The sequence below is a fragment of the Neofelis nebulosa genome, chromosome 17 (assembly GCF_028018385.1).
Source record: "Neofelis nebulosa isolate mNeoNeb1 chromosome 17, mNeoNeb1.pri, whole genome shotgun sequence".
Classification (NCBI taxonomy): Eukaryota; Metazoa; Chordata; class Mammalia; order Carnivora; family Felidae; genus Neofelis; species Neofelis nebulosa.
Genome location: NC_080798.1, coordinates 1,273,246 through 1,415,537, shown reverse-complemented (window position 1 = coordinate 1,415,537; position 142,292 = coordinate 1,273,246). Strand labels below are relative to the sequence as shown.

The window sequence follows — 142,292 nt, the reverse complement described above, 5'->3', positions numbered from 1 at the left end:
ATTGACTTGTGCCTACTCCAAGCCACCCAGCTGGGAAACTGCCTGATCTCCATCGGCCGGCATACATGTTGACAGACATCTTATTGCTTAAGCCACTTTGAAATTTGGAGGTTATGTGCATTTGGGGGGTATGTTTAGGACACAGCTGTGGCTTGCCAGTGTGAAGGGCTGAACAGCTTTTGTGTCCCAGTGTCACATCAGAGGCACAGTACGGGTCAGAAAAGAGTTCTTCCCATTTTGGCTTAATTTGCATTGCTTACCGAGGCCTCCTGGGAAAGAGTGCAGTAGGTGGGATGTTTAACTTCCTAAGGGATAATCTGACCTGGTAATCTATCTGTTTACACTCTCACCGGAAGAACCAGCACCAGAATTCCAGTCTCTTTATATCCTTACACTTGCTCTGGTCAGGCTTCCTAATTTCAGTCGTGTAATAGGTGTATAGTGGCACCTTGTGGTTTTAATTTGCTTTTTCCAAATGGCCTGGTGTTTAGAGGTTTTTCATGTGTTAATTTCTAACCATGGTATCTTTTTTGAAATCTCTGTTCCTGTGATTTGTCATCTCAATTACTGGGTTTTGACATTTGTCCATGGATTATTGATAAAAGTCTTCTGTTTTAAGTGTTTGCCAATATATTCTTCCAGCCTTGGTCTTGTCTTTTTGATGGCTTTTCCTGCGGAAATTTTTTTTTATTTTAACGAAGTTTAATTTGTCCATTCTTTTACTGAATATTTGTTTGATCTTGTATATAAGAAATGCTTGCCAAAAAATAAAAGAAGAAATGTTTGCCAAATTTAAAGACATAATTTTTCCTTTGTTTCTTTCTGTAAAAAGGTTTTTCTTTTAGCTTTTTTACTGATGTGTATATGTCATTCTCAGTTAATCTTTGGACATTCTTTTAAGGAGGGAAAAATGGATACCCAGGGGCACCTGGCTGACTCCATTGGTAGAATGTGTGGCTCTTGATCTTGGGGTCATGAGTTTGAGCCCCACGTTGGGCATAAAAATCACTTAAACAGTAAAAAACAAAACAAAACAAAAAAACTGTGGATACCCAGTAGCTGCCCTAATATTCTTTCTCCCTTGAATTGCTTTTGTGTCTTCATTGAAAGTCAATCATTTATATGCATATTTATTTCTAGACCCTGTTCTATTGCATTTATTTTATTTATGCTAAACTTTCATGCATTGAATAATTTGTTTGGGTGATATGTCTTGAAATCAAGGCCATGTACTCCTCCAGCTGCCTTCTTTTTCGAAGTTGTGGTCATTCTTGGTCTTTTGCCATTCCATATGAATTTTAGAATCTGCTTGTCAATTTCTACATCACAAAAAAGCCTACCAGGATTAAAAAAATTTTTTTTTAATATTTATTTTTGAGAGAGAGAGTGCGAGCAGGGCAAGGGCAGAGAGGGGAGACACAGAATCTGAAGCAAGGTCCAGGCTCTGAGCTGTTAGCACAGAACGGTGAGATCATGACCTGAGCTGAGGTCGGATGCTTAACTGACTGAGCTACCCGGGCACCCCAGCCTACAAGGATTTTGATTCAGGTTGCATTTAATATTCAATGTAGAGAAAATACTGAGTGTCCCAATCCATAAGCATGATATGTCTCCTTTCATTTTGATATTACTGAATTTTTTTAGCAATATGTTTAAGGACTATGTATACTTTTTAAATTATTTTTTAAGGTTATTTATTTTGAGAGAGAGCGTGCGTGCAAGAAGGGCAGAGAGAAGAGAATCTCAAGCAGCTCCACACCATCAGTGCAGAGCCCAGTGTGGGGCTAGAACTCACGAACTGTGAGATCATGACCTAGCCGAAACCAAGAGTCTGATGCTTAACCGACTGAGCCATCCAGAAGCTCCTAGAGATTGTATATATACATACATACATATACACACATATGAATGTGTCTGTCAAGTACTGCTGGTCCATATACATCGCCATCATTTAGTTTTGGTCATTTAGTAATTTAATTAGTATTGTTACTGAGATTATTGCTGACAGATTCCTCTTCTATGTTCTATTTAAATGGAAATTGGGGGTTAAATTTTAATTTGCTTAATATCATTTCTACAAATAGTATTTCACTTTTATGAAATAAAATAGCTCTGGCTTGGGCTGTGATGATTTACTCAATGCAAATTTATGAAAATACATGTCAGATTTTTTATTTAGAGATTTCTCATTCTTTATATTTTTATTTTTTATTTATGGGGTTCCTGGGTGGCTCAGTCGGTTGAGTGTCCGACTTCAGCTCAGGTCTTGATCTCACTGGTTCGTGAGTTCAGGCCGCATCGCGCTCTGTGCTGACAGCTCAGAGCCTGGAGCCTGCTTCTGATACTGTGTCTCCCTCTCTCTCTGCCCCTCCCCCACACGCGGTCTGTCTCTCTGCCTCTCAAAAATAAAACTAATAAAAAAAATTAAAGATGTTTTATTTATTTTGAGAGAGAGAGAGAGAGAGAGAGAGAGTGTACAAGTGGGGAGGGGCAGAGAGAGGGAGAGAGAATCCCAAGCAGGCTCCACACTGCTAGCACAGAGCCTGTTGTGGGGCTTGATCTCACAAGCTGTGAGATAGATCATGACGTGAGCCGAGACCAAGAGTCAGATGCTTAATTGACAGGTGCCCCATCTCATTCTTTATTTTTACTTATTCATTTATTTTTTAATGTTTACTTATTTTTGAGACCAAGACACAGCATGAATGGGGGAGGGTCAGAGAGAGGGAGACAGAATCCGAAGTAGGCTCCAGGCTCTGAGCTGTCAGCACAGAGCCAGACGGGGGGCTGGAACTCACAGACTGAGATCATGACCTGAGCTGAGGTCAGACGCTCAACCGACTGATCCACCCAGGCGCCCCACCATCTCATTCTTTATATTTTTAGATCTAGTATATTGTTTCATGTGAATTATGAGGTCAAGTTTACCTCTATTTTTTGAAGTAATGATACAAATATTTAAATACCACATAATAAATAGTTTCTTAATAAGTTGGTAATTTATATTTATCAGTAAAAATATATCCATATATGTATGTGCATGATTTGTTTTAGATGCTTCTCGTTCTGGGTCACCGATCTATTTTTTTTTTTTTTTTTCATTTTCAGTATAAAGTGGTAGTACCCATTGTCTTAATTTCCCTTGAGTTTTTAAAATTATTTTCCCTTATTTTTATAATTTTGGTATTTTATAATTAGGAAATGTTAGGAATATTACCAAAATATTTATGTTAGAATTATATTAAATAAGATACTTGTTAGAAATATGTTTATATATGTTATTTTGGGCTATAATTTGCTTTTGCTGTTATTTATTTCTGATCTTCATAGTTCAGTTTTAACTTTTGCTTCTACTTTCCTTTAAATTACCTATATATAGTGTTATTTTTGCCAAATTTTAATTAGCTTATTAATTTTTTAAATTTATTAACACCAATGGATTTTGCCAAAACATAAGGAAAGGACTGTAAGATACCGTGGCAGGAATTTTTGTGTTGAATGTTTCTCTTGGATTCTTTAATTGAAATATTTATTGTGAGAATTGGTAAGTCACATGCAGCTGTAAGAATTGTTAGATCCTGTGTGTGCTTTACCCAATTTCTCCAATAGTAACATTTTCCAAGACTATATTGTAATATCACAGCAATGAAATTGGCATTGATATTATCTACTCATCTCCTACAGATTCCTCTAGTTGTGCTTGTACATAGGGTGTGTGTGTGTGTGTGTGTGTGTGTATGTGTGTGTCTGTCTGTGTCTGTGTGTGTGTCTGTGTGTGTGTATGTGTGTTCTGGACCATAGTTTTTTACTCAAGAAAATATTCTGGAGAAAAGTCCACAGAGTCGGTTCTGCTGAAATAGAACATATGCATTTCTGAAAATCACCAAGCTATGCAACATCCACAATAAAAATCAACAGGGCTTATTGAGATCCTCAAAATGTCATCAGTAGAATGTAAAAAAAGAAGATAGAATCCTAATAAATGCAGTAACACAGTTTCACACATGTTAAAAGTTTGAGAAACACATAAATACTGTAATAAATACAGCACTTAACCTTAGCCTGAAATTTGTTTTGTGGAAGTGGGTGTCAGAGGGTTGCAACTTGTGAATTATGCTATGAAGTAATGGAAGGAGGATTACCTCAAAAGTCAGTTGCCTAAAATTCCCCCACCAGAAGTGAACAGGCTTGGCTCATAACACATGGTGAACTGGCATATCTGGTAGATGTTTGAGTTGTGTCCTTACAACTACATGACTTGTTTTAGCTGGGTAGTTTTCTGCATCTCAGTCTTTTCTGTAGATGAAAGATCCATAAGGAAGCATAAAGTTTGCTTCACTCTCAAAGTGTTCTATAGTTTCTTGATCGTGTTGGGAGAAATTCTGAAATAATATTGGCTGGATTAGTGCTGGAGATCTCCTTTACTCACCTCTACAACTGTAGAGGTCTGTTGTGCAGTTGTGCCCTCATCGATTCACCTGATCCATACGGATAATGGACACTGAGGCTATTTCTAATGCAATTCTTCAGTGAATTGCCTTTCCACAAATAAGCATATAGTGCTAATGCCTGCTTCAATGGAGAAAATATGAGTTAGGATAAGCACAGAAAATTACTCTCTATAGTGATGGTAAGATTTATTTTTGCTTTTTTTCCTACTAACCCCACTGACTTCAAAAAATTCAAAACCCCTTATAACGGTAAAATGGGTCTGGCAAATTGAAATCGAGAGTCATCTTCCTCACTCAGACTGGAGTTGGGATCCTAGGAAATTCATCCCTCTTTTGTTTTTATACCTTCTCTTTGCTCATTGGACACAAGTTGAGACCCACAGACCTGATTCTCAACCAGCTGGTCCCAGCCAACTCCATAGTCCTCTTCTCCAGAGGGATCTTCAAACAGTGGTGGCTTTTGGATCCCAATATTTCTTGGATGCTGCTTCATGTAAACTTGTCTTTTATTATTACAGAGTGAGCACAGGTGGTTTCCTTCAGCACTATATGTCGCCTCAGTGGCCTCCAAGTCATTACACTGAACCCTAGTATTTTTGGGTAAGTGGAACTCTAGATTAGATCCCCATTGGCTTCTGCTGTTTCCTCTCCTGCATGCTACATCTCTGGATAAATTCGTGTATTGCTCTAATAGTTAGTGGTCCATTGAATAACAAAACCTTAGTGTAAAAAAGAAAAATGGATACTGTTCCTGGAACATGGTAGGGGGATTTAACGTATGCAGTCATATGTTTTCCCCTTGACTTTCCTAGATGTTAGAACCCTTTGGTGGATTGAAAGTAAGGCTCACAAATGATGGGTTTTGTGGGGCACCCGGGTGGCTCAGTCAGTTAAGAGTCCAACTTTAGCTCAGGTCATGATCTCACAGTTAGTTTGCGGGCTCTGTGTTGACAGCTCAGAGCCTGGAGCCTGCTTCAGATTCTGTGTCTCCCTCTCTGCCCCTTCCCACTCTCACTCTGTCTCTCCCTCTCTCAAAAATAGATAAACATAAAAAAAAAACTCGAAAGAAATGCTGGGTTTCTGAAGCTGTCATTTTTATCGATTGAGGTGCTGGTTTAAGAGATATGTTGTGGGGCGCCTGGGTGGCGCAGTCGGTTAAGCGTCCGACTTCAGCCAGGTCACGATCTCGCGGTCCGTGAGTTCGAGCCCCGCGTCGGGCTCTGGGCTGATGGCTCGGAGCCTGGAGCCTGTTTCCGATTCTGTGTCTCCCTCTCTCTCTGCCCCTCCCCCGTTCAGGCTCTGTCTCTCTCTGCCCAAAAATAAAAAAAAGAAAAAGAGATACGTTGTTCTTGGGAATATTCACTGAGCTGTACAATTATGATGTGTTTATTTTGCAGCATTATATGTGTGGTCATGCAAGTGTGACACTTTGACACTCCATGTTTGTTCCTCACTTTTATTCGGAGATTCTCCTTTCTCTCTAAACCCACCTCACACTCCGTGGCTCCCTCATGTTTAGCTGATGACCTCAAGTCATTCTTCCTTCAGAAAATGGGATAGGAAAGTACCTTTTTACAGCATACACTTCCTCTAGGAGGACTCCCACCCTCTCTCCTCTCTCCTCACAATATACAAAGGGCTGCTGCTGTACACAGGGGCTGGCTCCCCAAGTGGGCTCTGGATCCTGCTTCTCTTCACATCGAAATGGTTTCGCCCTGCTGGTTCCACTTTCAGCTCCGTCATCTCTCCTGGGTTACTCCCATCGGCATACAAATGCGGCCTCGTATCTACTCTCCTGAAAGAAAAACACTCTAGTTCCACCACCTCCCTCAGCTCCATTCCATGTCCATTCCATGGGCTCACCTTCCCTGGCTCCTCCTCCTCCCCCCCATCCCAGGCACGTCTGTGGCCACAAAGCCAATTCCTGCCCAAATCGCCAGTGACCCCATTTTAGTCCAGTGGTTACTTCTGCATCCTCAGGTCAATGAATTTGGGGGAGTTTTCAGTAAGATTGGCCAGTGTTGCTCCCTCCACACTTTCCCTGTCACCCTTGATATTCCCTGAACTCCAGGCTCATTTTTCCAACTTGTAATTTGACATATCAGTGTGCCTTTCTGATAGATATCTTAATGGACCCACATAGAGTGGTTCCCCCAGGCTTTATCTACAAATTTAACCCTCTCAGTCATTTCTGCCTCTATGAATAACATCATAATCTCAACAGTTGCTTTTTTTGCCCCCCCCCCATGTAGCAGTTTTCCATCCTTGATTCATCCCTTTTTCTGATAATTTAACTCATGTTTCACTTAAGTCCTGTTCTAAAAATTTATTCAAAATGCATCACAGACCTAGATATAAAACTACCCAACTTCTAGAAGATGACATAGAGGAAAATCTTTGTTACCATGGTTAAGCAAATACTTAGATAAAACTACAGCGATGCCTTGCTGGGTTGGTAGAGGATGCGACTCTTGATCTTGGGGTTGTAATTGTGAGCCCCACATTGGGTGTGGAGATTACTTAAAAATAAAATCTTTAAAAAAATAAACAAAAACCAAAAATGAGTTTTAAGGAAAAAACACGAGAAATTACACTTCCTCCCATTTAAGATCTAATGCTCTTCAAAAGGCTCTATAAAAACCATAAAGGTGAGGACTTGAGGGAAGATGGCGGCGTAGGAGGACGCTGGGCTCACCGCGCGTCCTGCTGATCACTTAGATTCCACCTACACCTGCCTAAAGAACCCAGAAAACCGCCAGAGGATTAGCAGAACGGAGTCTCCGGAGCCAAGCGCAGACGAGAGGCCCACGGAAGAGGGGAGGAAGGGCGGCGAGGCGGTGCGCGCTCCACGGACTGGCGGGAGGGAGCCGGGGCGGAGGGGCGGCCTGCCGGCCAAGCGGAGCCCCCGAGTCTGGCTGGCAAAAGCGGAGGGGCCGGTCGGACTGTGTTCCGACAGCAAGTGCGACTTAGCGTCTGGGAGGTCATGAGTTAACAGCTCTGCTCAGAAAGCGGGAAGGCTGGAGGACAAAGGGAGGGAGAGCTGCTGAGCACCCAGACGGCAGAGCTCAGCTTGGTGGGGAACAAAGGCGCTCGCCAGCGCCATCTCCCCCGCCCATCCCCCAGCCAGAATCCCAAAGGGAACCAGTTCCTGCCAGGGAACTTGCTCGCTCCGCGCAAACACCCAACTCTGTGCTTCTGCGGAGCCAAACCTCCGGCAGCGGATCTGACTCCCTCCCGCTGCCACAGGGCTCCTCCTGAAGTGGATCACCTAAGGAGAAGCGAGCTAAGCCTGCCCCTCCTGCCCCCTTGCACCTTGCCTACCCACCCCAGCTAATACGCCAGATCCCCAGCACCACAAGCCTGGCAGTGTGCAAGTAGCCCAGATGGGCCACGCCACCCCACAGTGAATCCCGCCCCTAGGAGAGGGGAAGAGAAGGCACACACCAGTCTGACTGTGGCCCCAGCGGTGGGCTGGGGGCAGACATCAGGTCTGACTGCGGCCCCGCCCACCAACTCCTGTTATACACCACAGCACAGGGGAAGTGCCCTGCAGGTCCGCACCACTCCAGGGACTATCCAAAATGACCAAACGGAAGAATTCCCCTCAGAAGAATCTCCAGGAAATAACAACAGCTAATGAACTGATCAAAAAGGATTTAAATAATATAACAGAAAGTGAATTTAGAATAACAGTCATAAAATTAATCGCTGGGCTTGAAAACAGTATACAGGACAGCAGAGAATCTCTTGCCACAGAGATCAAGGGACTAAGGAACAGTCACGAGGAGCTGAAAAACGCTTTAAACGAAATGCAAAACAAAATGGAAACCACGACGGCTCGGATTGAAGAGGCAGAGGAGAGAATAGGTGAACTAGAAGATAAAGTTATGGAGAAAGAGGAAGCTGAAAGAAAGAGAGATAAAAAAAAATCCAGGAGTATGAGGGGAAAATTAGAGAACGAAGTGATACACTAAAAAGAAATAATATACGCATAATTGGTATCCCAGAGGAGGAAGAGAGAGGGAAAGGTGCTGAAGGGGTACTTGAAGAAATTATAGTTGAGAACTTCCCTGAACTGGGGAAGGAAAAAGGCACTGAAATCCAAGAGGCACAGAGAACTCCCTTCAGACGTAACTTGAATCGATCTTCTGCACGACATATCATAGTGAAACTGGCAAAATACAAGGATAAAGAGAAAATTCTGAAAGCAGCAAGGGGTAAACATGCCCTCACATATAAAGGGAGACCTATAAGACTCGTGACTGATCTCTCCTTTGAAACTTGGCAGGCCAGAAAGGCTTGGCACGATATCTTCAGTGTGCTAAACAGAAAAAATATGCAGCCGAGAATCCTTTATCCAGCAAGTCTGTCATTTAGAATAGAAGGAGAGATAAAGGTCTTTCCAAACAAACAAAAACTGAAGGAATTTGTCACCACGAAACCAGCCCTACAAGAGATCCTAAGGGGGATCCTGTGAGACAAAGTACCAGAGACATCACTACAAGCATAAAACATACAGACATCACAATGACTCTAAACCCGTATCTTTCTATAATAACACTGAATGTAAATGGATTAAATGCGCCAACCAAAAGACATAGGGTATCAGAATGGATAAAAAAACAAGACCCATCTATTTGCTGTCTACAAGAGACTCATTTTATTTATTATTTTTTTTAATTTTTATTTTTTTTTAAATTTTTTTTTCAACGTTTTTTATTTATTTCTGGGACAGAGAGAGACAGAGCATGAATGGGGGAGGGGCAGAGAGAGAGGGAGACACAGAATCGGAAACAGGCTCCAGGCTCCGAGCCATCAGCCCAGAGCCTGACGCGGGGCTCGAACTCACAGACCGCGAGATCGTGACCTGGCTGAAGTCGGACGCTCAACCGACTGCGCCACCCAGGCGCCCCAAGAGACTCATTTTAGATCTGAGGACACCTTTAGATTGAGAGTGAGGGGATGGAGAACTATTTATCATGCTACTGGAAGCCAAAAGAGAGCTGGAGTAGCCATACTTACATCAGACAAACTAGACTTTAAATTAAAGGCTGTAACAAGAGATGAAGAAGGGCATTATATAATAATTACAGGGTCTATCCATCAGGAAGAGCTAACAATTATAAATGTCTATGCGCCAAATACCGGAGCCCCCAGATATATAAAACAATTACTCATAAACAAAAGCAACCTTATTGATAAGAATGTGGTCATTGCAGGGGACTTTAACACCCCACTTACAGAAATGGATAGATCATCTAGACACACGGTCAATAAAGAAACAAGGGCCCTGAATGATACATTGGATCAGATGGACTTGACAGATATATTTAGAACTCTGCATCCCAAAGCAACAGAATATACTTTCTTCTCGAGTGCACATGGAACATTCTCCAAGATAGATCATATACTGGGTCACAAAACACCCCTTCATAAGTTTACAAGAATTGAAATTATACCATGCATACTTTCAGACCACAATGCTATGAAGCTTGAAATCAACCACAGGAAAAAGTCTGGAAAACCTCCAAAAGCATGGAGGTTAAAGAACACCCTACTAACGAATGAGTGGGTCAACCAGGCAATTAGAGAAGAAATTAAAAAATATATGGAAACAAACGAAAATGAAAATACAACAATCCAAACGCTTTGGGACGCAGCGAAGGCAGTCCTGAGAGGAAAATACATTGCAATCCAGGCCTATCTCAAGAAACAAGAAAAATCCCAAATACAAAATCTAACAGCACACCTAAAGGAAATAGAAGCAGAACAGCAAAGGCAGCCTAAACCCAGCAGAAGAAGAGAAATCATAAAGATCAGAGCAGAAATAAACAATATAGAATCTAAAAAAACTGTAGAGCAGATCAACGAAACCAAGAGTTGGTTTTTTGAAAAAATAAACAAAATTGACAAACCTCTAGCCAGGCTTCTCAAAAAGAAAAGGGAGATGACCCAAATAGATAAAATCATGAATGAAAATGGAATTATTACAACTAATCCCTCAGAGATACAAACAATTATCAGGGAATACTATGAAAAATTATATGCCAACAAATTGGACAACCTGGAAGAAATGGAAAAATTCCTAAACACCCACACTCTTCCAAAACTCAATCAGGAGGAAACAGAAAGCTTGAACAGACCCATAACCAGTGAAGAAATTGAATCGGTTATCAAAAATCTCCCAACAAATAAGAGTCCAGGACCAGATGGCTTCCCAGGGGAGTTCTACCAGACGTTTAAGGCAGAGATAATACCTATCCTTCTCAAGCTATTCCAAGAAATAGAAAGGGAAGGAAAACTTCCAGACTCATTCTATGAAGCCAGTATTACTTTGATTCCTAAACCAGACAGAGACCCAGTAAAAAAAGAGAACTACAGGCCAATATCCCTGATGAATATGGATGCAAAAATTCTCAATAAGATACTAGCAAATCGAATTCAACAGCATATAAAAAGAATTATTCACCATGTTCAAGTGGGATTCATTCCTGGGATGCAGGGCTGGTTCAACATTCGCAAATCGATCAACGTGATACATCACATTAACAAGAAAAAAGAGAAGAACCATATGATCCTGTCAATCGATGCAGAAAAGGCCTTTGACAAAATCCAGCACCCTTTCTTAATAAAAACCCTGGAGAAAGTCGGGATAGAAGGAACATACTTAAAGATCATAAAAGCCATTTATGAAAAGCCCACAGCTAACATCATCCTCAACGGGGAAAAACTGAGAGCTTTTTCCCTGAGATCAGGAACACGACAGGGATGCCCACTCTCACCGCTGTTGTTTAATATAGTGCTGGAAGTTCTAGCATCAGCAATCAGACAACGAAAGGAAATCAAAGGCATCAAAATTGGCAAAGATGAAGTCAAGCTTTCACTTTTTGCAGATGACATGATATTATACATGGAAAATCCGATAGACTCCACCAAAAGTCTGCTAGAACTGATACATGAATTCAGCAAAGTTGCAGGATACAAAATCAATGTACAGAAATCAGTTGCATTCTTATACACTAACAATGAAGCAACAGAAAGACAAATAAAGAAACTGATCCCATTCACAATTGCACCAAGAAGCATAAAATACCTAGGAATAAATCTAACCAAATATGTAAAAGATCTGTGTGCTGAAAACTATAGAAAGCTTATGCAGGTAATTGAAGAAGATATAAAGAAATGGAAAGACATTCCCTGCTCATGGATTGGAAGAATAAATATTGTCAAAATGTCAATACTACCCAAAGCTATCTACACATTCAATGCAATCCCAATCAAAATTGCACCAGCATTCTTCTCGAAACTAGAACAAGCAATCCTAAAATTCATATGGAACCACAAAAGGCCCCGAATAGCCAAAGTAATTTTGAAGAAGAAGACCAAAGCAGGAGGCATCACAATCCCAGACTTTAGCCTCTACTACAAAGCTGTCATCATCAAGACAGCATGGTATTGGCATAAAAACAGACACATAGACCAATGGAATAGAATAGAAACCCCAGAACTAGACCCACAAACGTATGGCCAACTCATCTTTGACAAAGCAGGAAAGAACATCCAATGGAAAAAAGACAGTCTCTTTAACAAATGGTGCTGGGAGAACTGGACAGCAACATGCAGAAGGTTGAAACTAGACCACTTTCTCACACCATTCACAAAAATAAACTCAAAATGGATAAAGGACCTGAATGTGAGACAGGAAACCATCAAAACCTTAGAGGAGAAAGCAGGAAAAGACCTCTCTGACCTCAGCCGTAGCAATCTCTTACTCGCCACATCCCCAAAGGCAAGGGAATTAAAAGCAAAAGTGAATTACTGGGACCTTATGAAGATAAAAAGCTTCTGCACAGCAAAGGAAACAACCAACAAAACTAAAAGGCAACCAATGGAATGGGAAAAGATATTTGCAAATGACACATCGGACAAAGGGCTAGTATCCAAAATCTATAAAGAGCTCATCAAACTCCACACCCGAAAAACAAATAACCCAGTGAAGAAATGGGCAGAAAACATGAATAGACACTTCTCTAAAGAAGACATCCAGATGGCCAACAGGCACATGAAAAGATGCTCCACGTTGCTCCTCATCAGGGAAATACAAATCAAAACCACACTCAGATATCACCTCACACCAGTCAGAGTGGTTAAAATGGACAAATTAGGAGACTATAGATGCTGGAGAGGATGTGGAGAAACGGGAACCCTCTTGCACTGTTGGTGGGAATGCAAATTGGTGCAGCCGCTCTGGAAAGCAGTGTGGAGGTTCCTCAGAAAATTAAAAATAGACCTACCCTATGACCCAGCAATAGCACTGCTAGGAATTTATCCAAGGGATACAGGAGTACTGATGCATAGGGGCACTTGTACCCCAATGTTTATAGCAGCACTCTCAACAATAGCCAAATTATGGAAAGAGCCTAAATGTCCATCAACTGATGAATGGATAAAGAAATTGTGGTTTATATACACAATGGAATACTACGTGGCAATGAGAAAAAATGAAATATGGCCTTTTGTAGCAACGTGGATGGAACTGGAGAGTGTGATGCTAAGTGAAATAAGCCATACAGAGAAAGACAGATACCATATGGTTTCACTCTTATGTGGATCCTGAGAAACTTAACAGGAACCCATGGGGGAGGGGAAGGAAAAAAAAAAAGAGGTTAGAGTGGGAGAGAGCCAAAGCATAAGAGACTGTTAAAAACTGAGAACAAACTGAGGTTTGATGGGGGGTGGGAGGCAGGGCAGGGTGGGTGATGGGTATTGAGGAGGGCACCTTTTGGGATGAGCACTGGGTGTTGTATATAAACCAATTTGACAGTAAATTTCATATATTAAAAAATAAAATTAAAAAAAATAAAATATTTAAAGTTTTTGGGTAAAAAAAAAAAAAAACCAAAAAACAAGAAAACAGGCCCTTATATAACTATAGTTATATAGCCCTTAACTATGGTTTGGGCTCTCCCAGAAATGGAATCTTAAAATGGTCATCAGAAATCTTCTGATCAGCACTAGTAATGCAATCTGACTGCCATCCTCTAATGGAAAGTGGTCTGGTGATAACCAGCCTGTTTGTTTTTGCCCACTGTAACCTCCTTGTTCCTGCTCCTTCCTGCCTATAAAAGTCTTTCATTTTGTACAGTTCCTCTGAGTTCTTTTCTATCTGCTGGATTGGATGCTGCTCGACTCATGAATCACTGAATAAAGCCAATAAGATGTTTAAACTTAAAAAAAACAAAAAACCATAAAGGTGATCTACAGATGGGGGAAAATAATCTGCAAGTCACATGGTTGGTAAAAGACTATGTATATAGTCTTTTATATATTATGGCTACAATAACATATAAAATTGTATCCATGATATATAAGAAGTGTTATACGAGAAAAACAAAACTCAAATGTTAGGAAATTAATTAGAAAATATGGGTAAAAGATTTCATCAGACATCTCTACAACAAATATAGACCAATGACAATTATGCACATAAAAAGTTGCTTAATACCATTAGTTCTGAGGAAAATGTGGAAAAAAACCCCACTATGATACACCACTACTTAGCTGTTTGAATCGCTGAAACCGAAAAGACTGGCCCTAGCACATGTTGGTGATGTTGTGGGGCAACTGGGACTCTCATACCTTGCCAGTGGGAATGTCAACTGGGACAGTGGCTTCAAAAAACACACACTTACCAAATGACCCTGCGGTGTGTTCATAACATTTACGTGAGTGAAATAAAAATATGTATTTGCGGGGCGCCTGGGTGGCGCAGTCGGTTAAGCGTCCGACTTCAGCCAGGTCACGATCTCGCGGTCTGTGAGTTCGAGCCCCGCGTCAGGCTCTGGGCTGATGGCTAGGAGCCTGGATCCTGTTTCCGATTCTGTGTCTCCCTCTCTCTCTGCCCCTCCCCCGTTCATGCTCTGTCTCTTTCTGTCCCAAAAATAAATAAAAAACGTTGAAAAAAAATTAAAAAAAAATATGTATTTGCACAGTTTTTCTAGTGACTTTATATGTAATTTCCAAAATCTGAAAACAAAAGCTCAGCTGGGAAATCGAGGCTGCATCCCTACAGTGGTATACCACCCAGTAATGGAAAGAAGGAACCACTGACACATGGAACAACACGGATGAATCACACGTGCTTTATGCTAAGTGAAAGAAGCTAGATTCAATGGCCTTGTGCTGTTTGATTTCATTTATGTGCATCTCTGGAAAAGTGAGTCTCCAAAATTTTAGAGCTAGATATAACACATGGGGTTACCAGTGTCTGTGGATAGGGAGAGGTATGTAGGAGCACAGGAGGAGTTTTGGGTGTGATCAGACCATTAAGTGTATTGATTTTGGTAGTAATTAAAAAAACTATGCTGTCAAAACCCACAGAGCAATACATGGAAAAAGGTATATTTTACAGCATGTAAGTTATAATTTAATTTAAAACTTTAAAAAGGCAGGGGCACGTGAGTGGCTCAGTTGGTTAAGCGTCTGATTCTTGATTTCAGCTCAGGTCATGATCTCACGGTTCTTGAATTTGCACTGGCAGTGCGGAGCCTGCTTGCGATTCTCTCTCTGTGTCTCTGCCTCTCCCCTGCTGTCTCTCCCTATCTCTCAAAATATATAAATAAACTTCAAAACTATTAACAAATTTTTTTTTATTTTTAAAAAATCTTTATTTTTGAGAGAGAGACAGAGTGTGAGCAGGGGAGGAGCAGAAAGAGAGGGAGACACAGAATCCGAAGCAGGCTCCAGGCCCTGATCTGTCAGCACAGAGCCCAACGCGGGGCTCGAACTCACGAACCGTGAGATCATGACCTGAGCTGAAGTCGGACGCTCAATCCAGGTGCCCCCCCAAAAATAAAAATTTTAAAAAGGCAAATAAATGGCTGTTATTATTCTAAACAAGGTGTCCATTAAAGAACATTCTGATAATGGCATTTGGCCATGGCTTGAAGGCTACAGGCAGCAAGAAGTCCCTGTAGGAGGAAAGTTTATAGGGTTGGACCAAGAAAGACATGGTCATGTTTGTCCTTTAAACCTATTGCAAGAATTAAGGTTTTATTTTGTAAAGAAGCATGCATTGAGAGGTTTGGAAAGGGACGTGACATGATTTTACTTGGGAAAGATTAGTCATTCTGGCTACTATTTAAAGATTAGACCACATATGAACAAGGAAAGTAGGGAGATCATTTAGAGACAACTACGAGACATCAGGGGTGAACGGATGGTAGCTGGATCAACTGTGAACATTTAGTTGGGAGAGATAAACAGATTTTTTTATCCTTTGATTTGATGATGAATGTTAGGAGGGACAGAAGAGAAGGTGGTTAAGATTGGCCTCCAGGTTGGTATTCTGAGGAACTAGGATAATGGAGCTGTTGTGAACCAAGATGACCACTGGGGACAGCAAATTCGAGTCCATCTGGATTTGCTGAGTAGGTGGATAGAGGTACCAGTCAGTTCCTGGAGGTGGTGTGATATATAGATGCAACTTTGGTGTCCCAAGTAGAGAGAGAATATCATCAGATACGAGACTAGTTGAGGTTCCTGATGTTAGTGAGTGTACATAGAAAAGAAGTGAGATCAGAGATTTGGGCCTTGGGCTCACATTTGTACTCCTCATGTTCCTCCTTTTCTGCCTTCCCCCTTGCCCTTTTCTGGCTACTCCTTCCACCTCACCAAGCTTTTTCTTATCTCCTCTTTTTGGCACTTAAAAAAAAATGTTTATTCATTTATTTGTGAAAGAGAGAGAACACGAGCAGGGGAGAGGCAGAGGGAGACAGAGTCCTAAGTAGGCTGATGCAGAGCAGGCCCAATGCAGGGCTCAGACCCACGCACTGTGAGATCATGACCTGAGCCAGAATGAAGAGTTGGTCGCCCAGCCAACAGAGCCACGTAGGCGCCCCTGGCACTTTATCTACCTTCATGTTGGATTGTTTTAACCTGGCTCTCCCCACGAGAGGCTTGTCCTCATGCGTACTGTCAGTCTCAACTTAGGTATCACCTGCACAAAGTGCCTGCCCACACCCAGAATACAGAAAGGAGCATGTTTCCCTTCCTTCCAGTTTAAACATTTACCCAGCTGCTTTCTCAAGTCAACTTTTACTCCCTTCTGTCTCTGTCCTCTCCCTCATTAGTTTCAGTGATACATTTAGAGCAACAGGAGAACAAGAAGCATATACTTTGTTAGTAGGTCACTGGGTGTAGTATTGAGTGAGTTGTGCCATTATCATTTCATAAGAGGAATTGAATATATTTCAGGATATGGAGTAAAAAAAATGATACGGATAAAACTGTGGCTCACTGGGTTGGATCAATTACAGATAATTTAAGCAGAAAAGATTATTTTCTGAGGGAACTGGAGCCTGGCTTACCCTTGTCCACCTGCTTCAGAGTGGCCAACATCCATTCCTCCTCTATGTTCATTGCCATGAACCTATCCGGAGTCTTCTCTCTCCTGTCCCTGACCTAAAATTCTGAAACTAACAAAACCGACTTCAACGCTTCCGGGTACATTCCTTTAAAAAGCAATAGCATGATGTTTATTAGCTTCCAGCTGCGGAGTGAACACCTTTTGTACCAAGTGACGGAATGAACTGTCCATTTGGATCTGTCTCTTTGGGGGCATCTGAAATAATATTTCTAGCCTCCGAAGCAAGCTCTGCTTCATTGGGTCTAACATATTTCTAAACACTCTGGCGACCAGTTCCAACAACGAACCCAGAAGTATGGGTGTTGCCCTTCCTCAAGGAGTGGAGCCCAGCCCCGCGGTGGCGAGGCCACTTCCCAGCAACCCTCGCACTGCCGCCGCACTTGCCCGGGAGGTAGCTGTGGAGACATCCTTCGCGGAGCCTACGTTGCTGCAGAAATTACACTACCCAGAATGCTCTCCCTGCGCGCCGGGCTGCGCAGAGCCTAGGAAGGCTCAGGAGAGGGCACTTCCGGGAAGGCACGTAATGCCGGGGCGGGACTTCCGGTGTCCTCTTCTTGGCGGTCATTTTGGTTTCTCGGAACTTACATCGGTGTAGAGGTGCTGAAGCACTGGTTTGGGAGCGAGGTGATGGGACCGAGAAAGCGCAAGGGGAGGCGATGTCCCCGCCGCGCAGACTGGCGTCCGCGACTCGCCGGGCTGCCCCGGGCTACCCCGCGCCGGGGTCGGGACAGGGACCGCCGGCCCGGGTGTCCGCTCCGCCCACAGAGTCCGCGCAGGGACCCGGCTGAGGTAAACGCGCGGCCCCCGGACCCTCCCCGCCCTCCCCCACCCAGAACCTTCAGGCCCGAACGCGGGGCGCCTGCTCGCGGCCCGGGTCCCGGTGTCCGGGCCCGGGAGGCGCTCGCGGGCGGGGACCCCGCGTCTGAGCGCCGGCGTGACTGGGTGGGAGCGGGCTGCAGGGGGCGCCGAGGGGGAGGAATCGGGGGTGGGGGGGTCCGCCCTCTGCCGTCGGGAAACAGAGGGTGTGCGGCGGGGGCACTGGCGGGCTGGAGGGGTTGTCCCTTCATGTGAGGACTCTAGATGCGAAAGAGAGTTTTGGCCAAAGGAGGAACACGATCTCTGGGATTTAAAAATTTCCCAAAGGTTGGGGCGCCTGGGTGGCTCAGTTGGTTAAACCTCTGACTTCGACTCAGGTCATGATCTCACCTTTCCTGGGTTCAAGCTGACAGCTCAGAGCCTGGAGCCTGCTTCGGATTCTGTCTGTCTCTCTCTGCCCATCCCCCGATCGCTTGCGCGCGCTCTGCCTGTCAAAAATAAACAATAATAATAATAATAACAATAATAAGTAAAAGTTTCCCAAAGGTTGCTCTTAAAGAGAATAGATTGGAAGGGCGTTGATGAGGACAGTGGGGCGCCGGGAGGTTTCATCTTGAGCAAGGTCACACCCCTGGTAAGAGTCTCACTCGGGCACAAGGGTTTGACAGCTGAGGTCACCTGGCCCTTGAGCGGGGCAGGGGTACAGGGTGATCTGAGCCCATGGAGTCTGGCCATGGTTACCTTCCTCTAAGGCCTGCCTCTCTTCACAGGTTTCTGTGGGTGAAGAAATGCTCATGAGGCCAACACAGGTCAGTGGAGGGAGTCTGCGTCCTGGGGTTAAGGTGTCCTGGGACTCTGCCTGCCATTCTTCCAGGTCTTGGGTCTAGGGGACCTTGGAGAAACCCTGAGCATGGCGTCCTGAGGGGTTCTTGTTTCTGGCAACCAGTTGAAAGAGGTGTGGAAAGTTATCCTAGGAACAGGTACTAATACGTGCAAATACTTGGAGGCGTAATTTAGCGGGGAACGTCCAGGGAACTGAAGGTTTCCTTTTTTTTCCTCATGGAAGCAAGGGGACAGGAGGCAGGACTGGAATGGTTGCCTTTGAGGTCAGGTGTCTATTCTGGAGGCAGTAGGAGGTTGATTAAGAGCAAAGTGATCTTGGGGAGCCTGGGTGGCTCAGTTGGTTAAGCGTCTGACTTCGGTTCAGGTCATGATCTGGCAGTTTGTTTGAGCCCTGTGTCAGGCTCTGTGTTGACAGCTCAGAACCCAGCACCTGCTTCGGATTCTGTGTCTCCCTCTCTCTCTGCCCTTCCCTGACTCACTCTCTGTCTCTGTCTCTGTCTCTGAAAAATAAATAAACATTAACAAAAAAATAGCCATTCTGAAATGGGCCAGGGCTACTGCTTTAAAAAAAAAAAAAAAAAAGAGTCAGGTGATCTTATTCAGGTCTTAACAGGCTTCATCTGGCTGCACAGTGGAGGACGGATGCCGGGATAAGGGAGGGAGGAGGATGACCCAGAAGAATGCTACTGTAATAGGCTGGCTAGTTGAGTGTTATCAGATGTAAACAGTGGCCCTCGAGGTGGGAGAAATGGTTGGATTGTGGATTCATTTTTTTTAAAGTAGGGCCAACTAGACTTTCGGTTGTGAAAAGTGAAGGAGAGAAAGGAAGGAATCAGGGATGACCCTGAAGTTTTTGGTCTCAGCAGCTGGAAGGCCGGAAGCTCCGTCAATGGAGACGAGGTGGTCAGTGGTGGAAGCAGTGTTCGGTGGGGATATCAGCAGGTTTGTTTCAGCCATATGCAGCCTGAGATGTTTCAGAGACCGCCGAGTAGAGGCATTAAGTGGGCAGTTGCACGCACACTTTGGTGGTGGGGGGCAGGTATCAGGCTGGAGCTGTCCCGCAGGTGATTGCTGCTGTGTCAGCCTAGGCGGCGCTGTGGTTCACACTGAGGAGTGGGGATTTTCAAGTCTCAGTGGTGGTCCTCTTAACCGTCCAAGAGGATGGTGTGGGCCAAGAACTGGGTCTCTTGCGTGGGCACCTTGTTGAAGGTAGTCGGTGTTGGGGACACAGGGGAGGGAGAAAAGCGGCCATGAGGAGGGTGTGGGCAAGAAGGATGATCTGGCAGGTTACCAAGGTTTCCAAGAGAGAAATGGACATGAGAAGCATGTGGAGGCAAAGGAGTAATTGAGGCTGGAACTGGTGCTTTTTCACCTTTCTGTGGATTCCCCAGGATTTCGTGTTGACCCTTGGGTGGGACATGAGATGTTTCCGTCAGGATGGTAGGTTATTTCAGAGTCCACTGTGGTCATCTGTGAGTTATTAGGCCTAGGGTAGAAGAGCACTGGGGCTGGGTTTTGAATAAGGTTTAGGTGTGACTGGAGGGGACAGGATGGGCAGCACACAAAGGTGTATCTGAGATGTGGGTGTGGTTCTGGTTGGCGAGGTTGAAGCAAAGAACACAGCTAGCTTTCTCCCTATGAAGGGGAGGCTTTCCCAGCAGGATTCTGGACTGTGCTTAGTAGTAGAAGCCATCAGAGATTGAGTAGTTCTGGATCCTACTTGAGTTTGCTCAGCAAGCAGTGTCTTGTGATGCCTTGTGCCAAGTGACGAGGGGAGAGTCCAGGGGGAAGCCTGTGCTGTGGGGCGGGGAGGTAGCTGTGGTGGTGGAGGGAACGCATCTGTGGGCTCCAGAGATGTAAAAGAGGTGCAGTCTACAGAGCAATGTGCCTGTGAAGAGGGAGTGTGAACTAATGGCCCCAGGGTCCTGATATTGAGGACTTAAGGTTGAAGGGAACGCCCAGATTTGGTTGTCTGGGATGCACAGTCTAGAGGACAACGGGGGTATTGGCAGGAGGAGTGGGGCCCTGTGTGCCAGGCCCAGAGTTTAGATGCTGTTTATCTGATGATCTGCTGTGGTTGCTGAGGGCTGAACAGCAATTAGGGACCATGAGGAGAGAGCACCAGTGGTGCCCATGGGGTAGGGTTTTTTAAGTTTTTTTTTTTTTGTTTGTTTATTTTTGAGAGACAGAGACAGCGTGTGAGCGGGGGAGGGGCAGAGAGAGGGAGACACAGAATCTGAAGCAGGTTCCAGGCTCCGAGCTGTCAGCACAGAAGCCAACATGGGGCTCAAACTCACAAACCGTGAGGTCACGAACTGAGCCGAAGTCAGACACTTAACCGATTGAGCCACCTAGGCGCCCCTAATGGGGTGGTTTTGTTGGGGGAAGAGACTGTGGATCTTTGGGAGAGGGGCTATTTGTGGTTTCATCTGTCTCCATCCTGACAGGACAGTGTGACATTTGAAGACGTGGCCATGTACTTCTCTTGGGAGGAATGGGGTCTCCTCGATGAGGCTCAGAGATGGCTATTCCACAATGTGATGCTGGAGAACTTTGCACTTGTGACCTCCCTGGGTAAGGCCCTCATTCCTACCCCAGGGACCTGGGCTAAGCTCTGCTTTTCTGTTTTTATCCCAGGGGTAGCTGGGTACTTGTCCCATCAGAAACACGGGTGCTGCTTCCTTCCCCATTTCCCGGTTACCTGTTGTTAGGGTTGGGCTGAGTGCACTGCCCCAGGGCCTCACTGGGAAGGATTCACGTGACCAGTAGTCTTGCAGTTATGCTACTGGTTTCCACCTTGCTTGCCCTCTCACTGTCTGGCCGACTCTGTCCAAATCCACACCACCTCCCTGCCCCAGGTTTTGCCCACTTCCTGTAAGTGAGGACATTCCCTTGTCCCTGCCTGTGCCGGGAACTGTGGGCACTGCCATGGTCAGTTCTCACGGGGACTATGGCAGTTCTTGCAGGGTCCTCCTCTGAGGATTGTTTTGGTAATACTAATTTTCTTTCCTGTGGTCTCTTATGTGTTTAGTTGCTCTGGGCCCATGCGGACCACTCATCTGTCCTGCTTTTCCCTTAGGACTTGAATTATGCAGGTCCTATTTAGTTCCTGAACCTCAGGTTGGGGAGGAGAGGCCTGGGTGCTTCACAGGATCAACGTGACTCCAGCCATGACAAGATGGGCTCATCAGGGCTGTGTTCAGATGATACCAGAAACCTGTCCTGTTCCGCTCAAGTCTTGGTGCCACTGGCCACCTCATTTCTACTTCCTTCCCCATTCTTGACACTTGCTGACTTGTCATTTCTACTCTGAATTTGGTTCATTCCCCCTTCTCTGAGCCCCTCTCTTATTGCTTCCTCTGCAGCGCTCTGTCACGTCGCCCTGTACATACCATATCGTGGGGTGTGCACGTATCCTCATGTGGTTCTTAAACACCAGCTCTCTTACACTTGGTTTTCCTGGGCCCAGGTGTGCCCATCTGCACAGTTACGGGCAAGGATTTACCGAGAGCCATTAGCAGAGGAGTGAGCTGTGGATCCTACCGCTCCTCCCTGTGCCACGCCCCCACCATGTGTTCTTCATCTGGTGAGGCCTCCCCACTATGTGACCTTTAGAAGCAGCTTCTTGACCCTGACCCCAACTCCTTTGTCCCAGAAACAGTGCCATCAACTCATCCACTGGTGTATTGGACACACGTTAATGATGGTGCTGCCTCTTCCCACTATTGCGTCTGTGTACTTCACTAGAATTTCTCTGCTTGCAGGTTGTTGGCATGGAGCAGGGGATGGGGAGGCACCTTCTGAGCAGAGTGCTTTTGTAGGAGCGTCGCAGGTTAGAACTCACCAGGCAAGTCCAGATCCCCAGAAGGCACACCTCTGTGAGATATGCGGTCTGGTCCTGAAAGACATTTTGGGTGTGGCTCTGCATCAGAGAACACATCCCCAGCTGAGACCTCACACATGTGGGAGACGGACCAGTTTCATTGCAAACCTTCACCAGCACGGGAAGCAGCACAGTGTAGAGAAACCCCTGAAAAGGGCTTCACTTGTGAAGAGCTGCAGGTTCCATGTGCCAGGGGAGTCCTTCACCTGTGGGGAGGTCAACAAGGACTTCCTCACCGGTTCAGGCGAGCACCAGCACCAGGCCAGTCGTGATGGACAGAAAGCTCACAGTAGCACCATGTGTGGGGAAGCTGTTCACAGTGGGAAAAGCCATCACAGTTGGTGTGAAGACAAGAAAGCCTTCAGCCACAAATGCTCTCTTGCTCAACACCAGAGTGTCCATGCCCAAGAAAAGCCTTACAAATGCAGTGAATGTGGGAAATCCTTCACCCGAAGGTTTAACCTCTTGCAGCATCAGAAAGTCCACACTGGAGAAATGCCCTATAAATGTAATGAATGTGGAAAATTCTTCACCAATATCTTCGGTTTCATTCAGCACCAAAGAACTCACACTGGGGAAAAGCCTTACAAGTGCAGCAGATGTGGAAAATTCTTTGGCCAAAAGTCTACCCTTACTGTACATGAGAGAATTCACACTGGAGAAAAGCCCTATGGGTGCAGTGAATGTGGGAAATTCTTTAGACATAGCTCCAGCCTCATTAAACATCAGAGAGTTCACACTGGAGTGAGGCCTTATAAGTGTGGTGAATGTGGAAAATGTTTTGCTGACAACTCCTGCCTCATTAAACACCGTAGAATTCACACTGGAGAAAGGCCTTATGAGTGCAAGGAGTGTGGGAAACTTTTTAGCCAAAGTTTTGGACTCACTCAACACCAGAGAGTTCACACTAGAGAAAGACGTTATGAGTGCAGGATATGTGGGAAATCCTTAACCCGCAAATCCTACCTCATTCAACACAACAGAGTTCACGCTAGAGACAGGGCTCCCGAGTGCAGGGAACATGGGGAATTCTTCAGTGACACCCAGTTTGCTCAACACCAAAAAATTCACATCCGAGAACGGCCTCATGAGTGCGACAAATGCGCAAAAGGTTTCAGCTGAAGGCCTAACCTCATTCACCACCACACAGGAAGTCTGTATACATGCAGCAAATGTGGGAAAGTCTTCAGTCAGCGGCCTGCTCTGATTGAGCACCAGAACGTTCACAGTGCAGGTGGGCTTTATGAGTGCACTGAATGTGAGAAAGCCTTCAGCCAGAGATGTGACCTCATTTGACACAAAAAAGTCCACACTGGAGAAAGACCTCATTGAGTGCAGTGAATGTGGAAAAGCCTTCAGCCAAAAGTCTCCCGTCATCAGGCACCGGGAAGTTCACACAGAGCAAAGCCATGGCCGTGTAGGGAACAGGCCGTTTACCTGTTTGATATAAAGACATTGGAGGAGAGCCTTCGTGAAGGAGACATCTTCCTGAAGTTGAACTCCTGCATCTTAAAACACCACAGGGAAGATTCCCTGTATATTCCAGGTATGTGGGAAGCTTCCAGGAGCCACTCTTCCTAACCTGGGTGGGGCGCTTGCCGAGATTGTGTCACTGCCAGTTTCTGTGGTGTAAGTCCTGTGAACTCTACTGTCTGAAATGCCCAGGCTCCCGTGGTATTTACGGAAGTAGACCTCAGATTTCTCTGGGGAAAATGAGCAACTTGAGCCTTTAGGGGGACATCATTACCTTCTCTTTAATTTGTCACATTCTTGACGCAGTTTTCTCCCAAAAGACCTTATTTGTGTTCTGTTGGTGACTTGAAGAGGAAATTTGTCTTCATGGACATTGTTTTCATGACACTTGTGGTGGATTTTCCAGTCTCCATGTCACCAACCTGTACACGGGCTCACTTTGCTATGGTTTGTGCAGTAAAAAAGGCCTTATTGTTCAAGCCACCTTTTGTCTTGGGGGTTGTATTCACTAACAGGTGCTTTGAAAACATGCAGGGGTGAACAGCTTGCGTGGGAGTCCCAAACTTTGGTGCGCCTCAGAAGAGACCGTGTAATGGCAGAGGACGGCTCTTCAGTTCGGGCCTAGTTCACACTGTTGCCCGTGGCCTCCAAGGAAAGACTGTAGGGTTTGTACAACTGATTGGCAGCCTGAATGCCAAGGTCTTTTTGCAGGCCCAGAGGTCACACTGATGCGCAGGCACTGGTGACAGTATCCGGTGCTTCCGGGACTAGTTTCTTTGCTTATGGTGCATATTCTGTGATGACCGCATGGTGAAGGGGAGTTTTCTTCCCCAGGTCCTTCAGAGGAGCCACGTGCCCTGATGTCTAGAGTTTTGTAAAGTAGTGTCACTGATCCTAAAGCTGTAGGGCCCAGGGAATACCGTCATTGGTGCACAGACATCGCGTTGACAGGGAGAGGTAGAGCCTGCAGCGAACAGGTGGGCCGTGCCTCTTCTAAAAGTGTACCCACAGCTGCTGCAGTGACTGTGGCTGTGGCTCTGTAGGGTGGGCACGTACCTTCGGGCCTGTGTGTCTTGGGTAGCTGAGGTCATTTGCATAGAAAGTAAAGGTTTTGTGGATTCTTGTGGCTTTCTGGGCTGTTGACCTTAGAAGACTTACTAGACATGTAGGAGAACAAGCATAGGGACGGGAGATCTCACAGTCCAGTGGTATGGCCTCTGTGACTAAGGCAGAAACATCCTTCATTGCTCAACGGTATTTGCTATTCCTGAGGTAAGGCATTCCTCCTAAAGCGTTAGCAGAGAGTGATGGATGGGGCGCCTGGGTGGCTCAGTCAGTTAAGCATCTGACACTTGATTTCAGCTCAGGTTATGATCTCACAGTTCATGAGTTTGAGCACCATGTCGGGCTCTGCTGTAAGAGCGCAAAGCCTGCTTGGGATTCTCTCTTTCTCTCTCTCTCTCTCTGCCCTTCCCCCATGCTTGCTCGCTCTCTCAAATATAAACATTAAAAAAAAAAGAGGAGGTGATGGAGATAGTAGAGGGTTGACAAACCTGATTTTTTATAAAGAGGGGGAGATCCATACTTTATTTTGAATGTTTGCTTAACCATTAAGTTATTGCACATGAAGTAAATTGCACGTATTTGAAGTGTATAAATTGGTATTTTGTATAAATAAGTTTTTGACAAGTATAATCCATGAAATCATCGTAATTGTGATAATAAACATAAGTCCCACACGTGTTTAACTCCTGCTTGTTATTAATCTCTTTCCCTGCCCTCTCTGGCTCTCTGGGCAAACCTGGATTTACTTTCCTTTACAATAGACTACATTTTCTAGAATTCTAGACGATTGGAATTTTTCTGGTTTCATATATGCTGCATAATTAGAGATTCAAAAAAATGGTTTGTTCTTTCACTGCTGAGTAGTATTCTCTGGTGTGACTCTACTGCTGTCTGACGTTCTGTTCCTCTGTTCATTGACATCTGGGTTTCCAGGTTTGGGCTGTTACAAATAAAGCTGCTATGAAAATTCACGTATAAGTCTTTATACAGATACATGTTTCATTTCTCTTGTGTTACTTCCTCTGAGTGCAGTGCTTGAAGCGTAGGGTAGGTAAATATTTAACTTTTTAAGAAATTGCCAAACTGATGTGAAATGGTTATTTCTTTTCATATTTCCTACCATCAGTGTATGAGAGTTTCACTACCTTCCTGGTTCCTGTGAGGCATGGAAATTTCCACTTAATCTTTCCCTCCCTAGGGTCCATTTGCAAGAATGTAAATCCACTCAGATCCAGGCTTGAACTGGCTCCTCAGCAACAGTACCACTACACATGCTGCCTATAATCTGGTCCCTTTGGTTTGGTGGTGTCCTATGTGACAAGCATAGCAGGAGGTGACAGAATGTTTGCCAGATTTCTTACACTATCTATGTGAGGAGTAATCTCTCTCAATCTGTTTGGCCTTGTGGTTTCCTTACTAGACAAGGCTATGGCAGATTGGCAAGCAAAGCCTAGCAGCTGCTACTGCAGCAAGATTACTTGACTGTTGGACACCCCCCTTTTCATTACCATGACTTCCTGGTTTCTTCATATCTAGTGAAGAAGGCATTGTTTGGCCTTACCTTTCAAAGTTACTTGTAACCACAACCATTGTAAAAGGGGCTACCTATAACACTGGAAAAACATACATTGTAAAAGACTAAAATGTCTCTAAGATAAAATGTAGTAGTGGTTTTCAAAGTGAGGAGGATATCAGTAATATAGTACAATGTAAAAGTTGTGATAGTTGGGTCACCTGGGTGGTTCAGTTCGTTAAGCATCTGACTTGATTTTGGCTCAGGTCATGGTCTCACAGTTGTGAGATCGAGCCCTGTGTTGGGTTCTGCGCTGAGCATGGAACCTGCTCAAGATTCTTTCCCTCCCTCTGCCCTTCCTGCGCTCTCGCAGGTGCATGCTCTCTCTCAAAAACTGTAAAAGTAAACTTTAAAAGTTGTGATATGTGGAAACATGGGACGTCAGATACAATGGTTTGGTAAAGAACACAACATAGACAGGATAAATGATAATGCCTATACAACTAAAAAATAGCAGGGATGTCTGGCTGGCTCAGTGGGTAGAGCACGTGACTCTTCGTCTTAGGGTTGTGAGTTCAAGCTCCATATTGGGTGTAGAGCTTAATTTAAAAAAGAAAGAAATACCAGATGGAGGAAATCTCAAAAGCCATTGGAAAGGGGTAAAGCCATTGGAAATTTTAAAGGAAAGCCAAACATCTTAAGACATGAAAGGAGAAGCAGACCTATAGATAATGAAACACAAAGAAGGAGGAAGTTACTGAGGGAGACTGTTTACAAAAGGGAAACATGCTGTTTAGACCCATTGTAATACGGAGAATCAAGGACAGGAGAAAGTTATGCACATGTACAGTAGGAAATATAGAGGAACAAGAATCTTTTTGAGCTCTTCCCTTTCCACAGTTAGTGAATGCAAATGTACCATGAAATAAATGTTTTTTAAATATTGAAGTAAAAATTATGTGTATCAAGAATATCCTCAGCCAGCCGACAGACACATGAAAAGATGCTCAACATCACTAATGAGTGATGTGCAAATCAAAACCACAATGAGCTATCACCATACACCTGTCATAATGGCTAAAATCAGAAACGCAAAAGGCAACAAGTGTTGGCAAGGATGTGGAGGAGAAAGGCACCCTCCAGCACTCTTGGTGAGAATGCAAACTGGTGCAGCTGTTGTGGAAAACAATAGGAAGATTACAGAAAATATTAAAAGCAGGATTACCGTATGATCCAGTAATTCCACTACTGGGCATTTACTCAAAGAATACGAAAACATGAATTTGAAAAGATACAGGCATCCCTATGTTTATGGCAGCATTATTTACAATAGCCAACATCTAGAAATAGCCAGTGTCTATCAGTAGATGAATCAATAAAGATGTGTGTGTGTATACAATGTGTGTATAATATGTATATGTGTGTATGTACATCTTCAGGATGTATAGGAATGTTAGCCATAAAGAATGAAATGTCATTTGCAACAACATGGATGAATCTGAAGGGTATAATTCTAGGTGAAATAAGTCAGAGAAAGACAAATACCATTTAATTTCACTCATGGAATTTAAGAAACAAAACAGGTCCCTGGGTGGCTCAGTTGAGTAAGCATTCAACTCTTGATTTTGGCTCAGGTCATCATCTCATGACTCGTGAGTTCGTGCCCCTCATCAGGCTCTGCACTGACAGCACAGAGCCTGTTTGAGATTTTCTCTGCCCCTTCCCCTCTCAAAGGTGCTCTCACACACTCTGTATTTAATGTTTAAATAAAACATTAAAAAATATAGAGAACTGCTGAATCACTGTATTGTACACCTGAAATTAATATAACACTGTACCTGAATTACACTGGAATTAAGTTAATTGAAAAAACCTTAAAATATTTTGAAAAGATAGAATGGGCTAAGTAGTAAATAAAGTTTCAAAAGAAATGTCCTCAGCCAATATGCATGCCATTTGAAAGAAAAAGCAATCAAAATATTTGTGGGCATAAGGGTGCCTGGGTGGCTCAGTCAGTTGAGCATCAGAGTCTTGATTGCGGCTCAGGTCATGATCTCACGGTTGGGTAGTTCGAGCCCCACATTGGGCTCTGCACTGATGGTGCAGAGCCTGCCTAGGATTCTCTTACTCTCCCTCTCATTGTTCCTCCTCTGCTCACTCCCTATCTCTCTCTGTCAAAATAAATAAGTAAACATTTAAAAATATATATATTTGTGGGCATATTAGACCTCAGAATTTTTTTTTTCCAAACTAGGAATCTGCCATAATGACTCTTAAAAACTAATATTCAAATTAGAAAAAAACAAGCAGGATGGTGAAATGGGGCTGGGATGTAAGGATAATCCATATCCTGATAATGTTTTTTACTATTTAAAAAAATAATAATTTTGCAGACATACACAATTTCAAAGTAAATTCTGGTTTGGTTGATAGTTTTAAGAGAAAGAGTTGCAAGTGCTGAAATGCTTATTTTAAGTTTTTATTTTGTTGACTCTTGTTACTCTGGTTGAAGTTGACAGTTGGTTTTTAAAACTTACGGGCGCCTGGGTGGCGCAGTCGGTTAAGCGTCCGACTTCAGCCAGGTCACGATCTCGCGGTCCGTGAGTTCGAGCCCCGCGTCAGGCTCTGGGCTGATGGCTCGGAGCCTGGAGCCTGTTTCCGATTCTGTGTCTCCCTCTCTCTCTGCCCCTCCCCCGTTCATGCTCTGTCTCTCTCTGTCCCAAAAATAAATTAAAAAACGTTGAAAAAAAAAATTAAAACTTACAATTCGGGGCACCTGGGTGGCTCAGTCGGTTAAGTGTCCGACTTCAGCTCAGGGCATTATCTCACAGTTCGTGAGTTCGAGCCCCACGTTGGGCCTGGAGCCTGCTTCGGATTCTTTGTCTCCCTCTCTCTCTGCCCCTCCCCTGCTGATGCTCTGTCTCTCTCTGTCTCAAACATAAATAAAAACATTTAAAAAAGAAGTTAAAACTTACAATTCACAGGAAAAATAAACATCAAGACACATTTAGAAGGTAAAGAAAAAAAGATAAGGTGGATTGTTCTTCAGAAATTAGGGCTTGTTACAAAACTAAAAATGACAGTTTGATATTAGATATTTGCAGAGTTACACATACAGATCAGTGGGGACCATGTAGAGTTTAGAAGGAGATCCACATACATCTGGACAATCACTTGATTTATGATAGACTATGTTACAGAACCTGGTGTGGGAGGGAACTTCTCTAAAGAAATATGTTCTAATGTGCATCAAAACATGGACGAAAACTTAACACAGCTGCATTGTTACTCCCAACACGTGAAAGCAATACAAAGGTCCATCACTGTAGAATAGAAATCGTGATACGGTGTAATGGGCCCTCAGATCAATGTGATGCTTAAAACATAATATTGGAGGAAAACATTAACTAGAACTATACAATAAACAATATAGCTCTAAGAAAAACATCTAGTGAAATGTCTCTCTGGGGAGGTGGTTGATGTTGCTGAAGCCGAGCAGCTGGGAACGCCTGGCCCGCTCAGGGTGGACAGCCACCTGCTGCTTTTGCTCGTACTTCTCCGCCTTCTCAGAGACCATGACCACCTGTTATGGGTCTGATCAGATGCTTTGATTGTGTCTGCTCAGCCATAGATTACTCCCGCTACATGCTTCAACAAGCTCTGTTTTCCCCCTGAGAACACTCTTTAAACAGTGTAATGAATTGTGATGTCTATTGATGATTGATATGATTTTCCCAATAAATACGAGAATGAGGAGTTTGGGGCAACCATCCTTCCAAACTGTCGTCCCCTGCTCCCTTTCTCTTGCAGCTGACTTGTTTCTGCCTCATTTTTCTCCCGTGTGCCGTTAGGAAAGTGGAATATGGTGCCCTCAACAGCAATGAAAATGGATGATACAGACACATTGAACAGCATAAATGAATCTTACTGACATGGGTTGGGCAAAAGAAATAAATGCATAATATATGATTTCACTCATATAAATGTCAATAATATACAAAAACAAACTATAGTTTTAGAATTTATGCATAGTAAGGAAAACTATTGAGAAAATCCAGAAGGGGCACCTGTGTGGCTCAGTTGGTTAAGCTTCCAATTTTGTCTCAGGTCATGATCTCAGTTCATGAATTCGAGCCCCATGTCGGGAGCTGTGCTGACAGCTCAGAGCCTGGAGCCTGCTTCGGATTCTGTGTTCTCCCCCCACCCCCCGCCCCACTCCCAACTTGCACTCTGTCTCTCAAAAATGGATAAGCGTTAAAAATTTCTTTAAGTCCAAAAGATGCCGACTTTAAAAATCTGAATGTTGCTTTCCTCTTGGAGAAGGTGTAGACCGTGTCTGGGATGGAGCACTTGACATGGCAGGGCACACTACAAGTATACTTTGTATTTCCCTCAGTGGCAGATACAGAAGTATCTATTTTAGGAACATTTGTTAAATTCTAAATATATATATTTAATATATATACATATATAATATTCTAAATATACTTAATATATATACATATATATAATATATGTATAATAATTCCTGTAGTAATGTTACATTTCATAATAAAAGTGTAAAGAAAAAAATGGGGTAAACATAAGTGTGGTCCTTAAATTATAGCACCAAAAAACATAAATAAAATGTAAGAATTAAAAATTTTTTTTTTAATGTTTATTTATTTTTGAGACAGAGAGAGACAGAGCATGAACGGGGGAGGGGCAGAGAGAGAGGGAGACACAGAACTGGAAGCAGGCTCCAGGCTCCGAGCCATCAGCCCAGAGCCCGACGCGGGGCTCGAACTCACGGTCCGTGAGATCGTGACCTGAGCTGAAGTCGGACGCTCAACCGACTGAGCCACCCAGGCGCCCCAAAATGTAAGAATTTAATGGAGATGAATTATACATAACCTGAACAGAGCTGAAAAGAGAAAAAAAAAAGGAAATGGGAAACCAAAAAGGTTGAATGTTAGATTTAACTAGCAGGTTTCTCTTGAGTGAGACTGCTGTCATGAGGGGCAAGGCATGAAACATAAACACAATCAGTATCCCTATCAGTGTTCACAGACCCAGAAAGTGATAGCTTGGCTGAAAATCAGGTGAAACACAGATCAGTCCATAAAATGCAAAAGAAACACCTTTCCCCAAATGATTCATTCAACTTCAGAAACAGGATGATCAGTTACTTGGGAGCAAAGTATTTCCATTAAAAACGGGGTCTGGAACTTGGACAAACAAGGTTGAGTCGAGTGGTGCTGTGGAATGATGGCTGGAGTTCATAGGCTGTAAATGTGTTTTCTCATCTTCCAGATGGACATGAGGATAGTTAGCTTGTATGTATGAGCAAATTGTTAGTAAACCCATAAAGATAAAATAATTTCAGGCGCACTGTTAGAAAATATGAAATCTGCCATAGAGCATACAGACCAGTAAGGTCAAGGGACAGACATGCAGGTGAGGAAGGAACTGAGGGCAGCGGGCATAAGCACAGGTCTCCCAGAGCTCACTGGGAGGTGGATCTGCCTGAGTCAGAGAGGTGGGGTCATCACAGATAAGGAAACTGCTGTATCTTCTGTGGCTTCGTTGATCAACTGTATGGATTAGGTGTCCTTGGGCTAAGGCTCAGTTATAGATACGATGTATTCTCATCAACTATTCAGGAATTAATTGGTCTAAGAATTACCTTAGGACTAGAGAAGACAGAAGTTAGTGGTGACTGGTAATTAGAAAGCATTTAATCAGGGTGGTTTAGAGAAACACACCCTGACCTGATAGCGGGGACTGTGTGAATGGATATAATGGGAACGATAAGGCCTCTTCAGAGACTATTGTGCAAACTTGAGCTCAAGAAAGAGTTGCACAGTTCATGAAATTTTTATAAAAATTAATTGGACTTAAGGAGGCCTTTAAATGTCATTTTCTGTGTGCAAATAAATAAGGTTATACTTTCTCGAAGACAGCATTCAGTCCTAGGATTTATCAAAATTAACTATAAAATACAGTAAAACCTTGGTTTACGAGTATAATTTGTTCCAGAAACATGCTTGTAATCCAAAGCACTTGTATATCAAAGTGAATTTCCCCATAAAAAATAATGGAAACTCAGATGATTCATTTCACAACCCAAAAATATTCAAATAAAAATGATTACAATACTGTAATATAATACAAAATATAAAGAAAAATAAATTAACCTGCACTTACCTTTGAAAACCTTCATGGCTGGTGTGAGGGAGATGAGAGGAGAGTTATTGTGTAGGACAACTTTCGTTATAACAGAATCACTGCTGTCTGTTGGCTCAATGGAATCTTTTTCTGCACAGGGGTCATTGTATATGCTCGCATGGATATTGACTGCAGTATAATGTTAATACACTCTTGTCATATACTATGTTACATTAAACATATAAGGCAATATGGCAGCAGAGGAAAGGGTCTATATCTGCAGGCAGCCTGACCTAGAATGAAGCAAAGCCTTCCTAAGCTTTCTCTTGTATGGATAAGCAAATGACTGTCCACAGGTGCTTTGAAGTGACAAAAAATACACTAGTACCAGTTGTAGGCAACTTCCAGCATTCTGAAAAATCACTGATTTCTGCCAAATACCATGGCCTGAGACTGAGCATTTGAGCATGGGAGACAATCACCCACGATCCTGCAGAGAGAGAGGGAGAGGGAGAGAGAGAGAAGAACCATTGGTTCAGTTGTAATCATGTAACGTTTGGCATCATGTACTACTGTATTGCAAGACATTGCTTGCTCATTTATAAAGTTAAAATGTATTAGAAATGTTTGCTTCTTTTGTGGAACGAACACTCACATAACAAGTTACTCACAAACCAAGGTTTTACTGTAGTTGTAAAATTGCCTGGACTCTTCAGCAAAATTAAAAGATTGAATTAAAATCCTAAAGACACAGGGCGCCTGGGTGGCTCAGTCAGTTAAGCATGTGACTCTTGATTTCAGGTCAGGTCATGATCTCATGGTTTGTGAGTTTGAGCCCCGTGTCAGGCTCTGTGCTCACAGTTTAGAGGCTGCTTGGGATTCTCTGTCTCTCCCTCTCTCTCTGCCCTCCCCCCAGCTCTCTCCCTCTCTCTTTCTCTCCCTCTCTCTCAAACTAAACTAAACTAAACTAAACTAATATAAAATAAGATAAAATCCTTAAGGACAATATGAACAGCGTGAACTAAATAGAGAAAAATAGGCCAGTGGGGAAAAAAAGAACTCTTATATTTGATACTAAATGTGAGAAATAGAGTGAAAAATGCTTAAGCTCTTGAAATTTTGTCTTTTGTTTGTTTATTTTATTTTAGGGGGAGTGCAAGCAGGGGAGAGAGGTGGAGAGAGAGAGAAAGAGAATCTTAAGCAGGCTCCACGCTCAGCACAGAGCCTGATGCAGGGCTCGATCCCACGACCTTGGGATCATGACTTGAGCCGAAATCAAGATGGGATGTTCAACCGACTGAGCCACCCAGGTGTCCCTGCCTTTTGTTTAAAATAAATGCCAATGACTGAAGGTTGGAAACACACTAGGTTTGAGAACCATTAAACCATAATATTTTAACCAAAATTGGGAGTCAAATGGAAGTTTATTAAAATGAAACACATTTTATTATGTATGTACTAAATGACATCTAAAAAGCAAAGGTGATGATTCACACATGTTCCTACACCTCTTCATTGACCTTTGTCATTGTTAGGACAAAGTTTAGAATTTTTCTCTGATCTGTGGTATTCTGCCACAAACACTACAGTTTTGTTGTTTATTAAGGTTGCGTGTACAGGGGTGCCTGGGTGGTTCAGTCTGTTGAGCGTCCAACTTTGGCTCAGGTCATAATCTTGCTGTCCGTGAGTTCAAGCCCCGCATCAGGCTCTGTGCTGACACCTCGGAGCCTGGAGCCTGTTTCAGATTCTGTGTCTCCCTCTTTCTCTGCCCTTCCCCTGCTCACGCTCTCTCTCTCTCTGTCAAAAATAAATAAACATTAAAAAAAAAAAAAAGGTTGCATGTACATTCCCCATATGGGCCATTCCAGATCTTTTCCCTGATTGATACAGTCTCATTCACTTATGTTTAGGGAAAAAACCTATTACAACTATTGAGAAGCCCTTACTAGATATAGGTGACATTTTACTTATGTTGGCAAACTTGGTAGTTCTCATACACTATACTCTGTAAAGGACCTTAAACTTCTTAGTTGAGGAATACAGCCTGTGTATGTTAGGGTAATAATTGCATATTGTGTAAATCTATTTTGGCTCTACTGTGCCTGTATGAGAGTGGGGTGTTAATCACTGGATATCACAGATTCCTAGAATTGTAACTAGCACCAAATAGTCACGTATATTTTAATGAAGGGTGAAACTAAAAATAGATTTATCTGCACAGATCAAAAGATATACACCTGTTTTACCAGATTAAGGAAATTGTTTTCCTTGTCCAGCAGGCAAAGCAGAACCGGGAGACATGCACATCACTGCTGATGAACACAAATGGGCTGAATGTTGGAAAACTTGATGCTGCAAACACACTGATGTTTACTAGCCACTCGTTTGGACTCTGAATAAATGTTATGCAAAGAGACAAAATGGCAGAGAGACAGTAACAGCAGATGAAGGAGCTCACCAGCATCAGGATGGTTTGTGTGGCTCTGGCCTCATGGGAGGATCTGGGGGAAAGGCTGCGGCTGTGAATGTGTTGGACTCGCTGCTTGTGCCTGAGCAGGACAAGGACCATGGAGCCACTGGCCCACACCATGATGCTCAAAAACACAAAGTCAAAATAAAAATATATGACAGCATTTAGTGAGCCTCCAAGTTTATCTTGTGGTAGTTTAGAACAGTAGACAAATATATTTTTTAAAGTCAGGTTTTTGCTGTTCACTGGCCCAGTGATTTTCATTGGCGTGTAGATATTTAACAGGAGATGCAAGATCCAGCAGAGGAAACAGCAGAAGCCAATGCATTTTGGAGACGTTCTGAGCCCCATCACCCCAGAGATTTTAGGATGAAGCTTACTGGCCTGGTAGCCACTCAACAGGCAGGTGATGCTGAGGGCAACTCCTCTGCTCACCCTGTGTACATAGAAGACAACTTTACATCCAGTGTCATCTAGGAAAGATTTCCATCCAAAAGCTGCCATGGTCTGAGGGATCCCTTTGGAGAAAAGCACCAAGTTGTTGGCTAAGACCAGTTGGTTGAGAATCAAGTCTTTGGGTTTCAACTTGTGTCCTGTGAGCAAAGTGAAGGTATAAATACCAAAGAGGAGGGAATTTCCCAGGATCCCCAGTGCTGCCTGAATGAGGAAGATAATCCCCATTTCCAAGTTGGAAGAGCCCATCAATTTCAAGTGGAAATTGGTCTTAACTGGGGCAGAAGATCTGGAGGAAATCCAAAATATATGTATTACTATCTTCATGTTTCCTGTGGGGCTTTCCATAAACCACATTTTTTCTGCATAGAGGACATTCAGAATATGTCCTTAAAAGCAACAAAAGGGTCGGATAGTGGTTATTTAAAGGAGATTTTACTACGTCACTGTAGATAAGATGTTTCTCCAAGGATGCACACCAATTGACAGCAACCTTTAGGCCTTGGGTTATTGAAGGAGGAGGGAGTCGTGGCATATTTAGACATAAACATTCACATCAACTTTATAGGCAGATGGATTTGTTTAAAATGTTTAGATACAGTTGTAATTTTTATAACAGCAATTAAAATTGAAGGGTAATTTTAAGAAAATGTAGTACAATATACATATGAACTTTATCAGAGAAGAATTTTAAACCAAGGGAAAGTTCCAGAAATAACTTTGAAAAGAAAACATGTAATGAATTTAATTCTCCAACAAAGATGTCATTTTATGTGGAGTGAGAATTTACACAGTTTCTGTAAATCAGAGTCAACTTGGAGGAGTCTCTGACTACTTAACACCTGTGATCACCACGGGTCACTCCTATGTTTGAACTGTAGTCGTTCAAGGGCAAAAGAGACTCATTCTGTTCCCTTAATCAAAAGGGAATGGACGCCATGGAGACATGGGTAGGGGCTAAATTATGTGCACTGTGCTCTCGGAGAAAGAATATTGAAATATCCATCATTACGCTCCTTGAGTAGAACTTTATCTGCCGGAACAAACCATGCTGTTAAACGCTACACGTCTGTGAGGGGTGACCACATTAAAAATTCCTACTGATCAGGGGATCGTGAGGTCCTTGCTGGGTAGGAAGAGTTTCAGATTTGGAGGATCATTCGAATGTCATAGTAATTTTGAACTCTGGTTCCAGGTCAGGGTAACATTGAGAATCTGAGAATATTGAAGTCCCCGATGATCTCTGCTCTCTTAAATGTGGAATCTCTAGTTCTTTTTTCTTAAGAGTCCTATCTCCACATGGGAGTTGGAGGTTTATACTCTTCCACCAATCGTTAGATATTTTAGATAAATGTAATTACTAATTCCTTTTTTTTTTTTTAACAGCTTTATTCATTTTTTGAAAGACAGACTGTGAGTAGGGGAGGGGCATAGAGAGAGGGAGACAGAATCTGAAGCAGGCTCCAGGCTCTGAGCTGTCAGCACAGAGCCCAACCCGGGGCTTGAACCCATGAAATGTGAGATCATGACCTGAGCCGAAGTGGGATGCTTTACCAACTGAGCCACCCAGACGCCCCAAGAATAACTCATTAGTTTCAATCTCAAAGTGACTTTAAAACATGTTTGCATACCTATACAACCCTTATTATGTGAGAAGTTTATGACCAATCCATACAAATAATAACTTTTGAGAAACTAAAAAAAAATAATTGTGTCTGTTGATTTTTATCAGGGTGTATTCAAACAAAACACCAAAACTATCAGCCAAGATTGTGAACTGGTATCCAATATCGTATTTTTAGTAAAGTCATCAATTTTTTTTAAATGACTGAATAAGGATATTAATGTGATCCATGTAATTGAAAGAAGTCAACATTAACCAATGTGTATTTGACTTGAAATGTATAGAGAGATGGATATAGTTTTTTCAACTGAACAGGTTCAGATATTGTGATCAACTCCCGAGTAACTACCACCTCTGTTCTCCAGATTGTGGCCTCTAAATGCAACTTCTCACAGGGGCACCTGGGTGGCTCAGTCCGTTGAGCATCCGACTTCGGCTCAGGTCGTGATCTCACAGCTCATGGGTTCGAGCCCCGAGTTGGGCTCTGTGCTGAGCTATAAAAAACTTATAAAAAGCTTATATAAAAAGCTATAAAAAACTTCTTTGAATGGGAGGCAATAAGAAGGAACTGTACTACCTCTGAAGTGTTCTTCACAATAAACTGAACTAGAAGTTGAGTAAGCCACTAGCAAAAATTATACCTTTAGTGTGACTGACTGGGACAGCATATGAAGCAGTATCAGTAGGATGTAATAAATTGATAGAACATCTTAAATTATTCTAGATAAATGATCCATTTTTTTTATAAGAATAAGAAAAAGAGGGGGACTTATTAATTGCCAAACTCTTAATGGAAAAACACAAATTATATGGGGGTGAATAAGGGAAACATGAGCTCTTATTGTTATTTAATGATATTATTGAGTAGTTATTGTTGTAGGTATTAGAAAGGTACTCAGGTCCTCCTTATGAAGGAATCCAATCTTTACATCCCATGTCATTGTGTAGGAGTACGTTCTTGATTATTTACTTGAGAATATAATTATACATAGGATTTTTTTTGTTAAATAATCTGGTGTAGATAACGTGGGTGACAGTATAGATGAAATGACTGCGTGCTGGTAATTTAACTGTTAAGGTGGTGATAAGTCTATGGGCCTTATGCTGTTATCTTTCACGTATATTTGAAATATTCCATTATACCAGTTTTCAAAGACATTTTCTTCTATTAATATTTTCTAAGTTTTGTGTCTTTAAGGCAATATTTTTCAACCTAGACAATACACATTTTATTCTTAGCATTTCATTGTTAAATTACTTTATTCTTACCGTACTTAATTTTTTTTCTGTCTTTAGACAGGACTCTTAAAACCAAGTGACATCTGTATCCAGAGGGAACAGATAAATGAGCAGTTTGGAAACTAAAGAAGGTAAAACCCACCTAAAATACAGATGCTTATAAGCTTGTCAGTTAATGAAATGTACCAGATTTTCCCATAATTCTAAATGTAAGGGATCTAGCTTAGTATATAAATCACCATGATACTCAAAAGAAAGGAATCATATTAGGGAAACTCTTTGGGGGCAGGTATCCAAACCAGGTCTATTTTGTATGAGCCTTTGTGGAAAGTCAGTGCTTTCACTCAGATAAAAAACCTTATCAGTGATGGAAAAAGAGGCAGAGATCTGAAGTAAATTAATAGAAAATTAAATTCAACAAGATTTTAAAGGGAGACTTCCATAAGAAGAATGCTCTGTCTTTAAGAAATACTCTGGGAGCACCTGGGCGGCTCAATAGGCTAAGCATCAAACTCTTGATCTCGGCTCAGGTCATGATCTCATAGTTCTTGAGATTGAGCCCCACGTGGGGTTCTGCACTGACAGCATGGAGCCTGCTTGGGATTCTGTCTCTCCATCTCTCTTGGCCCCACCCCCCTCTCTGTGTGTCTCTCAAAATAAATAAATAAACTTAAAAGAAGAAGAAGGAGGAAGGGGAGGAGGAGAAGGAAGAGGAGAAGAAGGAGTAGGAGGAGAAGGAGGATAGGAAGGAGAAGGAGAAATAATGCTCTGTTTGGGATGTTTGGGTGGCTCAGTCGGTTAAACATCTGTCTCTTGATTTCTGTTCAGGTCATGATCTCGTTGTGAGATCCAGCCCCAAGTCGGGCTTCATATTGAGCATGGAGCCTGCTTGGGATTCTCTCTCTCTCTCTCTCTCTCTCTCTCAAAATAAATAAATAAACTTGAGAAAAAAAAAAAAGCTTAAAATCAGTAGTAAACAAATAGCAGAGATAGACTTATTTCCAAGACAGAAAGTCTAATATTGTAAATGATTTAATTAACACAGTGTCCTTTTCATGTAATTCAAGTGAAAATTTATAAATTTTTCTTTTTTTTCTTTTTAACTATTATTTTAAGTAGTGTCCATGCCTAATATAGAGCTTGAACTCACAACCCTGAAATCAAGAGTCAAATGCTGTACCGAGTGAGGCAGCCAGGCACCCCTATGTTTTTCTAATACTACAAAACAAAAAATGTAAACATACCCAATTATATACTATATATTATATACATTCCATATTACATAATGTATTATATACCCTCTATAAATTTACACTTAAGTTCAATGAAGAGAACTTGCTGTGTTAGATACAAAGACCATTAACCACAACTTGTCATTGCTGAAGACGTACACGGATCAGTAGCACAGATCAGAGTCAGTAAACCAAAAACTGTGTTGGATGAAAGTAAATCATCAAATATTTGGGAAAATTATTTATTTAATACATGGTTAAACTACTTGGAGATTTATTTGAAATAGTAGAGGTAAATTTATTTTTTTAAGAGGTAAATTTCTTGCTCTCATTTTAGAATTAAATTATACCCTATATCTTAACATAAAGATGTCAAATCTGCCATGTAAAAATATTAGAGTATATTTTTATAAATCTGTTTTGACACATCATTACCATGCGTACCAAATCAGAGGCCATTTTTTTGATTAACATGAAAGTCGATATAAGTAAAGATGTACCAGCAATGAATTAAACTTAAATACAAAGAAATTATTTAACTGTGTAGATTATAAAGGAGGACAAATAGCATGATCTCACTATAGATATTAATCATTTAGATAATCTATTTTAAAAATGCTGGCACTGTGTATGAACAGGTGATACTCGGAAGTAAAAACATTGTAAAATTATGAAATGCTTGTTTCTAAAATAATAAAGTGAACTCAATTGAAAATGACATTCCATTATTTTCAGGTATAATCATTTTTAAGTTTATTTATTCATTTTGAGAGAGAGAGCACATGAGGAGACAGAGAGAGAGAATGAGGAGGGAGGGAGAGAGAGAGAAAGGATCCCAAACAGGTTCCACACCGTCTGCAGATGCAGGGTTCAAACTCCTGAACCTCCAGACCATGACCGGAGCTGAAACCAAGAGCCGGGTGCTTAACCCACTGAACCATCCAGGTGCCCCCCAAAGCTGGTGTCTTTGACACAGAGTCCTTCACGGTGTCCCTCAGCTTAATGATATTTGTCCCACCATGAAGCTTCTCCAGAACCCTAACCTCTCCTTTTATCTTTTTTCTTCACTGGCTTGAGAATTTTTACAACCACTGCCTCGCTGTTGGTGATGTTAATGGCCCCAAATACTTAACTATGCTTTCCCGGACCACGTTTTCCAACCAGTTGGTAATCATCTTGGTGACCTAAGCTCCGGAGGCACGCCTCCTAGTCCTGGTACTCGTGGCAGCTCCGGCTTTGCACTTGGCCTAGACCCGGCCCTGCTTTTCGCATCGGGTGGGGCGTGGTGGACGGGACTGGGGGCGCCGCTGGGCCCAGAGGGCAGCATCTCACTGGCGCAGGGCAGGAGGCCACGCCAGGCCGCGCCTACAGGGCCAGGACAGGGTGAGAGCGAGGGGTGGCCTCCCCCAGCAGCAACGGCAGCGGCAGCCGGGAAAGGGGCAGAGCCAGGGAGCAAAGAAGGACTATTTTTTTCTTTTATTATAATTATTATTAAAAAAATTTTTTTTAATGTTTTGAGACAGAGAGAGGCAGAGCATGAGCAGGGGAGGGGCAGAGAGAGAGGGAGGGAGACACAGAATCCGAAGCAGGCTTCAGGCTCCGAGCTGTCAGCACAGAGCACACACGGGGCTCCAACTCACAAACCACGAGATCATGACCTGAGCCGAAGTTGGACGCTTAACCGACTGAGGCACGCAGGCGCCCCGATATTTTTTCTTTTTAATAAGAGATCTAGGGGTGCCTACATGGCTCAGTCGGTTAAGCGTCAGACTTCAGTTCAGGTCATGATCTCAGGGTTGTGGGTTCGAGTCCCGCGTGGGGCTCCGTGTTGAGAGCTCAGCCTGGAGACTGTTTCAGATTCTGTGTCTCCCTCTCTGCTCCTTCCCTGTTCGTGCTCGCGCTCTCTCTCTCTCTCTCTCTCTCTCTCTCTCTCAAAAATAAATAAACATAAAAGAGAGAGAACAGAAACACATGAATCTTCAGACCAGTGTGATTATTAACCACTCCAGCCTGATAAAATTGTAGCAATGCACAGGGCAATAATGGCTCACAACGTCCACCTGATCATAGTGGCTTTGTGAGTCACAGGGAGAATCTCAGTTTAGTGCCCTTGCTCTCAGAGAGGGGAAGGCGAGCCAGCCTGTCACTAAAGAGTCTCTGGCCAGAATTATTTTCTCTTTGAAAGTAACAGTGTATAAAATGAGGTAGGTGGGTAAGTGGATGGGGTGGCCACACACTATGTATGTATTTAGATAGAAAGATAGATGATAGATAGATAGATGATAGATGGATAAGGATGGATCCAAATGGATAAGAATGGATCCAAAGAACAGCTGAGGTCCCTAAAGGGTAGAGAGAATGTCAGATTTGTACAAGGACAAGATTATTGAAGCACCTTTAAAATCTGGTTACCTGTTGGAGTAACATTTGTGTTTTGAGACTACTACAGTCCTGAGTATTCCTCTTGTCTGTCCCCCACAAATTCTTTTTTGACGTTTATTTATTTTGAGGGAGAGAGAATGCAGGGGAGGGGCAGAGAGAGAGAGAGTCCCAAGCAGCCATTCTCATCACGGAGCCGGACATGGGGCTTGAACCCACAAACTGTGAGACCACCACATGAGCCGAAATCAAGAGTCCGAGGCTTAACCGACCACCCAGGCACTCCTGTCCCCCACAAATTTGTGGCCACATTTTTCTTACCATAAGATGTTTGTTTCTATCATGAAAACAAATGAGACCTTATTTTCTGTAAATGAGATGTGAATTTTTACAAACGAGAGAAATTTGGACACAGATCATTGGGCTTTAGTCAGCACCACATGCCTTTCCCCTTTGCAAAGCAGAGCAGCACCCCCAGAAGCATTGGGGCATCCCAGCAATGGCTGCTCAGACACTCACCATCTGGGAACTCATCGTCTCTCACTGCCGATCACATGCCCCTGCTGTGACGGCTCCAGGGTGCAGCCTGTGAGTCAGGGATGAGACAGGTGAGAGCCCATTTCACAGGGGGCTGGAACTGGCGGCTGGAGGGAGCACCCAGGGTGGCCCTGAAGCAGGTGCACGAGGGTGGCAAGGGCCTCTCCTTTCCTCAGCTGGTTCCGGAGAGGTCTCCCCACGGCTGGGTTTTGTATGTTTCTGCTTGAGAAAACCTACTGCTTCTGAGAGAACAGTTATCCCTGGCTTTCCTGAGATAAACTCCTTATAATAATGAAGAATTTAATTGGGAAAAAAAATAGCTACTAACCCAGTTGGAGTTTGCTGTGAGGGCAGTGGCTGCGGTGATGGAACCTGTGCAGGTGCGGAAAGGGGGATTTTGAACCCCGAGGTAAAGGTTTTGAAGTTCTGTGATCTCATCTGCTTGCTGGGAAGTGATTATCATTTCACCTGTAATTGCACTGACAGTGTCTACTGGGGATTGAAGATTATTTGTGGAAAACATTTGTGAACTGTGCACACCCCCAAATGCTATTAAAAGCGATTAATTGAGATATGTAACAGGAGTGTCAGGACAGGATGGGGAGGGCAAAAATCCTCATGCAAATTGAACAGAAGGCACTGAAATCTAGTAAGTGAGAGAACTAAGCTGAGCACATCCTATCCACTTGGTCAATCCAAAATACCATTTCTTTCCTTTCCTGAGAGATCTGAGGGTACTGAAATTGAAGGGAGAGACTGTACTGGGTGGGTAGAGTTGGAAACAACACACAATGTTACAAATGAACAGGAATTCTGTGCAGGATATTTGTTTAGTGCTTCAGCAGACATGTACCTTATGTGGGTCAGGCACATTTCTAGGTATATGATGTATGAGTGCACAGAACATAAACAAGGAATGTTTCCTTATGGAAATTGCATTCTCATTAAGGGACACAGACAATAAGCAATGAGTCTAAGGTGTTGAGTTACATGGTATCTTAGAAGGTAATAGGTCTGTCTTTTGGAAGTAGAAAAGAACCAGAAGGAGTGAAGAAAATTACAGGGGGTAGGGAAGCATTGCAATAGTGGATTGGATCTCCAAAGAAGGACCCAGTGCAGATGTTATTTAGGGAAAAAACTTAAGGTGGCTAGTGATAAATTCCTTATTTATTCCTTTCCAAATGTTATATATTCATTTTCTTGTTTTATTGCACTAGACAAAAACACCAATATTAATATTGAATACAAGTGCAGAGAGTAGGCATTGTGTTTTGTTCACAATCTCAGGGGAATACTTTTTTTAATGGACAAAGAGGCATGGCATTTGCAATAGCACTTTTATAGAAGCTCTTTAGGAAGATCCCTTCTATGTTTGATGACTCTCTCTCTCTTTTTGTCACATACACACACCAAAATAAATTTTTTAAAAATTGATCTAAAATTATTTTGAATGGAATGGGGAAAAAAAAATCCCTCAATGTAAGACAATTTGTGGAAGCCTTCTAAAGCAGCTCTTCAAGCAAAGTTGATCACATTAAACACTTATAGAAAAAAAAAGGTCTCAAATCAAGGACTCCAGCTTTCACCTTTAGAAACTAGAAGAGAAATGAAATCCGGAGAAACCAGAAGAAATAATAAAGATCAAAACAAAAATGGATGCAATAGAAAATGAGAAATTGTAGAGAAAATTAGTGAAATCCAAAGCCTTAATATCAGTATAATTGATGAACCTCTACCCAAACTGATCATACAGAAAAGATGGGAATACACGAATTTCCAATGTCAGAAATGTTAGAAGTGACATCACTACAGATTCTATAGGCATTAAAAGGATAATGAGGGAATATTATGAGTCCCTTTATGCCAATAAATTCATACATATATTTCATACTGTTATGAATATTGACTGATATTTTCATTAACAACAACAAAAAGGTTTTTGTCAAACATTTGTTGGAATGTAACTCCTTCATCAGACGATATGACTCATTTGCTAAATATGGTAATCGTTTTTAAATACTGAAAGAGTATGTCCTCATTTTTTGTGCTATTTACAACATAAAGCTACAGACACATGTTTAATTCTGCATTGTTACTGTTCTTTTTCATTACTTGAAGTCTGCACAGTCAACAAAACATAAGGCAAACCTTGAATTGTATTTAGAAATTTCGCTAATGTAAATACTCCCACCATGGCCAACTTCATGGTGAATGTTTGGACCAAGTGGAGGAAGCCAAATATACACCCCTAATAAATCACATAAGACACCCAAATTCTATCTGGCCCTCCTCCACTTTTCCTGTGCTAACAGGCTCCAGTCCTGGGACATCTGAAGACTTCCCATTTTTTCCAGCATAAAGCTTTTCCACTCCTTTGCTGCCTTGGAGTCACTCCCCAAAACAATTGATAATGAGTAACTCCCTTGCTTTACAAGGTCAGAATAAGTATCCTTCCCTTGTTCCCATCTGAGTGGTTTTTACTTCCATAGTTATCATGGAGGTTCCACTGAGATAGTCTGCATTTTTCTTGACCAGCTTTTCTGTCTGTGGAGATTGGTCAGTGGCCAGACTACCAGTGTATAACCCTGAGTTTTCTGTGGCTTTGAAGAAGTCCGACAGGAACCAAATGATGATGGCAAGTCCTGAACCAGGCTCCCCTAGACAGCCGGACCAGCCACGATGCCTGCAAAGGAATGCAATGTGGCCTTTAAAAGAAGGTGGGTATGGGGCGCCTGGGTGGCGCAGTCGGTTGGGCGTCCGACTTCAGCCAGGTCACGATCTCGCGGTCCGTGAGTTCGAGCCCCGCGTCAGGCTCTGGGCTGATGGCTCGGAGCCTGGAGCCTGTTTCAGATTCTGTGTCTCCCTCTCTCCCTGCCCCTCCCCCGTTCATGCTCTGTCCCTCTCTCTGTCCCAAAAATCAATAAAAAAAAAATAATAAATAAAAGAAGGTGGGTAGCTTTAGGAATACAGGGTTCTTAATAAGGAAGTATGAGGTATACAATGAGGAGATGGCTTTAGAATGTCCAAGTGAGAAAAGCAAACTGCAGGTCGGTGTACAAAAAGTAACTTTATATGAAGAAAAATGATTTGTATAGAAACATTTGAACACACACACAGTGACGCACACAATCGCGCTGCCACAATTCTAAAAGGACAATACTATATTGCAAACATTTTCTCCAGGACGTTGAATTTTTAGAGACTTTTTACTTTATATTTTATAATGCATAGTGTAGTACTCCTGAAATAATAGTAAATTGGACATCCATTAGATTTTAAGAATTAGGAAAATGAAGGTACACAGCTTTTTTCAATCTCACTGTGAAACTGCCTCGGTTTTAGATGAGATTCCTACTACTCACAAGAGACATGTGAACCCCATGCCCAGGAATCACGGCACAAAGTCGTTATTTCTTTGCACGTGCATCGAAGTCACTCGGAAAGCTTGTTAATACACAAATTCTCGGGCTCAACTCCTGAGCGTGTAATTCAATAGGTATCTGGACTGAGAATCCGCATTTCTAACGAGTTCCCGGGTGATTCTGACGGTGCAGGGATCAAACCCAAGAGCCAGTGTGGTAGAAAAGGCGAGTCCATCGGATGGAGATCTGTGACTCGGCCGAGCCCAGAGAAGTCTCCCCGGCATCTCTGCAGCGAGCCTTCTAGGCTGATGGGAGGCCTCCCAGGCCCCGCTGGGCGCGGGAGAAAGCCCCCAACCCACGTCCAGCAAGTGGCTTCGCAGGCCGCTTCCCAGGTGGAGGAGGCCGGACACGAAGCCCTCCGGGGTGAAGACCGCACTTGCCGCGCAGAGGGGACCCCCTCCCCAGGTCGGGAGGCGAGCCACCTTCCCCACTCCCAGAAACACCCGGGCCTCCGCCTAATACTCTACATCTCACCTGGCACCGCCCCTTCCTGCGGACCTTACCTCTTATTCCCGCCCCTTCCTGCCTCGAGCCAATCGCTCTCTGCCTCTCGCACAGGCTCTGTTTCCTCCTCTACTACTGGGCACTTTCTTCCGTCAGTCTCAGAAACTCCAACCAACGGGAGCCAGTCAGGAGCTCCGCACTCAGCCAATGGGGACTGAGCGGGAAGTAAGCAGAGCCCCGCGCTGGATTGAGGGCGCTCTTCCTGGCTGGCTCCAGATTCTTGGGCCGTCAGGTGAGGCAGCGGCTGGACTCCCACCCCGAACCCCCGCTCCCGAGGTACCTCCCGGTGAGGTGCCGGCCCACTCCCTGCCCCAGGGCCTCCGTGGGAGCAGAAAAGACTTATGAGACCTGGAGCCTGAGTGCCCCTTCCCTCCCTCCCTCCTCATTATTTCCAAGATGAGCTTGGCCCAAACACCGGTTTCCGTGGGTTCAAGACATGAGTCGTCGTCTCTTGTTATGAGCCACCTCGGGGCTGTCATGGATTCGGTCAGTGATAAAGCGCACAGGTGCGTGAGAGAGATAAGGATAAGGGCAATGAGAAGTGTCAGGAAAGGGCTGTAGTCCGGGAACTGGGGGACCAGGCGAGGGGCACCAGGAGCTGTTTTATCACCAGCTGCTCCGGGCCACCAGCAGCCCAATCAATGAGAACGGCTGTGGCTACGTTATCTGAAAACAGAAATGCAGGGGGAGGCGTCCAGATGGAGGGGAGTGTCGATTCGTGACGTCAGGAGCCACCTGACTGAAGCCCCAGGCTGGGACTTGAGAAGGGAAAGATCTGCGAGAGTCCGACACTGCAGCTCACCCAGGGAGACCTCCAAAAGCTCAGGGTCCTCAGGGTGGCGCAGGCACAGCTGCGGCTTTCATGAGTTGCTGTTTAGGGATGGCTTCTGGGCCTGAGTGGTCTGAGGAAAGACGGAAGCAGCCTTATCAAGTCCAGCACAGCCTCCTATATGAACTCAAGGAGCGGGGAGAGCACTGAGCAAAGAAATCACGCTTATTTTTCTCTTCCTCTGACTGCATGAGGGCACGGGAGTTTCCCCACCGATGCACTGACTCTCTTCAGTGTCTGTGTTTGGACGGCATTCTGCAGAGAGACTCCAAAGCAGATCTCCCTCCACCAGCCCCACCCAATCCAGTGGGAAATGTGTTTGGTTCTTTTTTCACGATGTAGCACGAATCAGAACACTATCACCCCCCACAGTTACCCTCCCTTTCACCTGGATTACTGCGCTGGCCTCCACAGTTAGTTCTCGACCCAGCAACTGGCTTGGGAACAATTTACTGGGGTCCTGTCTCCCTCCTGTTCAGTTATATGTCAAGGGATACACCTCATATAAGATGGAAAATCCTCACCATTGCCCTGTCTCATGCGGCCTGGGCCACATGCCGCCCTGACCTCCCTGCCCCCTCTTCCTCCCTTTCCTGCTTCCACCCTGTGAGACTCCTTGCTTTGCAAAGGCTATTTCTTGTGCCTGGAAATTATTCTCAAAAATACCCACAAGGCTCAGTATCTCACCTCCTTTGTTTGCTTAATTGCTCTTATTAGGAAGACTTTATTATCGCACTTGTAACTTTACATCCCATCCCCCATCTTTCCAGTACCCTCATCTTTCCTTCTTTCCGTTTTGCCTGACATTATAACATTTTATGTAATTTAGGGGCACCTGGATGGCTCCGTTGGTTGAGTGTCTGACTCTTGATTTTGGCTCAGGTCATGATCCCAGGGTCGTGGGATCAAGCCTAAGTTGGGCTCTGCGTTGAGCGTAGAGCTGGCTTAAGACTCTCCCTCTCCCTCTTTTTCCCTCTGCCCCTCTCCCCTGCTGGTGCTCTCCCTCTCTAAAATGAAATAAAAACTTTAACATACTATATAATTTATAAATTTATGTTTTCTGTCTTCCTTGATTAAAGAATAAGGTCTACGAGGGTATAGGTCTCTGTCTCTCTCTCTTTTTAATGTTTATTAATTTTGGGGAGACAAAGAGAGACAGTGTGAGCAGGGGAGGGGCAGGGAGAGAGAGGGAGACAGAATCTGAAGCGGGCTCCAGGCTCTGAGCTGTCAGCACAGAGCCCAATGTGGGGCTTGAATCCACGAACCAAGAGATCATGACCTGAGCCAAAGTTGGATGCTTAACCAACTGAGCCACCCAGGTGCCCCGTAGGTCTTTGTCTCTTGTTTCCTGATGTCTCCTATGTACCTATGATAGTGCCTGAAATCCACCAGTTGTTCACTGAACATTTGTTAGGTTTGCAAATAAACAGGATTACCCCAACGTTTTTCTTTTTTTAATTTTATTTCTTCCCTCCCTCCCTCCCTTCACTGTTCTGACAACTCTTTCTAAATAGCCTCTATTTAGAGGCTTGGCATGGGTATTCCTTGTTGGTTTCAGAATAAAAAGGAATCACATTTTTGAGACAAAAGCCTGAGGGTTGCCAAGGCCCCATCATGGCCATGTGCTCAGCTTCATTCTCTTACCGCCCAGGCTTCACTGAGTTCCCAATGACCTTTGTCATAGATATGTTTTCCCTGAGGTATCTCCACCATTAACTTCTCATAGTGACATAGTCCTTATTAATAGCATTTGGTAATTTCCACATTTAACAAATGGTTTTCTGACAATCTGCACTCCCCTTGCAGACACTGTCGGTGCAATTACAAGTGAAATGGTAATCACTTCTGAACGCGAAGAGATCATGGAAACCCGAACCTTGTCTCGAGTTCAGATGCCTGCCTTCTGCACCTGCATAGGCTGCCCCCACACCCACTGTCCTGACAGCAGATGCCCCCTGGGTAAGTAGTTTTATTTATTTCAGAGAAGTTTAAATTACTCAAAGAAAAATAACCTGAGTAAATCCAGTCATAAATGTTCTCTGTAATTTCTGCTTTCTGGTTTTGAACACCAAAAAATATTTTTGTATATATAGGACAGGAGTTTGCTCAGAACCATAGGCATATTGCCACCCTTGTCTCCCTGTATTGGGACAGCTTAAGGTCTTCCTTTCTGCTGCCCTGTCATGGCAGAGAGAGAGAGAGAGACAGAAAGACAGACACAGAGATGGGAAAATACATCACTCCTGCTTTGGGACAAAGTGGGGTCGGCGTCCCAGGCACGCAAAGACCGCTTTGATGAAAACCAAGATGTTTCTAGAGGACTTTCTCCAACTCTCTCAAACCCAAAGCTCAGCCACAAGTACAGTCACAGCTACAGTACATACCACCCTCCAGAGAGAGGGCAGAGGAGGGTGGGGTGTTCAAGAATCAGCTCTCCTTTCCAAAGAACAGAAAACTGTGCATGCTATCCTGAAAACAAACAAAAACTAGACGTCTTATGAAGTCATCACGAAGTGCAGTTGTACTATGCACGACAGATATGTGTGTGCTGACTGTGAAAATGTGACCTGTGTGTAGCCTTATAAAGGTGCGGAGGAAGCTCCGAGTGAGGAAATGATCATTTTATATTTTCCTGTACATTTTTTAGCCTGTTAACATTATCGTGTGTGCCTTGAAAACTTTCGAAGGAAAGTCCACAGGAAGAATTGCAAATGACTAAATCCGTTGCCAGCACCAAGGAAGTCCAAGGTGGCAACCACGAAGCTCACACAAACCCGACACCCGTATGTACACAACCACACTGTCCTTTTAAAGTCCCTGGCCCCTGGGGCGCGTGGGTGGCTCAGTCGGTTGAGCGTCCGACTTCGGCTCAGGTCACGATCTCATGGTCCGTGAGTTCGAGCCCCGCGTCGGGCTCTGGGCTGATGGCTCCAAGCCTGGAGCCTGCTTCCGATTCTGTGTCTCCCTCTCTCTCTGCCCCTCCCCTGTTCATGCTCTGTCTCTCTCTGTCTCAAAAATAAATAAATGTAAAAAAATAATAATAATAATAATAATTAAAAAATAAATAAAGTCCCTGGCCCTTTATTTTGTAGCACAACTTCACACAGCCCTTTGTAAGATCAGACAGTGAGGATACTCGGGTGTTTGTTTCCTGGGCTCATCGTGAATCTGCCCCAGCAGTGTGTTTTAGGTCACTGTTTCTAGCTATAATTCAAGCCTGGGACAACTGGAGGGGATGTGGGAGGGAGGGCCCAGTCCCTTGAACCACCAGGCGGAGGAGGGAATTAGGACCCCCCCCCCGCCCCCCCCGCCAGAAGGCCACACCATACTGTCAGGGGAAAAGAAAGAAAACAAAGGAGCAGAATGGAGTCAAGAAAAAGTGAGGGAGAGAGAACGTCGAGAATTTAAAAACCACACGAACAGAAGCTTTACTTCGAAGTATCAAAGCCGTAAACGGTCTTGAGGGGGCATGTTTCAATGTGACACCGTGCATGGCTTCCTTCTCTCAGCCAGTGTGGGTGTAAGTGGCACACGGTGTTATTTTCAGAGTTCTAACTTGGAAGTCCAAGTGTCTTGTGACTCAGCCTTCACATTTCTCACAAAGGACTACGTTCCTCGTGGGTGGGGATGATTGTAACACAGGCTTCCAGCAAACTTCTGTACAGTTGCCCTCACTGTCCCAACTTTTCCTGACACAGGGTGGCAGTGAACACACAGAAAAACAAAGGCCGGGGGCCGGTCGGTGGGTTAAGCCTCCAGCTCTTGATTTCGGCTTAGGTCATGATCTCATGGTTCTTGAGTTCAAGCCCTGAGTAGGGCTCTGGGCTAACAGCTTGGAGCCTGGAGCCTGCATGGGATTCTCTCTCTCCGTCCCTCCCTCACTCTCTCTCTAAAAATAAATACAAATAAACTTAAAAAAAAAAAAGGGGGGGGGGCTAAGACCCTTCCTCTCAAATATACCCCCCACCAAAACATTAAAACTGATGAAAAACTGTAGTAGGTTCGGCACGGAAACGTGAAAGAGTTTGTAAAGACATCCGTTCCTTCCATTTGAAGTCTATGTTTCCACCCCTTCTTTTTATTCTTTTAAAAGTAATGCCGAGGTGGCTAAGTGGCAGACCTGTGGCCGACGTCCGTGTAAGTGCACAGTACCCCCTGTCCTGTCCCTCAGCCCTTTCACGGGCACCGGAGGGCCCCCGCAGTGTCCGCTCCGCGTGACTCTCCACCTGACCGTAAGCGCCCACGTGTCATGGGTTTTCTCACAGCAACGACATTGACGTCTCCCGTTCGTTTTGAATTCTCCAATGGCAGGGAAGGCGCCGCTTCTGGCTAGAGGCCCCTAGGTTGTGCCAGGAACATCCTTCCGCGGTGCGTCCCCGACAGAGGCAGCCCGAGTGCCCCGCCCCCCACAGTTCGCCGCTCGAGTCCGATGGTGGGGGCCGCCCGCACGCGGCCCATGCCCGGTGGGGCCGCTCACGCGTCTGAGGGCCAAGCAAATCTCCCCGCCGTTCTGCACGGCGAGCGGCGCTTCCCGCCGGGGACCCCTCCGGAGGGCCGGAAGAGGCGCCGGGGTAGGGCGCGAGGGGCCCCCTCAGGGGTGCACCCGCCGGTGCTGCAGCAGGTGTGAGCGGCGCTTGAAGGCCTTGCCGCACTGGGGGCAGCGGTGGGGCGCCTCCGCGGCGTGGACGACCGAGTGCTGCAGGAGGTAGGTGCTGCGGTGGAAGGCCTTCCCGCACTGGGCGCACGCGAAAGGCCTCTCGCCGGTGTGCACGCGCCGGTGCTGCAGGAGCTCCGCGCCGCAGCGGAAGGCCTTGCCGCACTCGGCGCACTCGTACGGCTTCTGCCCCGTGTGCACCACGTAGTGCTGGATCAGGTGCGCTCGGTTGCCGAACGACCGCTCGCAGGCCCTGCACTCGAAGGGCTTCTCTCCCGTGTGGGTGCGGCTGTGCCGGACGAAAGTGGAGCGGTGGGCGAAGGCCTTCCGACACTGGGCGCACTCGTAGGGCTTCTCCCCGGTGTGGACCGGCCGGTGCTGCAGGAGGTAGGACCTGCGTTTGAAGGCCTTTCCGCACTCCGGGCACGTGTACGGTTTCTCCCCGGTGTGGATGAGGTAGTGCCGGATCAGGGTCGAGCTCTGGCTGAAGGCTTTGCCGCACGCGTTGCATTCGTAGGGCTTTGTGCCGGTGTGGACCCGCTGATGCCGCGCGAGGTACCACTTGCGGTTAAAACCTTTCCCACACTGCTTGCATTTGTAGAGGTCACTCCCCGCACGAAGCGCGCAGCCTCTGTCCGGTCCCTGTGGGTCCCGCTCACGGAGCACCTCTCCCGGAGAGACTCTCTTTTGCAACACCTGGAGGTGCAGACCGTCCTCTGTCCCCAAACCGTCATCTTCAAGGTTCATTCTCTCAAGGTGGGTCTTGTGAGCGTCCCTCCCAGGCGTCAGTCGACCTTTCTGCGTTTCCAGATGCCCTTCCCAACCCCTGGCCTGCACCAACCTGGAGGCCCTTGAAGGTCCCTGGGCCGGGCTTCCCCGGAGCCGGGCTCCCGCAGACAAAACCGGCTGACAGGCGCTTGGGTCTCTGGTCCAAAGTCTGGCGCTGTCACCTGAAGAGAATCCGACACACAAAGGGGGACTTTTGGTGACACAGTATAGGAGACGAAATCAACGCTGCAGGGGGCAAGCGAGGCTGATCTAGCACCACTGACAATGGCTGCGTTTTACATCTCTAGAACCTGGGTTTCCAAGGACCGTTCTGGTCCTTGTACCCTTGACACCGTTGAAGGGAAAATCCAGAGGGCAGGCGGAAGGAGGAGACAGAGGGTCTGGAGTGGACACCCCTCCTCGCGGTCCAGAGGACAGGATGGGGGACAGTTTTGATCATTCGCTCCAACAACAGATGTCCCTTGGTGCTAGGAGCACATGGAAACAGCGCTGAACAGGACGGGGAGGAAGAAGAGGAGGTGTCCCATGAGCTAGGTCCTAATGGAGAAGCCAGAGCCTCCAGAGAGAGGAAGAGGGAAGGGGCACTGGATTGAAATGGAAGGAGCACGTGTGGGCAGAGTCGCTCCTGGAAGAGTGCTGAACAGTTAAAGGAAGGAAGGGCCCTGGAGGCCTGGTGAGGCCAGGCCACCACCGAAGGGGATCACAGTCAAAGGAAGAGAACCAAGACTGAAGAAGAGGAGGGATGGAAGAACATTCGGGGTCCAACAGTGTAAAAGACAAGCTTCTGCTCTGCTGGGAGGCATCGCGTGGTGGTTAAGGGGGCTCTGGAGCCAGAAGCCATTCTTCAGTCCCGCCTCCACCAAGTGAGTGATCCTGGTAGATGGGCTACTGTCTTCTTCAAGGCAAGGTTTCCATCTGAGAGACCAGGAGGTCCGTTGTGAGGGTTCAATAAGAAAAGCGCTCGGCACGGTTCTTGACGCAGTGTGTTTACTCCACTGGGTCATTATCTTGATTACCTGTGACGGTTACCTTTATACATCAGCTCGGCTAGGTCTGGTCCAACAGTTCTGGCTGAGGTACTTTTTAGATGTGATTAACATTTAAACCAGCAGACTTTGAGAAAAGATCATCATCCACAATCTTTCAAAGAGAGTGGGGCTCTTTGGCGGCAGGCCTCAGTCAACTGAAGCCTTAAAAGACTGAGCTCCCCTGGGAGGGCAGGAATCCTGCCTGCAGACGCCTCAGACTCAGACCGTGACATCACCTCTTCCGCTTCCTGGCCTGATTCTGCCTCCTCCTGGTTGCAATTCTCTGGAGAACCCGACTAATATGCTGGCATTCTCACTGCCGCACCAGGCAGTTAGGATGGCAGCAAAGACACCAGCGAACACAAGCAAAGCTTGCGCTACAAGCCCAAGAAAGGGGCACCAGCAGAAGCCGACTCCACTGACACCACAGTGTCGGACTCCCAGCTTCCAGAACTGTGAGAAAATACATTTCTGTTGTTCAAGGCACAAAAAGGGGGGTGGGTGGGAAAGCCCCCGATAAAACCCATCCACAGTGACAGCATGGAAACAGTGGTTTCCACTGTAGTATCATGAGGATGGGGCACCAGGGACCCGCTAATGTGCTGGAAATATTCCAAGTCTGGACTGGGGTGAGGAATACCTCAGTACACACGCGAACACATAAGCCTGACCCTTAAGATTTGTGCACATCACCGTACACTTCTGATGTTAAGGGAAAAAGACCAAGCAGAGTTTAAGCAAAAGGTAAGGAAGTCAAGTGTATACGTTTTTCCTAACAAATGAGACAGCTCCTTCGAGAAGCTTGGCTTTATGAGGAGAGTCGACACTGGTTGCGGGCTAGTCCAGATCTGCAAACACTTGTGTTTGCTCTATGTGTAGACAGCCGGAGCACATGTGTATGTGGAGCAGACAGATGATGACGATGCAGCCAGGCCCGAAAGGAAGCGAGGCAGCAAGCCTCCTGGGAAGGCAAAGGTACGGCCAAGGCCGTGGTATTGGAATGGGCCGTGACCAGAGGCACAGCATCTTCCACGGAGGATGAGAAGGCCACGGGTGCGAGACAGGCATGGACGAGTCGCTCCGGATTGAGGAGCAAGCGGCAGAAGTCCACAGCCTTTATTCCCAACGTGATGCTGAGTGTGTGCCAAGACTCCGGCGGCGGCGGAAGTGCTGAAGCCCTGGAAGGTGTCCGGGTGGCTACGGGAGCCAGTGCGGGAGAAAGGGCTGCCCGGAGGCAGGCAGCAGATGCGGGGGGACCTGCTAGGAGGCTCGGCATCATCCGAGCAAGAGACGATGGAAACCCGGACTAGGTGCTGGAGATGGAGCCAGGGAAGGCGGTGGGGGTGATGGATTCGGGGGGACATGGGTAATGTCGACCGGGCAGGACCAGGCATGGGTCGATGGGCTGGACGGAGACTGAGATGCTGAGGTGCTGTCTGAGGTATTTCCAACTTGTCACCTGCCTGGAATAGCAGGACACTCTGACCCGGGATGGGGGAGAGTGGGCAGGACGGTAAGCGGCTAAGGCATGAAGGGCCCGAGGTGCCTCTGAGACACATAAGTAGAGGTGTGGATCAAGGAGCTGGGAGAGCGGCCAGAGACAGGCTGGCCGAGAAGCCTGAAGGACCGCCAGAGAGGAGGCCACGCCTCACTGTGATGGCCCCAGTGATTCCGCAGCACAGATGTGGGGCTGAAAAGGCCCACTGTCGCTGTGTTTTTCAGGGCAAGAGAGGAAGGAGGATCCAGCCAGTGCAAGGGGCTGCTTCTGATGGATAAATGGGGCTGTATGAATGGATGGAGAGGATGGGAGACAGTGGGATATGGAACAAAGTGAAATTTACAGAGTAGATTTCAGTGCTTTCAGGGGCAAGAAAGGCCCCTTGAGTCAGAAAGAAATGAGTGACATCACTATCACCCACTAGGAGTACAATTATTACATGGATACACTAAGAGCTGACTTCTGGGGGGCACCTGGGTGGCTCAGTTGGTTAAGTGTCTGACTTTGGCTCAGGTCATGATCTCATGGTTTGTGAGTTTGAGCCCCATGTAGGGCTCTGTGCTGATAGCTCAGAGCCTTAAATGTAATAAAAAACAAACAAACAAACAAACAAACAAACAAACCAATCAACCAAAAAACAAAAAACCTGACTTCTGTTGGCCCTTCCACAGGCCGGGCAGGGTACTAAGCAGTTTGGTGTGCTGGGTCATCACAACCTCTAACAACGTAATCACAGAAACTGTCATCACTCTGATTTTCCAAGTAGGCTGAACACAGGCAACTGAAAGGACATAAATGAAATGAAAGGACATAAACCAAGCACGCTGGCTCTCTTCCTCGGGCACATGCAGCTCAACACTCCCCAGGCCTGAGCACCCAGGTGTGGCCAGGTGCCTATCTCTCCTCCAGGGAACACGGGTGGAAGTGATATCAGGGTGCCCGTGGGTGTGTCTTCTCCCCGTCCCCCCGCATTGCCCTTCCACCAGCTGGATTAGGCCAGAGAGCGCACCTAAGGCTACACACTGACACGCACAGGCACCAGGTGTGCAACGCTGCCCTTCCGAGCTGGCCTGCAGATGCAGTGCTACACCTGGTGTGAGAGACCACCGGAACCCCCAGGAGGTCACCAAGAGTCTCACACAGGTTCAGAGGCACTGGTCCCTTGCATGCTGGAGGCTGCCAGGGCCCCCCCGCCCCCCCGCGCAGCTCCCTGCTCCTACCTGGGCAGGTGCTCCACAAGAGGCCTCCCTTTCCAGTCCACAGCTCCCGCCCATGTTCCAGCAGGTGCCTCAACTCTGCTTCGGGGACTGCGTGCCCTGTTGACAGAGAAAGAAACAAGTCCTGGCATATGAGAAGAAAGCAACGTCTCCATCCCGTCTGGGACTTAACGGCAGAGACAAGACCTGAGTGAAGCTGCTATTGACGTGAAGAACGTGCTGACCTATGCACAGGTCCCTTTCTTGGGCTGCAACTACTATAGAGGGTGCTGCTGTCTCTGCACAACACCAGTGTCCTTGAACTTTATCGGTGGAAGCCAACCCTACTTGGGGGCACGGCGCTTTCACACACAGCCGTGGGGCCCTGGGAAGGGAGCCCCTCCTTCCAGAAGGGATTCCGTAATTAATCTAAATCGCTGGTTCTCAAACACCCTGTGCTTTGGAACCACGTAGGGGTGCTCAATTTCGACCTCAAGCCAAAAGGAACACAGTTTCTTCCGGTGAGGCCTAGCGACCACTATATCTGAGCTCTCCCCAGGGGTTCTGGTGCCCAGAACGCACTGAAAACTGAGGCGGAAGAAGTCGGTGAATGGCATCCCTGAGCACCGGTAATCTGAGGCAGGCAGGCTGAACAGGCTGGATGCTCGTTCTGAGGCCGAAACCTGTATTCGCGAGGCGAGGCTGCAGCACCCCACAGGCCCACAAGGGGGCGAGCCTGAGGAACAGGGAGATGCCTGGTCCAGGGAGAGGAGCAGAGAGAATCTTCTCGTCCCTGAGGATGGAACTGTGTGGCCGCATCCTCCAGACCAGGCCAGCCCCACCCTGGGGCTTCTCAGTAGGTGAAGGGGGAAACTTCCTCCAGGGGAAGCCAGTTTAAGCTGCTCTTCTGTTACGTGCAGCCAGATACATCTCCACAGAGACAGGCGGGTTCTGCACAGAAGCCCAGTGACTGAGGTACCAGGACCCACTGAAGTTTCGGCTGTCAGATTCTGATCGTGAGCCCAGGATTCATTTGGACGGGTCTGGGTAATGGTCACTGTTGTGTGCTATGTGCAGGTGCCGAGCTCACGGAGGGGCGGGAGAAAAGGCGAACCAGATGTTCCTTTGGCTCGCCTCTTTCTCTCACCTCAGGGCCTTTTCTTGTACTGGTTCCTCCACCCAGAACCTCTCCTTCACCTCCCCTCCAAGCTTCAAGTCTCAGTTTCAGTTACTTCCCGAGATGCCTTTATTATTATTATTATTATTATTATTTAGAAGTTAGAATTTATTTTGTGTTTTGTTTTTTTATTTATTTAAAAAAAATTTTTTTTTTAACGTTTATTTATTTTTGAGACAGAGAGAGACAGAGCATGAACAGGGGAGGGGCGGAGAGAGAGGGAGACACAGAATCGGAAACGGGCTCCAGGCTCCGAGCCGTCAGCCCAGAGCCCGACGCGGGGCTCGAACTCACGGACCGCGAGATCGTGACCTGAGCTGAAGTCGGATGTTAAACCGACTGCGCCACCCAGGCGCCCCTTGTTTTTTTATTTAAAACAATTTTTTAAATGTTTTTTATTTTTGAGAGAGAGAGAGAGCAAGTGGGGGAGGAGCAGACCGAGAGGGGGACACAGAATCTAAAGCAGGCTCCAGGCTCTGAGCTGTAGGCACAGAGCCTGTTGTGTGGCTTGAACTCACGGACTGTGAGATCCTCAGCCGAAGTCAGACGTTTAACCGCCTGAGCCACCCAGGCACCCCTATTTTGTGTCTTTTTGTTTGTTTGTTCGTGTTTATTTTTGAGAGTGAGCACAGGAGCAGGAGAGGGGCCAAGAGAGAGGGAGACACAGAATCCGAAGCAGGCTCCAGGCTCTGAGCTCTCAGCACAGAGCCCGACGTGGGGCTTGAACTCACACAGTGAGATCATGACCTGAGCCAAAGTCGGGGTGCCCCATAGAGGTGAGAGGTGAGCCCTTACCCAGTGAGACCAGAAGCCCACAGGTCTCCAGCATCACCTCCTGGTACAGGGCCCTCTGGTCCAGTTCCAGCTGTCCCCACTCTTCCTGGGTGAAGGTCACAGCCACATCCTTAAAGGTAACCAAAACCTGGAAAGTCAAACAGAGGTAGTGGCCTTGGCCTTGTGCTGTTGGATGGGGTCAGACCCTGTTACTCAGCTGCTGGTGAAGGTGCAGAGAGACCCAGGTCTCCTGAGGCAGGGCTCTGTGCTGGGCTCAAGGGGGAGGTAGAGGCAGCCTTTGTATGTAGTGCAATTAGGGCTCAGAGAAAGGCCTCCCCTGGGGTAGCCGCTGGAGACGACAGAGGGTGGTGTTCCTATGAGGACAGTGGGGGCAGTAAGTGATCTGGACATGAGAGGAACGGGGAAAAGGATCATGATGATAACTCCCAACAATGAGAACTGCAGCAGTTGTAGCCGAGGTCCTCCCCGTGTGCCCGCCCCCAGCAGAGAGCTGCTTTACCACTGAGGTAAAGTGACTAAAAGTCCCTTGTTCTGGAGCCAGATTCCCAGAGACTGAATCCAACACTTGCCAGCTGTGACTGTGGGGAGGACATCACATCATTTCTCTAAGCCTTGGTTTCCACATCGATACCATAATCATTCCCACTTCACCAGGCAGTTCTGAGAACTAAAACGAAAAGGTTTACATGTGGACACTCGAGTGCCCAGGGTCGAATGTGTTCAATGTATTTTGTGACTTTTCCTAATCCTCCCACAGCCCACAACGTAAATGCCACTATCACGTCCATGTCACAGCCCGCAGCCTGGGGCTTACGCAGCTCTAGAAAGCCCGCAATCTCACATTAGAGACAGGATCAGAACATCTGGCAAAAGATGACACTGTCTCCAGAAAACAGGCAGGTGGGGGCCAGGGGCACCTTCGCCAGAATTAAAACCACCAGGAAAAGGCTCTTGTAGTAGGTGACACTGATGCACAGGAGAGACAGCCCTGCAGAGGCCTGTCGGATGAAGGGAAGTGCAAGGAGGAAGGCTGCAAAATGGGAAAGACTTTGCAAGTTCAGCACCACCCAGCCGGGTGCACTGAGCAGGAGAAGGGAAGGGGAGGAGCCGGGAGGTGTCTCCCCTGCGGATCCAGCACAGCCCTGAAGGCCACGGTGGGGTTTGTGTGCATTTAGTACAAGTATGATGGGAGCCCCTGAGTGGGAGACCCATTCACTCATTCAACCATTTATTGAGTACCTTTTACAAGCCCAGGCCGTTCTAGGTCTTGGCATAGAGCAGCAACAGGCGCTCACGATACGGGGCTGGAAACAGATTCTGAACAAGCAACTAAAATCAGCAAGACCATGTCAGAGGGCCCTAAAGATTCCAAAGACAAAACAATGGAGCAAGAAGACTGAAGAGATGATAGTGAACTTCGCACGGGGCAACAGGGTGGGTCTGAAATAAAAGTGAGGGGCGGCGCCCTGCGGATGGGAAGACATGTGCTGACAACGGTCTAGGCCATGAAGGGGGGGCTTGGGGCGACTGCTAGCGCGTCCCCGGAGCTCCCTGTGCATGTGCGTGCAAGGGGACATCCCACGCCCTAACACGATCGGCACTGACCGTGTGGATGGACTCCCTGGTCAAAGCTAACTGAATGTCTTCGATAAGAAAACAGGTCCGCTACAGTCAAGGAAAGTCGGTTCCGTGTGCTGTGAACGGAAACTCCTTGGCCGCCCTGGCTCTCAGCCTGCCCTTCCACCTCTCCGCCCAAGCACAGCGGCAATTCCAGAAACTGCGTCCCCATCCTCCACCCCCGCCCTAGCCTGGTAGAGGCTAGAAGCCGGCAAGGCGCAAGAGTCGGACTCCCGCCGGGTCGCGCCTCCGCGATCAACACAGGCTCAGGAGGCACCTCCGTGGAAAGAGCCCCCAGAGCCCTGCGGGACACCGGGAGACACACGTCACCCACGTAGGCTTTCCAGGGCCCTCAACCCGGACGAGGAACCGTTAATACTACTTCACCTCCGGGAGCACATGGGCCCAGCGGCGCAGGGGACTCGCTCAAGGTCACGGCCTCGGGAAGGGTCGCGGCCGCAACCCGCTGTGAGGTCTCGGGAGTGCCGGTCGTTCTCCGCACCCGGCGAGGACCGAGGGGAATTCCTGAAACCGCACCTGTCCCTTCCACACAGCGTCCCGCTGGATGCCAGAAACGAGCTCTTCCCCACGTGGCCCCGGCCGCCTTTCGGGGCCGGGAAACTGAGGCACAGCACGCCGCCGCTCCCCACGTCCACTCACCTGGGCCGGGTCCACGCGCGCCGCCATCGGGCCGTGGGGACCGCAGAGCCGCGCGTAGGCGCCGAGGGTCCCTGCGGGCTCAGCCAACCCCTCCCTGGGTCCCACAGAGGCGGAGGAGGGGCCCCTCGCCGACGTCCCCCCTATCGTCCAGACGAGATGCGGGGAGCTCACCGTCAGCGGGCACCGACCCGCCACATCACAAACCTACGCCCACCCGCGACACCGGAAGCCCCGCCCCTGCCATTGCGGGCCAGTAACACCCCCTTCCTGTGGCACAGCCTTCTGGGTAATGCAGTTCTTGTCCTGCCTCCAGCCACTTCTAGCAATGCTCCTCTCTTTCTAGGGCCCAGCCGCCTGGCAGGATATGGGCGCCCAGAAAGGGCTTGCGAGGAAGGGTTCCCGGAGGCTCCGATGAAGAAGGGGGAGGCATCGGATACTCCTAAAGGGGATGCACCCAAATTTACACAATCTCCCAAATTGTGTTTACAGCATCTTTTTTTTTTTTTAAATTTTTTAAATTTATTTTTAAAATTTACATCCACGTTGGTTAGCATATAGTGCAACAATGATTTCAGGAGTAGATTCCTTATTGCCCCTTACCCATTTAGCCCATCCCCCCTCCCACAACCCCTCCAGTAGCCCTCAGTTTGTTCTCCATATTTAAGAGTCTCTTATGTTTTGTCCCCCTCCCTGTTTTTATATTATTTTTGCTTCCCTTCCCTTATGTTCATCTGTTTTGTATCTTAAAGCCCTCATATAAGTGAAGTCATAGGATATTTTTCTTTCTCTAATTTCGCTTAGCATAATACCCTCTAGTTCCATCCATGTAGTTGCAAATGGCAAGATTTCATTCTTTTTGATTGTTGAGTAATACTCCATTTGTGTGTGTGTGTGTGTGTGTGTGTGTGTGTGTGTGTGTGTGTGTGTATCTACATTATCCATTCATCCATTGGTGGACAGGGCTCTTTCCATACTTTGGCTAGTGTTGATAGTGCTGCTATAAACATGGGGGTACATGTGTCCCTTCGAAACAGCATACCTGTATCCCTTGGGTAAATACCTAGTAGTGCAATTTCTGGGTCATAGGGTAGTTCTATTTTTAATTTTTTGAGGAACCTCCATACTGTTTTCCACAGTGTCTGCACCAGTTTGCATTCCCTTGCATTCTCTTGCAAGAGATCCTCTTTCTTTGCATCCTCGCCAACATCTGTTGTTGCCTGAGTTGTTAATGTTAGCCATTCTGACAAGTGTGATGTGGTATCTCGTGGTTTTGCTTTGTATTTCCCTGATGATGAGTGATACTGAGCATTTTTTCATGTGTCAGTTGGTCATCTGGATGTCTTCTTTGGAGAAGTGTCTATTCATGTCTCGCCCATTTCGTCACTGGATTGTTTTTTTGGGTGTTGAGTTTCAAAAGTTCTTTATTATAGATTTTGGTTACTACCCCTTTATCTGATGGCATTTGCAAATATCTCCTCCCATTCTGTCGGTTGCCTTTTAGTTCTGCTGATTGTTCCCTTCGCTGTGCAGAAGCTTTTTATTTTGATGAGGTCCCAATAGTTCATTTTTGCTTTTGTTTCCCTTGCCTCTGGAGACATGTTGGGTAAGAAGTTGCTGTGGCCAAGATCAAAGAGGTTTTTGCCTGCTTTCTCCTTGAGGATTTTGATGGCTTCCTGTCTTACATTTAGGTCTTTCATCCATTTTGAGTTTATTTTTGTGTATGGTGTAAGAAAGTGGTCCAGATTCATTTTTCTGCATGTTGCTGTCCAGTTTTCCCAGCACCACTTGCTGAAGAGACTGTCTTTATTCCATTGGATATTCTTTCCTGCTTTGTCAAAGATGAGTTGGCCATATGTCTGTGGGTCCGTTTCTGGGTTCTCTATTCTGTTCCATTGATCTGTTTTTGTGCCAGTACCATACTGTCTTGATGATGACAGTTTTGTAATATAGCTTGAAGTCTGGGATTGTGATGCCTCTTTGGTTTTTTTTTCAAGATTGCTTTGGCTATTCGGGGTCTTTTCTGGTTCCATACAAATTTTAGGATTGTTCTAGCTCTGTGAAGAATGCCTGCATATTTTAATTTTAGAAGCTCCTAAAGGGGCATGTGGCCACACTGTGTTGTAAATTTTTAAAATCACATTTTCCTGCTGCCTCAGCATCCTACAAACAGGCTGTCAGCACCCCACCCACGTGAGCAGGTACACCAGTGTGATGATAAGGCTAGCCCCTATCCAAGCCCCTTTTCTTTCCTCCCCTGTGATGTAGCAACATTCCAGCGGATTAATAAATTCCCTTTTGTTATTTGTCTGCGGACTCCCCACTGATTTGCAGTAATGAGACTTGCCCAGGGGTCCCCCCCGCCTCTCTCGGCTCCTCACCTGTTTGACTGAGCCAGTTCTTTTGCTCCATGTGGCCTCCCATCTGGACCCCTGTTTGAGGCGTGGTGCCTCCTTCTTCTAGGAGCTTTGAATGTTATAGATCCTTTAATTTCAGATACTCTTGAGAGTATAATTTACATAGCTTTGTAGTGTTGCTTAAAGACTCCACAAGGGGGACATACTCTCCCATTCACCGTATGGGAGAGTAATACAAGAAAGATATCATAATGTTATAATGCTACTTAGGTATAAAGTACCTTCCTCATAACTTCTAAGTAATAAAAATCATGTTGTTGCTCTTCAGATACACTCGGACTGAAGCTTTAACGTCAACTTTGTGAGTCTCAGTATGTTGACTCAAGGTCTAGAGAGAAAAGACTTCACACAGGGCCATTACTGGGACATTGGAGAGGAAAACGTGTGTCCCTGAAATGGAGGAATAGTGAAAAATTTGTTTTCTATACATTCTAAAATAACTTTATGGATTCCTTCAAATTTTATGTGGAACATATAGAGGAGATTGAATTTACCTAACATGAGAGGTTTGACATAAAGTCGAATTTTAAGCTTATTATCCAAGTATTTATATATTTATTATACCCCTTCTATTTTTAAAAAATGTATTCCCTAAAAGTAAGACAAGATATTATAGATTCCATTCAGCAGAACAGAAACCCAAAGCAACACTCGAATGCACACACTGCAATGTCAGTCATGAAGCGCATGCTTTCAATACTTGGGCAACCAATAAATATTCTCACTCTCCAATTATATGCTGATCAAAGAAAGCTTCATAGTCAATTTTTTAGGGTTTGGCAAACCCTAAGCCTTGTCAGGGGACAAGGAAGAAGAGAGTTCAGCTAGGGTCATGACAAGGGAAACGGATAAGGAGTGTTACAAGGAAGCAGACGATGTGGCCTTTTGCCGAAATTCTTCCCTGCGTGGGTGTCTCGGTATTCTAACCCCAGCAATCCTACCCGTTTTTCCTCTCGTAAGTTTCTAACTGAATTTCCCGACACAGATACTGCTATGGTCTGAATGTTTGTGTCCCCTTCAACTCCTAACTTGAAAACCTAATGCTTAAGGTGATGGTATTAGGAGATGGGACCTTTGGGAAATGACTAGGTCATGAGGGCTCTGTCCTAACGAATGGAATTAGTACCTTTATAAAAGAGACCCCAGAAATTTCCCTTGCCCCTTCCACCATGTGAGGTCACAGCAAGAAGGCTGTCTGTAGACTGGGAAGTGAGCTCTCGCTAGACACCAAATCTGCCAGCACCTTGATCTTGGCCTTCCAGCCTCCAGACCTGTGAAATAAATTTCTGTTGTTTATAAGCCACTCAGTCTGTGGTTTCCTGATAGCATCCCTAACAGGCTAAGACAGATACAACTCATTTAAAATCTTAGACTTACCTGAAGAAAAGAGCCCCTTGCCAAATGTTTCTTCCTGCTGTGATAGCGGCCACTACGATTACAGTCTGAGCACGTGTGCAGAGGGGGCGTCTTATCTCTGAGATAAACGTTTGGCTATTGTTTGAGGATGATGTTAGTGATCCAAATAGTTATTCTGAAAATAACTAAATAGAGCAAAGGTATCAAGCTATTTCTTCCCTTTACTGCACAAACTGTATTTTGAGGTAACTGAATATTGTGGCAAATTCCTTATTCTTCTTTAGAATTTCTAGCTAATGAGTGCAGAAATAGCAACAGAAGTAGGGTACAAATGTCTCAACTGTGTGCAATCAACTACCCAATGGTTATCGTTGAATGCTGACCTGGGAGAAGATGCACAGAGAATTGGTATTGGATAGAAAACACTGATAATATTAGGACTTATCACAGAAGAGAGACACCCAGACATCAAAGCAGACTTACTTGAGGCAGTCATAACGTGTCAGCACTGTGTGTGGAGTATTATGGCCACAGGCCGAATCTGGATTTCAAACTTGTTTGTACGTTAAGACTATTAACTGAAGTTGGGGATGTTGGGATATGAGCTCAAGGTGCATTTGAGACATCCAAGCAGACATTGGGATTGAGGATATAGGGGTACATTTGGAACAGATTCAGGAGCTTAGTTGTGGTTGGATATGGGCGCTTACTGGCTGGCTGGGCAGCCTGAAGGATGAATAGAGGGGAGATACCACAACATGGCAGTGAAGCAATCCGTTCAGATGGCTCCAGCTGCCTCTTCAGTCAGATGTGAAATAGACAAGGCTGGATATCATATTGTGTTTTGAGGACACAAAAGCCAAGGAGACACAGTGCAAAGGAATTCCTTTGAGAGTCTGGTGAGGAAAGAGGAGGATAAATAAATGAATGGAGAATGTGAGAAAGGGTGGGGTGCAGAATATAGTAAGACAGTAATTTCAAGAAGAAATATCTTGGGGCGCCTGGGTGGCGCAGTCGGTTAAGCGTCCGACTTCAGCCAGGTCACGATCTCGCGGTCCGTGAGTTCCAGCCCCGCGTCGGGCTCTGGGCTGATGGCTCGGAGCCTGGAGCCTGTTTCCGATTCTGTGTCTTCCTCTCTCTCTGCCCCTCCCCCGTTCATGCTCTGTCTCTCTCTGTCCCAAAATAAATAAAAAACGTTGAAAAAAAAATTTAATAAAAATAAAAAAAAAATAAGAAGAAATATCTTTTTTCCTAAGTTGGGAAAACAGTCTATAAGAGAATGTATATTGTTATGGTTAATAATATTGCGTGAATAATTCTAAAGTCTATTTTGTCTGATACCAGTATTGTTAACCCAGCTTTCTTTTTGCTTCCATTTGCATGTCAAATGCCTTTTCACCCCTTCGCTTTTTTTTTTTAAGATTTTTTTTTTTTTTTTTTTTTTACATTTCTTTATTTTTGAGAGCCAGGGAGAGACAAAGCACAAGGGGAGTGGCAGAAAGAGAATGAGACACAGAATCTGAAGTAGGCTCCAAGCTCTAAGCTGTCAGCACAGAGCCCAATGTGGGGCTCGAACTCACAAACCGTGAGATCATGATCTGAGCCGAAATCGGATGCTCAACCGATAGAGGCACCCAGGCGCCCCCAACTCCTTGACTTTCAATCTGCAGGTGTCTTTAGGTCTGACATGAGTCTCTTGTAGGCAGCATATAGATGGGTCTTGCTTTTTGTATCTGTTCTGTCACCCTACTTTTGAGTGGAACATTTAGTCCATTTACATTCAAATTAATCATCGATAGGTATGTACTTACTCCTATTTTGATACTTGTTTTATGGTGGTTTTTTTGTTTTTCTGTTCCCTTCTCTTGTTCTCCTCTCATGGTTTGCTGGCTTTCTCTAGTGATAGAATTAGGTCCCCTTCTCTTTATTTTTTGCATATCTATTACCAGTTTTTGATTTGTGGCTACATTAGGCTTGTATATAACATCTTATGCATATAGCAGTCTAAATTAAATTGGTGGTCACTTAAGTTTGGACCCATTTAAAAGCACTACTTTTTACTCCTCTCCCCAGTAACAATTTAGGTATATGGTGTCATACTTTACATCCTTTTGTTTTGTGAATCCCTTGACTGGTTTTTATAGATATACTTCATTTTACTACTTTTGTGCTTCCTATTTTTACTCTTGCTTTTTTCCTTTCCACTCTAAGAATTCCCTTTAATATTTCTTGTTAAGGCTGGTTTAGTGGTGATGAGTGCCTGTAACTTTTGTCTCGGAAAATCTCTCTCCTTCCATTCTGAATGATAGCCTTGTTGGGTAGACTACTCTTGATGCAGGTTTTTTCTTTTAGCACTTTTGAATGTATCACGCCACTCCCTTCTGGCCTGCTAAATTTCTGCTGAAAAATCAGCTGATGGCCGTATGGGTTTCTCTTATATGTAACTCTTTTCTCTTGCTGCTTTAAAATTTTTCTCTTTACCACCACTTTTTGCCATTCTAGTTACTCTGTGTTCTGGTGTGGACCTCCTTGGGTTGATTTTGATGGGGGCTCTCTGTGCCTCCTGGGTCTGGATTTCTGTTTCCTCTCCCAGGTTCAGGAAGTCCCTGACAAATCCAGAACATGCAAATTCTGAAAAATGACTGAGAAACTTCAACAAACATATAGTCTAAGAATTAGACAATGAAGTGGTTCTTATAAGTTAGTAGGGACCAGAGACATCTAGTAAAAGCCATATAGACCCATTTTGGGTCTGAATGCCTTAAAGAACAAACATTTTAGGAAAATTGAGAAAATAGAGCACTAACAATATATTTTATGATACTTCAAATATTTTGTTTGAAAAAGAGTTATTAGGATTATAAATGAGTCCTTACATTTTGGAAATGCGCTCTGAAGAGATTAGGCACTGAATGAAAAGATGTTTGGATTATAAGGAAAACAATCCAGTAATGTGAGTGGGGATAGAGGAAACAAAACACCCAAGAATTTATCAATGATGAAAGAGTAGGCTTCGGATCATGGAGCTCATGACACATTTCCTTTTATGTATATATTTGAAAATATCCATTGCAAAGGGTAAAATATGTCTATCATTTTTACGTTAGGAAGGATGCGTTAAAAAGAGCAGAGGAGGGACGCCTGGGTGGCTCAGTCAGTTAAGCGTCCGACTTCGGCTCAGGTCATGATCTCACAGTCCGTGAGTTTGAGCCCCGCGTCGGGCTCTGTGCTGACAGCTCAGAGCCTGGAGCCTGCTTCAGATTCTGTCTCCCTCTCTCTCTGACCCTCCCTCGTTCATGCTCTGTCTCTGTCTCAAAAGTAAATAAACATTAAAAAAAAATTTTAAAGAGCAGAGGAAACCTCTGATTTCAGGGGGTAAGCCAGCATGTATCAAAACACCAATTGTACACTTTCATTTTTTTTAAATGTTTATTTATTTTTAAGAGAGACACAGCATGAGCAGGGGAGGGGCCGAGGGAGGGAGACACAGAACCCAAAGCAGGCTCCAGGCTCTGAGCCCTCAGCAGTGCCCGACATGGGGCCCGAACCCATGAACCATGAGATCATGACCTGAGCTGAAGCTGGACGCTTAACCAACTGAGCCACCCAGGTGCCCCTAAAACAACTTTATTTAACTTTTCTTTATAACAAAGTAGGAACACTTCAGATATGAATATTAACACCCTTTTAGGTTACATATTAAGCTAATGTTCAAGTTTGTCTAAAATTTCTTGAAATATTTTGCTGTATAATGTTAACACAATTTAAAGACTGAAGTCCACAGCTGAATTTGAATTTAGATTCTGAAGCTTAACTGTTAGTCTTTGGGCTAGTAAAAAGAGCTTTGGTTTCCTAGTTTATAAAATGGATATGGTAATAACCTAGTTTTGGAGGTCATTTTGAGGATTAAGTGAATTAATGTGTATCAATTGCTTATTCAGGGATTTATATGTATTTAATAAGTTATAACTATTATAATATTCTAAGGGATGAGGTAGGAAAGAAGTGTTTAAATACGCTATTTATTGCTACTTGGGCATTTAATAGCAAAATTTTAATGTATTAAATGACATAGTTCATTAAGGAAAAGCTTCGTTTAATTTCTGTCAAGCCATGTTATACATGAGTGGTTATTCACATCATAAATTCTTCAGGGTAGATGACAGGATAATAAAATTAATGGGAAAATTATGCTATGTTTGAATGTTTTCCATTCTTTTTGATCTTTGTCACTCTAATAGTTTAAAAACTTTTACTCCTCATTTTAATTTGTACTGTTTTGATTACTTGCGAAATTCTAAATTTACCAAAATATATCTATGTTTATAAAAGCAGAAGGGACGGCTCTTCCTTATAGTAAAATTCCAATTAATAAATGTGGGGGGACTGATAGATCTAGAAAGTTTAAAAATAAGCAAATGGTGTTAACAGTCATTTCATTAAAGAAGTTATACAAGTGGCAAATACACATAAAAATCCTCAACATCATGAAACATCAGAGAACTGCAATTAAAACCATAGTGAGTTGCTATTACACTCCTGTTAAAACAGCTAAAATTTAAAAAGACCTGTGGGGCACCTGGGTGGCTCAGTCAGTTAAGCATCTGACTTTGGCTCAGGTCATGATCTCACGGTTCGTGGGTTCAAGTCCCCGCGTTGGGCTCTGTGCTGACGGCTCAGAGCCTGAAGCCTGCTGCAGTTTCTCCTTTCTCTGCCCCTCCCTGTCTTGAACTGTCTCTCTCGAAAATAAATAAGCATTAAAAAAAATAAATTTAAAAAGACTGACAATACCAAGCATCGGCAAAATGTGGAGGAACGGGAGCTTATGTACTGTTGGTGGAACACAGACAGGTATAACCAGCTTAGATCAGTTGGCAACTTTCTTAAATATTGAAACATTCAGGGGCGCCTGGGTGGCGCAGTCGGTTAAGCGTCCGACTTCATCCAGGTCACGATCTCGCGGTCCGTGAGTTCGAGCCCCGCGTCAGGCTCTGGGCTGATGGCTCAGAGCCTGGAGCCTGTTTCCGATTCTGTGTCTCCCTCTCTCTCTGCCCCTCCCCCGTTCATGCTCTGTCTCTCTCTGTCCCAAAAATAAATAAAAAATGTTAAAAAAAAAAAATATTGAAACATTCACATTCTCTGACTTACTGGCGTTAAGAGAAACAAAACACACATTCATATAAAGAATCATATGCCTATATTCACTGAAGCTTTATTTCTAACAGCACTAAACTGGAAACAATCCAACCGCCCATTAACAGATGAATGGATAAAACAAACAGTGGCAAATCCATAAAGTAGAATACTATTCAACAATAAAAAAATAAACATTCATATAAACAACATTGAGGAGTCTCAAAATAATTATGCACTGTGGAAAATATCAGAAAAGAGTAGACATTTTATGATTCTATTCATGTAAATTCTAGACAATGCAAACTAATATGTTAAAGACAGTACATCACTGGATCCCTTAGGTCTGGTAAGAACAAGGATAAATTATAAAAGGGCATGAGGTACATCACAGTTGTTCATTGTCATGATTATGGTGGTTTCATGGGTTTATACGTATGACAAGAAATTTCAAATTGTACACCTTAAATATGTATAGATTATTGCATGTCAATTATGCCTCAAAATTTCTAAAAGAGTAGTTCAGGGGTGCCTGGGGGGCTCAGTCGGTTAAGCGCCTGACTCTTGATCTCAGGTCAGGTCTTGCTATCAGGGTCATGAGTTCAAGCCCTGCTTTGGGCTCCATGCTGAATGTGAAGCCTTCTTAATAAATTGTTCAAAATAAAAAATCTGAATTGCCCACTTTTTGGAAACCAGCAGGTTTAACAACCTAACACTCCAATGGACAATCTCCATTCTTTCATTTCTCTGCCTTTAGAACAATGGACGGCCCTTGAGGGCAACAGCTCAGGAAGACAATGAGAATTCACAAACTCTAGATTATTTGCTCTAACAATGACTTCAGCTACAGAAGACACACAGCTGTGGTGGTCCTGGAATTCCTCACAAGCATAGTCACTGGAACATGCAAGGATGCACTTTTAGAAGAGGCATACACCATCTGGTTTGCTGCAGGCCCCTCCCCTGCCTGTTAATCACATCAAGAATATTAGTACCAGTTATAGTTGAAGCCTGGCTCCTGTTGTCTGACAGTGATGCCAGTCTTCAGAATTATAAACATCAGGACACTGACTCCTTTGTAGAACCTGGTGAAAAGCTTCCCCTCAACAGCACCCTCCAGGAGCAAGAGAATAGATTCACACCATTCCTAAAGGCACCGGAGCTTGGCAAAACAAGGGACCCCTCCTTAGAGTGTCCTATGGTTTCAGCAAGTATGGAGTCCACAAATTAGGACTATGAAGTGCTGCACTGGTTCCTAGGTCTTGTGCAGCAATGCAAATTAGGCTAAAACTGGAATGAGAGCTACTCTCGGTCTTTATGTCGTCCCTGCTGAGGTGCACAAAGCTGGGGCCCCCACAAAAGCACATCCACAGAGTACAATTCTGTTTTCCACCCACGCCAAACAGTGAACACCCCCCTCCCCCCGCCAAGATTAAAGGTACTTTATTTTTTTTTCTTTTTTTTTTTTCAACGTTTCTTATTTATTTTTGGGACAGAGAGAGACAGAGCATGAACGGGGGAGGGGCAGAGAGAGAGGGAGACACAGAATCGGAAACAGGCTCCAGGCTCCGAGCCATCAGCCCAGAGCCCGACGCGGGGCTCGAACTCACAGACCGTGAGATTGTGACCTGGCTGAAGTCGGACGCTTAACCGACTGCGCCACCCAGGCGCCCCAAGATTAAAGGTACTTTAAACAATAAGGCCTTTATTACTGCACAAACCAGAGCAATGAGGTAGATAGTTACCGGTTGATGACCTGAAGACTAGAAAAATCAATTACAAGTGTCATGTGAAACCAACAATTTCCATGAAGTAGGTAAGCCTTCCCTGCAAGCTTCCAACAGAGCCCACTCTTGGCCCAAACTGAGTCATATTCATACTTAACCAGAAAAGGGAAATCACTGTAAGGGCAAAGACTACTCAAGATTTCCTCCAGGGAATGGGAGAGGCCATAGACATTTGCCTTGCCTTAGGCACACTGGGGTGACCGATGAAGCAGTGTACAAGGTAGTAAAGTGGGATGACTTCTACTGGAAAAACTGGCAGTGGTGGCATTCGGGTAAGGGCCCTGGGTGGTCTGGACCGTGCAGTGCAGCCCCTGTAAGCCTCACACATGCCTATAAACTGAGGGGATATTTCGCCTCCCTGGATGCTTGGAGGTATGAGGTTCAACTTCAGGCATGTGGCTCCCTCACACAACTATTAAGGGCCATTAGAGTGAACAGGGAGACGGCATGTTTCCTTCAAATCTAAGCCCATTTTCAAACGTGGACTTTCTGGTGTTAAACAACATTGGAGGTTGGAATGAAGGATTTCCCGTATTTCCTACATTCACGGGCCCTCTCCATGCTGTGAAATTTCTGGTGGAGATTGAGGCTAGAGCGTTGGCTAAAGGATTTGCCACATTTGCTGCATTCGTAAGGCCTTTCTCTAGTGTGAACTACCCGGTGTTGAATGAGAACAGATTTTTGCCTGAAGGATTTTCCACATCGGCCACACTCATAAGGCCTTGCTCCCGTGTGAATGTTGCAGTGTTGAGTAAAGCTGGTGCTTCGACTAAAGGATTTCCCACATTCATGACACATATAAGGCCTTTCTCCAGTGTGAATTCTTTGGTGTTTAGTGAAAATAGCTCTTCTGCTAAAGCGTTTCCCACACTGGCCACACTCAAAAGGCCTTGCTCTGCTGTGAATTCGCTGGTGTTCAACAAGGCTGTAGCTTTGTGTAAAAGATTTCCCACATTGAGCACATTCATAAGGCCTTTCACCAGTGTGACTTCGGTTGTGCTGATAAAGTTTGGATTTGGATCCAAAGGCTTTCCCACATTCTCCACACTCGTAAAGCCTTTTACTGGTGTGAATTCTCTGGTGTCTAATGAGAGCAGCTCTTTGGCTAAAGGATTTCCCACACTGGTCACACACATAAGGGCTTGCTGTGGTGTGAATTCTCTGGTGTCGAACAAGGGTGAAGCTTTGTCTGAAGGATTTCCCACATTCAATGCACTCATAAGGCTTTTCTCCAGTGTGTGTTCTCTGGTGCCTCACAAGATTGGATTTGCACGCAAAGGCTTTCCTGCATTCCTCACACTCAAAAGGCCTTTCTCCGCTGTGGATTCTGCAGTGTTCAATAAGGTTGGAACACTGACTAAAGGATTTCCCACATTCACCACACTTATACGGCTTTTCTCCAGTGTGAACTCTCTGGTGTATAATGAGGGTGGCCCTTAGCCTAAAAGATTTTCCACATTCGCTGCACTCGTAAGGCCTTTCTCCAGTGTGGGATCTCTGGAGCTGAACAAGTGAGTACTTGCAGTGAAAAGCCTTCCCATATTTGCTAGACTCATAAACCCTTTTTCTAGTAGACACTCTTGGGTGGTGAACAAGGCTGTGTTTGTGGCTGGAGGCTTTCCCACATTCACATGATTTGTAATGACTTTCTCCACAAGGAAAGGCCTCCCCACACTTGGTGATTTTGTTTGGCTTCTTACTGTTGAGAATGACCTGGTGCTGGAGAAAGCCCAAGGTGTCCGGGAACTCCTTTCCAACTTTCCTCCAGGTGAAGGGATTCCCTGACACATGGAATATGCAGCTCTTTATAAATGAAGCCCTGCCCACATCCCTCTTCTCTGCATTGTGATGCTCCCGAAGCTGGTACAGGTCTGCACATGCTCCATCTACATACACTTTCTGCCCAGGTAGATGGGCCAAGTGGAAAATGTCTTTCAGGATTGGGACACATTTCTCACAGGGGTGAGTCTTCTGGATGGAGGCACCTGCCTTTGGAATCCTGACCTGTGACAAAACTTCTATGGAAACACTCTGTTCAAAAGGTGTCTCTTCATCCTCCATTCCATGCCAACAAACTGAAAAAGGAGAAATACTGATGAGTCATGCTGACGATGGTGGGAAAGTATTAATCATGTTTGTTTTTTTTAAACTTTATGTATAACATGACGTTTTCTCATTTTACAAAACATTGATGGTAGAAAAGGTAGTGGACCTGAACAACACTACAGACCAAATGGAGCTAATAGACATATGCAGAACATTCCAATGAACGGCAGAATACACATTCTACTCAAGAGTGCAGGGAACATTCTCTAGGATAGATTATATGATAGGTTAAAAAAAAGTCTTAACAAATCTAAGAAAACTGAAATCATATCAAGTATCTTTCCTGACCAAAATGCAAGAAAAAGTAGAAATTAATAACAGGAGGATAACTGGGAAATTCACAAATATGTGGAAATTAAAGAACATACTCTTGCACAACCAGTGATTCAAAGATTAAATCAAAAGGGAAATCAAAAAATATCTTTGGGCTCCTGGGTGGCTCAGTCGGTTGGTCATTCGGCTTTGGCTCAGGTCATGATCTTGCAGTTTGTGAGTTCGAGCCCTGTGTCAGGCTCTGTGCTAACAGCTCAGAACCTGGGGCCTGCTTTGGATTCTGTGTCTCCCTCTCTCTCTGCCCCTCCCCTGCTTGTGCTCTGTCTCTTTCTCTCTCTCAGAAATAAAGATTAAACATTTTTTTAAATAAAAAAAAATATCTTGAGACAAATGAAAATATAAACAATATACCAAAATTTATGGGATCCAGCAAAAAAAGTTCCAGAGGGAAGGCTATAGCAGATACATATCTATATTAAGAAAATATGAAAGATCTTAAGTAAACATTCTACCTTTGCATCTCAAAGAACTAGAAAAGAACTAAGCCTAATGTTAGCAGAAGGATGGAAATTAAAAAGGTCAAAGTGGAAATAAATAAAATAGAGACTAGAAGGACAATAGGAAAGATCAAAGCTAAGAATTTTTTTTCAAAAAGATAAAACTGACAAACTTTTAGTTAGACTAAGGAAAAAAAAGAGAAGACTCAAACAAAACTAGAAATGAAAGAGAGGACATTACAATTGATACCACAGAAATACAAGGATCATAAGAGATGACTATTAACCACTGTACATCAACAAATTGGATAACCTAGAAGAAATGGATAAATTGGGGCGCCTGGGTGGCGCAGTCGGTTAAGCGTCCGACTTCAGCCAGGTCACGATCTCGCGGTCGGTGAGTTTGAGCCCCGCGTCGGGCTCTGGGCTGATGGCTCAGAGCCTGGAGCCTGTTTCCGATTCTGTGTCTCCCTCTCTCTCTGCCCCTCCCCCGTTCATGCTCTGTCTCTCTCTGTCCCAAAAATAAATTAAAAACGTTGAAAAAAAAAAAAAAAAAGAAATGGATAAATTCCTAGAAACAAACAACTACTAAGACTTAATCATGAAGAAATAGGAAATCTAGACAGACTGATAATGAATAAGGACATTGAGTCCGTAATCAAAAACTTCCCCTTTAAAAAACAAAACAAAACAAAACCAAAACCTTCACCCAAAAGAGAAGTGCAGGATTTGATGGGTTCACTGATGAATTCTATGAAACACTTAATGTCATTCCTCATCAAACTCTTCCAAAAAACTGAAGGGAGGGAATACATCCAAATTCATTTTACAAGGCCAGCATTACCCTCAGACCAAAGCCAGATAAGGATACTACAACACAAGAAAATTACAGACCAATATCCCTGATGTACCTAGATGCAAAAATCCTCAACAAAACATTAATAAACCAAATTCAACAGCACATTAAAAGGATCATACGCCACATCCAAGTGAGATTTACCTCTGGGGTGCAAAGATGGTTCAACAAACACAAATCCATAAATGTGATATACTACATTAACAAAATAAAGGATAAAGATCATATCATCATCTCAAAAGATAGAAAAGCATGTAACAAAATTCAGCATCCTTTCATAAACAAAAAACTCAACAAATCAGGTATGGAAGGAATGAATGTACCTCAACATGATAAAGATCACATATGACAGGCCCACAGCCAACAACATACTCAATGGTGAAAAGCTGAAAGATTCTTGGTGAAGATCGGGAACAAGACAAGGATGACCACTCTCACCACTTCTATTCAACATGCTACTGGAAGTCCTAGCCAGAGTGGGCAAGAAAAAGAAAAACTTGTTAAAATAAATTAATTCAGTAAATTACGTTGCAGGATACAAAATCAACACACAAAAATCACTTGCATTTTATATGCTCACAAAGAAATTAAACAATCCCTTTTACAAGAGCCTCAAAAATAATAAAATACTTAGGAAGAGATTTAATCAAGGAGGTGAAAGATCTATACGCTGAGAATTATAAAACACTAATGAAAGAAATTAAAGATACAAATAAATGGAAAAATATCCCTTGTTCATAAGAATTCACATTCTCAAAATGTCCATGCAACCCAAGGCAATCTACAGATTCAATGCAATCCTTTTCAAAATACCAAGGGCATTTTTCACAGAAGTAGAAAAACAAGCAAAATTAGGGTGGAACCACAAAAGACCCTGAATAGCCAAGGCATTCCTGAGCATGAAGAACAAAGCTGAAAGCATCACACTTCCTGATTTCAAACTATATTACAAAGCTATAGTAATCAAAACAGTATGGCACTGGCATAAAAACAGACACATAAGCCAACAGAACAGAATAGAGAGCACAGAAATAAACCCCTAAATATATGACCAACTAATCTTGACAAGGGGGCCTTGGGGAAAGAGGAAATGGAGGAGTGATGGTACAAAATTTCAATTATTAACATGAGTAAGTTCTGGAGACCTACTATACAGCAGTTTATAGCTAACAGTACCGTAATGTGTAATAGTTCTCCCTTATCTTTGAGGGATACACACATTCCAAGATCCCTAGTTGAGACGTGAAGCTGTGGATAGTACTGAACTCTGTCTACATTACAGTTTTTCATATACATGCACACCTATGATAAAGTTTAATGTATAAGTTAGGCCGAGTAAGAAATTAACAATAGCTAATAAGAAAGTAGAACAATTACAATAATATACTATAATAAAAGTTATGTTAATGTGGTCTCTCTCAAAATTTCTTACTGTACCATACCTTCTTGTTGTAAAGATGTGAGATGATAAAATGCCTATGTGATAGGATAGACGAATGACACAAGCACTGTGACTTAGCGTGAGGCTACTACTGACCTGAAGATACATCAGAAGGAGGATCATCTACTTCCAGACTGCAGTGGACTGTGGGTAACTAAAACCATGGAAAGAGAAACCATGGGTAAGGGGGGACTACTGTATATTTAAAATTTGCTAACACACTCACACACACACATTCACACACAAATGATCAAGATAATAATAAAGGGTTGGGAGGAAATTTAGGGAGGGATGGATATGTTTATGGCTTTGCTGATGGTAATGTATTTATGGGTATATACTTATCCCCAAACCCATCAAATTGTATCCATAAAATATATACAGTTTTTAGACATGTCAATAATTCCTCAGTAAAGTGGTTTAAACATCATTTACTAAAAGGCACCAAAGCCGAAACCTCATCAACCTAATCATTACTGGGGCTCAAATTGTTATCTGGGGAATCCCACCACTTTTACACACTGTACTCCTATACTCAGGAAAGTAACCAGATATAAAACAGAAACGGATATGCCTCATTTGAACACTAGCCTTTCCTAAATTTCCCAGTGTCTTAAGACCCAGAAATATCCCATATTGGGCACAGATGCTCTAACATGATGAATACACTTAAATTAATGTAAGTCTCTGACAGAGATGGGCTCAATAAAATGACATCCCATAGCCCCCCACCTCCAACGCAGGTAAAATGTTAATATGGCCCAATGTAAGTTAAAACAGGGCCTCCAGGGATTAAAACTTGTTATATAAAATCTAATAAATAAAAGAGAGTATCCTCACTACTCCTCTGTCCTACAACTCGATTGTACCTGTTCTTAAATCTAGAAAAATTAAAGGGTACCTCATGGTGGGCTACTGTAACCTAAATGTTGTTCTATCCACCAGGACCCCACATCCAACATCAACATCATTTGCCCTTTGTGTTTCACATTTTATAGGCATTGACAAAGGAATGATTACTAACTAAAGTCCACAGTTTACATTAGGGTTTATCCTTTGTGTTCTACATTTTACCAACATCAGTATTATTAAAACCACTGACTCTATCCGTAATTAAGCACTTGGAACACAAGGTGCCATGGACACAGTCATCTTGCCAGGGAGAGAGCAAACAAAGTTACGGTGCGTTAGGCTGACAGCAAGACTCCTGAATCCCAGACCCTTCCCTGCATGCCTGGAGCAATGGGACTTAGGTCTTGTCAGGGCAGTGCACACAACTATGGTCCGCCACATGACATGTGTGCCAAGAAAATGGCGAAGCGAGCAGGACCCATGGTTTGGCTGCAGAAAGGGCAGAGCTGCCCGGGAGGTAAAAGACAATGGACAAAAACCAGGATACTGGGGTGCGTGTGAAGGCCTTACCCAGCGAAGCTATAAGTGCCAAGTTCTCCAGCATCGCATCGTGGTACAGGCGTCTCTGAGCCTCATCAAGGAGCCCCCACTCCTCCTGGGGAAGTCAATGGCCACGTCCTCAAAAGTCACACAGCCCTGCCGTGATGGGGACAGATCATTCCTTGATCAGCTTTTTTACGACTCTGAGTTTCTTCACCCGGACATTCATTCCATGCTCCCTCTCCTTCCAGCGGTCCCCACTATGGAAGACATATCAGGCCCTGGAGCCAGAGAGACCTGCTCTCTTCTCACAGTATCATGATCATTGTCAATGCCCACAGCAGCAACCGGCATGTGGGCAGGGAGGTGCCATCTAAATATTGAGCCTGGCATTAGGACATACGTCCTCTTGTCTGGGGTCTCCCAGATTGTGCCTCTGAGACACAACCAAACACGGGCTCACTCTCCACCCTTACGTCCTCAAAGTCACAGCCCTAGGTCCTTCAGTTCATGCTCTCTCTCCATGAAACCACTTCCACCACACCTCTCTCATAGTCTCGCTCTGGAAACCACTTCTCCCCTCCTACCCAGAAGCATCACCCTGCTTATGGCAGGCATTACCTGCTTATGACATCCAGGTGGTGTTTGGCAAATTCCAAAAGGACCCAGCGCTACCCCGGACTTCCACTGATCCCTGCTACCGGAGGGGACAAAACCCGCTTGCAGGCCTCTCCACCCGGTTCTGCTCCTTGCTTCCACCCCAGCCACCAAGAACCACCTGCAGACCTCAGGACCCCAGGGCTCCCTTCCACTCGTGGTGCATGTGATGTCCCCTCATCAGTCACTGCCTTCCTATCCATCACACCAGCAAAGCCCAGCCCTGGAGGTCTCTTACCCCAGCCCCAGCGACGCTCCTAGATGATGACTTCTGCCCCAGTGCTAATTTGCCAGCCTGACTGAAACAGCTAGGATACACCAAGAGACACAATAAATTCCTGGTAAGTCCGCAGTACGAATAAACACTAGTGTGGGCCTCAGTGTCATCTTGTCTCAGTTACTCTTGTGCGCCTGCATTCCCCTTATGTCCATGCTTCCTGTGGAAGCCCTGGCCACCTGACAGGTTGTCCTCTCCCACAACCTTCCCACAGCCATTTCTTCCCCTCAGCTGTTTATGAGGCCCAGCACCCCACCCAGATGCCCAGGCATGACACTCAGTCACAGCTCCCAGCTTCCCCTTGCTGGGCAGCCAATACCTTTATCATGATGACAAGGATCCCCCTCCTAACTGTGACCCACAGCTACCCCCTGGTGCAGACACCACCACCTTCTGGATGTCTCCCTATTGAACCCCTTCTCAGAGTTCCAGACCTTTGTGGCCATCTACTAATTGTTCTCCACACGTGTTTCTCTGAAACATCTCCGAGTCTTAAGATAGCCAAAAACAAAACTCATCTCCCCAGTGAGAATTAATCTTACTACCAACTTTAATATCTTGGTTAAGGGAGTTTCCACCCTTCCAGCTGCTGAGCCCTACAACTCTTTACCTTTTTCTCTCTCTTTCTCAGAATCTGAAATTCTGGCCAGGCCTAATTTATTTTTTTAAAAAAAATTTTTTTTTTCAACGTTTTTTATTTATTTTTGGGACAGAGAGAGACAGAGCATGAACGGGGGAGGGGCAGAGAGAGAGGGAGACACAGAATCGGAAACAGGCTCCAGGCTCCGAGCCATCAGCCCAGAGCCTGACGCGGGGCTCGAACTCACGGACCGCGAGATCGTGACCTGGCTGAAGTCGGACGCTTAACCGACTGCGCCACCCAGGCGCCCCATGGCCAGGCCTAATTTAAAAACTGATCCAGAATCCAACCAGCTCTCCCACTTCAACAGCCAGCACCCCGGTACAACCACCAGCACTCACCTCAAGGACTGCAAGTTGCCTGTTTTTCCCATCATCCCTGGCCCCCCAAGGGTATCTGCTCTCCCTCTTCCAGGCTGCAGCCTCAGGGGTCCTGATGAGACCGAGGTCAGATCACCTCCCTCTGCTCCAAACCTCCTATTTTCCCCATCACCTCTAGAAGAGACACCCAACTTTTCACGGAGCCATTCCAGGCCCGACCCCTTCCCATCTGCTCTCTGTTCTCTCTTCTCTCTCATGAGAAGAAGAGGAACTGCAGTTCCTTAAACAAACACACCTTCACCTCCTAGCATGAACATATTCCAATACCTTTGTCTGGAACAATCTTTTACCTCACTGTATTGGTTGCCAGCAATAGGGACCTCTCCGTATAACTTCCAGCCTGGATTTATGACCCTGGGTCTCCAGGCCCAAGAAGAGTGGAAGAGTGGCAGGCAAAGAGACTCAGGACACAATTCCAGAGACCAAGATGGGGGCTCAGGACCATTGAGGGCCTGGGATATCCTTCACTCACCTTCATACAGTCCATAAGTGCTTCTCTGGTCTTGGTAATCTGTGCAAGGAGGGTCACCAGAGGGATGTAACCATGGCAGGGCTCCATGGGCTCCCCTGCACCCCTGCCCGGCCCTGGAGCCAGGTGACCTGGGATGACTGCATTCTCTCTGAGCCTCAGTCCCCAGTGCTGACTCTTACAACTGCGTGACCTTGGCCAAGGACTCAAACTCCCTGTGCCTCGGAATTACCATCTTCTTTCCGGTCTGTTCTAACTCAGAGTAACTTTTTGAAAACTTTGAGAAGCCTAATTCAGATCTTGTGCCTCTTCTATTCACAACCCTCCATGGCTCCCGGCATCCTGAGAATTAAGTTGAAACTCTTCATCTTGGCACTACAGGAGCATTTGCTCCTGGATCAATTGCCCCTGCAAACCGGTCTCTCTGCCTGTAACACTCTCACATCTCATCAACGGTGGCTTTCAGAAACGGGGACGAAGAAAAGAAAACAGAAGAGAAGAGAGAAAGAAATGGGGACGTCACACATTATCTCCCCACTGACCCGGACCCCTGGGCCTGGGCCGTAGGGACGCGAGCAGGCACCTCGTGTTCGGGCCTTTAGGGCCTGGGTGGAGGAAGGGCGGGGAGGGCCTGGAGGCCGCGCGTTTACCTGAGTCGGGTCCCGGGGCGCGGCCGCCGCCATCCGACTCTGTAGGTACAGAGGGGTCCTAAGAGGTTGGCGACAGAGACGGGACTCGTGCACAGTTGTCAACCACCGCCTCCGACCCTCAGACCAGCTGCTGTGCAGTGGGGACAACCCCACCCCTACCGCCTTCTGGCTCTCACCACCGCGGACCCGACTGCACGCTCCTAAAGGTCCCAGATCCCGGCTGCGCACGAAAGCAAAGCGACTGCAGCCTCAGGGGTGCCGGAAGTCCCGCCCCGAAGCTCAGGTCCACACGCGGAAACTCCCCTATTTCTGCGCGTTCATTGGCTGCACGCTCTGGGCACGCGGCACTGGCAATTATGGGTACTGTAGTCCCCACGGTGGCGCTCGGCACGAGGTTCGCGGAGCCCCGAGGCCACGTTTGCTCGCGGAGTACAGACACCGTCTAGGAAGGTGTGAGGAGAGGCCCCGGGACGGTCCCCTCGCGGAAGCTCGACCCGCACCCGGGCGCCCCTCGGCTGAGCGGGGTGGTCGTGGGCGACGTGGGCGGTCTTCCCCAGGGAAGCGCCCAGTGCCGGACGTGCCTACCCCCTCCCCAGTCCCGGAGCCGCTCCCCACGCGCCCCGGCCCCGCGTCTCAGAACGAGTTAAAAGACCCGGATCAGGCCCGGCGGCACTGTGTGCGCTTCCCGCGGGTCGCCCACAAAGGTCGGCATTTGGCCTCGGCGGGCACAGGTGCGCACTCTTCCCCTGGAGCCGCGCGGACGCGTCGCTGGCGGCTCAGGTCTGCGGCCCGAGGCGGGGGCGTTTTGCCCCCGGGATCCGCGGCGGAAATCCGGCGCCTGGAGCCTGAGGGCCCCCGGGGAGCCCTGTCGGGAGGAGCCCGACACCCAGGAACGTCCGCGCGCGCCCGCAAGTCCCCGCTGTCCTTTGGGGGGCCCTCGGCGGCAGCTCGCGGCCCTCACCGCTCCCGGGACCCGGGCGGGCGCCCCCTGGAAGCCCCTTGGGTGGAAAGGGGGAACTCAGACTCGGGGGCCTCTGACGAGGTGCCCACGCCCTCTAGGTGTGTCCCCGGACTCCCGCGCTGCCCGGCCCTCCAGCCGAGCTTCCATGGGGCCCACCGGCACCTTGGGGTCTGAAGTTCCATCTCCGCTGTGCCCAGCCCACGCTGTCCCCGGTCAGATGCGACCTCAGATCACACCTGGCCCGCTGACCTGATGAGCATGTCTGTCTGCGGAGGGAAAGAATTAACCAGGTTCCCTCAGGGAAACAGGTGCACTGAGAGCCCCAAGCGGAACCTACCCTCAGCGTGGGCTCCTGCTGCATCCAAGACCCACCTGCCCCTGAGCCTAAGTCCATGAAAGCAAGGCCCCACCCGGGACAAGTCCCCGCCCCCCGTGCGGCTTCCCGCAGGGGTGTCTGGAAAGCAACCCAAAGCAATGGTGAATGCTTTTAAAACAGAAACTTGAAAAATACTTGATAAGTCAAAGGGTGAGAACCGCTTGTGGGGTAGTAGAATGGGGTGGCAACCTGAGTGTAAACAGCAGGGGGGTCACTGTTGCCTTTGTTCCCTGCAGGCTTCTAATAGCACCCTCACTGTGTGGCCTGTGCCATCTGCAGCGGTTCTCAGCCCCAGCAGTAGTTCTTTGCCCAGCCTTGTGAAGTCTCATCCAGCACCTGCACAGGTTAGTTTTTTGTTTTTTGTTTTTTTTTTTTCCAGACACCTTGGCGACCCCACGCAGATTACTGAGGTTTCTTCAGTGCCCATACCCCGTTCTCTGTTGGGCTTACGTAGGGATTCCAGACTCCTCCTCACCCTGAGCTCTGAGTACATGGAAATCCACAGAGTACAGCATGAAACTTCTAACCTATTTAAGGGCTGGAAGAAATCTTACTTGAAGTAGGAGCCGCTTCTAGAAGTCTTACTTGAGTTAGGAAGGTTATCTTTTGAGTTGAATAAAGGAGGAAGAAAATCCCAAAGTAACGGGCTCAAGCCATATATTACCTTTATTTCTAACAGGATGTGTCTGTTTCCTGTTGGGTATATATTTTGCTATGTGTAGTTTACTCACACTGGAAGAAAGATGGGTTTCCTTGACTTCATTTGGGGAATGGAAAAGAGAGTGGAGGAGGGAATTTAATGTGTGGGCTGCAAGGTTGATTGGGATGGGCAGTGCGGAAGATGATTCTGGAGCATCAGGAAATGGAATAGAGCATTAAGGAGGTGATAGAAGCAAGAAAGTTTTCCTTCTAGGTGTTAGTCCCTATTTATATACTGATGGAAGGTCAGTAGATAGGGGAAAATAGGTGAGGAAAGGGATCATGGAAAACAACAGGTGTGAATTACTTAAAATGTTAACAGAATGGTTCATTAGGGAAATTTTATCCAGAACCATGATGAGGTATCACTCCACATCTACCAGGATGGCCGTGGGGCAGAAATGGTATTGACAAAGCCTTAGAAAAAGTGGAGAAATTGGAGCCCTCATCTGTTGCTGATGGGAATGTAAAATAGTGCAGTGTGAGATTGAACAATGTGAAAACCAGTTTAGCTGCTCCTCAAAAACTTGAACGTGGAAATACCATTGGGCCTAGCATTTAACACTCCTGGTATCCAACCCAAAGAATGGAAAGCAGGACTCAAACAAACACTTGTACACCAATGGTCATAGCAGCACTCTTCACGATATCCAAAAGGTGGAAACAATCCAAGTATCTGTTAACACAGGAAAGGATTTTAAAAATGTGGTATTTTATACAATGGAATATTACTCAGCCACAAAAAGGAATGAAGTTCTGATACATACAACAAGATGGGTGAAACTTGAAAACATTATGCTAAGTGATTAAAGCCAGACCCAAAAAGATAAATATTATGATTCCATTCATAGGAAATACCCAGAATAGTCAAGCTCATAGAGACTGAACATAGGTTAGAGGTTAGCAGGGCCTAGGTAGAGAGGGGAATGGGAAATTATTGGTCAGTGGGTACATATTTTCTGTTTGGTTTGATTTTTTTTTAAGTTTCACGTGTCCAGCTATAAAATAAATAAGCCACAGGGACAAAGATACAGCATAGGGAACAGAGTCGATAATATTGTAATAACCCTGCATGGTGATAGATGGTGGCTGCACTTACGGTGAGCGTTGTGTAACGTATAGAGTTGTCAAATCACTATGTTGTATACTTGAAATTAACACAACTTTATCTGTTGTATTATTTTCATATATAAATTGTATTTTCACACATATATGTGAACTAGAAACAGATAGTGTTAATGGTAGTAGACACAGAACACTGCAGATTTACTTAATGCCACTGAATCGTATACTTGAAAATAATTAAAGTGGAAAACTTTATATTACATATAATTTACTGCTATATATACACCAAAACACCTGCAAAGTGAGAGATTTTGTCTAAATCCCCAAACTCACAATTTTTCCTCTGTTCTACTATTTCAAAATTTCATGGATTTTTCTATGGATGAAGCTAAAACAATTTGAGTAATGTTTGTGTAAACAACTTACATAATATTCACGTGCTCCTATTATAGGGTTCATGAGTTCTAGGACCTAATTGTTTCAGTCTACACAGCATAATACTTTCTTATCAAAAATCTGAAAATTATTGATCCCTAAATATTAGCAGATGATGGAAAGAATGATTGAATTTCCCGTAGAGAACAGAGTCTTATGGTCTCAGCCAAATTAGCAAAAGCTGTTTACCTCGCCTAGCCGATAAAACAGAACCAGTTTTGCCGTTTACCAGTGACACGAGTATCACTGAAAATGAGCACAAAGGGACTGAATGTTGAGAAACATAAAGACAAAAATATAGAGGCATCCACCAGCCACTGGCCTGGAATAGCAAACAGAATCATCCAAACAGACAAAAGAGAAGACAGTGAGTAAAAAGAGAGAAAGCAGCTCACAAGGATCAAAATGGTGTATGTGGCTCTGGCCTCGGGAGAAGGTCTAGGAGAATGGCTGTTGCTGTGAATATATTGGACCTGTTGCCTGTGCCTGTGTAGGAAAATAACCATGGAGCCAGTAGCCCAGACCATGAAGGCCAAACATGCAAGGTCAATTGTAGAAAATAGGGCTGTCACTATAAACTTTAAAAATCTGTCTGGATTTAATGAGGAGCAGTATCCATAATTTATCTTCACACTAAGGTTTTTACTGTGCGTTGGACCAGCCATTTTAATAGGAACAAAGATGCTTACCAAGAGATGCAGGATCCAGCAAAGGCAACAGCACAAGTAAATGCACTTTGAGGATCTCCTTCTGAGCCCCATCGAACTAAAGACATTGAGGCGAAGCCTAACGGCTTGGAAGCCACTGAGGAGGGAGGTGGTACTGAGGCAGACCCCCCTGGCTACTCTGTGGAAGTAGAAGAAAAACTTACATCCGTCCTCATTCAGGAAATATGTTGCTCCAAAAGCTGCCATTATATGAGGGATCCCTCTGGAGAAAAGCACCAAGGAGTTGGCTAAGACCAGTTGATTGAGAATCACGTCTGTGGGTCTCACCTTGTGTCCAGTGAGCAGAGTGAAGTTATAAAGACAAAGAAGGGAGGAGTTTCCAAGGATTCCCACTCCCAGCTGAGTGACTAAGGTAATCCCGATTTGCCACTTGACAGAAGCCATCACGTCATCTATGGAACATTGGTTTTAGTTGCAGCCAGAGGAATGCAGTTTGACAAACAAAAAGAAATATTTACCACCAAACCCAGTAGCCTCCAGCGCTAAGCTTAGCACATTCTTTCCAAATTTAACATTTTTTATTTATTTTTGGGACAGAGAGAGACAGAGCATGAACGGGGGAGGGGCAGAGAGAGAGGGAGACACAGAATCGGAAACAGGCTCCAGGCTCCGAGCCATCAGCCCAGAGCCTGACGCGGGGCTCGAACTCACGGACCGCGAGATCGTGACCTGGCTGAAGTCGGACGCTTAACCGACTGCGCCACCCAGGCGCCCCTCATTCTTTCCAAATTTAAATAAACACTATAGGGGTGCCTGGGTGTCTCAGTCGGTGAAGCATCCAACTTCAGCTCAGGTCATGATCTCACGGTTCATGAGTTCGAGCCCAGCGTCTGGCTCTGTGATGACAGCTCGGAACCGGGGGCCTGCTTCAGATTCTGTGTCTCCCTCTCTGGCCCTCTCCTGCTTGCGCTTTGCCTCTCTTTCTCTCTCAAAAATAAACAAACATTAAAATTTTTTTTAAAGAAAAAAATAAACATTATATATGTATGCTTATGGGTACAGAGTCTATTCCTGAAGGTTCCACTTGGAAACAAATGTCTGTTCACCGGAACATGGTGAGTGATTTATGGCCCATCTGCACAACAGAGTTTTCCACACCTGTGAATTGAGTGAGGAGGATCTCTAGACTGTGATCTGCAGTTATGAACTGTGTGTATTCTGAAGTGAGAAGCAAGGTACAAAACTGTGTGTAATGTGCTAAGGTTTCCCCAAGTGTGTGGAGGAGTGACAATATGGACACAGAACATATATAGGATGGGGCTAATTTTAAAGCTAGACTTGTAAGGAAGAAATGTTGTCATAGTGCCTTATATGTACAAATGTACATAATTATTAAATAATGTTAAATTAATTGTTTTAAAAGCACTAAATTCAAATGTTACAAAATTTGATTGGCTATCCACGTGGCTGTCCCTGTATGTAAAGTAAATATGAATAGGGAAATACATTTCAAGTGAATTGAAAATTAGAATTTTGAGTGTATATCCTGAACGGGGATAAATGGAGGCAAAACTATCTGTCCAAATCTTAACTTTTGTCTACATATTTTACTATAATGTATTTGTATGGTATTTTGGGAACAAACATATTCATATAAATGGGAAATAAATCTTTCCCTGTAAGACAAAACAAATGCACATATGAAACCAAAGACTCTGAGTAAAAGTCCAAAGCCTACATTTGACAGAAATAATACCAACTCCTATAGTATTGGTTTTAACTTGCATGTATTTCATTTTTCTTTTCATTGAAAAAAATCTAGAAATTATAGACAACTTCACGACAGTGCCTAATTCTAGCACCCAGCTATGGACACCTAATACAGTTTTTCCGTATAAGAAGCAGTGTGGTTTAGGAAAAAAGAAAAAACTGACATATTCCAGATCTAGGGCAGGAACCTCCAAAGATCATCCCAAAACTTCTTGCTTGGCAAGGGAGTAGAGGAAACCATCAGTGCTGAGGGTTACTTTGGGAGGTGGCAAGGTCTGTCCTGAAGAAGCTGTCACTGCCCCACTTTGGTGCAACAGTAACTTGAAAGGATTAGACATAGATAAACCAAAGGCATATATAGACAAGTAATGCAAAGGTTAATGCCGGAAGATGTTAGGGAAGCAACTAATTATTCTGAAAACTGGTAAAGGGTGACTAACTATCAACCATTACCCCTGCATTAGCTGAACAGCCTGCGTTTTTCATTAAGAAATGTCTGTGGAGGCACACAAAAAAATGGCCTGTTTGGATAAGACTTGAGGATGTCAGATAAAAATATTTCATCATGGGAAAAGATTCAGAGATACGAAATTAAATAGTAAAAAATCAATTCAACAACATTTGAGGAGAGACTTCCTCATGAGGACAATCCCTTCTTCCAGAGTCACTGATGTTTCAGTCTTGGTTGATGAAGTATGAAGACTTCTTCAGATTGCGAAGACACAAAGCCAGCATGCTGGGCAGCAATTTACGGAGTCACGGTCTTCCTGGCATGGATTAAGGAGCGATAGCTGTAAGATAGGTTTCAAGTTCCATGATTGAAAACTGAGATGGTTATACACTTGAGAAACATCGGAATTGTTATTAGGATAAATCACATAATTTAGAATAGTCCCAAATCAAGACAGTTTAAATTTTCCTTTTTAGGCAATAGCCTATTCCAAGGTGTCAGTGGATAGTGAAAGACTAGTGGAATTTTGGAAAACAACATTAAAATAAACTAATATGAGGGGAACATTGATTGAAAACCAGAAACTGTACTTAAGTCATACGATTCATTTTGAATAACAACAAAAGAAAACCATCATCCTAGATGGAAATTTTTGGAATGTTAACAATAAAATTCACACTAAGAAGTATGTTACTGAATAAAATTCCAATGAAAATGTTAACATTTCTCTTTTTTTAATATTTATTTATTTTTGAGAGAGAGAGAGAGAGACGGGAGGGGCAGAGAGAGAGAGAGAGAGAGAGGGAGGGAGACACAGAATCCAAACTAGGCTCCAGGCTCTTAGCTGTCAGCACAGAGCCCAATACAGAACTTGAACCCATGAACCATGAGATCATGACTTGAGCTGAAGCTGAATGTTTAACTGACTGAGCCTCCCAGGTGACCCCAAAATGTTAACATTTCAGAATTTTCTCTATTAACATCAAACGTATGCAAAATTTTAAATGTTTAATGAAAAGAAATTTCCTTACTATATATAAAGTAAATAATAACTATGGGTTACTACTGGCAAAAACCAAATATGGAATAGAATAAGGAGATTACAAATTATCTATGTTTGCAGGTATTTATGAGATAAATTTATAGAAGTTTATATATGATAAAAGTTAATGCTGAATTATTTTGGACAAATGAGTTTTTTAATATATGGTAGTAAAATATTTGGAGACTTAGTTAAGACATCACAGGTATGTTTTTTGAGCTTTAATCTTAAGAAAATAAATAAATACTGGATCTAAACCTAAGAAATGTCTAATCTCTTAGCTAAAAATATGTTCTCTTTTTGAATTTATTTATTTATTTTTTAAAATATTTTTTAAAGAGAGGGAGTGTGTGAGTGGGGGAGACAGGCAGAGGGGGAGAGAGAGAGAGAGAGAGAGAGAGAGACAGAGACAGAGAGAGAGAGAGAGAGAGAGAGAGAGAGAGAGAATCTTAAGCAGGCTCCATGATCAGAGCAGAGTCTGGCACAGGGCTCAATCCCACGACCCTGGGATCATTACCTGAGCCGATATCAAGAGTTGGGCACTCAGCCGACTGAGCCACCCAGATGCCCTGGTAGTAGTATATTTTCATAATTTTGGCTGAGCCAAGTATTACTAAGCGTGCACCAAAACTGAGGATTTAAAACATTTGTAGCACATTTGTATTTATGTATAGTTAAGGGGCTCCTGGGTGGCTCAGTTGGTTGAACGTCCAACTCTCAATTTCAGCTCAGGTCATGATCCCAGGGTCGTGGGATTGAGCCCTGCATCGGGCTCCTTGCTGAGTGTGGAGCCTGCTTAAGATTCTTTCTCTCTCTCCCTCTGTGCCTCTCCCCTGCATGCTGTCTCTAAGATAAAAAAAGATAATAATTAAAAGTGTTTTCATGCTTATACTGTTTTTTTACTGAAAGACCCCTCAAACAAATAGAAAAATGAAACTCAAAGAAAGCATTTGAATATGTAGAAGAAGCAATTATAATAATGTCGGTGTTTCTTTGGCAATGTAAATGAACAGGCAACTCTTAGAAAAGAAAGCATACATTATAAAATGTGTTTTTCTCATAAACATCAGAAAAAAACAAATTACACTAAAAATGACATTGTACTTTTTAAATGCACATATACTCTTGCTGAAATTTCATTAGGGTCGGTTTTCTCTAGAAAAATTGCATCATTTTTATTGCATATCAGAAAAGATACACAATTTGGAGTTTTCTTATTGGCCTGCTGTGTTACACATTTTAAAATGTGTAACTGACTGTGACCTCGGGATATTCAGATGCACCAGTGGAATCCCCTTTCACTGTCTCCTGTGTACTCCACCCTGACCCTCAATAAAGGCGCTTGCCTAGAGGTCCTCCTCCATTTCCTCTTCCATCCCCCACCTTCTCCACCTGCTTGGTTGAGTCAACCCCCTTGGCTCTTCCACCAATGACCCCCTGGTGGTGTGCCCGGACTCTGCCTCTGTAGGACCCGTGACTATAATAAACTGTTTTTCTGGCCCTCTCTTGTGTCTGGCTGAACCTGGCAGACCATGTCATGACAGATACAAAACAGCTGCAAATTTAAAATGTTTTGAAAATCATTTAGAATACTGAATACATAAAATTTTACCTGATATATTTTTTTTCTTGTTTTCTGGAATGATTGTGCAATTTGAGATTAAAGTAAATGCTGTGTAAAATACATTTCAATTCTATTTTAGTAACTGAAACAGAGCAGTTTGTATTTAAGTGTGGGGGAGACACCTCACGCTTGGTAAACAACCTAATGGACTAGTGATAAGAGAGTCCGTGGGGTGAATAGGAGGAAAACACCTCTCTAGTAAGTATCCATCATATTCCTTGGACATTGATTAATATGTTTCATAAAAGAATGCAGAAGGTGAATTCACTCAGCCGTAAATCAGCAGATGTGACTTAAGAGAGATCTTAGTGACTGAATATAAATTGGTCTAGAAGGATCCTCAACAAGTGAAGCAGGGTTAACTGTCTAGGCTGGGAAGGAGGAAAGGGGCAGGGGAGGGGGTGTCAGAGTGGAAATCCACCTGAAATTTATGCATGAATTGATTTCCTAAAAATTTCATGGTGAAATTCGTAGTTTTTAAATGTAAAATTTTATAATTAAAAAAAGTTTGTTTATTTTAAGAAAGAGAGAGAGAGAGAGAACAAGGCAAGGGAGAGAGAGAATTCCAAGCAGGCTTGGTGCTGTTAGTGCAGAGCCTGACATGGGGCTCGATCTCATGAACCATGAGCTCATGACCTGAGCCCAAATCAAGACTTGGGGGCAGGGGAGGGGGGGATGCCTGGGCGGCTCAGTCTGTTAAGCATCCGACTCTTGATGTTCCCTCTCTCTCTCTGTGTCTCAAAATAAATAAACATTTTTTAAAACCCTACATGAGAGTCCTATAAATCTGAAATTGCTGTGGTTACTGATCATTCCAGCCCTTAAAGACTTGAGAAGTACAAAGGCAATAAAGGATCATGACATTCCCATCATCATAGGGTGTTGGGCAACAAAGGGAGGATCCAAATTGAGTGACTCCTGCTCTTAGCGAGGGGGTGTGAACTTCCCCGTCAAACAAGTTCTCCAGTCAGAATTTTATTTTATTGTTTTATTCTTATCTTTTTAGTTTGATAAACACACATCTTGCGGGGGGGGGGGGGGTAGAGAGAGCAATAGGTTAACAGCAGAAGGATGGGTTAACAGCAAGAAGCAATAGGTTAACTAGCAAGGCACTTTTACCGTCCGCTGGATTACACAGCAGGGTAATACTACTATCAGAAGACTACTGAAGTCTCTGATTATTCCTCCCTCCCTGCTCCAGCCCCAAATCCTACAACCATTAGGCACAGTGTTCTTCAAATAATAATCTCTCTTAACTGGGAGATGAGATTGGTCTTTTTTCTGTAAACAGAAGATAAATATTAACATTCTTCTGATGACAAAGTTTCAACCTTTGTCATCACAGCTTCAGTTAGTACAACAGGCTCACCAGAAAATCTCACAAGTAAATTCGTGTTCTAGCACCTGTCACGCAGACCCCAGGCAACTACTCAGAGGCTGGAGTTTGTTGTCATTATCTAACTGTTGGGCACATATCTACTGTGTAAAGTCTTTAGAGCGTGTCCTATGATGTTCAGCATCTTCAGAGAGAAATGAAAGATTTCATAGAAGCAGTAACTCTGAGGAGAGAGGAGAAATGCCAGGTAGCCGTAAAGAAGGTGGGTAAAGGCAGGATGCCTGGGTGGCTCAGTCAGTTAAGCATCTGACTCTTGATTTTGGTTCAGGTCATGATCTCATGGTTCATGGGTTTGAGCCCCTAGTGGGACTATGTGCTCACATTGCAGAGCCTGTTTGGGATTCTCTCTCTCTCCCTCTTTCTCTGCCCCTTCCCTTCCCTGCCTCCTCTCTCTCCCCCCCCCCCCCCTTCCTCTCTCCCTCTCTGAAAATAAATAAATAAACATTAAAACAAAAAAGAATGTGGGCAAGAGGGTGGTAGGTGTCAGATGTTCTCAGGAAATGTCATTTTTCACTAGACACAGAAATATGTTTGTGTTTCAACCCATAAAACATAGAGCAAGAGAGAGCATGTGTGCGCTTTATATCTGTGTTTTTTACTGGATTTTTTGTGATATAACTCTCCTATGAATCTCACACTTATCTAAAAAAAACAAAAACAAAAACTAGACACTTACCCCAAATAACATTTGGAATCAGGACAGTAGGTGTTCGGGAAGCATCTGTGCAGAGGTGGAAAGGAGCATCCGAACCCAGCATAAAGGTTTGGGACTCCATGATCTCATCTCCATGGTGTAAAGTAATTATTGTGTCACCAGTAATTTTGGTGACAATACCTGCACAGGGAGTTGAGATTTTCAATGAAAAACATTTGCAGGTTGTACAAATTACTGAAAGCAATTAATGTTGAATTACAAAGTTTTCTATCAAAAGTTTCAGGGATAACTAAGGAACAACTTAATTGTGAAACATTTAAAAAATAAATCTCAAGGAACACTAAGGAGGCCAGACACCATTGGGATCTCTTAAGTTGGAGAATGAAACCAAACACTTCATTATGCAGGATTATTAATCATTTTGGAAGTTTGTCTGAAAATATGATTCCTTTCCATTCCTGAGCTCACTGTGGGTACTGACTGAAATGAGTAGAGATTTAAAAAAAAAAAAATAGCTGGGTGGTTCAAATAAACAGAAATCTGTGATGTTACATTCATTAAGTGTTTTCCAAGATATTTATCAGAGTTCTTATGTTGGTTGGGCACTTTGGTGGCTACACTGGACCATCACTGTACAAAACACAGAAACTAACTTCTTTAAAAAGTATTTTTAATTAATTTATTTTTAAAGAGACAGAGAGAACGAGTGGGGGAGGGGCAGAGAGAGGGAGAGAGAGAATCTCAAGCAGGCTTCGCACTGTCAGCACAGAATGGAACCCCACATGTGACTTGAACTCACGGACCATGAGATAATGACCTGAGCCAAAACCAAGAGTCAGATGCTTAACCGACTGAGCCACGCAGGCACCCCAGAAACTAATTTCTTTTAGAGAAACAACATTAAATAAACCAAGCTTTTAAATTCTTTTTTTTAATGTTTATTTACTTTTGAGAGAGAGACAGCATACAACTGGGAGAGGGGCAGTGAGAGTGAGCGGGAGACATAGAATCTGAAGCAGGCTTCAGGCTCTGAGCCATCAGCACAGAGCCCCACGCAGGGCTTGAACCTGCGAACCGTGAGATCATGACCTGAGCCAAAGTCAGATGCTTAACTGACTGAGCTATCCAGGCGCCCCTAAATTCTTTAATTTATCATAGGTCATTGTGTTCTATGGAAAATGGAAAAGAGCAGAGCATGGGTGATGAAAAGTTCAGTGGTCAAGGAAGGGTGGCGACATTAAGTAGGATATTCATAGTAAGACTCTTAGGGAAGAAAATATTTTAAAGAGGTAAGGGGGCAGGTTTGATTCTTCCTTTTAAATCTTTCAGTGCAGTGTTTTCCTTTGCATTAGTGTAGCCACCCAGGTGCTCCTCCAGCTATTTTCTTTATGGTGAGGTCAGATATGTTAAATTATATTTAAACCTCTATCGAACTTATGTGTGCTACTTCTCTTTCTTGCTGAAAAGACCATTTGCATGGATTGGCATTTCTAACTTTTAATTTTGATGCAATTTGAAACGTACAGAAAAGATGCAGGCAAGGGAAAGAGAAAGTTTCTGTGCTCTTTAAGAAGATTCATACTGTACCTAGGGGCGCCTGGATGGCTCAGTCAGTTGAACACCGACTTTGGCTCAGGTCATGATCTCACATCCGTAGGTTGGCTCTGTGCTGACAGCTCAGAGCCTGGAGCCTGCTTCAGATTCTGTCTCTCCCTCTCTCTCTCCCTGCCCCTCCCCTGCTTGTGCTCTGTCTCTCTCTGTCTCTCAGAAAATAAAAATAAAATGTTAAAAAAAAAAAAAAAGATTCGCATCCTGGGGGTACCTGGATGGCTCAGTTGGTTGAGCATCTGACTCTTGATTTCGTCCCAGGTCATGGTCTCATGTTTTGTAAAATTGACCCCCACATTGGGCTTCAGGCCGGTAGCACGGAGCCTGCTTTGGATTCTGTCTCCTCCATTCTCTGCCCCTCCCCTGTTCATGTTCTCTCTCTCAAAATACATAAATAAATAAATATTAAAAAAAAAAAAAGTCTCACACCCTCCTACTCCTACACTTCTCTCTTCCCTTAATATTTTTCCAGCTTTATTGAGATTTAATTGACATATAACATTATGTAATTGTAAAGCGTACAATGTAATGATTTGATACATTATATATTGCAAAATGATGAACAAAATAGCATTAATTAACACCTCCATTACCTCACATAATTACCTTTTTTTTGGGTGTATGTGTGATGAGAACATTTAAGGTCTACTCTCTTAACAACATTCAGGTATGTAATATAGTATTGTTAACTAAAGTCACCATACTGTACATGGGGTCCCCAGAACTCATTCACCTTAAAACTGGAAGTTTGTACTCTGATCAACACCCGCCCCCTTCCCTCACCTCTCAGTTTGTGGCAACCACCATTCTATTGTTTCTGTGAGTTCAGCTCTGTTAGGTTACACGTATAAGTGAGATCATGAGGCATTTGTCTTTCTATGTCTGACTTATTTTACTTAATATAATGCCCTCAAGTTTCATCCATGTTATTGCAAAATTTTCTCACAGCTGGTTTTCCACTATATATATCTCTTTGAGATTCTGATTTCACTTACTTTGAATATATACCCAGAAGTAGCATTGCTGAATCACGTATTTTAATTTTTTTGAGGAACTTCCATACTGGTTTTCATGGTACCAATATCCATCCCCACCAACAGTGCACAAGTATCTCTTTTTCTTTCTTCTGCTTTATCCATTCTGTTGATGGTCTCTAGAGCATATTCATTTCATTTATTGTATTCTTCAGCTCTAGAGTTTCTTTTTGGTTCTTTTTTTAGGATTTCCATCTTGTTAAACTCCTCATTTTATTCATATATTGTTTTCCTGATTTCATCGAATTGTTTTTTCTGTGCCATCATATACATCATTGAACTTCCTTAAAACACCTGTTTTGGATTCTTTAGCAGGTAAATCACAGATCTCCATGTCTTTGGGGTCAGTTATTGGAAAATTACTGTGTTCTTTTAGGGATGTTATGTTTCCTTGATTTTTCATGTTCCTTGAAGTCCTGCATTGTTATCTTCTCATTTGAAGTAGGAGTTACCTCTTCCAGTCTTTACTTGCTACTTCAGGAAATAAATACCTTCTGTCAGCCCTGCTAAGGATTCTGAGGTTTTCTCAGAACTTCTATAGGTACAACTCCCAACTCCTCCACACTTCTTGCCTCCTCTTGTAGCAGAATACTTAAACTTGTATGCCACCTCTCCAGCCTCCGTAGCCAGGCCGAGGTGCTCATAGCCTCCCTTTCATTTTCGTTTTTCCGAGAGTTGTGCTAAATGCTCAAGGTTGTGGTCTCTCCTAGACCTACGGATTCACTGGCTTTCTGCTTGCATTCACTAGCGATCTGCAAAAGCTCACTCTTTCGGTTGTTGAGAGTGTGGCTCTCAGGGATGTGGCTTCAGGGTGGAGGTGTGCGAGTGAGACATGTGGATTGCTGGGGGTGGCTGTGGGTCAGTTGAAGGGCTCTTCAGACAACGCATCCCCAGCAGCTCATGGGATGGGCCATTAATGAAGTCCAGGCTCAGTAAGGTCCCTGTCCCTCTTATACGTTCTGTTCTAACCCCGTGACCACTCTTCTCCCAACCTCTCACCACCCTCCAGTAGTGTGACTCATAGCTCAGTCCTGCGGATGGGGTGAGAGACAGATGGGCCTCTTTGGCAGCATTCTGCACAGCTGTGGAAGCCAGGCACTCACGCATGTGCTCTCACTTACCCCATGGGAGAAATAAGGACCAAGAAGGGCTCTCCTGGCACTCAGCTGTGCCACCTGTGGGGAGGAGTGACACAGATTCAGTCAGTGTTCCTCTTACCCTATCCAGTGACTCCAATGCCAGATTTCCTTTTTTTGGCTCCAATAGTGTGCTAGAACTTCTTCACTGGACCCCTGGACTTTTACAAAAGCTATCTCCTCCACATGTGGTTGTATAAATCAGTGTTCTCCAGGGGTTCCCAGACCATAGCCAAGAGGGAATGAAGCCAGTTCATGGGCTACTTCAGGGTCCACAGTGAGACCGAGGTCTGTAAGCCCAGTGCACCAGTGGGCGAGACTCTGGTTCCCTTGGCGTATAGTGCTGGTGATGGAATCAAAGCTGAACAGGGCTGTAGCTGCGTCTCCAAAGCTACAAAGCTGTTTCTGGCTCTGTCTCCAGGACCATCGTTGATAAGTCAATTGTCCATGTGGGGCTGTCTCCTCTAAATGGCTCTCCTCATTCCTGGACTGCACTGGATTTCTCAGTCTCCTATCTGAATCCTACAGTTCCCACAAAGACACTTTTTTTCCATGGATGACCACCAAATTGTTGTTGAGGGGGCAGATACGAGGTAGGGATGTCTCATTCTGCCATCTTGCTGACGTCACTTGCTCCCTTACATTTATTTGACATTCTCATCCATGAAAAGCTAAAAGAATGCTGGCTCGGGGCGCCTGCGTGGCTCAGTTGGTTAAGCATCCAACTTCGTCTCGGGTCATGATCTCGCAGTTCGTGAGTTCAAGCCCTACATCAGGCTCTGCACTGGTGTTGCAGACCCTGTTTGGGATTCTCTCTCTCTGCCCCTTCCCCACTTGAGCTCTCTCTGTCTCTCTTAAAATAAATAAATAAAATTTTAAAAAGAATGTTGTCTTATTGTTTCATTAAGCTTTATATTTTAGAGCAGTTTCAGATTTACAGCAAAATTGACAGGAAGGTACAGACGTGTCCATTATACAGCCCCCTCACACACACACACATCTGCACAGACCCCCCACAGTCAAAATCCTGTCCCAGAATGGTACTTTTGTTACAACAGATAAACCTACATTGACACATCATTACTAACAAAATCCAACAGCTTACATTAGGGTTCTTTTTCTTCCTGGATGCCTTTCAGCATTGACTTCTGACAACTTCATTATAGTGTGTTTTGGAGACGTTCTTTTTGCGTTGAGATGGTGAAGTGATCTATTACCTTTGTGAATGTGTCTATCTAGTTCTTTCCTGAGGTTTGGGAAGTTGTCAGCTATTATTTCTTCAAATAACCTCTCTGTCCCCTATTCCTTCTGTTCTCCTTCTGGTATACTCATTATTTTTATGTTGGCTCTCCTAATGGAGCCTGATAGCTCTCAAATGGTTTCTTTGCCTTTTAAAAAATCTTAGAACTTGAATAATTCCAACAGTTCCATCTTCTAGATTGCTTATTCTCACTAAAATGAACTATTGGGACTTCATCAAAATAAAAAGCTTTTGCACAGAGAAGGAAACAATCAGCAAAACTAAAAGGCAACCGACAGAATGGGAGAAGATATTTGCAAACAACGTATCAGATAAAGCATTAGTATCCAAAATCTATAAAGAACTTATCAAACTCCACACCAAAAAAACAAGTAATCCAGTGAAGAAATGGGCTAAAGACATGAATAGACACTTCTCCAAAGAAGACATCCAGATGGCCAACCGACACATGAAAAAAATGCTCAACATCACTCATCATCAGGGAAATACAAATCAAAACCACACTGAGATACCACCTCACGCCGGTCAGAATGGCTAACATTAACAATCCAGGAAACAACAGTTGTTTGCAAGGATGCGGAGAGAGCGGATTTCTTTTGAGCTGCTGGTGGGAATGCAAATTGGTGCAGCCACTCTGCAAAACAGTATGGAGGTTCCTCAAAAAATTAAAAATAGAACTACCTTACGACCCAGTAATTGTACTACTAGGTATTTATCCAAAGGACATAGGTGTGCTGTTTCGAAGGGGCACATGCACCCCAAAGTTTATAGCAGCACTATCAACAATAGCCGAAGTATGGAAAGAGTCCCAATGTCCATCGATGGATGAATGGATAAAGAAGATGTGGTGTCTATATGCAATGGATTATTACTCGGCGATCAAAAAGAATGAAGTCTTGCCATTTGCAACTACGTGGATGGAACCGGAGGGTATGATGCTTAGCGAAATTAGTCAGAGAAAGACAAATATCATATGACTTCACTCATATGATGACTTTAAGACACAGAACAGATGAACACAAGGGAAGGGAAGCAAAAATAATATAAAAACAGGGAGGGGGACTAAACATAAGAGACTCTTAAATATGGAGAACAAACAAGGTTACTGGAGGGATTGTGGGAGGGGGGATGGGCTAAATGGGTAAGGGGAATTAAGGAATCTACTCCTGAAATCATTGTTGCACTATATGCTAACTAACTTGGATGTAAATTAGAAAAATAAATTAAATTAAAAAATAGATTGCTTATTCTCTCTTCCTGCTGATCGAATCTTTTCAAATGCATTCTTCATCTCATGTATTGAGTTCTTGAGCTCCAGAATTTGTTTGGTCCTTTTTTTTTTTTTCTTTAGAATTTCAGTATCTTTGGCAAAATACTCCTTTTGTTTAATTTTTTTTTCCCCAGAGTTCATTGAATTTCCTTTCCGAGCTCACTGAATTTTCTTCATAACAGCTATTTTGTATTCTCTATCAGTCAGATCCCAATTTCTGTGACTTTGACTTTTGGTTACTGGAGAATTGTCATTTTCTTTTTGTGATACTATATTACTGTGATTTTTCATAGTATGTGATAAAATGTGCCTTTGCCACTGCATTCGAAGTAGCAAACGCGTTCATCACAAGTAAAGTTTTGTTTCCTTTGATTTAACAGTTCAACAGGTTGGTAATTAGAGGCCTTTCTTTTGTTTTCCAGCAGGTGACGATATAACACAAGTTTTTGGTTTCTCCTAACTGAGCTGCCACTGGGCTATACAGTAGACCCTTGAACCATTCTGTGGGTGGGTGTTAGGGGTCCTGACCCCCACTCAAAGATTCACTTATAACTTTGAACTCCCCCAGAACTTAACTTTTCTGATAGCCTACTGTGAGCCAGAAGACTTACTGGTAACACAAACAGCTGATTAACACATATTCTGTATGTTTTAAGTATTGTATACCCTATTCTTATAATAAAGTAAGCTAGAGAAAAGAGGTTATTAAGATCATAAGGAAATACTGTATGGTATTTATCGAAAACATTCTGCACAGAAATGGATCCATGCATTTCAAACCTGTATTGTTGAAGGGTCAGTTGTATTTGGTAGTGTGCCCTTTTCCACCCTCCATCCACTGTGCCGGAGGGGTCACAGGCACTGCCACTGGTCCTGGAACATGCCTGGATCACGGGCACCAGCAACACTACTCCCCCGTTTCTGCTGCCTCCATGAAGTCCAGTCCACCCACCTTCAAATGTACAGATGTGTGAATCTCTCTGGCATGCTGCTGTGCCATGCCGGGGAATCTTGAGTTATGGGTGAACAACTGGTTGTCAATTAAAGGGGAAAGACACGGGAATGGCTAATGCTTCTGTGATGCCAACTCATTCCCCAATTTTCTTTTTTAGTCTCTAGGTTCCTCTGAGTCAAATAAGAACAACCTCTGACATCTCTAAATTGATGAAATGGTTTCTAGTAATATAAGTTTGGCTCTTATTTTCCTCACTCAGAATGGAGCTGGGATCCTTGGAAATTCTTTGCTCCCTTGTCTTTATACTTTGCTCACTGGGCGCATGTTGAGACCCACAGACTCGATTTGTTTGTTTGTTTTTTAATGTTTATTCATTTTTGAGAGAGAGGGAGCATGAGTGGGGAAGGGGCAAATTGAGAGAGTGGGGGGCAGAGTATCTGAAGAGAGTTCTGCGCTGACAGCAGCGAGCCTGATGTGAGGAACAAACTCACGAACCATGAGATCATGACCTGAGCTGAAGTTGGACACTCAACCGACTGAGCCACCCGAGTGCCCTGCCCCAGTCTCGATTCTTATTCAGCTGGTCTTAGCCAAAAATTTGGTTCTTTTCTCTAAAGGGATCCCTCAGACAGTGGCAGAGTTTGGATGGAAAAATTTCCTGAGTGATGTTGGATGTAAACTTATTTTCTATTCTACAGAGTGGGTAAGGGTTTCCCCTCAGTACTGCCTGCCTCCTCAGTTGTTTCCTGGCCACTGAGCTGTGCCCCAGTATCTCTAGATGGATGGAGCTCAGAAGGAGATCCCCAAAGTGCATTGACTTCTGCTGTTTCCTCTACCGGATCTTGAATCTCAGGTTAAATACTTTTGTTGCTATGAATGTTACTGTCCCAAAGAAAAATAAAAACATGAGTATGGAGAATATTTAGGGATACTGAGTGTCACCATTCCAGAGAGGTTTATAGCATCACTACCCACAGTTACATTCTCCGGATGTACTATGTTTGGGCCTCATGGTGTGGACCAACAGCTCCATGGTCCGTGTCCTGCACAGGCACAAGCAGCGAGTCCAACACATTCACAGCCTTTCTTCTAAAACTTCCCATGAGGTTAGAGCCGCACGTCCCATCCTGGTCCTGGTGAGCTCATTTGTCTCATTTTACTGTCTGTCCTCCCTTCTGACACATTCATTGGCCCTGATCGTAAATCCAAGCCTGTGGCTGTTGCCCATTTCTGTTCTGGTGTCTCCAAGATCCCCAGCGTTCAGCCCCTTTGTGCTCACCACTAGTGACACGCGTGCCTCTCGGTTCTGCTTTGCCTGCTTGGCAAGGAAAACCGTTCTGGTTAGACGCCTATAGGTTTTCTAAGCTCCGCATTTGGATCCATTGTCAATCATTTACAAAAATATTTCCAGTGAAACCTAGGTACCTAAAATCAGGCTACAAGTCTGTTATTCTGTGACAAATGAGAGCAATTAGTGGGGCGCCTGGGTGGTCAGTTGGTGAAGCGTCTGATTCTTGATTTGGGCCCAGGTTGTGATCTCACATGTGTGAGATCGAGCTCTGCAATGACAGCTCGGAGCCTGCTTGGGTTTCTCTCTCTCCCTCTGTCTCTTCCCCTCCCAAAATAAACAAATAAACCTAAAAAAAAAAAAAAAAAGAGAGAGAGCAATTAGGGGTGCCTGGGTGGTTCAGTTCGTGAAGCCTCTGCCTCTTGATTTTGGCTCAGGTCATGATCTCACAATTTGTGGGATTGAGCCCCGCGCCCAGCTCTGCACTGACAGTGCAGGGCCTGCTTGGGATTCTCTCTCTCCCTCTCTCTCTGGCCCTTCCCCACTTCTACACTCTCTCTCTTTCAAAAATAAATAAATAAATAAATAAACACTAAAAATAGAAGAGCAGTTATATTCATGCCATCTACAACTCAGAGTAGAGCCATCAATGAAATCATCTACACCAGTCGATCTCACTGTGCTATTGTATTCAGTATGGGAGCTTTGGATATATTTGAGATCATGTAAAGTATGATTTATTTATTTCACATAAACATAAATTTATTTATTTCACTGCAAATTCTTGCAAATTTTGGTGGGAAGAGTTGAGTTCCATTGTGTATTTGTTTTCCTTTTTTTTCCCCATGTTGTTACCTGAAAAAATTATGACTTTTTTTACCCCAAGTGGAGTCTAGCTGTTCCAGCAGATGGAAGATTGCCTGAACTGATGCCTGCTTTGGAAGTCGTGTAGAGTCCTCAAGGAACTTGAGAGATCCAATGTTTTAGGGGTACTGATAGTGAGGGGAAAGAGGCAGGGGCACAGTCGGGCCTGTAGCTCCATCAGATGCTGTGGTAGGGTGAAGAATGGAAAGTCCATCCTAAGAAATAGCAGGCCAGTGTCCGGATTCAGTCAAGCGGGTGACACAGTGTGTTCTGCTTATTGTACGTGACTCACACGGTCAACTGGAGTAAATTAAATTCTTTTATAAAAATGGGACGCCTAGGTGGCTCAGTCAGTTAAGCGTCTGACTCTTGGTTTCAGCTCCGGTCATGATCTCATGGTTCATGAGTTCAAGCCCCATGTCAGACTCTGAGCTGATGGTGTGGAACCTGCTTGGGATTCTCTCTCTCTCTCTGTCCCTCCCACGCGCTCTCTCTCTGTCTCAAAATAAATAAACTTAAAAAAATTATTTTATAAAAACTCATATTTTCCAAACATTCAAATTCAAAGTCAAATGCCTTCATATTAATTACAGTTTGAAAATGCTATATTTTCATTTTGTGATGGTGAGCTTAGATGAACTTTTATATATTTATTCCTGATCTTATACACCGAAGGGCAAAACATCGAATGCACTTAAATTTCATTTTCCTTTCATCCTTTACTTGTAGAACCACAGTAAAAGCGGGTCTTGGCCTGGTTACTAATTGTATTCTAGTCCAGGCTTTCTTCACTTTGGCATAGTTAAGCAGTCAAGCGGTCTCCAAGCAGTATGCTAGTTTGGCCACTCTGCCATAGATGTCACCAGTACAAAAGCAACAAAGCACATGAATTTAGACTTCATTACTTTCATAGACAGCATAAGCAAGACAGCATGTTGTCAGTTTCCCGTGACCCTTATGTCACAAGATGACACCCGATCAAAGGGACCAGATGATGGTGGTCTGATGAACAAATGAGCGATGGGGACAGTCTGTCATTGAGGAGCCTTTTCTATACTTAAAGTATTTCCAACTGCAGCTGTACAATAAAAGAAGGAAACCAGGCAGGCAGAAGAGGGGCTGTTCCATGACCAGTCCCAGGATGAGAAATGGCCTTGTGACAAATCCTTTCAAGACTGTCTTTCCATGGTGCTGGAAAGATCACAAGGTTTTTAGTCAACATGTGGGTCAGACTGCTGTTGAGTCTTTTCTAACGGGCTATGCAGATCTGTATAAGTTTGCCAGGGTGCCATGGTGCCACCACTTCTCCCAGACATTATGTATATTTGGGGCTGGATCTTTGGGTTTTTTTTTTTTTTTTTTTTTTTTTTTTTTTTTTTTAGCCTCTCTTGTGCACTGTAGAACGTTGAGCAGCAACCCTGGCCTCCATGCACTAGATGCCAGTAGCACCACCATTCACTTGTGACAACCACAGTTGTCTTTGGGTGGCCCCTGCAAGTGGGGGCAAAATTTCTCCAAGTTGAGAACTCCTGCTCAAGTTAGTTAAGGCTCCTCATGCCTTCTGGAGGATTTTCAATAGAGTATAATTTTCATAAATGTCATCGTTATTTTATGCTACTGTTTTAGATTCCTGCATAATGTACGTGTTTTGTTTATTTCACTGTCGTAGACTCTAAGTCTAAAGTTCTCTCTTGGCCAGCAAGAGAGCGGGACGCAGGATGAACAACGAGAGATAGCTAATGTCTGGGAAAAGACAAGACCCCTGAATAAGGGGCCTTGCCCCGTTTTTTATTAGGATCAGAAGGCTTACAAACATGGCGGTAGACATGCACAGAGAGACAATGAATCTGTGAACATTAACTTGGGGACGTGAGGGAAAGGGGGTCTTGAAGATATTTGGGGTTAGGGTTTGGGTTAATACACAACAAAATCCAGGCACTGGGCAGCCTGGCGGAAGGTTGTTTACAGGGGATGTGAGGCAGCACCTCTGTTTATCTCAGCCTAGGGAATGAGACAGGTAGGACACGTGACCTCAGGGTTGACAAGGCACCTTTTCTTTTGTTAATCATCTCCGCTCTCGGCAGCTTCACCAGCAGCACAGTGCAGTGGTCTATAGCTCAATTTGCCTGCTTACTTAACTTGGTCCTTCCTTCCTGTGAAAGCAGCTTTCTGCTATAGTGTTCAATTGGGGGACATTTTTGCCCTGAATGCCTAATCTTGCTTACCTCATATACCTTTGTATTGGGTGCCTTTGCACCCCCTGTCTATTCTCGGTGCCTCTGCACCCCCTCTCTATTCTGGGTGCCTTCGCACCTCCCTATTCTGGGGTCCTGATCTTGTTTACCCAAACTCGGGTGGAGCATCCTATGGCTTTGTGCTTCTTTATGCCTTGTTAACCCATTGGTGTAAGCCTGGGGGATTCCTAAGCTTATTCTCCACATTTCACCAACAGTTTGAGCTTATTAATTTATTGATGTCTAAATATTTTTTCTAATTTATTGATGTCTTATATTTTCCTTGGTTTTTCAATGCTATCATTAAAAAACTTTATAGGGGCGCCTGGGTGGCGCAGTCGGTTAAGCGTCCGACTTCAGCCAGGTCACGATCTCGCGGTCCGTGAGTTCGAGCCCCGCGTCGGGCTCTGGGCTGATGGCTCGGAGCCTGGAGCCTGTTTCCGATTCTGTGTCTCCCTCTCTCTCTGCCCCTCCCCCGTTCATGCTCTGTCTCTCTCTGTCCCAAAAATAAATAAAAAAAAAAATGTTGAAAAAAAAAATTAAAAAAAAAACCAAAAACTTTATATATTCTGTAAACAATTATCGTGCTCATGTTTATGGATTATATTGCAAGGGAATCCTCTTTCCATGACCTCAATTCTCCCAAGATTTGGAAGGACAATGAACTTTTTTCCTAAATGTAAGTAAAGCTCATTATAAAGCCAAGCCAGATGGGTATAATGATCAGCTTCTGCCTATTATAAATAATTTGGTAAATGTTCAGTTAAAATGCACTATCTAACAATAAAATTTACACTTCTCAATACTTAATTTTACCTTTATTTTTTTAATTTTTAAAAAATGTTTATTCATTTTTGAGCGAGAGACAGAGGCAGAGCATGAACAGGAGAGGGGCAGAGAAAGCAGGAGACAGAGAATCTGAAGCAGGCTCCAGGCTCTGAGCTGTCAGAACAGAGCCTGATGTGGGGCTCGAATTCACAAACCATGAGATCACGACCTGAGCCGAAGTTGGATGCTTAACCAACTGAGCCACCCAGGCACCCCAGTTTTACTTTAATTATTAAAATTTAATAGCTTATGGTCCTCTAAGAGAACTCATTCTTATTCCATAATGATTAACTTTTATTACCTAAATTTAAAATATTTTTGTCTTTGCTCAGATCACTTAACTGCAAACGCGAATGGTCTTATTTTTTTCCCCCAGTTTTTATCATAGTAAACATTATTTCTCTCTATTTATCCAACTATTATCCTCCTCTTACTTTAAGGATGTTATAACAATTTTAAATTTTCCTTGCTACAACAGTGGTTTTATGGAAATGTTGTGTAGTTCATATGACACCTTGAATATTATTTCATTTCCAGAGAATGAAAAACCATATGTATTGTACCAGGTTCCTACCTTTTTACCCCTTGGCCAAATGCTCTCCTTACTCCCTTCTCAGTTATTTTGTCAGATATGTATCTTGGTTCCATTGACTCTGTGATGATCCCATCGTAGTGACACCATTCTTTCTCCACAGAGCTGAGATTTCATGTTGCATCACCGTAATGATTCCCTTGGAAAGAGACTCTAGAACCTTTGTCTCCCACTTAAAAAAGTTCTGGTTAATCATATCTCAATCCTGTTGGACATAAACTCTCTGCTTCTTCTACTGCCATGCTGTAATAATGGTGTAAATAAACAGGCACCAGACTGCCTGGTTTTGATATAAATTTATGGAGCTAGATATCAAGTGGTATCATAAGTGCTGCACACCTGAAAGTTCTCCCTGAAATGTTTGATACCAAATATTCTAAGAAAGTCTTCTCAGGTCTACTCTCACCACTCCCTTTATATTCCAGACATCCCTTATGCCGTAGTGATATCAAGATCTCATAATTCTTTGAGGATTTAAAAGCAGAAAGATAGGATTTTCCCATGTGTTTCTACCACCAATTGACAACTTACCTCTACCCACATTCTCTGTCTTTCCTTTTGTTACAGCAGAAAACAGATCTTTCTGTGATCAAGATCTTGACTTCTCAAGGACTTTATACCTACAGCTAATTACCTTCTCTCTATACCGTTAACCATTTTTCCTCCTTCCAGATTATTCCTGACAATGTTAAAACGGTTGCATCACCAATACAAAACATTACATGGATATCTAACTTCCTCCAGCTGACACTGTACTTCCCCGACTTCTCATCATAGCAAAAATTGTACTGGAGAGTGGCCATTTCTTGTCTCCTCTTCCACTACCCACTCCAAGGAGGTCTATGTCCTTTATAGTGAATATTCTCATTCCCTAATTTATGGTTACACCAATTTATTGCTCAACAGGTCTTCAGCAGAATTAATGTTCTTTGTAAGCTTGACCCCATATTACAATTGAATGCCCTTTACCCTTAGAACTAAATTCAAACTCCTCCTGTTCAAGAAAATCTTACACAAATTATCTTCTGCCTTTAAAAAATATCTTTTCTATTTGCTTAACCATTTATTGAACAGGTAGTTATTGAATGATTACTATATTCCGGCCCTGGAGATTCCACAGTGAACAAATAAGCCGAGTTCTTTTTTTTTTTTAGTTTGTTTGTTTGTTTGTTTGTTTATTTATTTATTTATTTATTTATTTATTTATTTATTTATTTTAGGGGGTGGGGGAGGGAGAGCACAAGCAGGGGAGGGGCAGAGAGAGAGGAAGAACCTACAGCCTGAAATTTGGGCATTTCAGATTTCAGACATGCAAACATTTTCCCAGCCGGATACCAGACACTCTGCCTGCCTTGTCCTCACCCACCTCATCCCCCTGTCTCACCACCATTGGGTCTTCCTGCCTGGTCCCTGAACTTCTTCACCTCCTACCACACACTTGAGGGCTTGAACACCTGAGAACATCATAGCCTTTCCTGTCACAGGCTGGCTGCTCCCTTCACGGATGCACCCCCTTCCCAGGTCATCCCAATTGGCCTGCCTTCCTTTTGGGACTCCTTTTGACCATATTGTGCTCCCTCTGTTTCTATCTTCTTTCTTATTACACAATCATTATTGAGCACCAGTTACAGTTGTGGTGCTACTTTTAGGGATATAAAGATTTAAAAATATGTCTTCCTATGACAGGTTATATTTTTGGCTGTTTTGTGCTGTTTCTTTTTTGTTTCCTTTGATTTTTAGGTGTTCTCCTCAATCTGATCATCTATCTTGCTACTAACCTTAAAAATAGGGGCACCTGAGTCAGTTAAACATCTGACTCTTGATCTCAGCTCAGGCCTTGATCTCAGGGTTGTGAGTTCAAGCCCCTCATTGGGCTCCACACTGAGTGTGAAGCCTACTTAAAAAAAATAATTAAGGCGTACCTAGGTGGCTCAGTAGGTTAAGCTCCCGAGTCTTGATTTGGGCTAAGGTCATGATCTCATGGTTCATGAGAGATCTAGCCCGGCATCTCTGTTTGGGACTCTCTCTCCCTCTCTCTGCCCCTCCCCCCCGCAACTAAATTAAAAATAAAAGTTTTAAAAAATATTTTCCTTCTCTTCTTTTTTATTATTTTTTTTAACGTTTATTTATTTTTGAGACAGAGCATGAACGGGGGAGGGTCAGAGAGAGGGAGACACAGAATCCGAAACAGGCTCCAGGCTCTGAGCTGTCAGCACAGAGCCCGACGTGGGGCTCGAACTCACGGACCGCGAGATTGTGACCTGAGCCGAAGTCGGCCGCCCAACCGACTGAGCCACCCAGGCGCCCCTCTTTTTTTATTGTCTTTAGACATATCATATTATTCTCAGTAACATTTTCTGCATTTTTAAACATTTTTTTTAACGTTTTATTTATTTTTGAGACAGAGAGAGACAGAGCATGAACAGGGCAGGGGCAGAGAGAGAGGGAGAGACAGAATCTGAAACAGGCTCCAGGCTCTGAGCTGTCAGCACAGAGCCCGACACGGGGCTCGAACTCACGGACCGCGAGATCATCACCTGAGCCAAAGTCGGCCGCTTAACCAACTGAGCCACCCAGGCGCCCCAACATTTTCTGCATTTTTAAAAAACATATCTTCTTATTTCTGGTGACTTTTCCCTTTCCTTATCTCCTTAATTATTTTTATATGCTTATTTTAATGTCTTCATTATTCTTTTCCTCCCTTTGTTCCAAGTAGGACGTGTTGTTTAATATGGACTTTTTTTGGATTGTGCACTTCCTCCGTCTCTAGTTACTTACCCTGGTTATATGAAATCCTGTCTTCTGTGTGCATACACAGGAAGGAATACAGTTCAGCGTGTGCTCTGTTAGATCTGGCTAGTGCGTAGTGACAAGGGGATCGGGGAAGACAATCCAGCTCCCTCCACACTGGGTGGCCCGGCTGCTCAGTTTTCATCTTTACGTGGCCCCAGGGAAGCAGCACTGGGCAGAGGTGTGTCCAACCCACGGTCATAGTCGCCCAAGTCGGCAAGCTGAGTAGGGATAGTATGATAGCCCAGGGGCCACTGATCACTTTGACTTGCCGACATCCTCAAACCCCCCTCGACATCACCATCTAGTCCGGCAGTAAAAGAGGTAGCTGCTGCCCCAAGGTGATTTAGGTGAGCAATTAAATTGAATTAAAGTGATTTTCTCAATTTCTCCCTTCCCTGAAGCCTTTGACTTCTGTCCTTTGACTTTGATTTCTAGATAGGCTTTGATTTCCCCCAGGGCTTTCTCACAGGGCTTCTCTAGTTTCTAGAATCTGAGTGTCCACTAGCTTCTCATTTCTCTGTGGTGATTTGGGGACATAGCCAGTCGCTCACGTGTCACTTCCCTGCAGCTCTCTCGAAATACCTACTCCATAATTCCCTCTGGTCCAGTCTGATTCTCCCCTCCCTATTGCTGCCATACCATTTGGGGGAGGCTTTTCACCTTCTCTTGCTGGAATATGCGTCTAAATTGGACACATACTGAATAAGACCTCCCAAGTGCCAGTTCCGTGTAGACTGCTGATAGATATAGTGGGCAACATAACAGATGAAAATCCCCACCCTCTGTTTGACTAAATCCCATGGTGGAGGTAGGGGAGTGATAAACAAAAAATAAGAGAAATGGGTAGAAAGTTGAGCTTGCCCAGCGGAGGTAAGGGATAAGGAGAAAAATCAGTGGATGGGGGAAAGGGGACTTTCAGGGCTTAGCTGCAAGTTTTAGAAAGCATGTCCAGCCCGTGAACAAAGACCTGGCAGGAATGCAGGAGGGCTGGGTGGGAACGGTGCACCCAGCAGAAGGAAGAGCTAATAGAGGCCAGCGATGGGAGCGGAGCTGCTGGATCCTGGACCCCGTGTGTGCCCGGTGAGGCACAAGCAGAGCAAGGGGGCCAGAGGAGGGGCTGAGTTGGACAGGGAGTGGGGCCAGGTCACCAGGGTCTCCAGGCTACTGTTAGGAATCTGGCTTCTGCTCTAAGTCAGTACTCCTCAGAATGTGGTCAGAGGACACAGCCCATCTCCACTCTCTTCTGTCTGCAGCAAGGCTGGTGCAGAAATGGTGACCAATCATTTAGACACCGTTAGAGCAAGTTGACCGTGTGTTACATTTAAGACACCAAAGGCCTTCCATTGTGGGTTATGGCTTTCTTGTTAATTTTATATTTCTAGTAAGTTATTTAATTGCATCTTGTGAAAGTGAGTCCATGACAGATGGGGAAGGAGTCCCACCAGGAGTCCCTGGTGAAGGAGGGGGGTAAGTCCTTCACTGCAGGCAGTTGGGAAGTTCCACAATGATAGAAGGAGCCAGTCAGACTTGGTTATAACAGGGTCTCTCTGGTGGCTGTTTGGAGAATGGGCTGAAGACGGGCTGGAGGAGAGGCCGGTGGGGAGCTGACCTCAATAATCCAAGAGAAAAGCGTAGGGGCTGGGCTGAAGGTTGTGAAGGGGTTAAAAGTCGCTTGATTCTGGATACAACTTGAAAGCAGAGAGAAGATGGCAATGATTACGTTGCCGCCCCAGTCCCTTGTTGAACACAATCCCTTTTGCTACCCAAACTCTCCCTCATCTACGAGATGGTCTCGTTCCATGTGAGTCAGGAAGTGCTGAGTTTCATAGAATCTCTTCTGTCGCCTTTCTTCCTACTCCGTGCAGGACAGACCCCACCAGCCAGATTTTCCAACCAGGAGCCTCACACCAATGTAACTTCCCCTTCACACTGTCCTGACATGAAGTCTCTCAAATATGGTGTACTTTCTCAGCAGAAAATAAGCACCTGTCTCTCCCTTTCCACTGAGGTGATTTTTGTTTTAGTCCTGTGGTCTCTCTGCTCCACTAGGAACCCCACTTCTGGGGTCCCAGAGCACCCTCTGATTCACTAGCCTGGGATTGACACAGGGAGGGAGAATATTAACCTTGTTCTCCGCCCTACTGGCAATCCACAAATCTCATAAAATTAGGAAGTAGTAGGGGCACCTGGGTGGCTCGTCAGGTAAGTGTCCGGCTTCGGCTCAGGTCATGACCTCACGACTCCTGAGTTCGAGCCCCACATTGAGCTCTGCGCTGATAGCTCAGAGTTTGGAGCGTGCTTCAGGTTCTGTCTCTGCCTCTCTTTCTCTGTGCCTCTTTCTGTCTCTCTCAAAAATAAACATTAAAATTTTTTTTAAAAATTAGAAAGTATTAGCAAGTTTGTAAGAGACTCACTTAAGACTAAACTTGGCCAGAATTTATGTGAGATTAATGTTAATTTTTTTAATGTTTATTTACTTTTGAGAGAGAGAGAGAGTGCAAGAGGAGGGAGAGGCAGAGAGAGAGGGGAACAGAGAATCCAAAGCAGGCTCCACGATGACAGCAGAGAGCCCGAAGCAGGGCCCATCAAACTCATGGACTGGACTGTGAGATTGATGAAGTTTTGGGGTGATGGGTTTGTGGGGTCCGGGGCCGACACCCAATAAATTATTTTTTTTTAAATTTTTTTAACATTTATTTGTTATTGAGAGGCAGAGAGACACAGAGTATGAACAGGGGAGGAGCCGAGAGATGGAGAGACACAGAATCTGAAGCAGGCTCCAGGCTCTGAGCTGTCAGCACAGAGCCTGACGTGGGGCTTGAACCCACAAACCGTGGGATCGTGACCTGGGCTGAAGTTGGATGCTCAACTGACTGAGCCACCTAGGCGCCCCTAAAAAAAATTTTTTTTTTGACGTTTATTTATTTTTGAGACAGAGACAGAGCATGAACGGGGGAGGGTCAGAGAGAGGGAGACACAGAATCTGAAACAGGCTGCAGGCTCTGAGCTGTCAGCACAGAGCCCGACGCGGGGTTCGAACTCACAAACCTTGAGATCATGACCTGAGCAGAAGTCGGCCACTTAACCGACTGCGCCACCCACGCACCCTCCCCCCACCAAATTTTTTTAATGTGATTTTATTAAATCACGGGGACAGGGCCCATGGGCAGCAAGTGTGTGTGTGGGGGGGGTGACCGTTTTATGGAATCGGGAAGATACAGTCAAAGGGAGTTTCTGAAGAGACTTTCTCAGGCTACAGACTTACTGGAGGCCTAGCTATTGTCAAACTAAGGTTGTTTTTCCCTCTAGCAAAGCATTAACATTAAGACAGTAGGGAGTTCCTGGACTTTAAGGCCAATTGATGGGATTGCCTTTTTCTTGTGAACTGGTGGAGACTCTTATTTTGTTTGTTTGTTTGTTTTTTGTCCTTACCTGTTTTGGCATAGCCGGGAGTGTCCAGGGAATATCATACATGTCCCACCTGGTGGGGGTGGGGTTTGCTGGTAGCCTGAAATTTGCCCTCAGCTTGCCCCATGCCCCTGTATCAAGACTGTGGCCTGAGCTGAGTCGGATTAACGGACTGAGCCACCTGGGCGCCCTGTGAATGCTCATCTTTGTACGCCCACTCAATTGTGAGTATTGTTACATTTCACTGCAGAAATATTAGTGTGTTTGGTGGTGGCCAATTGCCCCACCCCCAGGGGTGTTGTGTAATAAGGTATTGGAGAGGTGGAGCTTAGGTCGGATGAAAATTCCATCAACAGGACGGGTTTTATCCAATCACATCTGTAAATGCATCACTGACCCCAGACCCTATAAGAGGGAGGAGCCTCCGGAAGGCCCGTCAGATGAGCCCTGTGCAGAGTGTGAGTCACACCGCAGCTCGGCGTTTAGCCCAGGCTCGCCCGGTTTAAAGTTCAGTCTTCCTCAGGAGGTGAGTTTCCAGAATGAAAGGGAAATTTCCAGTTGTGTGCTTTTGTTATGTGTATGTGGGCATAATCACTGGGGAAAAATTCCTAGGTACAAAAATACAGGACTTCTTCAGGCATTGGGCATGGTCTATTTTGACAGTTGCTCTGGCTCAATAAGGGCTTGGAAAGCCTGGTTTGACTGAAAGAGAGTTCTTCCTGGAGAAAGTCTTTTTGTATGGCTGTTGTCTTGTTAATTTTGTTTCTAGTAAGTCGTTTTTATGGCATCTTGTCAAAGTGTTGGTCCGCAGCACATGGGGGTGGGGGCTAAAATGTAAAGGGCAGCTGTCAGCTGTTTAGCTTACCTTACTGAGTACTTCCCTCTTGCTGGGGGCTGTTCACGTGTTCTCCGTATATCGACTCATTGAGCTCCAGTGACAACTCTAAGAGAATTTTTTTAATGTTTATTTTGAGAGAGTGCATGTGTGCATGCCCCCCCTGAGCCGGGGAGGGGCAGAGAGAGAGGGAGGGAAAGAGAGAGTTCTCAGCAGGCTCTACACCCAGTGAGTGGTTCCATCTCACGACCATGAGATCATGACTTGAGCCTAAATCAGGAGTCGAAGGCTTAACTGACTAACCACCCAGGTGCCGCAGTATGAATTTTTTTTAAGATACAGATCTTTGAATTACTTACTATATATAAAACTGAAAAGGACAGAAAAATAAACAAATTACATGGAAAATAGATTTATTTTTTTTAATGGGGTATAATTGAAGATTTACTCTCTCAGCAACTTCAAAATGTGCCCTATGATATTATTAACTATAGTCACCGTGCTGTATGTTATATCCCCATGACTTATTTATAGCTGGCAGCTTGTACTTTTTAAAAAAATTTTTTTTACGTTTATTTATTTAAAAAATTTTTTTTCAACGTTTTTTATTTATTTTTGGGACAGAGAGAGACAGAGCATGAACGGGGGAGGGGCAGAGAGAGAGGGAGACACAGAATCGGAAACAGGCTCCAGGCTCCGAGCCATCAGCCCAGAGCCCGACGCGGGGCTCGAACTCACGGACCGCGAGATCGTGACCTGGCTGAAGTCGGACGCTTAACCGACTGCGCCACCCAGGCGCCCCTACGTTTATTTATTTTAGAGAGAGAGGGAGACACAGAATCTGAAGCAGGCTCCAGGCTCTGACTGTCAGCACAGGGCCCGATGAGGGGCTGAAACTCACAGACTGTGAGGTCATGACCTCAGACAAGTGAGCCACCCAGGCGCCCTGAGGCAGCTGGTACTTTTTGATCCCTTTCATCCATTTTGCCACCCCTCACCCCTTCCTTCTGGCAATTACCCATCTGATCTTTATGAGCTTGGGTTTTTGTTTTAAAATGCCACATAGAGTGAGCTCACATGGTATTTGTCTTTCTGTCTCAGTCTGACATGTGTCATTTAGCATAATTCCCCAAGTCCCATGCGTTTTGTCGCAAATCACAAGATTTCATTCTTTGTTATGGTTGAATAGTATTCTGATTATATTTATATATAAATATTATAAGTAAATGTAAAATAAAAATATAAATGTATGTATCACATGTTTATCCACCCCTCCTTTGACACGTAGGCTGCTTTCACATCGTGGCTGTTGTAAACAGTGCTGTAATGAACATGGCAGTGCAGATACCCTTTTGAGTTAGTGTCTTCGTTTTCTTGGTGTAAATACCTGGAAGCGGAATTGCAGGATCGTATAGTAGTTCTGTTTAAGTTTTTTAGGGACCTCTATGCTGTTGTCTGCAGTGGCTGCACCACTTTACATTCCTACCAACAGTGCACCTTTTTTCCTCGTCTTCTTGACTCGATCTTCCAAGCACCGTGCCTATAGTTGCCCATAAAATGTGGTTTGCACAGGGGCGCCTGGGTGGCGCAGTCGGTTGAGCGTCCGACTTCAGCCAGGTCACGATCTCGCGGCCCGTGAGTTCGAGCCCCGCGTCAGGCTTTGGGCTGATGGCTCGGAGCCTGGAGCCTGTTTCCGATTCTGTCTCCCTCTCTCTCTGCCCCTCCCCCGTTCATGCTCTGTCTCTCTCTGTCCCAAAAATAAATAATAAAAAACAAAAAAACGTTGGAAAATGTGGTTTGCACATCTGTACTGGCTTCCACATTCCATTGGGAAAGGGCAGGGATCAGAAACACAGATAAACATAAAGCAGTGAAGCAGAGATAAATGTTCACAAGGAACAGTAACTTTATAAAGAAAAAAACCCCAGCAAATGTAATAAGGGAAAGTTTCCTAAGGGATGTATCATTGGACTGACACGATGGTGTAGCTAGGGGTGGCCAGACAGACCGTCTGTGCATGATGTAGGAATTTTCAGCATGGGAGGAGTCATTTCTATGGATTTCAGCCTATCTCTTTTTTTTCTTCAAAATTTTATTTAAAATTTTTTTAATTTTATGTTTGTTTATTTTTGAGAGGGAGAGAAACAGAGCATGAGTGGGGGAGGAGCAGAGAGAGAGGGAGACACGGACTCCGAAATAGGCTTCAGGCTCCGAGCTATCAGCACAGAGCCCTGTGTGGGGCTCGAATTCACAGACCGTGAGATCATGACCTGAGCCAAAGTCGGCAGCCCAACCGACTAAGCCACCCAGGTGCCCCTCTTCAAAATTTTAAATTCCAGTTATTTAACATACAGTTAGTTAGTTTCAGGTGTAGAATGTAGTGACTCCTATAACACCCAGTGCTCATCACAAGTGCCCTCCTTAACACCCATCACCTATATAACCCATCTCCCCCACCCACCTCCCCTCTGGTAACCATCAGTTTGTTCTCTACAGTTAAGAGTCTGTTTCCTGGTTTGCCTCTCTCCCCCCACCTCTGTGTTCATCTGTTTTGTTTCTGAAATTCCACATAGGAGTGAAATCATATGGTATTTGGCTTTCCCTGACTGACTTATTTCACTTAGCATGGAACTCTCTAGCTCCATCCACGTCATTGCAAATGGCAAGGTTTCGTTCTTTATGGCTGAGTAGCATTCCATTATATATATATATATATATATATATATATATATATATATATACACACACACACACACACACACACACACACACATATACATACGCACACACACACCACATCTTCTTTATCCATTCATCAGTCAGTGGACATTTGGGCTCTTTTCATATTTTGGCTATTGTAGATAGTGCCGCTATAAACACCGGGGTGCATGTAACCCTTTGAATTTTTGTATCCTTTGGGCCTTTGGATAAATACCTAGTAGTGCAATTGCTGTATTGAAGGTAGTTCTATTTTAACTTTTTTTGAGGAACCTCCATACTGTTTTTCAGAGTGGCTGCACCAGTTTGTACTGCCACCAACCACAGTAAGAGGGTTCCCCTTTCTCCACATCCTTGCCTGTGCTGTTAATTTTAGCCATTCTGACAGGCATGAGGTGATATGTCATTGTAGTTTTGATTTGTCATGATGTTGAGCATCTTTTCATGTGTCTGTTAGCCCTCTATGTCTTCTTTGAAAAATGTCTGTGTCTTCTGCCCATTTTTTAACTGGATTATATGGTTTTTTGGGTGTCACTTTTACATGTTTTTTTAAATGTATTTTGGATACTGTCAGATATGTCTATTTACAAATATCTTCACCCATTCTGTAGGTTGCCTTTTAGTTTTGTTGATTGTTTCCTATGCTGTGCAGAAGCTTTTTATTTTGATGAAGTCCCAATAGTTTATTTTTGCTTCTGTTTCCCTGGCCTCAGGAGACATATCTAGTAAGAAGTTGCTACAGCTGATGTCAAAGACTTTACTGCCTGTGTTCCCCTCTAGGATTTTGATGGTTTCCTGTCTCACATTTAGGTCTTTCATCCAGTTTGAATTTATTTTTGTGTGTGATGTAAGAAAGTAGTCCAGTTTTATTCTTTGGCATGTTGCTGTCTAGTTTTCCCAACACCATTTATTGAAGAGACTGTCTTTTATCCACTAGATATTCTTTCCTGCTTTGTTGAAGATTAATTAACCATTTAGTTGTGAATTCATTTCTGGGCTTTCTGTTCTGTTGATCTATGTATCTGTTTTTGTGTCAGTACCGTACTGTCTTGATTACTACAGTTTTGTAATGGAACTTGAAGTCTGGAATTGTGATGCTTCCAACTTTGCTTTTCTTTTTCAAGATTGCTTTGGCTATTCAGGGTCTTTTGTGGTCCCATAAAAATTTTAGGATTGTTTTTCTAGCTCTATGAAAAGTGTTGGTGTTATTTTGATAGGGATTGCATTAAATGTGTAGGTTACTTTGGGTGGGAAAGACATTTTCACAATATTTGTTGTTCCAATCCATGAGCATGGAATATTTTTCCATTTCTATGTGTCTTCTTCCATTTCTTTCACCAGAGTTTTATAGTTTTCAGAGTACAGATCTGTTATCTCTATGGTTCTTATCCTTTCTTTTATTAATGTGGTGTATCATGTTGATTTGTGAATATTAAAACACCTTGCAACCCAGGAATAAATCCCACTTGATCGTGGTGAACGATTCTTTTAATGTGTTGTTGGATTCAATTTGCTATTTGAAAATTTTTGCATCCATGTTCATTAGGGATATTGGCCTATAGTTCTCTGTTTTAGTGGAGTTTTTGTCTGGATTTAGAATCAGTAATGCTTGCCTCATAGAAGAGTTTGAATTTTTTCCTTCCATTTCTATTTTTGGGGATAGATTGAAAGGAATGGGTGTCAACTCTTTAAATGTTCAGTAGAATTCCCCTGGGAAGCCATCTGACTCTGACTTCTGTTTGTTGGGAGATTTTTGATTACTGTTTCAATTGCTTTGTGTTATTGGTCTGTTCAAGTTTTCTATTTCTTCCTGTTTCAGTTTTGGTAGTTTGTACATTTCTAGGAATTTATTTCTTCCAAGTTGTCCAATTTGTAGGCATATAATTTTTCACAATATTCTCTTATAATTGCTTGTATTTCTGTGATGTTGGTTGTTATTTCTCCTATCGTTTGTGATTTTATTTATTGGGGCCCTTCCTCTTTTTTTGATAAATCTGGCTAGGAGTTTATCAATTTTATTAATTTTTTCAAAGAAATCAGTTCCTAGTTTCATTGATCTGTTCTAATTTTTTTTTTTTTTAGTTTCTATATCATTTATTTCTGATCTAACCTTTATTATTTTCCTTCTGCTGGCTTTAGGCTTCATTTGTTCTTTTTCTAATTCCCTTAGGTATAAGGTTAGGTTGTTTATTTGAGGTTTTTCTTCTTGAGGTAGGAGTGTATGGCTATATACTTCCCTCTTAATACCACTTTTGATGCATCCCAAAGGTTTTGGACCATTGTATTTCATTTTCATTTGTTTCCATGTATTTTTTAATTTCTTCTTTGATTTCCTGGTTGATCCATTCATTGTTTGGTAGCATGTTGTTTAACCTCCATATATTTGTGGTTTTTCCACTTTTTCTTGTGGTTGACTTAAAGTTTCATAGTTTTGTGGTGGGAAAACATGCATGGTATGATCTCAATTGTTTTGTACTTGTTAAGCCTGATTAGTGACCTAATATGTGACCTATTCTGGAGAAGGTCCCATGTGCACTTGAAAAGAATGTGTAGGGGCACCTGGGTGGCTCAGTCAGTTAAGCATCCAACTCTTGATTTTAGCCTGGGTCATGATCTCATGGTTCATGGGTTTGAGCTCTGTGTCGGGCTCCCGCACTGACAGTGTAGAGCCTGCTTGGAATTCTCTCTCTCTCTCTCTCTCTCTCTCTCTCTCTCTCTCTGCCCCTCCCATGGTCAAATAATCTTTAAAAAAAAAAAAAAAAGACTGTATATTCTGCTTTAGGATGGAATGTTCTGAATATATCTGTTAAGTACATCTGGTCCAATGTGTAATTCAAAGCCATTGTTTCCTTGCTGATTTTTAGCTTAAGTGGTCTAAATGGGATATTAAAGTACCTTACTATTTTATTATCATTTCATCCCTTTATGTTTGTTTTTAGTTGTTTTATATATTTGGGTGCTTTCATGTTGAGGATATATTGTTACTCTAGGTTTCTTTTGATGTCCATTTGCATGATAAATGTTTCTTTATCCCCTCACTTTCAGTGTGCAGGTATCTTTAGGTTGAAAATGAGTCTCTTGTAGGCAGCATATCAATGGGTCTCATATTTTAATCCATTCTGATACCTTTTGTCATTTGATTTGGAGCATTTAGTCCATTTACATTCCGAATAATTGTTGATATGTATTTAGTGTCATTTTATTACTTTTTCTCAGTTTCTGGAGATTTTCCCTGTTCCTTTCTAGTCTTTGTCACTTTTGATCTTTCCCACTCAAGGAGTCCCCTTTAATATTTCTTTCAGGACTGGTTTTAGTGGTCATGAACTCCTTTAGTTTTTATTTGTCTGGGAAACTCTTTATCTGTCCTTCTATTTTGAATGATAGCCTTGCTGAATGGAGTATTCTTGGCTGCATATTTTTCCCATTCAGTACATTGAATATATACTACCACTGCCTTCTGGTTTGCCAAGGTTCTATGGAGTGCAGGTGGCCTTATAGGTCTTCCCTTGTGAGTTAGACTCCTTTTGTCTTGCTGCTTTAAGGACTTTTTCCTTTATCGCCGTATTTTGCAAATTTAATTACAACATGTGTTGCTGTTGGCCTGCTTTTGTTGATTTTGATGCAAGTTCTCTGCGCCTCATGGATCTGGATGTCTGTTTCCTTTCCCAGATTAGGGAATTTTTAAGCTATTATTTCCTCACACAAACCTCTTGCCTCCTTTTCTCTCTCTTCTTTGGGACTCCTATGATATGAATGTTATTACGTTTGGTGGAATCACTGAGGTCCCTAAGTCTATTCTAGTGATCTGTAGTTCTTCTTTCCCTTTTGTACTGTTTCATTATTTTTCATTATTCTATATTCTATATTACTTTTCCCTCTGGTTCTTCCATTCTTGTGGTCATTACGTCTAGATTGTTTCTTTTTTTTTAATTTTTTTCAACGTTTTTTATTTATTTTTGGGACAGAGAGAGACAGAGCATGAACGGGGGAGGGGCAGAGAGAGAGGGAGACACAGAATCGGAAACAGGCTCCAGGCTCCGAGCCATCAGCCCAGAGCCTGACGCGGGGCTCGAACTCACGGGCCGCGAGATCGTGACCTGGCTGAAGTCGGACGCTTAACCGACTGCGCCACCCAGGCGCCCCACATCTAGATTGTTTCAAATCTGTTACTGTTTTTCTTTTTTTTTTTTTTTAACGTTTATTTATTATTGAGAGACAGACACAGAGCATGAGCAGGGGACCGGCCAAGAGATGGAGAGACACAGAATCTGAAGCAGGCTCCAGGCTCTGAGCTGTCAGCACAGAGCCGGATGTGGGGCTTGAACTCACAAACCGCGCACAAACCACGAGATCGTGACCTGAGCCGAAGTCAGATGCTCAACCGACTGAGCCACCCAGGCGCCCCTTTAATTTCTGGTTTTTAACTTTTATCACTGTGGTAAGGGCTTCCCTGACGTCTTCCATTCTTTTCTCATGCAAGTATCCTTGTGTTTGCATCAGGCGTACTACTTATATCTGTTTCAATTAGAGTTCTGGCCACGAACTTTTCTTATTTCATTTGGGATGAATTACTTCACCTTGGACATTTTGTCTCTGTCTCTGTCTCTGTGTGTTAGAAAAGCCTGTGTTTTTTTTTTTTTTCTGGTCCTGAGAGTAATAGCTTTATGATAAAGAGGCTGTTTGGTGTCCAGGGGCTGACGCTTCAAAGAGTGTCCCTGGTGTGTGTGTGTGTGTGTGTGTGTGTGCACTCTGCTGCTGTGTTTTGGCTGCTCCGTCCTTCAGTCCAGTCATCTGCAGATGCTCTCCTTGCCTGCGGTGGGCAGTGTTTGGGCCTTGGCCAGAGTGTGGGGGAGTTTTAACTAGGCGTGTTCTGGTCTGATTGTTAAATGAGACCTGATGCTACTTCCACTAGAACTGAAGCCTTGCAGAACTTTCTGGTTGGGAATCATGGAGTGGGCAGGGGTTTCTGCTGGTCTTCTGGGGAAGGGGCCCACTTGGCTGGCCCCGAGGCCCACTTGCCTGAGAAGGCCAATGCAGGCAGAGCACAGTGGGGCAGGACGTGATGTGAGTATGTTAGGCAGCCAGTGTCAGCATTGTCTGGGTTACTGAAGTTGCCTTATGCTGAGGGGCAGGGGAGGGAAGTGGGCCAGTTCCTTTGTCCCTGGAGAGGGGTCTCCACGTTTGCTGCTCTTTTTAGGAAGCACTCCCAGAAGGGTGAATAATTTCCTTCATGCATCCCAGTCATTTTTCAGATTGCTGTTTTCATACCGTCAGTCTCAGGGTTCCTTGCCTGCCTGGGGCTGCGCAGTGCACTTCGGGCTCTATCCCAGCCAAGCCTGCTGACTTTTAAAACTCCAGACTTGGGGCGCCTGGGTGGCGCAGTCGGTTAAGCGTCCGACTTCAGCCAGGTCACGATCTCGCGGTCCGTGAGTTCGAGCCCCGCGTCAGGCTCTGGGCTGATGGCTCGGAGCCTGGAGCCTGTTTCCGATTCTGTGTCTCCCTCTCTCTCTGCCCCTCCCCCGTTCATGCTCTGTCTCTCTCTGTCCCAAAAAAAAAAAAAAAAAAAGTTAAAAAAAATAAATAAATAAAAAATAAAAAAAATAAAACTCCAGACTTTAGCGGCCTGGTATGGCGGGGTCCTGTGCTGGTCTTCGAGGGGAGGGTCTTGCCATGTGGGGACTGAGGGAGGCTTGATGGAGGACAGGCACAGCAGAGTGCTGCTATGTAGAATTTGGAGCAAAGCAGGCTAGACAGCCAGTGTCCGGGTTAGTCACCCTCAGCAGGTGTCTCTGCACCTATGCTGAGGGGCAGGGGAGGGAAATGGTGCCTGCCAGCTCTTTTGTCCCCAGAGAGGCATCTCTGGGAATGCCATCTCTCATGGATGGGCCCCAGGATGCCTGCCTTCTCTCCAGGAGTAGGGCAACGCCCTCAGATCTCTATCCCAGCCAAGCCCACAGACCTCTAAAACTCCAGCCTTCGAGCCCCGCTGGTTGCAAAAACACAAAAATCAGCCCCTCCCACATTCCCAGCCAAAACAGCTTTGGGGAAGTGTTGTCCTTGTGCATGTGCGCTCCACTCTTTCTTCTCCTCTTTCTCCGTGACCGGGAAACCACATCTCTGTACTTCCTACTTCCCGATGTGGCCTCCTCTCTCCCTCTAGTTGTGCAGTTTGTTCTTGCAGTCCTCAGGTCAATCTCTTGGGTATTCAGAATGATTTGATAAGATCCTCCTCCTACTTTGCCATCTTGGCTCCCCCACTCCTCAACCTATCTCATTTTATTCACCTTCTTTACTTTTTCTAATACCTTATTGTCTAACAATAATTGAAAGAACATGCTTTATACTAGATCATGGCCCTCACGTAATTATTATCACGTCAGTGTCATTTTTCACAAATCAAGTAACTGAATACATCTCAGTATTGGACACTATTCTGTTATTTAAAAAAAAAATTTTTTTTTTTTAGCATTTTTTTCATTTTCTTGAAAGAGACAGAGTGCGAGCAGGGGAGGGACAGAGAGAGAGGGAGACACAGAATCTGAATCGGGTTCCAGGCTCTGAGCTGTCAGCCCAGAACCCAGTGCGGGGCTCAAACCCACGAACAGTGAGATCATGACCTGAGCCGAAGTCAGAAGCTTAACCAACTGAGCCACCCAGACGCCCCTGTTCTGTTACTTTTTATCTGTCTATCTTTGTGCCACTATGCCACCACCTTAACTATTATAGTCTCATAATAAAATGTTATTTGGTTGTGTAAATCCTCCAAATTTATCCTTCAGAAATAAGTTGCTGATATATTAAATTTTTGCCTGTTGGTGTCCATGTATTTTAGAATTGCTTTGCCAATTTCTCTCTCTCTCTCTCTCTCTCTCTCTCTCTCTCTCTCTCTCTCTCTCTCTTTCACATGCACACACACACACACACACAACATATTTTGGATTTTCCTTGAAATTGTATTGAATATATAAATCAATTTGGAGAGAACTGACATTTTCTATAATGAGTCCTTCATAAATATGGCTTTTCCTTCTCAATATTATTTTGTAGTATGTGTGTAGAGGTTTTAAATATCTTTTTTTTTTTTTCTTTTCAACGTTTTTTTTTTTTTATTTATTTTTGGGACAGAGAGAGACAGAGCATGAACGGGGGAGGGGCAGGGAGAGAGGGAGACACAGAATCGGAAACAGGCTCCAGGCTCCGAGCCATCAGCCCAGAGCCTGACGCGGGGCTCGAACTCACGGACCGCGAGATCGTGACCTGGCTGAAGTCCGACGCTTAACCGACTGCGCCACCCAGGCGCCCCTAAATATCTTTGATTACATATGTTCACAGGTGTTTGATGTTGGTCATTGAAGTGATAAAATTTTTACTTTAATTTTATCTGCTGTCTTATTAATAGAAATTTATTTTTGGAATATCGGCCTTGTATTGGGAACCTTGCTAAATTCACCCAGTCTAATATTCCTAGAATATTTTGGATTTTTCTTCAAATAAAATCAGGCCATCTATAATAGTTGATGTTGTTTCTGATCTTATTTCACTGATTAGGTACCAGTCAAGTGTTACAAAGAGTTAATAATGGGCTTCTATTTCTCAATCTCAAGGGCAAAACTTTTAAGAATAATTTTTGCTGCAGTTATGTTGTAAATGGTTTATCACACAATGGAAGTTCTCTTCTACTCCTAGTGTACTAAATATCTTTCTCAGGATTGAGTGCTGACTTTTATTACTTGCTTAATGTATCTACTACTAAGATGATAGCATATTCTGTAAATTCAATCGTGTGATAAATTACATTCCTTTTTGAGATTTAACCCAAATTGTATATAAAAGCTAAAATCCACCAATTCATGACATATTATTTTCCTTATATATGACTGAGTTTGATTTGCAGATATTAAGGATTTTTGCATCTATGCTCAAGAGAATTATTGGCCGGTAGTGTTTCTTTCTTTAATGGACTTGTAAGGTTTTATTATCAGCAAGGTTAATTGAACTTCATTAACTAAAAGAGAAGTGTCTTTTTCTATGATTTTGGTAAGACTAGCATTATTTCTTTCTTAAATGTCTCAAAATTCACCTATGAAGTAATATGGGCCTGAAATTTATACTTTTTTTGTTAAAATTATGCCAGTGATATGATTAAATATATATCTCTTCTATTTATAGCTTGCGGTTTTTAAACATCCGCCACTATGTAACATTTGACTGTTAGCTAACTAGCAAAATAAGATGAGAAAATGTATCAAATATTATAGATGTCCCGATTTTGTCTTGAAACAGATCTCCAGAAACGCAGGACTTCACAAACTGAATCCAGAAAGTTGAGTCTCTGATAAATATTACTAAGAATGGATTTAGATTTCAGAACCTCATTTCTGTGTGACCCATCCATGGATAACCTTGGATCAGGAAATAAAGACTTTAAACCCAGCAAAGGACCTGCTCTCCAAAAGGCAGAGGAGATCTCTGAGCTCCAGGACACCCAGCACAACTTATTTCAAAATGGCAACAACTCATTTGCAAAGCAGGAACTGCAAAGACTCTATAAATCATTTTACTTGTGGCTGCAGCCAGAAAAACACAGCAAAGATGAAATTATTTTTCAAGTGGTCCTGGAACAGTTTATGATCAATCGACACTGCAGTGATCGGTCTACATTGAAGGAGAAGTGGGAATCGGGTGGCAGAAACCTGGAGAAATTCATGGAAGGTCTGAGTGACGGTTGCATGAAGCCACCTGGCTTAGTGAGTACAAAGTTCTTCCCCCTAGAGTGAGGGTCCAAGAAGAGTAAGGAATAAGTAGTAGGCGACAGCTGGAAGTAGAGAAGGAAGCTATTGTAGACCCAGTTATTAGATCACACTCTTCCTCACCAAGGGGAATCTTTACCAACCTATGTGAGCAAAAATAAAAAGTGTTACAGTCATTCCTTGTGGGACATATAGGAACCAATATATTAATTTATTTAATTGCATTTTATTGATGAGGTGGTAGGAACTCACTGAGAAGTTATCAGTTGGGAAAAAACCTCAAAGGTGAGGAGAAATGCCTTGACAAGAGCTGCCTCTTCCCACAGAAAGCCTTAGTATTCATCTTTTTCATTAGGGAAGACATACTAATGAAGATTATATAACAGTGATCATTGGTTGTTTTTGTTTTTGTTTTTGTAACAGGTCCACGTCCACATGCAGGGACAGGAAGCCCTCTTTTCTGAGAATATGCCCTTAAGAGAAGTCATTGTTCATCTCGCCAAACAGTTGTCACCAGGAACCCCAACAGGAGAGAACATGCGGACACCGTCCTGTACTCCCCAGGACACTTCTCTGGCAACGGGACGAGGTGAGTGGGCAGGCCAAGGTACCGGAGGGATATTCTATGTGGACTTCTTCCTGGCTACAACTTCACTGAGTCACATTTTTCCCCTCACAGGAGACGAAGATAAAGAAAATGGTGGCAACATTGACCAAGTAAATGACGGTATTACTAGTCAAGGCAATGAAATCCCTTCCCTGCTCATTATCCGGGAAGAGGGCTGTCCTAGGCCTGAAGACGACAGTGTTTCTTTGAAGAATCCAGTCAGCTCTGGAAGAACAGGTCTAGCTATCTCCGGGTCCCAGGAGGGGTGCCCAAAAGGACCCCCTTGTCAAGATATCCTTATGGAGGTGGGACCAGGGTTTCTCTCTCAGCCAGTCAAGGTCACCCCTGAGCCTGTTCCTACCCACCAGAATGAGGGAATCTCCACATGTGAGGGACTCCAAGAAAGATCCCATGAAGCCCCCAAACCATATAGATGTGAAAAGTGTCCCAAGATCTTTAGGTATTTCTCTCAGCTAAAAGCCCATCAGAGAAGACACAATAATGAGAGGACATTTATTTGTGCTGAGTGTAACAAAGGCTTCTTCCAAGCATCAGACCTACGCGTGCACCAGATGACTCATGCAAGAGAGAAGCCTTTCACGTGCAGCACGTGTGAAAAGTCCTTCAGCCACAAAACCAACCTCCAGGCTCATGAGAGAATCCACACGGGAGAGAAGCCCTACGCGTGTTCCCTTTGCCGGAGAAGCTACCGCCAGTCATCCACCTACCACCGCCACCTGAGGACTCACCAGAAAATGGCCTTCAAAAGTGCTCCTTCCACACCAGAAGCTTCCTCAGCTGCAGCCCCAATGTAATGTACACAAATGTATATGCAAGTATGTATATTTCCATCGTACTTCTCTGTTTGGAAGATAACTCCTAATTTCCTGATCGTATCCTCCATTTCCTGTCTTACTGCATTAAAATATAACTTTAAGGAGGTCAGGGAATTTGTTTGTTCACTGAAGTATTTCTGGTACCTAGAAAAATGGCTGCCACATTTCAAATGACCAATGACCATCTATTGAATGAATGTGTAATATTGGTGTTTATTCCTTAAAATCCAAGAATGTTCAGCCCCGGCGGCTCCCATTGGTCAAGTGAGTCTTTCTCTCCTGCTCCCGTCCTCTGTCCACACTCTTTATCTCTTGTGGGCTGCAGGCACCTAAAGACACTTTCCAGTGTGAAAGTGAACTTTTATATTTAAGTTATATAATCAGTTAATTTACTGGAAATGTTAATGGCTAAATGGACCTGCATAAGACTAAAAGTTGCAGAATGCTATTTGAGTGATAGAAACCAGAAAGGTAGAATGTTTTCCCCTTCATTTCTTCCAAAGATAGCAGGTATGGGGGGATAGGGTGGGAGTTATTTTCAGAACAGGTTTGAAAGCGTGGTTTGGGTAATAAGAAAGCTTTTTGTGCAACACTGAAGCAAAAGTGCACATGGTGACACGTTATTTTGGATACTTTTGTGAGCTATCGTCCTCCTGGAAATTGGAGTTTGGTACCCAAAGTGGGCCCACTCCATGGTGACTTAGTACACACGGTGGAGTTGCCACACATGGTCAACTTTATTTGTACAAACACGGACAGATCGACAATGATCCTCAGGTGTCCACCCAGCGTTTCTAGCCAGAGCTCGCGGTTAAGGCTTTCAGGGAATCTGTTTCTACCCAAGTCTTTGTAAATTTGGCACCGAAGGTTAAATTCCCAGCGTGAAAAGGTCAAAACGGAGAATTATGGGAGTTGTCTAGCCTGCGGCCCACGGTGCTCTCTGGGAAGCTCCCTCCTCGGTAGCAAAACCTGCGCAGGGATGGGATCTCTTTGGTTTGCGGAGGAAAGGGCACTCAAAGTGATTCCCCAGGTGGCAGCGAGCAGGGGCGGGGTTGGAGGCAGCGGCTGGAGGCCCCGCGGAATCTGGGGGAGGAACTGGCCGGTGAAAGTCGAGGCAGCACCAGGTTCTCCGAAGACTTCTGGGACTTGTAGTCCTGACGTCCAGCCGCGCGCTGCGCATTGGGTACTGTGGTCTCCGGTGAGCTCTGCGCAGGCACGCGGTGGCTGTGGCTGGGAATCACCCCGAGGGTGGGGGGTCCCGGTCTGAGCTCCGGGTTAGCCTGTGTCTGGAATTTCTGTGTTCAGAGAAAGTCCCCTGGGTGTTTGGCGGCAAGGTAAAATTAGGATGTGCAGTGTGCCCGTCCGCAGGTCCTCAACTCTTTGCAAGGCCAGAGGTCCCACTCCTTGAGAGTGACCCGGTGCCCCCCACCCTCACGCTCCTTGCCTGGAGGAAGCCCTGACTCCAGGAAGACTCACAGGGCACAGGTCCACGTCCCCGGGAGGGCCTCGCTCCCCAGGTCGGGGCCCAGGAGCCGCGGTTCGTGTGGGCTCTCCTAGAGAGAAGCTCTTGAGGTCTTCTGCACAGACGGCCTGTGCTTCAGGTCCCCGCAGCCACGTGGGATCCGAGGTCGCACGTTGGAGGCGACAGCAGAGGAAGGGGCAGAGTCAGGTCGGCGGCATGGGGAGAGTTTGGGAGTACGGACCACCACAGCAGGGATTCCAGAGGCCACGGTGCCACAGCATGGACCGCAACAGCACGGACCGCAACAAGCAACCAGGGGAGATACACAGACCGGAGGAGAAGCTTGGATGGTTGGTACGCAGCGCGGAGCTCCTAACAACGGCCCGGGAGGCTCTCTCCCTGCCAGTCCCTGAAGAGGTAATTCATAGTGAGTGGGGAAGACGGCAGCCAATGACCGAGGACATAGCTCTTCTAAAGTTTGCATCCATAAGTATTCCCAAGTATATGGGTGTGCACCTTGACAGGGGACAGAGTTTCAGAAGGTCCAGCTTTGTGTCCCTTATGACTCCGCCCACCACCAGAGCAAATACTGTCGAGATTTTTGGAATGCCTATACACTTATCTGAAGACCCTTGATGCTGGTACAAGCCAACGGATTGAGAGGAGAGAGATCACATATTTCAGGGATATGCCCTTTATGACCCAGCTTTCCTTCCTGGTGACTGGAGAATATGATTGATTGATTGATTGATTGATTGATTTAAATTCAATTTTATTTGTTTTATTATTTTATTTATTTATTTTATTTATTTATTTATTTTAATTTTTTTTCAACGTTTTTTATTTATTTTTGGGACAGAGAGAGACAGAGCATGAACGGGGGAGGGGCAGAGAGAGAGGGAGACACAGAATCGGAAACAGGCTCCAGGCTCCGAGCCATCAGCCCAGAGCCTGACGCGGGGCTCGAACTCACGGACCGCGAGATCGTGACCTGGCTGAAGTCGGACGCTTAACCGACTGCGCCACCCAGGCGCCCCTATTTTATTTATTTTGTTATGTTATGTTATGTTATGTTATGTTATGTTATGTTATGTTATGTTATGTTATGTTATGTTATGTTATGTTTGTTATGTTATTGCCACTAAGCCAGGGCTTCTTCCAAGACCTGAAGAGAGGGATGGTGAAATAAATGTAGCACTTTCAGGGAAGCCTGGGTGGCTCAGTCGATTAAGCATCTGACTTCAGCTCAGGTCATTATCTCACAGTTCATGAGTTCAAGCCTGGCGTCGGGGCTCTGTGCTGACAGCTCAGAGCCTGGAGCCTGCTTCAGATTCTCTCTCTCTCTGCCCCTGCCCTGGTCACACTCTGTCTCTCTTTCTCAAAAATAAATTAAATTTTAAAAAATGTAGCACTTTCAGATCTTCTGGGTTCCTAAGAGGTATGGGAAATCCAGAATTTATGTGCAACTAATTATTTCAGAGCATTATTGAGGTGAGATCGACAGGCAATAAACTTCATATATTTTATTGTGCAATTTTATATACATACAATGGTGAAACTATCCCCATGATCATTATGAACATCTATCACTCCCAGAGTTTCACCTGGCTCCTAGATAATCCGTCTCACCATGCCTTCCATGACCACCCTTCCCTGGACAATCATTTGCTTTATTTCAGTATAAATTAGTTTGCCTTTTGTAGATTTTTTTACAAATCATAATTCTCTTGTGGTTTATTTCATACCACATAATTATTTGAGATTCATTCTTGTCATTTGTGTGAGTGTGGGTTCCTGGGGGTCTACAGGAAGTCCAATCCATCTGTAGTATAGATTTGTAAGTCATTTTGAAACAACTCCTATTGTGCCCATGTGCCACAGAAGGGAATGAATGCTTCACTATGGTGCATCCGGTCATCATGCACATGGAATTGCCCGTTGCAAGCAGGATTCTCTTCAACCAAATCATAAAGTCCAAAGGCCCTTGCTGTATTCCACTGTAAATTTAAAATGTACAGGTGGGGGGCGCCTGGGTGGCTCGATCAGTTGGGCGGCCGACTTCGGCTCAGGGCATGATCTCGTGGTCCGTGAGTTCGAGCCTCGCGTCGGGCTCTGTGCTGACAGCTCAGAGCCTGGAGCCTGTTTCAGATTCTGTGTCTCCCTCTCTCTGACCCTCCCCCGTTCATGCTCTGTCCCTCTCTGTCTCAAAAATAAATAAACGTTAAATTAAAAAAAAAAATGTACAGGTGGGATTGAGCCAGATGAGCTTCAGAAGACACAGCAGGCTGCACGATCAGGTACTTAAGACTTGCTGTAATCCGCCGCATCAGTGATAACACATGCAGTTGCCTCTCCTGGATGTCCTGGACAGCCCGAAGAAAGAAAAGGAAGCCCTGACTCTGTTGCTACATGTGTCATTTGGCTTATGAATAAAGTAAACATGGGTACTGACTGCATCACGCACAATAGTGATATCTCTGAATGATGGGGCAGGGCTGCAGAGGCCCTTGTGGATTCCATCTGGACCTCTTCCATGGCTTGAGGAAGTCTTCTCACTGCCCTTGGCTTCCACTACCTCCAGTCTGAAATGGGAACATTATCATTATCTCCCCTGTACTGAGGGAATTGGAGAGAGCTCAGTTACGATGGGTATCCCCAGTGACAAGCATCTCAGTGCCTCTCTTGTGAGGTGGGTGAGGACAGTTCCAATCCTCTGCCCATGTTCCCAGAAATATAGTCCGCAGTTGCTAAAATGGAGCTAGCAGGGACAATTATCAGATATACTTCACATCCTGGTTTCTGTGGATTCACTGGGATGATGGAGGACCATGAGATGAGATACTTGTGCACCACTGCAGCCCTCCCTGTCCACAGCCAGGGGGAGCTGGATTTAACCAAAGGGATCTGAGTTTAAATCCCACATCAGCTTCTTAGACTGGGCACTCTGTGTGACTTGATAGTCTGCCTGAGCCTCTGGCCTCACATGACTGTGACATGGAAATTACATTGGTGTTTACTGTGGGGGCTGTGGGTGGATTAATAAAGATAATCACACTGAGCATTTGTCTTGGCCAGGCACTCCAGCATTTGCTTTTTCAACATTTAAATTTTTTTAAATGTTTATTTACTTTTTGGGAGAGAGACACACACACAGAGTGCAAGCAGGGGCGGGGCAGAGAGAGAGAGGAAGACACAGAATCCAAGGCAGGCTCCAGGCTCTGAGTTGTTGGCGCAGAGCCAGACGTGGTTACAGAACTCATGAACCGTGAGATCATGACGTGAGCTGAAGTCAGATGCCTAATGAACTATGCCGCCCAGGCGCCCCTGAATTTTCAACATTTAGAAATTCTCATAACACCCTGATAAAGTGAGAACTATTGTTATATTCATGAGGAATCATGGCTCAAGAAAATCAAGTGACTTAAGGTGACACAGTAGCTGAGTGTTTAGAACAGATTCAAACTGCAGGAGTCTGGCTCCAGAGCTGAACACATCTGATCCCTTTACTACAGCATGTGAAGTCTTTAGTCTGTGAGGCTTGGTGAGAACCAGGGAGGCTCAGCTACCATTGCTGTGGTTCTCCTTGTTGGAATTATCATAATCATATTCCCTGTTCCTCTGATGTCCCAGATCACTTATTGTCTGCCCCCACAATCCTCATAGGAATGCCATTGTCCTCTCCAGTGGATTCCCCAGGGGAGGATTTTCTCTCAGCCACAACTGCATCAGGTCTGAAGTCTGTGTCCTTCCCCAACTCTTGAGCCCAGCATAGGCCTTGGTGATCTGAGGCTGGGTCTCTCTACCCCTTCACCAGAGACTGACAGGCTCTGATCCCCATCCAACAGCACAAGGCCAATGCCACTACATCTGTTTGACTTCCCAGGTTTTGGATACCTTCAAATATGTGGCCATAACCTTCACCCAGGAAGAGTGGGGACAGCTGGATCTGGACCAAAGGGCCCTGTACCAGGAAGTGATGTTGAATACTTGCGGGTTTCTGGTCTCACTGGGGAAGGGCTCACCTCTCTACCCCTGGGTGGGGGGACCCCAGCCTTCTTGATTCCTGGCTGATAAATGTCACAGGAGCCACTCTCCCTCCTCTCTAAAGACCCTGCAGTTTTCTGGCTCCTTCTCTTCCTACCTGGTCTTCCTGTATCTGCATCAGGGATCATTGTGATAGAAACAATGTCCTTCTAAACACCAACCCTCACCCCAGTGCCCAGCATGCTCAGGCCTCAGTCTACAGTCCATGTTCTAGATTACACAGGAGGGAAGCTGACTGGCCTAGCCTGGTTGGGGCAGGTGTCCCAGGACCCAGTTAGCAAGGCTGCGAGTGATGGGCTGTTCTCAGAAAAGAACAGAGGACTGGGTGGTGAGGGAGAATCTAAAGACGTATCTCTGAAAACTCTTGAATAACAAGATTTAGAGACCTGAGCTGGTGAACACGATTGACTTTCTGGGAGGGTGGTGTGCCCAGGGAGGGCCATCCCCCCATAATTTGCCTAATGCATTGCTTCCATCTGGCTGTTCTTGAGTTGTAGCCTTTACAATAAGCCAGTAAATATAAGGAAAATTTTTTCCTGAATTCCATGACCCAGTCTCAAAAATCACCAAAATTGAGAGGCAGGTCATAGGAACCCTCAAATTTGTAGCTGGGTTGGGAAAATGTGTGGGTAGCCTGGGGACTCAGGCCTTTTGACTAGCGTCCACGGTGAGGACAGTTTTGTGAGACTGAGTCTTTAAACCTGGGAAGTCATGCTGACTCCAAGTAGTATCAGAATAGGATTGACTTGTAGGACATCCAGCTGGTGTCAGAGAATTGTCAGCCAGCAAAGTAACTTCCTAAGGAGGTGCCAGATCCAATGGCCTGTTGTGCTTCTTGTGCCTTATCAACTGCTCTTGATTAACCAAAACTAGCTGCTTGGTCTATGGATGGCAGTTCCAAAGTAAACAGCATCCTTTTTAGAAGGTGGCCGCTCTGATCGAAGACAGAAAAATCGGTGCACTAGGCTAAATTGCATGCTTTGTGCTTCTATACTTGGGTTTTTACCAATTCATGGGTGTGACCAATGGCATGATCCACTGGCCTGGCCTGACCAGGCAGAAGGGCAATGGGAACATATCCTATTGAAGTGATTCCCATATGGAGCACACACCTGTGGTAATCTGCTCCGGACTGATTGTTCCTGCCCCCGAATTAGTAATTTAATAGTTTAATATCTAACCACCAATGTGGCTGTACAGAGAGAGGTCCTCTTCATAAACTTTAAGTGAGGTCATAAGGGTGGGACACTGGTATGATAGGATTCCTGTCCTTATAGGAAATGATACCAGAAAGCGTACAAGTGCTTTCTGCCCACCTCCCCACCCCCTTCGTGTCTAGAGAACCTCAATAGTATTCCTATCAGTTGTGGTGACATCTACTGAACTAATGTAATTTAAAAATGAACACATAAAGGTTCAAGAGGGTGGCCCCTCACCTCTTTAAAATATTTGCTTCAGTATCATCTTCCCTACGATTCTTACTATGAACATCAGATTTAATGTTGCAACCCTTACTCGACCACCAAAGTTTTCATCATTCGGGCTCTGCGTTATTGTTTTCATTTTCTGTAGAACATAACACCTTCTAATAAACTAAAGAATTTAACAGCTTAATTTTTTTAATGCTTTCTTTCCCTCCACTAGAAGATGGGCTCCATGTTTGTGCACTGACACTCCAGCGTAGCCACCAAAGTGCCCAACAGACATAAGAACCTCAGTAAATATCTTGGAGAATGCTTAATGGATAGAACATCACAGGTTTCTGCTAATTTGAAGCACCCAGCCATCCTTTTTATCTCTACTCATTTGCTGCTCTCCCTTCAATTTCAGTACCTGCAGTGAGCTCAAGAATGGAAGGGAATTATATTTTGAGATAAATTTTCAAAATGTAGAATAATCCTGGATAAGAAGGTGCTCAGTTTCATTCTCTAACTTGTCAGATCCTAATGTTTTCTGGCATTCTCAGTGTTCCTTGAGATTTTTTTTTAACATTTCAGAGGCAAATTGTTCCTTAGATATCTCTGCAACCTTCAATAGAAAACCTTCTAATTAAACACGATCTCCTTCGATAATTTGTACAATCCGCAGATGTTTTTGAAAGATAATCTCAACTCCCTGTGTAGATGTTGTCACTGAAATTACAGGTGAAAGGATAATAATTATCCACCAAGGAGGTCAAGGAGATGAGATCACGGCACCCGAAGCATTTAGATCAGGTTCAGACGCTGCTCTCCACACTGGAGAGCACACATCTTGCTGCAGCACCCATCGTCCTAATTGCAAATGTCATCTGGTAAGTGTCTATTTTTTTCTTTTTTAGAAGAATGTCAGATTCATAGGAGAATTCTACAAAGTAGAGGGAAAACCACAGAATAATGTGTATGTGTACATGTATGTATGTTTTCTGGCATTGAAACAGTTTTGTATAGAGCGAGCAATGATTCTTTCTGAGAACATCTGCTACACACCATCCTTTTGCTCGCCTTCCATAGGGCTGCCTGGCATCTTTCCTCTCTCCTCACAGTTACAGCTTTTGTGAAATCTTTTGTTCACCCCTGCCCAAAGAGACTAAAGCTCACGGTGTTCACGCTACTATTTCCCAGTGCAGACCTATGACCAGAGAAGAGATGATAAGGCTGAGCTCCCAGCCCTGAGTTGTTAACTGCAGTCTGTGTGCCAGGAGCTAGCACATTTAATTTTGTTATATTTTGTTATGAGCCTGTTGTACTAAATGGATGTGTAGTAACATAGGTCTAAACTTTCTGACATCGGTAAAAGAGAGTAAACATATATCTTCTTTTTTTTAAATTGAAGTTATTTTTTTAATGTTTATTTTTATTCTTGAGAGACAGAGTGTGAGCAGGGAAGGGGCAGAGAGAGAGAAAGACAGCATCTGAAGTAGGCTCCAGGCTCTGAGCTGCCAAGAACAGAGCCCGATGTAGGGCTCTAACTCATGAACCGTGAGATCATGACCTGAGCTGGTCTGATGCTTAACCGACTGAGCTACGCAAGTGCCCCACATTTATCTTCCATTTACAGAACTAAAAGAAACTGAAGATTTCTGGAGGGGAGCTAGGTGGGGGATGGGTTAAAAGGGTGATGGGCAGGGACACTTGGGTGGTTCAGTCCGTTGGGCATCTGACTTCGGCTCAGGTCATGATCTCAAGGTTCATGGGTTCCAGCCACATGTCCGGGCTCTGTGCTGACAGCTCAGAGCCTGGATCCTGCTTCGGATTCTGTGTCTCCCTCTCTCTCTGCCCCTCCCCTGCTCATGCTCTGTCTCTCAAGAATAAAATAAAACATTAAACAAACAAGGGTGATGGGCATTAAGGAGGGCACTTTTCGGGATGAGCACTGGGTGTCAAACGTAAGAGGTGAATCACTGGGTTCTACTCCTGAAGCCAAGACTATACTGTATGTTAACTAACTAGAATTTAAATTTAAAAAATAAAAAATAAAATAAGAAATTAAATTATTATTTGAAGAACACTGTGCCTAATGGTTGTAGGATTTGGGGCTGGAGCAGGGAGGGAGGAATAATCAGAGACTTCAGTAGTCTTCTGATAGTAGTATTACCCTGCTGTGTAACCCAGCGGACGGTAAAAGTGCCTTGCTAGTTAACCTATTGCTTCTTGCTGTTAACCCATCCTTCTGCTGTTAACCTATTGCTCTCTCTACCCCCCAAGATGTGTGTTTATCAAACTAAAAAGATAAGAATAAAACAATAAAATAAAATTCTGACTGGAGAACTTGTTTGACGGGGAAGTTCACACCCCCTCGCTAAGAGCAGGAGTCACTCAATTTGGATCCTCCCTTTGTTGCCCAACACCCTATGATGATGGGAATGTCATGATCCTTTATTGCCTTTGTACTTCTCAAGTCTTTAAGGGCTGGAATGATCAGTAACCACAGCAATTTCAGATTTATAGGACTCTCATGTAGGGTTTTAAAAAATGTTTATTTATTTTGAGACACAGAGAGAGAGAGGGAACATCAAGAGTCGGATGCTTAAAAAAAAAAAAAAAAAAAAAAAAAAAAAAAAGAGTCGGATGCTTAACAGACTGAGCCGCCCAGGCATCCCCCCCTCCCCTGCCCCCAAGTCTTGATTTGGGCTCAGGTCATGAGCTCATGGTTCATGAGATCGAGCCCCATGTCAGGCTCTGCACTAACAGCACCAAGCCTGCTTGGAATTCTCGCTCTCCCTTGCCTTGTTCTCTCTCTCTCTCTCTTTCTTAAAATAAACAAACTTTTTTTAATTATAAAATTTTACATTTAAAAACTACGAATTTCACCATGAAATTTTTAGGAAATCAATTCATGCATAAATTTCAGGTGGATTTCCACTCTGACACCCCCTCCCCTGCCCCTTTCCTCCTTCCCAGCCTAGACAGTTAACCCTGCTTCACTTGTTGAGGATCCTTCTAGACCAATTTATATTCAGTCACTAAGATCTCTCTTAAGTCACATCTGCTGACTTACGGCTGAGTGAATTCACCTTCTGCATTCTTTTATGAAACATATTAATCAATGTCCAAGGAATATGATGGATACTTACTAGAGAGGTGTTTTCCTCCTATTCACCCCACGGACTCTCTTATCACTAGTCCATTAGGTTGTTTACCAAGCGTGAGGTGTCTCCCCCACACTTAAATACAAACTGCTCTGTTTCAGTTACTAAAATAGAATTGAAATGTATTTTACACAGCATTTACTTTAATCTCAAATTGCACAATCATTCCAGAAAACAAGAGAAAAAAATATATCAGGTAAAATTTTATGTATTCAGTATTCTAAATGATTTTCAAAACATTTTAAATTTGCAGCTGTTTTGTATCTGTCATGACATGGTCTGCCAGGTTCAGCCAGACACAAGAGAGGGCCAGAAAAACAGTTTATTATAGTCACGGGTCCTACAGAGGCAGAGTCCGGGCACACCACCAGGGGGTCATTGGTGGAAGAGCCAAGGGGGTTGACTCAACCAAGCAGGTGGAGAAGGTGGGGGATGGAAGAGGAAATGGAGGAGGACCTCTAGGCAAGCGCCTTTATTGAGGGTCAGGGTGGAGTATACAGGAGACAGTGAAAGGGGATTCCACTGGTGCATCTGAATATCCCGAGGTCACAGTCAGGAAAGGCAAGCCGGGGAAGTTGTGGCAGGGCCCAGCCTTCAACTGATGCACCCAGTCACCTGGGTGGGGTGTTCGGACCCTGGTTGTGGAGATGTTGAAGCAGCAGCAAAATATTAACTTTTAAAATTTACAGTATAGCAGACCGATTTTAAAAGATCCATTTGTGAATCTTTTTTGACATGAAAAATGATGCAATTTTTCTATCAGAGGAAACTTATCTTAAAATGAGATTTCAGCAAGAGTATATGTATATTTGAAAATGTCAGTGTCATTTGCACTGTAATTTGGCCTTTTCTGATACTTATGAGAAGAATACATTTTTTAATATATGTGTTCTTTTCTCAGAGTTGCCTGTTCTTTTACATTTCCAAAAGAAGCACTGAGATTATCATAATTACCTTTTTTATGTTCTACATGTTTAATTTTTTAAGTTTTATTTTCTATTGGTTTTAGGAGTCTTTCAGTAAAAGATACTACAAAAATGAAAAGGCTTACATTTTTTATTAAGAAGTGTGATAAGGGGCTCCTGGGTGGCTCAGTCAGTTAAGCATCTGATTCTTGACTTCGGCTCAGGTCATGATCTTACGGTTTGTGAGTTTAGACTGCTTGGGATTCTCTCTCTTTCCCTCTCTCTCTGCCCCTCCCCTGCTTGCTCTCTCTCAAAATAAATAAACTTAAAAAAAGTGTGATAAAAATGTTTTCAGTTCTTAAGTTTGGATACATGCTTGGTAATTTATTCAGGCAAAATTAATGCAAACATACAATATTTTTTCTAAGAGATTTACATTCTTTATGTTTAGATGTAGTATTTATTTTCTCTAAGATTGAAAGCTAGAAATATCTTTAAGACTTCACCAAATCTCCAAATATTTTAATACTGCATGTAAAATACCACTTCTCCCAGCTAATTCATCATTTAGTGTTATCATACATAAGCCCCTATAAACTTATCCTATAAAAATATTTGCAAACATAATTTGCAAGCTCCTTGTTCTATGCCATGTTTCGTTTTCGCCAATAGAAACCTCTGGTTATACTTTATATACTAAGGCAAGTTGTGTCATTAAATTGTGTGTATTTTTGACATTTGTGGAGGAAATTTAGAAATGTTAATATTTCTTTGGAATCTTATGAGACAACATAATAGTATGAATTGAATTAGTAAGACTGGAAAAATTTTCATCTAGGACAACAGTCTTCTGATACTAAATGAATACTATGATTGATTTAAAATACAGTGTCTGGTTTTCATTCAGTGTTTTCCTCAGATACTTAGTTTTTAATATTGTTTTCAAAATTCCATTTGTCTTTCACTAATGCATTTTTGCTTATACATTTAAGAAGACCGTTGCCTATCTTAAGGGGAAAAAATGGCTGTCTTGATGTGTGACTATTCTAAATTATATTATTGATCCTAATAACAATTTCTGTGTTTCCAGAGTGTTTCTCAAGTGTGTAACCATTTCAGTTCGTGATCATGGAAACTGAAATACATCTCACAGCTGTTATTCCTGCCTTGTTGAAACAACCATGCCAGGAAGATGGTGACTCAGTAGGGTGCTCTACATCATGAACATATTTTCATGAACATGGACACATTCTTCTACTTTGTCATCCAATATTGAAACATTGCATCTGGAAGAAGGAATTGTTCTTGTGAGGAAGTTTCCCCTTAAACTATTGTTGAGTTTTCTATTATTTTGTTTTGTATCTATTTTTACCATGATGGAAAATGTTTTCATTGACATTAATTAGTATCATTTAAAACAGACAAGTTTGGGGGGACTGCCCAGAGATTTCTTACTGTGAAACATAGTCCGTACTGTTATTGCAGGAGAAATAGTTGATATTCCCCTTTATCCATTTTCCAGGAATTAACTGCTTCCTCAACATCTTCCAGCAGTTTTGCACTTATTTTTATGTCATTTATATGGATTTGGTTTACATAAATCAATCATTTGGAGTTACACTGTTGTACCAAAACTTTGCAAGGGCACCTTCATCAGGTGGAATCCTGTGACCTCTAAAAAGTGACCTCAGTGTTCTTTCCTTGCTTCCCTTTTATGACAAGAAGTTTCAGTTGTATCTTGGAAAGTTCCTGCCCTAGACCACGAATAAGCCCCCACTTCCCTCAAGACACTCTTTATGTACACAAGAAAATGGATTAAGAAACCATAAACTGGGTGCTAGAAGTAGGCATTGTTACAGCATTGTCCATAATTTCTAATTTTTTTTTCAGTTTGCGGAAAAAATGCATATATGTTTAAAATCAAATACTATGTGAGTTAATATCAATTGTTCCTACCAAATACGTGTTTTAGTTTTGTTCAAGTTCTTAGGTTATATATTTATTTTTTTCTGACATAGAAAGCTTTATTTTCCATTCATAGTAATATATTTGTTTCCAAAATAGCATCCCAATACTTTTTAGTAAAATACATACACAGACTTTAAGATTTCCTTGCAGGTAGTTTTACCTTAATAGAACTTCCTAGGAAAATAAAGCCAATCCCATATTTTCAAGTCACTCAAAATGTGTCTTTGACATAGAAAGAAAGCCAATGGGGTATTCAGTTACTTCTTAACCTTTGAATTTTGTATTTTAAAACATTAGTTTGCCTTAAAATTGTTTAATAATTATATGATATGTGTACATATGTACAAATAAAACAGTATAACAAGATTTTTCTCTAAAAACTAGCTTTAAAATCTGCCCCATTCCTATGTATGTTCTGTGCCTACATTTTCATTCCTCCATATACATGGGAAAAAAACCTTTAGCATTCTCTACACAGAGCTCTCCATCTAGCTTTTCATTTCAGAATAGATACAGTTTATAACCGTAGGTCAGACTGTAGAGATCCTCCTCACTCAATTTGCAGGCATAGAAAACTCTATTGTGCAGGTGAGCCATGATGTGTTTACTCGGCTCCTGTAGGTAGACCTCCAAAGTGTTTTCAAGTGATGGTGATGGTCACAGACTTCATTGTTTTAAGACTTTCTTTTCTTTCTTTCTTTTTTTTTTAGGAGTTTTAGGTTCACAACAAAATTGAGGAAAGCACAGATATTTCCTTTGTATTTCCTGCCTCCCTACATGTATAGCCTCTTCCATTATTTGCATCACTTACCAGGATGGTACTTTTTTTTTTCACCAAGGATGACACTACCTTGATACATTATAATCACCCAAAGTCCAGAGTTTACTTTAGAATTCATTCTTAGTTCTGTAAATTCTGTGGGTGGACAATCCATTACTATAATATCCTACAGTAATATCTATTATTATAATATCACACAGTATATTTTCACTGCCCCCCAAATCCTCTATGCATGCTTATTTATTATCCCCTCCCCCTCCTCTCCAATCCTGGTCGACCACGGATCTTTTAATTGTCTGCATAGTTTTGCTTTTCCAGAGTGTCACATAGTTGGAATCCTACAGTGTGTAGTTTTTTTTCGGAATGGCTTCTTTCACTTAGTAATATGCATTTGAGTTTTCTGCGTGTCTTTTCATGGCTTGATAGTTCAATTTATTTTAGTACTGAATAATGTTCCATTGCCTGGATGCACCACAGTTTATCACACATTTTTCTTTTGTTTTTCTTGTACTTGAAGCCATTCATCTGGCTTCAACTAAAATCAATGTCTCGTAGATATTGATGCGATGGCTGCCACCAAGTGGGAAATAGGAATCCTCTTCCTCACTCAGCTGGGAGTGGGAATCCTTGCAAACGCCTCTCTCCTGTGTCTTTATAACTTCACACTTCTCACTGGACACAAGGTGAGACCCACAGACTTGATTCTCAATCAACTGGTCTTAGCCAACTCCTTGGTGCTTTTACTGAGAGGGATCCCTCAGGCCATGGCAGCCTTTAGATCAAAATATTTCCTGAATGAGGCCGGATGTAAACTTCTTTTCTATTTCCATAGAGTGGCCAGAGGGGTTTCCCTCAGCACTACCACACTTCTCGGTGTCTTTCAGACCATTAAACTATGTTCCAATCTCTCTAGGTGGCTGGAGCTCAGAATAAGATCCCCAATGTTCATTGGTTTCTGCTGTCTCCTTTGCTGGATCCTGCATCTGTTGGTAAATATTTTTGTTCCTATCAAAATGATTAGTCCTATGAGTGGCAAAAATTTTAGTGTGAGAGTAAGTTATGGATACTGTTCCTCACTCAATCCAGACAGATTTCTCCAATTTGTGGTTGTAGCAATATTCTTCCTAACTGATTTTATGTGTTTGAGTCTCATGGCCTGGGCCAGTGGCTCAGTGGTCCTTTTCCTGCTCAGGCACAAACAGCGAGTCCAACACATTCACAGCCACAGCCTTGCTCCCAGACCTTCTCCCGAGGCCAGGGCCACTTGTACCATCTTGATCCTTGTGAGTGCTTTTTTCTTCTTTTACTCACTGTCTTCTCTTTTGTTTGTTTGGATGACTCTATTTGCTATTCCGGGCCAGTGGCTGGTGGATGCCTCTATGTTTTTGTCTTCATGTTTCCCAACATTCAGCCCTTTTGTGCTCATTTTCAGTGATACTCGCATCACTCGGTTTTGTTTCATTTCTTGGCAAGGAAAACATATTTTCTAATCTGATTGTGACTGTATGACTCTGTTCTCTACATGAAATTAATCATTTCTTCCACCAGCTGTTAGTATTTAAGGGACTAAAAATTTTCAGATTCTTGATATAAATTTATTATTCTGTGTAGAGTGGGGCAGTTAGATCCTGGAAACCACAATCCTATATGAGTCCTAACACGAACATTATTTATGTGCTTACACAAAGAGTATACTGTTTTAGCTTCATCAGTGGAAAAGCTGATGACATTCTGAAATAGTATAACAGAAGTAAAATTTTGAACTTAGGAAGTGGATAAAGTCACTCAGTTTGGGTATTTTTGAGAGGGGTGGGAGAGTCGTAAATTTTATGTAATATTAACTTTGCCATGTAAATAATTTTCAAGTATATAATTCAGTAGCATCAGGTAAATTTGTAATGCTGTGTATCTACTGCCACTATTTCCTAAGTTTTTTTTTTTTATATAATTTCAAACATAAATTGTGTATCCATTAGGCAATAACTCCCCATTCACCCCTCACTCCAGCCCCTAGAAATCTCTCATCGTTCTGTTTTTATGAGCTTGTTTATTCTAGATATTAGTATTCATGGAACCATATCTTTATCCTTCTGTGCCTGGCTTATATCACTTAGCATAATGTTTTCAAGGTTCATTCATCTTATGGCATGTTTCAGCATTTTATTGCTTCTTACCACTGAAAAATATTCCATTGTTTGGGCATGCCACATTTTATCCATTCATCTATTGATGGACGCTGCGTTGTTTCCACTTTCTGGCTGTTGTGATTAATGCTGCTATGAACATGGGTGTACAAGTATAGATTTGAGTCCCTGCTTTCCATTTGTTGCAGTATATGCCCAGGAATGGAATTTTTTTTGGTCAGATGACCTATCTCTATTAAGCTTAATGAGAAGCCGTATTCTGCCTTCTCACTTTGCAACATTTTATATTCTCATAAGAAGTGTACAAGGGTTCCCGTTTCTCCACAGCCTCGGCAACAACTTGTTATTTTACCCTTTTGAAAATAGTCATCTTGGTAGATGTAGATTGGTATCTCATGGTGGTTTCATTTGTATTTCCTTAATGACCTATGGTGTTGACATCTGAAGTAATTTACTCCTGTTTCCATTGTCCTTTTCCTCATTTGTTTTCCCTCTCTTCTGTGTAACTGTATAAACTGTATAAACATGTACTGATACCTACTCCGCTCAGATGAAACTCTGCCTCCTTTCACTTCCTGAAAGCTCTATCCCATTTCTCAAAATGTCCCTCCCAGTCAGGTTTGCAGCACACACGTTAAATTCCTTTCCCCACTCTCTCTTCTGTTCTCCAAATGAAGTCAGGGAAACCCATCTTTCTTCCAGTGAGTAAACTCCACGCAGTAAAACAGATATCCAGCAGAAAGCTGACGCCCTCTATTGGAAATAGAGGTAATCTATAAAATGAGTGGAGGCTGTCATTTGGGGATTTTTCTTCCCTCTCTTTCAGCTCACAAAATAACTTCCCTAACTCAAGTGAGTCCTGTTATAGAAGGGGTTCCTCCTGCTTTACATAGGATTTTCCTTCTGCTTTAAATCAGGTCTGAGATTTCATGCTATATGGTTGACCCTTGAACAACACAGGTTTGAATTGCATGGGTCCAGTTATATGTGAATTTTTTTCAATCCATACAGTACAGTGCTGTAAGTGTATATGTATATTTGTTTCTTGTTCATTACTAACATTTTTTTCTCTACCTTACTTAATTGGAAGAATACAGTATATAATACAAACAAAAAAATGTAATCAACTGTTTATGTTATTGGTAAGGATTCTGGTCAACAGTAGGCTATTAGTAGTTAAGTTTTGAGGGAATCAAAAGCTATAGGGATT

General features: G+C 44.0%; 7 protein-coding genes and 2 long non-coding RNA genes across 22 annotated transcripts in view; 5 read left to right on the top strand and 4 right to left on the bottom strand.

The window, feature by feature from the left end:
- Window positions 1-646, top strand: part of LOC131499684 (uncharacterized) — a 6,308-nt gene extending 5,662 nt beyond the window's left edge. The window contains exon 3 of the long non-coding RNA XR_009256015.1: window positions 1-646. This exon is cut by the window's left edge and continues 2,034 nt beyond it. This is a non-coding gene — a long non-coding RNA (uncharacterized LOC131499684).
- A 16,642-nt stretch (window positions 647-17,288) lies between these two features.
- Window positions 17,289-35,255, top strand: LOC131499306 (zinc finger protein 211-like). Of its 4 annotated transcripts, none has more exons than XR_009255795.1 (5): window positions 17,289-17,667; window positions 18,465-18,503; window positions 20,985-21,111; window positions 22,302-23,966; window positions 34,898-35,255. XR_009255795.1 is itself a non-coding variant. In XM_058707216.1 (4 exons), exons 1-4 carry the CDS (start codon window positions 17,506-17,508, stop codon window positions 23,540-23,542), a joined length of 1,569 nt encoding a protein of 522 aa, XP_058563199.1. In that variant the 5' UTR covers window positions 17,289-17,505; the 3' UTR covers window positions 23,543-25,936. The 4 variants fall into 4 exon arrangements, 1 of the variants encoding a protein (XP_058563199.1); XR_009255794.1 differs by having other exon boundaries at window positions 34,895-35,255; XR_009255796.1 differs by lacking the exon at window positions 18,465-18,503 and having other exon boundaries at window positions 34,895-35,255.
- On the bottom strand, window positions 34,861-35,860 carry LOC131499307 (vomeronasal type-1 receptor 1-like). Its single transcript, XM_058707217.1, has one exon. The coding sequence runs from the start codon at window positions 35,788-35,790 to the stop codon at window positions 34,861-34,863; it is 930 nt and encodes a 309-aa protein (XP_058563200.1). The 5' UTR covers window positions 35,791-35,860.
- A 10,373-nt stretch (window positions 35,861-46,233) lies between these two features.
- On the top strand, window positions 46,234-49,924 carry LOC131498870 (uncharacterized). Of its 2 annotated transcripts, XR_009255621.1 has the most exons (3): window positions 46,234-46,710; window positions 46,875-46,984; window positions 49,114-49,924. It is a non-coding gene; the product is annotated as an uncharacterized LOC131498870 (long non-coding RNA). The 2 variants fall into 2 exon arrangements; XR_009255620.1 differs by lacking the exon at window positions 46,234-46,710 and having other exon boundaries at window positions 46,717-46,984.
- A 448-nt stretch (window positions 49,925-50,372) lies between these two features.
- ZNF550 (zinc finger protein 550) lies at window positions 50,373-60,956 on the bottom strand. Of its 9 annotated transcripts, XM_058706330.1 has the most exons (6): window positions 60,722-60,956; window positions 59,684-59,761; window positions 58,944-59,111; window positions 58,445-58,571; window positions 56,497-56,592; window positions 50,373-52,911 (listed from the first exon to the last, which is right to left on the bottom strand). In XM_058706330.1, the coding sequence occupies exons 4-6, from the start codon at window positions 58,476-58,478 to the stop codon at window positions 51,899-51,901; spliced, it is 1,143 nt and encodes a 380-aa protein (XP_058562313.1). In that variant the 5' UTR covers window positions 58,479-58,571; window positions 58,944-59,111; window positions 59,684-59,761; window positions 60,722-60,956; the 3' UTR covers window positions 50,373-51,898. The 9 variants fall into 9 exon arrangements, with proteins under 9 accessions (XP_058562313.1, XP_058562306.1, XP_058562307.1 ...); XM_058706323.1 differs by having other exon boundaries at window positions 58,944-59,803; XM_058706324.1 differs by having other exon boundaries at window positions 58,944-59,761.
- A 10,335-nt stretch (window positions 60,957-71,291) lies between these two features.
- ZNF416 (zinc finger protein 416) lies at window positions 71,292-81,308 on the bottom strand. 2 transcript variants are annotated; one of them, XM_058706320.1, is made up of 4 exons: window positions 81,050-81,308; window positions 78,007-78,132; window positions 76,681-76,738; window positions 71,292-73,486 (listed from the first exon to the last, which is right to left on the bottom strand). In XM_058706320.1, exon 4 carries the CDS (start codon window positions 73,470-73,472, stop codon window positions 71,907-71,909), a length of 1,566 nt encoding a protein of 521 aa, XP_058562303.1. In that variant the 5' UTR covers window positions 73,473-73,486; window positions 76,681-76,738; window positions 78,007-78,132; window positions 81,050-81,308; the 3' UTR covers window positions 71,292-71,906. The 2 variants fall into 2 exon arrangements, with proteins under 2 accessions (XP_058562303.1, XP_058562304.1); XM_058706321.1 differs by lacking the exons at window positions 76,681-76,738; window positions 78,007-78,132.
- Window positions 81,309-82,623: 1,315 nt separating this feature from the next.
- LOC131499422 (zinc finger and SCAN domain-containing protein 4-like) lies at window positions 82,624-125,322 on the top strand. The gene is made up of 4 exons (XM_058707423.1): window positions 82,624-82,730; window positions 123,299-123,762; window positions 124,189-124,354; window positions 124,445-125,322. The coding sequence occupies exons 2-4, from the start codon at window positions 123,367-123,369 to the stop codon at window positions 125,185-125,187; spliced, it is 1,305 nt and encodes a 434-aa protein (XP_058563406.1). The 5' UTR covers window positions 82,624-82,730; window positions 123,299-123,366; the 3' UTR covers window positions 125,188-125,322.
- On the bottom strand, window positions 84,780-85,697 carry LOC131499423 (vomeronasal type-1 receptor 1-like). Its single transcript, XM_058707425.1, has one exon. It carries the CDS (start codon window positions 85,695-85,697, stop codon window positions 84,780-84,782), a length of 918 nt encoding a protein of 305 aa, XP_058563408.1.
- A 14,172-nt stretch (window positions 125,323-139,494) lies between the features above and the next one.
- On the top strand, window positions 139,495-140,546 carry LOC131499849 (vomeronasal type-1 receptor 1-like). The gene has a single exon (XM_058708288.1). The coding sequence runs from the start codon at window positions 139,505-139,507 to the stop codon at window positions 140,426-140,428; it is 924 nt and encodes a 307-aa protein (XP_058564271.1). The 5' UTR covers window positions 139,495-139,504; the 3' UTR covers window positions 140,429-140,546.
- Window positions 140,547-142,292: the final 1,746 nt, after the last annotated feature.

What these genes read in the sequence shown, in the direction of transcription:
- ZNF550 (XM_058706322.1), bottom strand. Translation starts at nt 60,748, where the DNA reads ATGGCGGCGCGCGTGGACCCGGCCCAG. An exon ending in TGGGCTTCTGGTCTCACTGG is followed by an intron (nt 56,593 to 58,444) that starts GTAAGGGCTCAC and finishes CTCTGTCAACAG; the next exon opens with GGCACGCAGTCCCCGAAGCA. An exon ending in CTTGTGGAGCACCTGCCCAG is followed by an intron (nt 52,912 to 56,496) that starts GTAGGAGCAGGG and finishes GATTCTCTTCAG; the next exon opens with GTGACAGCGCCAGACTTTGG.
- LOC131499423 (XM_058707425.1), bottom strand. Translation starts at nt 85,697, where the DNA reads ATGGCTTCTGTCAAGTGGCAAATCGGGATTACCTTAGTCACTCAGCTG.
- LOC131499849 (XM_058708288.1), top strand. Translation starts at nt 139,505, where the DNA reads ATGGCTGCCACCAAGTGGGAAATAGGAATCCTCTTCCTCACTCAGCTG.
- ZNF416 (XM_058706320.1), bottom strand. Translation starts at nt 73,472, where the DNA reads ATGGAGGATGAAGAGACACCTTTTGAACAGAGTGTTTCCATAGAAGTT.
- LOC131499307 (XM_058707217.1), bottom strand. Translation starts at nt 35,790, where the DNA reads ATGGGCTCTTCCAACTTGGAAATGGGGATTATCTTCCTCATTCAGGCA.
- LOC131499422 (XM_058707423.1), top strand. Translation starts at nt 123,367, where the DNA reads ATGGATTTAGATTTCAGAACCTCATTTCTGTGTGACCCATCCATGGAT. An exon ending in GCATGAAGCCACCTGGCTTA is followed by an intron (nt 123,763 to 124,188) that starts GTGAGTACAAAG and finishes TTTTTGTAACAG; the next exon opens with GTCCACGTCCACATGCAGGG. An exon ending in TTCTCTGGCAACGGGACGAG is followed by an intron (nt 124,355 to 124,444) that starts GTGAGTGGGCAG and finishes TTCCCCTCACAG; the next exon opens with GAGACGAAGATAAAGAAAAT.
- LOC131499306 (XM_058707216.1), top strand. Translation starts at nt 17,506, where the DNA reads ATGGGACCGAGAAAGCGCAAGGGGAGGCGATGTCCCCGCCGCGCAGAC. An exon ending in CGCGCAGGGACCCGGCTGAG is followed by an intron (nt 17,668 to 18,464) that starts GTAAACGCGCGG and finishes CTCTCTTCACAG; the next exon opens with GTTTCTGTGGGTGAAGAAAT. An exon ending in TGCTCATGAGGCCAACACAG is followed by an intron (nt 18,504 to 20,984) that starts GTCAGTGGAGGG and finishes CCATCCTGACAG; the next exon opens with GACAGTGTGACATTTGAAGA.